This window comes from Sesamum indicum, linkage group LG7 (assembly GCF_026168435.1).
Source record: "Sesamum indicum cultivar Baizhima isolate 11 linkage group LG7, ASM2616843v1, whole genome shotgun sequence".
Taxonomy (NCBI): Eukaryota; Viridiplantae; Streptophyta; class Magnoliopsida; order Lamiales; family Pedaliaceae; genus Sesamum; species Sesamum indicum.
The window spans coordinates 13,515,875-13,654,063 of record NC_142663.1 but is presented as its reverse complement, the minus strand read 5'-3'; the positions used below and the strand labels follow the sequence as shown (position 1 = coordinate 13,654,063).

General features: G+C 34.8%; 22 protein-coding genes, 1 non-coding gene and 2 pseudogenes across 31 annotated transcripts; 16 read left to right on the top strand and 9 right to left on the bottom strand.

Annotated features, from left to right (window-relative positions):
• Window positions 1–7: 7 nt before the first annotated feature.
• HCF106 (Bacterial sec-independent translocation protein mttA/Hcf106) lies at window positions 8–2,328 on the top strand. The gene is made up of 6 exons (XM_088882816.1): window positions 8–298; window positions 468–589; window positions 1,096–1,159; window positions 1,267–1,428; window positions 1,768–1,923; window positions 1,993–2,328. The coding sequence occupies exons 1-6, from the start codon at window positions 82–84 to the stop codon at window positions 2,100–2,102; spliced, it is 831 nt and encodes a 276-aa protein (XP_088738942.1). The 5' UTR covers window positions 8–81; the 3' UTR covers window positions 2,103–2,328.
• Window positions 2,329–2,741: 413 nt separating this feature from the next.
• LOC105166693 (uncharacterized) lies at window positions 2,742–3,802 on the bottom strand. The gene has a single exon (XM_011086141.3). It carries the CDS (start codon window positions 3,755–3,757, stop codon window positions 2,945–2,947), a length of 813 nt encoding a protein of 270 aa, XP_011084443.1. The 5' UTR covers window positions 3,758–3,802; the 3' UTR covers window positions 2,742–2,944.
• A 2,806-nt stretch (window positions 3,803–6,608) lies between these two features.
• LOC105166694 (rRNA 2'-O-methyltransferase fibrillarin 1) lies at window positions 6,609–9,258 on the top strand. The gene is made up of 7 exons (XM_011086143.3): window positions 6,609–6,753; window positions 6,834–7,159; window positions 7,360–7,455; window positions 7,581–7,658; window positions 7,746–7,922; window positions 8,683–8,751; window positions 8,900–9,258. Exons 1-7 carry the CDS (start codon window positions 6,729–6,731, stop codon window positions 9,074–9,076), a joined length of 948 nt encoding a protein of 315 aa, XP_011084445.2. The 5' UTR covers window positions 6,609–6,728; the 3' UTR covers window positions 9,077–9,258.
• Window positions 8,279–8,350, top strand: LOC148787575 (small nucleolar RNA snoR60). The gene has a single exon (XR_016066540.1). It is a non-coding gene; the product is annotated as a small nucleolar RNA snoR60 (small nucleolar RNA).
• An 8,313-nt stretch (window positions 9,259–17,571) lies between the features above and the next one.
• On the top strand, window positions 17,572–19,769 carry SCL8 (SCARECROW-like 8). The gene has a single exon (XM_011086144.3). It carries the CDS (start codon window positions 17,775–17,777, stop codon window positions 19,611–19,613), a length of 1,839 nt encoding a protein of 612 aa, XP_011084446.2. The 5' UTR covers window positions 17,572–17,774; the 3' UTR covers window positions 19,614–19,769.
• Window positions 19,770–26,005: 6,236 nt separating this feature from the next.
• Window positions 26,006–29,275, top strand: LOC105166696 (uncharacterized). Its single transcript, XM_011086145.3, has 5 exons — window positions 26,006–26,290; window positions 27,340–27,426; window positions 27,526–27,951; window positions 28,041–28,093; window positions 28,198–29,275. The coding sequence occupies exons 2-5, from the start codon at window positions 27,369–27,371 to the stop codon at window positions 28,402–28,404; spliced, it is 744 nt and encodes a 247-aa protein (XP_011084447.1). The 5' UTR covers window positions 26,006–26,290; window positions 27,340–27,368; the 3' UTR covers window positions 28,405–29,275.
• Window positions 29,276–31,611: 2,336 nt separating this feature from the next.
• OVA6 (Class II aaRS and biotin synthetases superfamily protein) lies at window positions 31,612–36,312 on the top strand. 2 transcript variants are annotated; one of them, XM_011086146.3, is made up of 11 exons: window positions 31,613–32,018; window positions 32,099–32,155; window positions 32,569–32,679; window positions 32,838–32,924; window positions 33,006–33,119; window positions 33,206–33,412; window positions 33,661–33,798; window positions 34,208–34,369; window positions 34,967–35,166; window positions 35,721–35,804; window positions 35,917–36,312. In XM_011086146.3, the coding sequence occupies exons 1-11, from the start codon at window positions 31,662–31,664 to the stop codon at window positions 36,056–36,058; spliced, it is 1,659 nt and encodes a 552-aa protein (XP_011084448.1). In that variant the 5' UTR covers window positions 31,613–31,661; the 3' UTR covers window positions 36,059–36,312. The 2 variants fall into 2 exon arrangements, 1 of the variants encoding a protein (XP_011084448.1); XR_848209.3 differs by lacking the exon at window positions 35,917–36,312 and having other exon boundaries at window positions 31,612–32,018; window positions 34,967–35,232.
• A 1,397-nt stretch (window positions 36,313–37,709) lies between these two features.
• On the top strand, window positions 37,710–40,138 carry LOC105166698 (uncharacterized). 2 transcript variants are annotated; one of them, XM_011086148.3, is made up of 2 exons: window positions 37,710–38,149; window positions 38,757–40,138. In XM_011086148.3, exon 2 carries the CDS (start codon window positions 38,784–38,786, stop codon window positions 39,942–39,944), a length of 1,161 nt encoding a protein of 386 aa, XP_011084450.2. In that variant the 5' UTR covers window positions 37,710–38,149; window positions 38,757–38,783; the 3' UTR covers window positions 39,945–40,138. The 2 variants fall into 2 exon arrangements, with proteins under 2 accessions (XP_011084450.2, XP_011084449.2); XM_011086147.3 differs by having other exon boundaries at window positions 37,711–38,149; window positions 38,628–40,138.
• A 1,611-nt stretch (window positions 40,139–41,749) lies between these two features.
• On the bottom strand, window positions 41,750–44,937 carry LOC105166699 (RNA-binding protein-like RNA recognition motif protein). 4 transcript variants are annotated; one of them, XM_020695489.2, is made up of 5 exons: window positions 44,798–44,937; window positions 43,318–43,370; window positions 42,643–42,777; window positions 42,432–42,558; window positions 41,750–42,360 (listed from the first exon to the last, which is right to left on the bottom strand). In XM_020695489.2, the coding sequence occupies exons 4-5, from the start codon at window positions 42,540–42,542 to the stop codon at window positions 42,058–42,060; spliced, it is 414 nt and encodes a 137-aa protein (XP_020551148.2). In that variant the 5' UTR covers window positions 42,543–42,558; window positions 42,643–42,777; window positions 43,318–43,370; window positions 44,798–44,937; the 3' UTR covers window positions 41,750–42,057. The 4 variants fall into 4 exon arrangements, with proteins under 4 accessions (XP_020551148.2, XP_011084453.2, XP_088738823.1 ...); XM_011086151.3 differs by having other exon boundaries at window positions 42,643–42,716; XM_088882697.1 differs by lacking the exon at window positions 44,798–44,937 and adding an exon at window positions 44,223–44,366.
• Window positions 44,938–45,245: 308 nt separating this feature from the next.
• On the top strand, window positions 45,246–48,025 carry LOC105166701 (putative receptor-like protein kinase At5g24010 pseudogene; annotated as a pseudogene).
• A 4,887-nt stretch (window positions 48,026–52,912) lies between these two features.
• Window positions 52,913–56,143, top strand: LOC105166702 (deSI-like protein At4g17486). Its single transcript, XM_011086153.3, has 4 exons — window positions 52,913–53,343; window positions 54,206–54,467; window positions 55,281–55,348; window positions 55,671–56,143. Exons 1-4 carry the CDS (start codon window positions 53,209–53,211, stop codon window positions 55,950–55,952), a joined length of 747 nt encoding a protein of 248 aa, XP_011084455.1. The 5' UTR covers window positions 52,913–53,208; the 3' UTR covers window positions 55,953–56,143.
• Window positions 56,144–56,829: 686 nt separating this feature from the next.
• On the bottom strand, window positions 56,830–59,152 carry LOC105166703 (uncharacterized). Its single transcript, XM_011086155.3, has 2 exons — window positions 58,942–59,152; window positions 56,830–58,214 (listed from the first exon to the last, which is right to left on the bottom strand). Exon 2 carries the CDS (start codon window positions 57,760–57,762, stop codon window positions 57,136–57,138), a length of 627 nt encoding a protein of 208 aa, XP_011084457.1. The 5' UTR covers window positions 57,763–58,214; window positions 58,942–59,152; the 3' UTR covers window positions 56,830–57,135.
• Window positions 59,153–63,332: 4,180 nt separating this feature from the next.
• On the bottom strand, window positions 63,333–65,846 carry LOC105166704 (beta-carotene hydroxylase 2). Its single transcript, XM_011086156.3, has 7 exons — window positions 65,285–65,846; window positions 65,137–65,196; window positions 64,982–65,053; window positions 64,426–64,560; window positions 63,875–64,000; window positions 63,636–63,692; window positions 63,333–63,510 (listed from the first exon to the last, which is right to left on the bottom strand). Exons 1-7 carry the CDS (start codon window positions 65,663–65,665, stop codon window positions 63,430–63,432), a joined length of 912 nt encoding a protein of 303 aa, XP_011084458.1. The 5' UTR covers window positions 65,666–65,846; the 3' UTR covers window positions 63,333–63,429.
• Window positions 65,847–69,708: 3,862 nt separating this feature from the next.
• On the top strand, window positions 69,709–72,891 carry LOC105166705 (heat shock protein 83). Its single transcript, XM_088882703.1, has 3 exons — window positions 69,709–70,200; window positions 70,690–70,970; window positions 71,087–72,891. Exons 1-3 carry the CDS (start codon window positions 69,921–69,923, stop codon window positions 72,635–72,637), a joined length of 2,112 nt encoding a protein of 703 aa, XP_088738829.1. The 5' UTR covers window positions 69,709–69,920; the 3' UTR covers window positions 72,638–72,891.
• Window positions 72,892–74,799: 1,908 nt separating this feature from the next.
• Window positions 74,800–77,086, bottom strand: LOC105166706 (small ribosomal subunit protein eS10z). The gene is made up of 5 exons (XM_011086159.3): window positions 76,938–77,086; window positions 76,781–76,829; window positions 76,327–76,606; window positions 75,648–75,783; window positions 74,800–75,033 (listed from the first exon to the last, which is right to left on the bottom strand). Exons 1-5 carry the CDS (start codon window positions 76,938–76,940, stop codon window positions 74,965–74,967), a joined length of 537 nt encoding a protein of 178 aa, XP_011084461.1. The 5' UTR covers window positions 76,941–77,086; the 3' UTR covers window positions 74,800–74,964.
• Window positions 77,087–77,930: 844 nt separating this feature from the next.
• Window positions 77,931–79,386, top strand: LOC105166707 (NAD(P)-binding Rossmann-fold superfamily protein). The gene has a single exon (XM_011086160.3). It carries the CDS (start codon window positions 78,129–78,131, stop codon window positions 79,119–79,121), a length of 993 nt encoding a protein of 330 aa, XP_011084462.2. The 5' UTR covers window positions 77,931–78,128; the 3' UTR covers window positions 79,122–79,386.
• A 162-nt stretch (window positions 79,387–79,548) lies between these two features.
• LOC105166708 (uncharacterized protein At3g49140) lies at window positions 79,549–84,126 on the bottom strand. Of its 4 annotated transcripts, none has more exons than XR_848210.3 (10): window positions 83,897–84,126; window positions 83,589–83,799; window positions 83,228–83,330; window positions 83,074–83,141; window positions 82,476–82,640; window positions 82,276–82,401; window positions 81,769–82,101; window positions 80,940–81,092; window positions 80,455–80,534; window positions 79,549–79,795 (listed from the first exon to the last, which is right to left on the bottom strand). XR_848210.3 is itself a non-coding variant. In XM_011086162.3 (10 exons), the coding sequence occupies exons 1-10, from the start codon at window positions 83,998–84,000 to the stop codon at window positions 79,694–79,696; spliced, it is 1,458 nt and encodes a 485-aa protein (XP_011084464.1). In that variant the 5' UTR covers window positions 84,001–84,125; the 3' UTR covers window positions 79,549–79,693. The 4 variants fall into 4 exon arrangements, 3 of the variants coding, with proteins under 3 accessions (XP_011084464.1, XP_011084463.1, XP_088738955.1); XM_011086162.3 differs by having other exon boundaries at window positions 80,455–80,550; window positions 83,589–83,796; window positions 83,897–84,125; XM_011086161.3 differs by having other exon boundaries at window positions 80,455–80,550; window positions 83,897–84,124.
• Window positions 84,127–84,949: 823 nt separating this feature from the next.
• LOC105166710 (putative NADH dehydrogenase [ubiquinone] 1 alpha subcomplex subunit 5, mitochondrial) lies at window positions 84,950–87,100 on the top strand. Its single transcript, XM_011086163.3, has 2 exons — window positions 84,950–85,358; window positions 86,688–87,100. The coding sequence occupies exons 1-2, from the start codon at window positions 85,040–85,042 to the stop codon at window positions 86,903–86,905; spliced, it is 537 nt and encodes a 178-aa protein (XP_011084465.1). The 5' UTR covers window positions 84,950–85,039; the 3' UTR covers window positions 86,906–87,100.
• Window positions 87,101–87,370: 270 nt separating this feature from the next.
• LOC105166911 (Pentatricopeptide repeat (PPR) superfamily protein) lies at window positions 87,371–89,969 on the bottom strand. The gene has a single exon (XM_011086432.3). It carries the CDS (start codon window positions 89,889–89,891, stop codon window positions 87,654–87,656), a length of 2,238 nt encoding a protein of 745 aa, XP_011084734.2. The 5' UTR covers window positions 89,892–89,969; the 3' UTR covers window positions 87,371–87,653.
• A 2,916-nt stretch (window positions 89,970–92,885) lies between these two features.
• On the top strand, window positions 92,886–99,156 carry LOC105166711 (protein SGT1 homolog). The gene is made up of 10 exons (XM_011086164.3): window positions 92,886–93,229; window positions 93,813–93,882; window positions 94,711–94,835; window positions 96,867–96,999; window positions 97,588–97,684; window positions 97,779–97,844; window positions 98,208–98,346; window positions 98,432–98,511; window positions 98,621–98,725; window positions 98,844–99,156. The coding sequence occupies exons 1-10, from the start codon at window positions 93,067–93,069 to the stop codon at window positions 98,943–98,945; spliced, it is 1,080 nt and encodes a 359-aa protein (XP_011084466.3). The 5' UTR covers window positions 92,886–93,066; the 3' UTR covers window positions 98,946–99,156.
• A 631-nt stretch (window positions 99,157–99,787) lies between these two features.
• On the top strand, window positions 99,788–103,201 carry LOC105166712 (SNARE-like superfamily protein). The gene is made up of 4 exons (XM_011086166.3): window positions 99,788–100,161; window positions 100,332–100,446; window positions 102,253–102,371; window positions 102,969–103,201. Exons 1-4 carry the CDS (start codon window positions 99,938–99,940, stop codon window positions 103,018–103,020), a joined length of 510 nt encoding a protein of 169 aa, XP_011084468.1. The 5' UTR covers window positions 99,788–99,937; the 3' UTR covers window positions 103,021–103,201.
• Window positions 103,202–105,349: 2,148 nt separating this feature from the next.
• On the top strand, window positions 105,350–111,784 carry LOC105166913 (chalcone 4'-O-glucosyltransferase pseudogene; annotated as a pseudogene).
• Window positions 111,785–115,084: 3,300 nt separating this feature from the next.
• On the bottom strand, window positions 115,085–117,145 carry LOC105166713 (putative membrane-associated kinase regulator 2). Its single transcript, XM_011086167.3, has 2 exons — window positions 115,952–117,145; window positions 115,085–115,529 (listed from the first exon to the last, which is right to left on the bottom strand). Exons 1-2 carry the CDS (start codon window positions 116,823–116,825, stop codon window positions 115,429–115,431), a joined length of 975 nt encoding a protein of 324 aa, XP_011084469.1. The 5' UTR covers window positions 116,826–117,145; the 3' UTR covers window positions 115,085–115,428.
• Window positions 117,146–122,039: 4,894 nt separating this feature from the next.
• Window positions 122,040–124,484, top strand: LOC105166714 (reticulon-like protein B5). The gene is made up of 5 exons (XM_011086168.3): window positions 122,040–122,370; window positions 123,281–123,461; window positions 123,545–123,686; window positions 123,942–124,011; window positions 124,132–124,484. The coding sequence occupies exons 1-5, from the start codon at window positions 122,157–122,159 to the stop codon at window positions 124,299–124,301; spliced, it is 777 nt and encodes a 258-aa protein (XP_011084470.1). The 5' UTR covers window positions 122,040–122,156; the 3' UTR covers window positions 124,302–124,484.
• Window positions 124,485–126,842: 2,358 nt separating this feature from the next.
• On the bottom strand, window positions 126,843–134,391 carry LOC105166715 (uncharacterized). Its single transcript, XM_011086169.3, has 16 exons — window positions 133,956–134,391; window positions 132,935–133,056; window positions 132,747–132,835; window positions 132,613–132,648; window positions 132,288–132,381; window positions 131,519–131,561; window positions 131,332–131,435; window positions 130,441–130,505; window positions 129,721–130,217; window positions 129,551–129,638; window positions 129,329–129,454; window positions 128,480–129,048; window positions 128,168–128,303; window positions 128,017–128,085; window positions 127,775–127,906; window positions 126,843–127,460 (listed from the first exon to the last, which is right to left on the bottom strand). The coding sequence occupies exons 1-16, from the start codon at window positions 134,183–134,185 to the stop codon at window positions 127,347–127,349; spliced, it is 2,514 nt and encodes an 837-aa protein (XP_011084471.1). The 5' UTR covers window positions 134,186–134,391; the 3' UTR covers window positions 126,843–127,346.
• Between the last annotated feature and the right edge of the window lie 3,798 nt (window positions 134,392–138,189).

Below are 138,189 nucleotides of genomic sequence, written 5' to 3'. Positions count from 1 at the left end.
AATCAAACAGGCTAACAGTATCCACACGTTTGCCATGTCAGGAAAGAACTCCAAAATCAAGCTCAGCTTTCTCACTCCCAAATGGCCAATACAATCATGGCTTTTGCAATCTCCACTCCCTCACTGAATTCTTCTTCATCATACCATGGAGGGATACCCTCTCTCTTTGTTTCAGTCCCTAAATATGCAATATTTCAGCAACTTAAAGCCATTCCTCATCTGGGCTTTGCTCCTTTTTCTCAATGGAGTGGACTAAAGCAACTGGGCATCTCAATCCCAAAATCTTCAGCAAAAATGGGTAATTTTCCCCTTTGCCTGTGCAGCTGTTGTTAGACTACATTGATAATCCATGTGAGTCTGCAAATACATTAGAACAGTGGTTGGTGGAAGGATGTGCAATTTTTGGTAGAGTTTTTAGCTTTATGTGTTCCTATTCTGAACGTATGAGGTGATGGGCTGTTCTGCAGGTGGGAAGGGGAAATGTAAAGGCAGAGGAGTTTATGCTTCTTTATTCGGAGTTGGGGCTCCTGAGGCTCTAGTCATTGGGGTGGTCGCTTTGTTAGTTTTCGGACCTAAAGGTCTTGCCGAGGTTTGTTTTCTTTTCCTATATGTATTCTCCTTCTGCCTTTATTCTCTTTTCTTGCTTGGTTTCTTGGAAGTGTGTGTGTGTGTGTGTGTGTTTTCTTGCTTGGTTTCTTGGAGGTGTGTGTGTTGGGAGCTGAGGGGATGGTGGACTCAGAATTTAGACCATGAAATCAGTTGTAAACTCTAACTGCTGTTGTAGATAAAAAGAGCACATTATTTTGGTTGTTGGCTGATGGAATGAGGCCTAATAACACGATTTTCTTGAACAGCAGGTTCACATAGTTTTGTTGCTCTTGCATATTCATGTGATTCTGCTCACTTCTTTTGCTTCTGCATCGTACTTGCATAACAGAAAATTATTGATATTATATGTATGATATTGCATTGCAGCAGCTCTCAATCAATCCTCTTACTTAGTTGATCTCAGTTAATTGAAACCGCTTACGTTTTCTTCGCTCATCTCTTGCTGCCGTCCCTGTTCATGTAATTTGATTGTATTTGTGGTGACAGGTTGCTCGTAACTTAGGTAAAACACTGCGTGCATTTCAACCTACGATAAGAGAACTCCAGGCAGGTTTTCATGCTTTCTTTCACAATCTTGCTAACAGAAAAACTGGGTTGTTTTAACTCAAGACGATCATCAGTGCGTGCTAAGCTGTACTTTGTTTTTGATACAGGAAGTCTCAAGGGAATTTAAGAGCAGTCTTGAGCGAGAAATTGGTCTTGATGAAATCAGCAATTCTATTCCAAGAACTTTCAGCTCTGACATCCCTAGAACTGCGCCAATGGACACCTCCGAGGATTCAGGGACAAACATTGAAAGCAAAGAGTCTCCAGAAGATAGTAAGAACATTCGCTTTTCATCTCATTATTTCACTATGTATAGACAAAACAAAAGAAAAGGACAACCTATTGCTTATTGAGGTTCAAGTACAAATATTACATGTTAATGATCTGCCGACCGTTAATGTTATTCAGGAAATACGGATGCTTGAGTATCAAAATTTAGAAGATTTACTGAGTGCATCCAAATGCTTTTCTGTTAAGAATGTTCGTTGCCCTGTAGTAGCGTCAAGCGTGTAGCTCGTTTGAATTGTTCATTGCTACTATTTGCATGTCTACCGTTCCTTGAATGATGGTTGATGGATCAGTCATCAAATTCATTTTGGAAAAAAATTGCAGATAGTTCTCCATCTGAAAGTGGAGGCTACACAGCCGACGAGTACTTAAAGGTCACTCAAGCTCAATTCGAAGGAGCTCTTGCGCAGCTACGGAAAGAGCAAGAAGAGGAGGAAAAGAAGAACAGGGCTCTGTCTGAATCCCAAACTCCCTCTCAGGGTCAGTGAACACATCCAACCATCTCTCTCTCTCCCTCTCTCTCTCTCATTCACTTGTTAATGGTTTTAGGAACTTCTCAAGAACTGTCTTCAGTGATAGCTCCTTCCGAGAATCCTGACATAGAGGCTCTGCAAGAATCTGCTTCAGTGCTGCCTCCTGGCCCTTCTCCAGACCCATGAAACTTTGAAACAAGTATTATGTTTGTCCACTGACTGTTACTGGGAAGTTAGGAATTGCAGATTATTACTTCCAAAAGAGATCACTCTCACTCACGTATACATATAAATTCAGTCCATCTCCTTTATAGAAATTTGTTATTTTTGTAGTGGAGGACTTCCAATCTGATGTAGGTAAAATGGAGAAAATCCATGTGATTGAGATATAACAAAGTGTCACTTACAACTAGCTATCCTGAAATTTTGTATATTTACAAACACTTTTTCATTGATTAATTACAGATACTCATTAATGTTTGATAAAATTATATAATGATGGAGGTTTGAATTGTTAACATTGCTCTTCTAGTATTTTTTTTTTTTTAAAAAAACAAATAACTTAGGTGGAAAATAAAATTTGAAAAATTGTGAAATAATATCCAATTAGTCCCAAAAAAATTTAAAAAATAAGTAATATCATGATTCATAATCCATGAGGATATTTTAGTCGATTCAGCATAAAAAAAGAAAAAAAAAATTAACTAATTATTAGATGGTCACAAAATATCAAGAATATACTGATAATTTTCTAAATAATAACCAGAGATTATCTTATAAATAATTTAAAACTTTTTTTCCCTGAATTGGGTTGAGCCATAGATAGGTGGATTTTAGATGAACTTTATCATATTGGAGAAAATACTAATAGACAAAAGACACATAGTTAAAACCCAAATCATGCCTTAAATTCTTCAACACCATGCTTTAATAATTGATAATATTTCTTCTTTTCTCCCAATTCTTAATATTATTTTTTTTCACGACTCTGCCAATTATTGATAATATTTCCGAAATTCCAATGTTCCCTAGTAATCATCTCCATCATAACCCAAATCATTCTCCACTCGATCAGCTGCATCATCCGCAATCTTGTGCTCCAGCGCACCAAATCCCTCCGCCAGCGCCAGTCCACCCAACGCCCCTGCAACCGCACCCACAGCCAATCCCGTCCCTATCCCTCCAAATTTACTCTTCTTCTTCTCCTCCGCAGCATACCCCTGCTGCTGCCCGTAGTTACTGCCCTGTTCCTGAGCCAGCTGCCCGTAAGAGCGTGGCGCGGCGTAGCCGGGGTACCCCGATGGCGGAGCACCATAAGTCGGAGGCACGCCGTAAGGGCTACCGTACGCTGTCTGCGGAGGCTGCACGTAATCCCCGAACGCCGGGGGAGGCACACCGTACGGCATGGCATAGCAGGGGGCCGGCGCGTGATAGCGCGGCTCGCGGACAGTGACTTTGACCTGGAGCTTGCCCTGAGGCCTCCCGGAGGGACGCTTCAGATCGAGCTTACGCTCGGCGACATTCCCCAATCCGACGTTTTCGGCAATGTCACGGACGGAGAGCTTCGCCGATCCGATGAGCGGCTTGGTACCCTCGGCGGCGTTAGCGTGGACGACGTCGACGTAAAGGGTGGAATCATCGATCAGCGAATTAAAGGGGATGAGCAGCTTGTCGTTCCAGTGAGGCGAAGCGTCGCCCTCCTCGTCGGCGCGTGTGGAGGACTTCTTGCTTGGGTCGAGCCAGACGACGGCGTAGGGCTTGAGCTTGCCGTGGCGCCAGTTGACGTTTTTGAGGTCCTCGGCGGAGATTATGGTGACTTCGAGCTCGTAGCGTGACGCCATTTCTCCAAAATTGTCTACGAAAGTCAGGTCAGGCGTTTGGACGCGCGGTTTTTATAGCCTGAAAACGAGGCAGATTCCTAAATTTTGAAAATTTAGGGAAATTTTTATTTAATACATTGTTCCAAGGAAAATACCTTTTTGCCCTTATTAAACTTGGACCTCTTTTTATTTTCACTTTTTTTTAAAATGCAAACATAATACAATGACTAATTTTTTAATATTTTTAACAATATAAGATTAATTCTAATTTTGGAGGTTTTATATTATTTTAAAAAATAATTAAAAAAGAACGAATCAAGACGCTTTTTGTATCATTTCATAGTATTACGCTTGTACAAAATATAATTAATAATTTTTAGAATTTTATAAGATTTTAATTCGATCAAAATCGTACGCAATTAAGAATTGTTAATGCTTATAAGATCAAATCTTCAAATTCAAATTTTTATATCTTTAAAATAATTCACACGTAGGATCAAACATTGCATATTATACATAAAATCTCAAACAATTAAAAAAAAAAAACAATTACCCAACTTAATTTCTTGATTTTTTTATTCTACTTCTAGATTGTATACAAACTAAATCTCTCATAAAATTATTTGACTGAAGAAAAAATAGAAGGGTAAATTAGTAAATTAAAATGAGCGCGTGAATTTAAGGAGTTGGGATTATGGAGCAGTAAATCTAGGATAGATTAGCCGAGGGGATGCATTTCTTTCTTAGTGAAGAAGATTTCACTTTTAAGTGAAAGTCAATACAGGGATTATCTTATCCCAATTTTAAAATAAAAATTATATTTATATTTCTTAATTTATAGCCTATTTATATAAATTATTCGTATTTTATGAATAATTATATATATACTTACCAAAAATATACATAATTTGCATAAATTATTTTTATTGTTCGAAAAATTATATATACACACTCAAAAGCGCGCCAACAATGTTACATGAACTACTCTTACTTTTTGGCCATTATTTTTGTAATTATGAAAAAAATAAAAATAATTTATGTAAATAAAGTATAGATCATGAAAATCTAATTATAATTATCCCTAAAACATAATTGGGATTGGGTTGGGCTTACTATTTACTACTAATCTTTGTCTGCTTTTCAATTTGGGTCAGCTTTTGGGCTTTGAGTGATGCGAACACTTTGGGAAGTTTCCATTTTCTTTTTATTCTTCTTTAAAGAAAAGCTGTTAGAGCTTGGAAGAGTGATGCTTAAGGCTTAATTATTTTTTTTTATTATTATAAAAATATAATTTATTTAAATTATATAATATTTTTGCGTTAAGTCATGAACACTGTTCACAACTCTACACAAAAACTTTATTTTCTTTTTTAAATTAAGTCCAAGACTTGAACCTTAGTTTTATAAAAAATAATAATAATAATTAATGCGTAAGGTTTTAGCACTAGACTAATGTCTTTGGATCTTGAGGCTGGATTTGAGCTAATTGAGCAAGGAACTTGAGAAAAAAGACCTGCAAAATAAAGTGTTAGTACTCCAACGCTCAAGTTAGTTTTAGGTTTAAGAATAAATAAATATGAAAGTAAAGTGTAAGAATAAATTGAGATAAAAGTATGATTTTTGTAAGCAAAATATAGCGAAAGCCTGAGTTGGAAGTAGCAGCGAAGTAGCAAGAGAATTTCCAGATTCTTGAAGGGAGTTTCGTAGAGGGGGCTTATATTTATAGAGAATGAGTCCCTTTTCACAGAAACTCTAGGGGGAACTACATGTTCGAGGAAGAAGGCGAAAATTTGGAGATAAGGTACGATCTTATCTCCTCCTTGACTTGAGTAGCACATATTTGATTGCAGAAGGACTCCCTTTATACGAAAACTCTTGTCTTGCAAGGAGTCCTTATAGATTAGGGAGTTCAGCTTTTTGAGGGCACTTCCCTTTTCTGGGCTGGCCTTGGAAGGGTCCAGTAGGCCTTCGCACCGGCGTCCTTATTGGGTTGTACTAGACCTACTTGGTGCACTAGGCCTCCTTTTTGGATCGAACTTGGTCTAGTGAGCTTCCTTCTTGGTCTAAGTTTGACATTTTTAGATGGACTGCCCTCGTTATGGGCTGATGGGCTTGATTTGGGCTTGCAATTTTTTCTTGGGCCAAATATATGTATGAAAGATATATTTTCATTTTAGAATATTATATATATATATATATATACTTGAAATTGCGTTCAACTTTCATGTATAGTTTTCTTGCAGTTCAAATGAAACAAAATTTATCAATTTCATATATTAGTTAAGTTTAATTAATTTAAACTCCTTACATAAATTTTATTTTCTAAATTATCATGTTACATTCAAATTAATTTTATTAAAAACTTCATTTGGAATTCACTATGAAAATAACGATGAAAACTATAGCAATTTCGTCAAACATATCAGTTTAATTTATAAAAAAATTTAGTTGTTTAATTTATAAAAAAATTTACAAAGTCAATAATTTAAAGTTAAGGGATATATATAATTTTCAAAGTATTAAAATTTATCAACATCGATAGCTATATCTACGGGTAATTTTGGTTTATATGAATATATCATAAAATTTGTGTATATAAATTTTTTTTGCTTAATGCATTATTTATTCTTAACTATGTAACTTAAATATAAAACTTTAAATAAAAGAATAAAAGACAAAAATAACAACACTAATGAATCTCTATAATTTTTTTAGCGTAAGGTTTATTTTTTAAAGTATCCGACCCCCAAGTTGGTATCCTATGGAAACTAGGGTTAGTAAACACTAGTCAGGGGTAAAAACTGATATTTCCAAATTTTACGTGCCAAGACTTGAAATTAATCAGGAAACAGGGGCTTGACGTGCAAATATCCATCTTCGAAAACCCTAAACCCTAGTCACATATCCCCTCTATAAATCGTCCTCCATTTCACTGACGCCCCACAGAACCTTCACAGGTATACTCGCCCCTTTTCACTTACGTACAGCAGCCATGGTTGCAAGAACTCCAACCAGAGGTACGCTATATTTTTCCTTTTCTCTTGGAAAGAAGGGAAATATAGAGTAATTAGCTAATGGAGTTTATCTTTTTTCGCAGGGCGTGGCGGCGGCGGCGGGTTTAGGGGAGGAAGAGGAGATGGTGGAGGAAGAGGTGGAAGAGGCGGCGGTAGAGGAGGATTTGGAGGACGGGGCGGCGGCGGAGGGAGTGCCATGAAGAGAGGCGGTGGTAGAGGAGGCGGCGGGAGAGGTGGACGAGGTGGCAGAGGCGGAAGAGGTGGAGGAATGAAGGGAGGAAGTAAGGTAGTGGTGGAGCCCCACAGACACGAGGGTGTTTTTATTGCTAAGGGGAAAGAGGATGCTCTCTGCACAAAGAATATGGTTCCTGGTGAAGCTGTTTATAACGAGAAGAGGGTTTCTGTTCAGGTGTGGGTTTCAATTGAATCGTACTATTTGTTACTTTAACATGACTATGGATTTTGTTGTATTTCTTGCATTTGGCATCTAGTTATACTTGCTCTTGTTGAACATCTTCAGTTCAGTTGCCTCTCAGAGGATTATTATTTTCTATGTCGTTGGTTCTTCTGTTTCTTGTGATGAATGGTTTTCATGTTATTCTTTCCCAGAATGAAGATGGAACAAAGGTTGAATACAGAGTATGGAATCCTTTCCGTTCCAAGTTGGCTGCTGCAATTCTTGGTGGAGTTGATAATATTTGGATTGTGAGTTTGCCAATCATATTACTTATTGTTTTGTTGCATATTTTCTTGTCGATAAGATGCAAATGTTTGATTTGGATTATGAACGTCAAATCAGTGTCTAATTTGTTATTTTTGATTCAATTAAGAAACCCGGCGCCCGTGTCCTTTACCTCGGTGCTGCGTCAGGGACAACTGTTTCTCATGTGTCTGACCTTGTTGGCCCTGTAAGTGGTTTTAACTTTGCAGTTACGATAAGTTTTAAGGTAAGGTATTGTGCTAATTATGTTCTTGCTTTCCATACTTGTTTGCAGGATGGGGTGGTTTATGCGGTTGAATTTTCTCACAGAAGTGGTAGAGATTTGGTGAATATGGCAAAGAAGCGGACTAATGTTATCCCAATTATTGAGGACGCGAGGCATCCTGCAAAGTATAGAATGCTTGTGGGCATGGTGGATGTTATATTTTCTGATGTTGCTCAGCCTGACCAGGTCTGCTTCCACTGTAGATCATTAATCATGATCCCACCTCCTGATTAATACGTTTCATTAGATTACCATATGCTGGCATATAATTTACTCTTTATCCTTGTTGGTGGTTTCAAATGATGTTTGTGCTTTCATCTAATTTACATCGTGCAGAAGTTCTCCAATAATATTTTCTTGTTATTTTGGTTTTAGTTTTCTATATTTTTATTTACCTTATTTCTTGAAGAGATATTCCTTATTTTCATTTTTTTTCTATTTCTTTTCACAATCTTAATTTTTTTAAGGTTAAGATACTCAGTGGATTCATTAGTTATTTTCTCTTTTTAATCTTGGACATCTTTTTATCCTTTCATATGCGTACGCAGATGATGAGTTAACTCGGATTCCCCTTCAGGACATCTTGGATGATGCAAAACCGAGTTTCTGATGCATTCTTGATTTAAATATGTTGTTGCTCAGTTTATTTTACTAATATTTAATATGAATCTTATGTAGTTATGAAGCACACACGCACATTCAATTGTTTTGGGGTTTGGTTGTGAGGATAGAAGGTCTGTTTTAGTACTTTTCTTTTCCACGCCATATCTGTTAAACCAGTTGGGTTCTTGCAAGCTATCTGAGTAAATTTCATCATATCCTTGATACAATCCAAGTCGGATTGAGTTTTAGTTGCATCAGAAGGTATCAGTGAGCAGTAGATGCTCATAAAGATTGAGGATTTGCTGCATATTGTGTTTTTATTTGATATGTTTGCTTCTTGCAGGCAAGAATATTGGCTCTAAATGCATCATACTTCTTGAAAGCTGGAGGCCATTTTGTGATATCCATCAAGGTTTGTAGTCTTGATTTTCCTCTGGAGCAAGTGAAACTGTTTAGCTTGTACATTTTATATCATCAAAAAACAAAATAGAACAAGATTTGCCTTATTAACTCATTGAGTCACCATTAGTCTATTTTGATTCTTTCTTTTGTTTGTTCAGGCAAACTGCATAGATTCGACTGTGCCGGCAGAGGCCGTATTTGCCCAGGAGGTGAAGAAGCTGCAGGCAGAACAGTTCAAACCAGCTGAACAGGTCACTCTTGAACCTTTTGAGCGAGACCATGCTTGTGTTGTTGGTGGTTATCGTATGCCGAAGAAACAAAAGGCAGCATCCTAGAGAAAGTTTGTTATTGTTGTTGGGATTTTTGCTTCACCCTCAAACTTGTTATTCAGATATTTATCATGTGTAATGTAATAGTAATCCTTGTGCACAATTTTGATTTTATCATCTTAAATCTGTCGCTCCTCTATGAGGAATTATGCAGTTAGTTCATTGAAGGATCACTAGATGTTTTGACATATTCAGTTGCCCCATTGTCATTACTCGCTTTGCATCAAGACCGATTATTGCCGTAATTGAGGAAGTTCATTCAGAAAGAGTTGATAATTTTGTAAGATGTAACATTCTGTACTTGAGCATAATAGGGATGGCTTCAATTAAGAAAACTGATAAATTTATTCATCTTCAAACAGTTTTGTATTATTTGAATTCAAACTCACTTCATGTGAATAACGGTCGTCTAATTGTAGTGATCAAGCAAGGTTGAGGAAATTATGGCCTTTTCACGTTTCGTTTCCCTAATGATTAAGAAAAAAACATGTGTGAATTGAGGTATTGGACAATTATTGATCCAGTCCAACACCATCTTCACTTTGGCCCATGATCAATGTATACTATGCACTGCACAAGAACGGCAATCCAGCTCCAGATATATACCTGCTGTGCTTTTGTGCATCTTGCCCTCAATGGACGTCTCACATTGAGTTCCATTTATGTATTACTACGGTATCTGGCTATGTTTATAATCTTCTCAAAATACTTTGTATGATATTTGAGAGTTTATAAATTTCAAAAAAGTGTGATAATTTTTTTCTTAAAAAATTTATAAGATTTCAAAATAAAATATTTTAAATTTTATAAACTCTTTAAAAATTAAATTCTATAATATTTTTAAAAACATCTTATAAGCTCTATAAGAGTAATATGTCATTAAATAAAAATATCCTTATTTCCCACCACAAAAACACATACTCTCCCTCTCTCTCTCTCACACACACGCACTCACATACTCTCTCTCTCTCTCTCATTTTAAAATATTTTGTTTAATTCTTTACACATAGAATATTTTATTATTTAATAATAAATTATTATAATTAAATATAAAAAATTACTAAAAAAATATAAGTTTAAGATATTATAAATTTTATGGCTAGAAATAGTTATTGATAGAAAAAATATCAATTATATATCTATGTTAATATCCGACTAGCAAAAATTATGTAATAATATATAATTTTTTAAAAGAAATTATTTATTAAAATTTTATTTTGATTCGAGTAGTAGCATGTCCTTTTTGATCATTTTATCAATAAAAGATCTAATAACACCAATATTTTATAAAATATGAAAACATCTGATGAGCTTTAACATTTTATTTTATCTAAACGATTTGAAAACTTATTTTTAAAAAATAAAGTCCAATATTTATAAGCTCGTAAAATATCTTTTTAAAAAAAATAGCCAAACACCCCCTGATTCGCTTGCATATCAACAAAAGAGCCCAAGGAGTCCATTTGCTCAACGTTCGAACACCAGATTTTAAAAAGTTTTATGCACCCAATTTACATACACCTAATATTTGAATACAAAACCTCTTATTAAAAAGTTGTATACCTTAACCATCAGTGTAACAAGTCCCCTAGATCACCTGCTTTCTGTTCACCAACACCCGATCGTCGGCCCCCACACCCAAGAATCTACGGCTGATGATCCATTTGAAACAACTTGGGAAAGTACACCAGAATACTCTCTTAATCTGACAAGTTTCCAAGCTCCAACCGGCTGTAGGCGGTGGAAGCACGCATATACGTGGTAGGAAAAGACAATTACCCGGTTGCTGGCAGGCTAGTAACGGAAAATACAAAGGGCTACGCTTCGCTTCCAGCACAGGTTCAGTTCACGGAACTAAGACGGCGTGCACTTTTGCTTCAATCCCACTCGCAGGTTGTACGCGTGCCGGCTGGCGCGTGTTGTGTACGAGGACTCACTAATTCTAGTCTACAGGAAATGCTGCTTGTATTCTTCATTCATGTTTTGTCTTTAGGGCTAATTATATCGATCTTCTTGAAATTTAGTATAATTATACGTAAATTTTTTATGTTTGAAAAAGTATATCTACTATCATGACGTTTGTTTCTGTCTAATAAGTAGATTTATTCATTAATCAAAATTCACTAAACTTATTAATTAAGCCAAAAAAGTGAATAAAAAATTTATTTATACCTCGATTGACTTATTGCAGGCTGAACAATTTTTTTTCTAACCAAACTACTATTATAAATGTGAAGATGTACTTTATTACATGTATTAGTGTGTGAAAATATGTATAAGGGTACTTTTGGTATAAAAAAAGATTTATTGAATTTACAATAAATCAGTAATAAGTCAATTAGGCATAAACATGAATTTTAATTGCATTGCTTTTGCTGACATCAACAAATTCGATGATTTTTTTACTAAGAAGAATTTAATATGTTAATACCCCACTAGCATGAATATACATTTATATTATTTTGCACATGTAATAATTCGGTATTTTTTTTCATTTTTATCAAAAAATATCATCTATAAAATTTAATTTAAAATTAATCTAACGCGTAATATTAATGAAAGTATTTTAAAAATATTTAAGTATAAAATATATCAATAAATAATTTCTTATTTGATCCCAATAGCATCATATCATTTATTGTCGTTTCAAACAATATAAAGATGTGAAAACATCTTATTTTGTTTAAACATTTTAAAAGCTCATTTTAAAAATAAGATCCAACAATTTATAAACTCCGAAATATTCACACGCATCCTAAAATTGACCTAATTTATGACATAAACCAACTATTAATCAATCTCAAATGTTAGATTAACCTCATTAATCCCAACCTAATTTAGGTAGAGAGAAAAAGGTGTGGGGTACTAATCACTGCAGATAAATAGTATTTACCATTGGTTAATGACAACAATTAGCGCAATAATTACGAGGTCTTTATTTATTTATTTTTTGTGTTTTTTTTAAATAAATTGATTACAGTTACATCATAAATTTTAATAAGTTCTAATTAAATCTATATCATTTGTCCTATAATTTATTTACTCAAATTATTCTTATTTTTGATAAATTATACTTACATCCATTAGAAACGTCAACAACTGCTAGGGGTAGTTTTTATAATTAAGCAAAATCTAAGGTTGTTTATATAAATAGACCATAAATTATGGGTATAAATATAATTATCCCTTTTAATAATTATAAAATATAAAAATCAATATATTAACCAACAATTACGGTCAAAACAAACAATCGGTTACTGTTAGAGTAAACTGATAAGACATATAAGTGGAATTTGAACTCGTGACCTTATAATTATAAGATATCAACTTAACCAATTAAGTTATATCTCATTGATAATTATTCGAAAGTTAGGACGCTATTTCCAAAAATGCTTGCAACATATCAGTTGCTAGGTATGAAAATACCATACATTGAAATTACATCAAATTATTTATAAAAATTTTACTATAGTAAAATGGCATAATTTATATGATTTGATATTTTTACACTTAGTTGTCTCACTTTCTACGAGTTTATTGTGATTTATTTCACTTTTCTTAATTATAATTATAAATTGACTGAATATTAATGTATGATTCAATTTATTAAAATATTAATAGAATCATATAATTACCGATTAAAAATGGCAGAACACCCTTAAAAAAACGAATTTATCACTAAAAAACAAGAATATGGTAAAACAAAATAAGAATTCGTGTGTTCTTGCTACAACATCGATTGTTTGTATTGAGTTTTAAATTTTTTATTTGACTTTAAATTTATCAATACTGATTCAATCATCGAAATGTTATTACTGCGGTGACTCAACGAACCTAACGATTTCAGTATTCTAATGTACCCTCTTTATTCCAAATCAATATATTCTCGAACTTGATTCCGATTAAATACAAATTTGAATAACAACATATCATAAAAAGTATTGAATGATGATAGCTTTCGTATCCGCAATTTAAACATCAAGAAAATGAAAAAATTTAATCTTGATTGATTTTTGTCGAGTCTGAATTAATTATATGGGAATGTAAAATTTTTCCACATAAAACATGGAACTAGGCAAGATTTTCTATGCAAAATTTTGCCCCTTGAGGTCCACTTAGTCTATGCAACCAAAAATGCCTTATTCAGACAAAAGCACACTAATTTATCAAAAATTAAAAATAAAGGACAAAAACACACTAGTTTTGTAGTGGTCCTTCTTTTCATGCTCTGTCCTTCACACAATAAAGATTCTTATTGAATCCAATTATAGATAAAAATTTAAAAATAAAAAAAATAAAATCACTAATATTATCCAACTCTCATAACCAACGTCAGTAATTCACGTGAAATTGTACGACCGGAAGAAATTTATAAATAATCGTCCTTCATATAACAAGTACAAATTTTACTACCTTGATGTTTTTATAACCTTATTACTTCTCTACGACCTAATAACTTAAGTATCAGAGAACTATAACTGCGTTTCCGATGTGGTTCTAATGATGAAGTATTTTGTAGGTTCCCAACTTAAAGAATCAAAGCGTATTTCACTCTCTAAGGATGACAATCATATAATCCCATTCAAATAGACCTTATTCCGAATTTTCATTACACCACCAACAAATCATGTATTTTGTTTTACCATGTTAGAAAAAATCATGGATTTGTGTTTTTAATCTTCTCAACATTCCTATCTTTCTGTGTGTCAGAGTGCAGAGTTTGACACAATATTATAACCACTCCAATAGAAATAGTTCACAGAGTCACCTTTTATTGTAACTCACTCTGCGGGAACTTTTAACCCAAATCAAGTTTGATCGAATTTGGACCAATTATATGGCAAGTACAAATATTTATTTCCTATGTGATTGATGTACAGTTCAAAAAATATAACCAATCACACGATAATTATATCACACTTGCTCTAGTTATATTTTAATTTAGTTAGACTAAAACTTAATTTAGATAAAAATAAATAAATAAATTCCTTTCACTCCAAACAATCATAGAACAAAAATTCCAATGGGAAGAATCTTTCTCGGTCCGGCTCATCAGGAATTCAGTGTATACAGACTGGAGGATAATGAGAAGGACTGGGGACAATATTTAGTGCATACTTTGATAACAAAATTGATAATGAGATATACAATTAAATAAAAGAGGTTGTTTTTGGGGTTATATATAAATAATGAATTTTGGGTAGGGGACCAAATTATTAAATTAAAAAAAAATTGTCCTTAATATTTTAAATATTATCATAAGTTATACCAGGAGACGAGTCGATGTCAAATGAAAATTACACGTAATTTTAGTGGTCCTCTTATTTTTATTTTTGTGATAAATTAATTTCACGGGATACGAAAAATATTTAAAATTTAACGCAAATAATTTTTTGACTGATGCGTAGACCATAAATTTGGAGTCAATACAAATATTCGTGGTCAGACTTTGAAAATAACTTAAAGTCTTTCGATATATACTAAAATATACTATTTTTATATTAAAAAATTGGAAGTTTTCAACATATTCAAAATGATCACAATAATAAAATTCATCGAGTCTGATCAAATTAAACCTAATATTGGTAAATATTTTCAAATATTCATAAATTTTGGGAATTTTTATGCCCCGTAATTGATTAATCAAATAGTAGGGGAAAAAATAAAATGAAAACAATTGAAAAAGCCAGATATCCATAAAGTGTAAAAAGTGGTAGATATTGGGGATAATAGTATAGGTGTTGATTATTAAAGTTAGGCAGCTTTTGCACTTACCATTCAACCAAATTATTCATGAAGTGAGAGATATGGCAACAATTTCTTGTGCACATATGTCAGATATTATAATTATATATATGTCAAATTTAAATTTTATTGAGAAAGCTATTAATATTAAAATTTTAGTATTTCAAATCACGTGTGATTCTATAAGAACAGTATGTGTGCGCTTGCGTTTTTAGGATCGAAACTGATTTCACAACTTTCTTTCTACGAATACGTAATTTATCTTTCATAAGAATAAAATGTCATTATTTGGTCATTTGATCGGACCTAATAGGCTTGGCGACGTCTGAGTCTTTTATTAGGACAAATTACACGTCTAGTAATTTTGAATCTATTCTTCTGTTGGGTCGAATAATTTCTTTAGAATATTGCGTCATTAACTATTTTTTCTAACTACAAAAAAAGAATTAATATATTACATTTAGGTACAAATGTATTCCAATTTCCATCATATATATATGCTAAGATCCTTTTATTTTGTCATTAATCATTTTAATTTATTTTTTTTTGGGGGTGAATGGAATCAGATTCAACTACTAAAATTAGGAAATAGAAATGTTATTAATTAATCATGCTTAGTTGCTAAGCATACTTTAATTTGTGACTCACCAAACATTTATCAATAGGTCCATTTTCTTGGTTTTGATTAATGTATTTTCTTCATAAAAATTAATAAGAAAAATAGAGAAAAAGAGGATTGATTCCTGGAAGTTGTGCTTCCATTTTTTGTCCTAACATCCAAGAATCTATACCACTTGTATTAAAAATTAAAAAATTTAAAAAGTGGGACCAAATCGAAATATGCTCAAATTCCTTATGGGTTGTTCAAATAAAATATAGGCTAAAATATACTTTGTCCTCCTGAATTATTTTTAATATAATATTTATTTTTTAAACTAATAAATATAATATATATCTCTGATAATTAAATTTTCAGATAATATTGTCCTTATATCATGTAGATATAGTTCAAAGATTTTTTTTTCTAACAATTTTGCATTTTAAGTTTAATGTTTTTTTAATTAAAAAAGTATCTTTTAATTATAACAAAGTAATATAGAGTTAGTGATTTTTATTATATTTTACGTACTCAAAGTTAAGTAATGATTAACTACAATAAATACCCAAAAGATTTTATTAATTTGGTAATAGAATTAAGTTATTAACTATTTATTTTTTAGATAAAAATGAGTAATTAAATGGTTTTCTGAATATATTTTCTTTAAAAAATATGATAAAATATTTATATTTATTCATTTTTTCTAAAAATATTTAACTTTTGGTTAATCATATATATATTTGTCAATTTCTTTTGAAAAGCATATATGAATTGTTGGTTATATTATATTTATTGCAACTACTATACTCTATTTTCAATTTAAATTATTTTTTTAAAGAAATAATTAAAAAATAATTTAGTGATGATTTAATGTAACAAATACTAAAATATATTGAAAATAATATAATTACTCAAAGCATGAGGGACATTTTTGTCCAATCAAGGAGATAATTTAGGGGGTAAATATTATATTATGAATAGTTCTAAGGGGCAAAGTGTATTTTACCCTAAAATATATTATAAGACTTTGTTTGCTTCAAGGTAAAATTATAATTTTAGTCCTATAAAATTAGGGGTTCAATATTTTTTAATCCTTCATTTTGTATTATTTAAATTTAATACATTTGGTCTCCTATCTTATGGGATATATGGGACTAGATATATCGAGTTTTTTCTTAGTTTTGGGACAGTTGTAAAAATCATGAAAAATATATGACTAAATATATCGAGTTTTTTCTTAATTTTGGGACAATTGTAAAAATCATGAAAAATAGATGACTAAATATATCGATTTTTTTTAATTTTGATAATATTTTAAAAAATTCATAAAGTAAATGACTAAAAATATTAAATTCACTATCATATGAGACTAAAATCGTATTAATTTGCATATTGCACCCTTCAATTATACTTCACTGACACTTTGCACCCTTAAATTATATTTTTGGCAATTTGCACCTTTGAAATGCAAAATCGTCGGCGATCTGCACCCCAACCAATTTCGGTGATATTTCCACTGGAAAAATCCAAAGGAAAAAATCACTGGGGCCAATTTGTAATTTTAACAAATGTATAGGTGGAAAAATATGGAGTTACTACATAAAATTTCACTTTTTCCAAATTTACCTCTCACTCATCTTCTTCGCTTTCAAACTACGGCTTGTAGAATTTTACCCTTCTGATTTGGCCCCACATATTTGTTAAAATACAAATTTGGCCCCGCTGATTTTTTTCTTTGAAATCTCACTTTCAGGTCTTATTTTTTTTCTCAATCATATTTTTTATTTAATTTAATTTTTTGCTTATTATAAATTTAATAAATAATTAGTGGGATGATAACACTAATTATTATTAATTACTAAATTGCATTAAGATGCGTAAAATTTTGACTTGAGCGTAATAAGTGATTGGCACTTCAAGTCCGCAGCTCCCGCGTGTGATGTTCACGTGATGACCGCCCGCGTGGTTGTCGCGTCGGGCCTTCCCCAACAGCTGTGGCTGTTTTACGCTAGCAATCTGAACCGTCGGTTTCTCCTCAAATTCCTAAAAAGAACAAAAGAGTCGCTGTATCCGACGGTTGGAAAGGGGTACACGTAGACGCTGTCGTAAAAGCAACAATTTTCAAATTTAGAAATAAACTAACACAAAGATCATCCACGCCAGTTGGAAACCTCGCATATCATCGTTTCTCTCTCTAAAACCTCTTCGTTTCTCTCTCTAAAACTCGAAATATACTGTGTGTTTTCTCCCTCTTATAATGACATGACGACAAGAATCAATCCACTGGCTTCAGAATCGAAAACCCTCCTCCTAGATTGAGTATAGTATACAAGAGAGAACAACCACCAGTTTTCCTGCAAAATGTCTTCCGGATTCTCCGGCGGTGGGCCGGACTTCTTCGCCGCCGGCGGGAGAGCCACGAGCATGAACGGTGGTTATAATACCAATCTTAACCCACAACAGCAGTTCTCGTTACGGTCGTTGATTGCCGGAATTCTGCCTGACCCGGCTGCGCAGATCCGTCGACCGCAGTTGATTGGGAAGAGATCACTTTCTGAGTTTCACCAGAATCAACAAGGTTCAGGGTTTTATCTCCGGAACGTGAAGTCGAGAGTAAATTACCAGCATGCAACTCCTATATCTCCCTTCTCTACGGTGGAGTTCTCTCCTGTCCCTTCCATTTTGCCGGAAGCTTCTTCCGTTTCGAATTCTATGATCTCGAGGTATGGCCTTCCGATTTGTCAGCCACACCGGCTACAACCTCTGACTTCCTCTAACAGAAATGTTAACAATGTGTGTCTCAATTCGGGTACGACTCTTCCGGGTTTGGGCTCAGAAGTTCTGCGGCAGGACTCCGAGAAGAAGATGATGAATCATCGGTTACAAGAACTGGAAAAGGAGCTTTTGGGAGAGGAAGAAGACGACGGAGAAGCAGTATCTGTTGTTACTAACAGCGAGTGGTCCGAGACAATCCAGGATCTAATTAGCCCGATCCGGAAGCCCATTTCTCCATCGCCGACTTCTTCTTCTTCCTCTTGTTCTTCTACTTCAGCTTCTCCTCCAATTCCCTGCTCCAAACAGTCCTTGATAGATGCCGCTGTTGCTGTCTCTGAAGGAAAATTGGAAGTCGCAGCCGAAATACTCACGCGCCTCCAGCAGGTTGCGAACCCAAGGGGCAGCTCCGAACAGAGGGTCACGGCTCACATGGTTTCTGCTCTCAAGTCGCGCGTGAACCCCACAGAGCAGCATCGTTTGCCGGTGGGCGATCTTTATACTAAGGAGCATGCCTTATCAATCCAAATGTTATATGATGTCTCGCCATGTTTTAAGCTGGGTTTCATGGCCGCCAATCTGGCCATCCTGGAGGCAACATGGGATCAGGGCTTTAACAAGGTTCATGTCGTGGATTTTGATATTGGTCGAGGCGGACAGTACATGCATTTGCTCCACGCGCTGGTGGCGAAGAAGCCAGCTGACAAACGCGCCGCCGCCGTCGCATTAAAGATCACTACCTTCACGGATTCCGTCCCCGGGGACGAACATAGGCTGAAAATGGTTGGAGAAGGACTCAAAGCATTGGCCAGCAAGATCGGCGTTTGTTTAACTTTCTCAGTCAAAAACTCGAAAACCACCGATTTGAGCCGGGATAATTTGGGGGTGGATCAGGACGAAGCCCTTGCCGTGAACTTCGCGTTCAAATTGTACAAACTGGCGGATGAGAGCGTGACGACGGAGAACCCGAGAGACGAGTTGCTCCGCCGCGTGAAAGGTCTCTCGCCGACTGTGACGACGGTGGTGGAGCAAGATATGAACGCCAATACGGCTCCTTTAACGGCACGCGTGAGGGAAACTTGCGAATACTACGGCGCATTGTTCGAGTCGCTGGAGGCCACGGTGTCCAGAGAGAACCCGGATCGAGTCCGGGTCGAGGAGGCGCTGGGCCGGAAAATGGGCAACTCGGTGGCGTGCGAGGGGAGGGACCGGGTGGAAAGGTGCGAGGTATTGGGGAAGTGGAGGGCCCGAATGAGCATGGCCGGGTTCCAGCCCTTGCCCATGGGTCAACCCGTGGCTGAGTCGCTCCGGGTTAAGCTAAACTCCGGGACACGTGGCAACCCGGGGTTCACCGTCAGCGATCAATCCGGCGGAATCTGCTTTGGGTGGATGGGACGAACGCTCACCGTCGCATCTTCTTGGCGTTAGTTTCACATCTAAAAAGTGCTAATTAGTTTCTAAAAACGTAATTCTATTTACGTGATTATTGTATTAATGTTTGTATTAGCGTTTTCTCGAGGAAAGGGATGACCCGCCAAAGGAAACAACAATTAATGAACACCGTGTGCTTAAGATTCCTCCAAACGATTTTCTTTTCTTTGTTTTTTTCTTTTTTTTTTAATTTTCTGGGGCTTAATTGGTTGGTGCAACGCACTTTAGATTTTTTAGTATATTCATAAATGTATAATTTGACAAATATGATGTAAATTTTGAGAAAAATGCAAATAATCCTCATATGATATTGTAAATGAGAAAATTACTCTTATAACAAAAATATTAATTTATCTCTTTATATTTTTTTAAAAATAAAATAATTTATTTTTTTAGACAGAGAGTCAATTGTTCTATTTTAAAAAATAAAAAAAAGTAAATGATACTTTTTTTTGAGAGGGGTAATTTTTTCATTTGTAATATCATATGGAGAAATTGCACTAAGTACTATAAATTTCAAGAACAAAAATCAATACATGATTAAAAGTGAATTAAATGATAGAATATGAGTGAAAACAAAAATTAAGCATGATATTATAGTGACAATTAAAAACTACGGATCATTTAAAATAAATATAACTCATTATTTTGAACAAATATTTAAAGGGTATAGTTAGTATTTTAAAATTAAGTGTTGTGGTGTTATAAATCAACAATTGTGATTGAGAAGTAATTTTACTTTTAATTTTTATTTTATACATATTTGCATTAAGAAAAATGAAAAATTAGGGGAGTGGTGAGTTGTATGGACTATGGAGGGGTTAGCTCTTAGCTCCCAAACTCAAAAGTCTGAAAATCGAGCGTAATGTTTGGATTTGTATTTTAAGTGTTTTGTTTTGTATTTTGGAGATAGAGAGAGAAAAATAGAGATAAATAAGTGTGTGTTGAAAATAAATAGTACGTTTAGATTTGTGTTTTGAGGTAATTTAAAATATTTTAAAATAAATGGTGTATGTTTGATGTTAGGATTTGAGAGATAAAAATCACTGTTCAAAATTACTGTAAGTTTATATATAAATATTGTAAGTTTAATGTTGTATTTTTGGGAGACAAAATTACTGTTTATTATCAAATCATGTTTTTTTTATATTACATATAAGTATAAATATATTATATATAGAAAGTTGAAAAATAAAAAAATATACAAATAAAGTGTAAAACCCAAAAACAAACATTAGGGAGGGCTCCACTGTTTGGTATTGTTTTTAGGTTGTGGCTGTGTGTCTGGTTTCCCATAGCTCCTAGTTGGTGGGGACACGTGCCTCCTCCTCATTAGTTATCACATTTTCGTATTCCATGATTATCAATCTTGGATATTATGATCAACAACTGCTATTCAAATCAAACAATATTCATGCATTTGTGAAACTCGATTATTGGAATACTACCAATTATATTTATTTTGATATAACAAATCATATGGTAAATTGATTTAAACACAAATTTAATTACAATAGTAAACCCATGATTTAATTTTCTTTATATTTCAATGGGATTATAAAATCATCAATTTAAAAAAAAATAATTAGACTAATTACAACAGCTTCTCCTGAAGTTTGTTATAATTACAATTACCTCATCATTGTCTGAAAAATTATAAATACATCCTCGCGACAACCTATTCTAAAAAATTATTTGTTAAACATCCGTTAATTCTAAATTATTTATAAATTTTTAAATAATGACTAGATATTTTGTAATTACGACATATGTTAGGAGGGCCCACCGTAATTTATTTATTTTAGGTAAATGTAAGTTTGATTAATAAAACAAGATCGTACAGTACAACAGTGCTCAATTGATGATTTCTTCCTCGACATGCCAAGGGATACGCCATTGTAATTTTCTTATTTGTCCCAAACTCAACATTTATAGGAGAGTAAAGGTTGAAACTCCAATGTACCTATAAAATTTAAGCTTGTCAACTGCCTTACCAAACTCTAACTCAAATCAACAACTCTTGTGAAATTGAGATATTCAGTTTTAGATCTCCGTACAAGACTTTAATCTCATGCATTTATGAAATAATAATAATGTGAATATTTCAATCAGAAATACATCCTTCTCATTTAATGTACTAATTCCCACTTCCTAACTTTTCACCAATTTGGTTAGAAATGTCAATATTGTTAATATAACACTACAAAAAATAAAATAAATTTTCCGTCATTATAAATAATGACGACTTAAAAATTATAATAAATCAATTTCATTTATCACAGTCATAAAACAATAATGCGATTTTAGTTATGACTAAAATATTTGTCATAATTTTTTGTTGTGGCTAATGTGTTTCGCTCACTTGTAAAAAAAAAAAAAAAAAACGGCTAGTAGTCGTTGCATAGCCCTGGTGAATTAGTACTTGTCATGGTTTATTTAACAATGGTAATTAATCATGATGAAAAGGTCATATTTTTTTCTGGTACGAGTAAAATCATGGCATAATATGGAATACGGACGTCTGTGATTCAACTATTTTCAATTTTTGATTTATTTTTTTCAAGAAATGATCATATATTTGTAAGTAGGTAAATTGAGACTAATTATAGATGAAATAACAAAATAATAAAGAGATAATTGTACTAAGTTTTTGTGAAATCATTATGCATCCAAAATGCAAATGATATGAGTCCCTTTCCAAGGAGTCTCTAAAGTCTTTGCTAAGACAAATGTGCAATCATTTGTTTGCAAGTACATTTGACTAATTTCTATTTGCATATCCCTTTGTCTAAGGCTTTTCATAACCCCTACTACCAAATTTGACAAAATGAATTATTACTCCTAGTTTTTTAGTTAATTATTGTCCTTGTTGTTCCTTATAAATCAGCAAAAAAAAAAAAAAAATCGATTAACTTTTAGAATTTTTGAGGTATTTGATTGGGAAAAACTAATTGATTATCATAGTTATATAATTGCTCTTTTCGACGATGACCATCGGCACATTACACAATTTGATCACTGTAAATTAAGTTTTTTTTGTCCTTACTGTAAAGTAAGTGTAAATCGTTACTAAAACTTACAATATACTGATGTGAAATGACCCATCATCAAGATAATAAGATCGTTGTTTTTATCGAATTAAGTATTATAAATCAATCATTGTTAGCCTAAAACCCACCAACATACAATGACTAAACTTTCTGTTTTTTTTTTTTTGCAAGTCCACAACACCTCGATCGAGATATATATATTAACAGTTTTTAAATACACAATATATAATGTTGTTGGAAGATAAAAGTTGGTGTTGCCAATTAAGACAGATGATGATGTGTATTTTGGTGAATGCATATGTGTTCTTTGATATTTATATTGAAACAGAGAAAGTTTATCATAATATTGTACAAGATGACCCTTTTGGTGATTGGGCAACATACACGTATATGTTAACACAAGATTCACCCAGCTTGCCAGTACTAACTCAAGCAATGGGAAGATTTTGGATAAATGAAGATTATGCAAGTCGATCTATATACAACCATCAAGACAATGAGTATGTTATGTTGAGCCATAAGTCGATAGTTTCTTAAATAATGTTTCAATAGACTCATAAGGGTGAAAATGATGATAATCCTGATAATGATGAAGTCAGCACTCCAATTATGTTGGACGTACTTGGTAGTAATACTAATGGGCGACAACCCAACAATAAGAGGGGATTGACTTAAACATATCTGCCACATTGGAGCCACCTTCTCTATATCCAATTATTTCATCTTTTAGTATTAAGAGGTATCGGTCGATTTGTTCAATATACTACTGATAATTGAGGTAACTTTTACAACTGAACACTGGATAGTTTGCATGTAGATTGATTTTCAAGAGTAAAGACCACTTGAAAGTAAGTGTACAAGATTTCTTGATGCGTTTTTTAAGATGAGAATACCGTGTGTTTGAGACAAACCAAAATTATGGAAGATTGCATGCTAATATGATGCAGATAATGGGTGCAATTGGCATCATGACGATGGTTCCTAGAAATGCTTTCTAAATATCTACTCAGTGGTGAGGAGGACCTAATTTGTCTAATTTCAAACCGGCACAATAGGTTGAACAATGTCATTAATTTTTTTTTGTAGCTCTTAAGGTTTTTTTATGGGGTACATAGATTTTATCTACGATATGTGTGCTCGACCTTTAATAAGGAGTTAAAAAATATTCAACTAAAAGATCTTTGTTGAAAGGCGGTTGTTGAGCGGAATGTTTGCAAGTTTGAGTGAATATCTAATGGAACCCCAACAATTGGCGGCATCAATCTTGCCATTGTTCAATACTCCACTTCGAATCTACTTTTGTAATAAGATTACCGTCAATCGGAAGGGCCCATACGACTGAGATGTCCTAAAGTGTGACAGTCACCTTACTAATCGAAAAATGGAAAGTATGTCTTGGATAGCAATCTCTCAAGTAACACAAAAATAAGTGTGTGTCATCTCAACATGAATATAGTGGATAACTCCTAAAAATTCATATTCTGCAAAATATATAGAATACGGACGTGACGTCAAAGTAGCTGAAAAATCCGAAAAGAAATCGCCACATTAAATATCTAAAACTAATTATAGTCGGAGCTCTAAGCACATCTTCACATCAATGATATACCTAACCATACAACACACCTACATCACGTAAATTAAAATTAGCCATATTTTTATTTCTCAATACAATTTTTTTTTTCCTGCTAGAAATAATATCTTCGCGCTTAATTTTTTCTCTAAAAAAAGTTGTGGTACTTCTCCTCCGCATGCATGCAATTTGGGTAGATGTCATGATTCATGAAATGAACAAGGGAACAAACAGAGTAACCGAAATTTGGTGAAGGCATTAGTCTTGAAATGATGAGAGGTATGTACAAGTATGAAGTTTGGCCAACAAACTTAATTAATAGTTATTTCAAAATTTAAATTAAATAAGAGGGATAGAGAAAATGACTAATTGAATATTTTATTTTAAATCTATTCTATTTCATTTAATACAAATACTCTATACACGTGGCATGTATATTAAATAGGGTAAAAGATGCAATAGGATTTGAAATAGAAAATTCAATTTGAAAAAAAGAAAAAAGAGATGCTAAGATAATGGTATGTGATGCGTATTGGAGTCCACTAACATCACAATGGTCGAAGGATCTTTATAAAAATAATAAGATCAAATGAGATTTAACCTGCAAAAACATGGACTAACACTCCAATGCTTAAATCAATATTTATACTATTGGATAACTAATTGAAAGAACTCACGAAATTTGCTGATATCAACAAAAAATTGAATGAAAATCCATATTTACGCCCTCAACTTATTACTAACTTATTGTATGTCAAATAAATCTTTTATAACCATATTACCCTTATAAGATGAAGATGTACCCATCACATGCATTAGGGTGTGACGATATATAAGGATATATAAGGGTGTGCCAAATTTAGTGAATTTAAATCATCATTTTATTTTTATCTATCACGGGCTCGAGTTCAATCCAACTTCACAAGTAAACAAGGCATTATAATAATTGAAAATAACTTATTTGTTTTTTTTTTTCAATTATATTGATACAAGGATTAATTTTACTTTCCCATCTAGCTACTCTAGGTTGGGGGTAGGTCCTAGGGGGGGGGGGGAGTTATAGATACCTTTCCATATTTTGTATTTGGAGTACTTCATTTAATTTCCTCTGCCGAATTGGGCTTTGGCGGTATTTACCATGCACTTCTGGGACCCGAAACATTGGAAGAATCTTTTCCATTCTTTCGGGAAAGATAAACCTCTTTCTTTGTGGCAATCCTGTCATTTTTTCCTGATGGTCTTGCAGGAGAAGGATTAAGCTTGACCAACGGGAGAGGATAGGGTTTATAGAGCTAAGCACAGCATGAACTGACCCCCAGGCCAGACAATCCCAAGAGATCGATAATCAATAAAGATAGAAAATTCATACTTGGCTTGACCGTGCCTTTTCTCGAGTCGAAGGCGAAAACTGGAAAGTTCATCATTCAATGGTGCGCTGTTCATAGAAAAGAAGGCGTCGCCCAACGAGTGGCAGATCTGGATAGAGTATCGCTCATAGAAGAAGAGTTAGAGCGATAGATATTAATTTTTATTTTTTAATCTTTTTTGTGACTTTTAATTTTTCTTACTTCTTAACCTCACGTTTCTTTTTCTTCTTATAATTTTTTTCTAATAATTTCTCATAATTTTTTATTATTATTTATTAACTAATATATATTTTTAAAAAATAATAAATAATGTTTAAAATTTAAACACGTACATTTGTGAATTCCACGTGTACTAGTTATCGTTGGTATCCATCCTACTTGCCGAGCCAGGTCACTCTAGTGGCGAATATGTAATATTTTCTGTAAATGGGTGTATTTCCATAAGAAGGTAAAATTTGACCGTTGCTACTCCACCGCCCTTTATATATGCGAGAAACAGAAATCCCCAGTTTACTACCCTTCTATGTTCATAGTCGTTGAGAAATCGAAGAAATAATACAGAAAAGGCAAGAAAAAAATCTATTATTTTCAGTATAATCAAGGGAAATTTACTAGAAATTTCGACGGAAAGAGCGAGCAGTTCCTCTGAGAAATTCAGGCAATTTCCGAAAGATTCTTCTCCGAGTAATCTCTCTTAATCCTTCCGCTTTTTCTTTGGAATTGCAGTGAAAAGTTAGGTTATGATGTGAGCCTATGTGTATATTTATCTGTTTAAACGCATTTTTTTATGTTTGCTTTCATGTGTTTGTTTAATGCTAGTAGTTCTGTGAACGTGATACTCAGGGATTTGAAATTCTGAGATTATTAAGGCTGCGTTTGGTTTCACCGAAACGTATGAAAATTTGAGAAACTTGAAGTTTGATTATGTACATGTAAGGTATCTTTAAAGATTCTGTTGATAAAATTATGTAAAACCTGGAACCGCCTATTTTAATTGGTGTAGATGATGCGGCGATCATGGGAGTATTATTTGGAACGCGAAGAAAGTTTTGTTGCTGTATTTTTCTTCTATTTCTTTGGAAATTAGTGATTTTATCCGACTTAATACAATGTTTTTTTATCTGGTTTTTGTTGGTAATCATGTAGTTTCAGTTTATGCCAAATTGAGTTTTTCTTGTTCCATTTATGGCTCTTTCTTTGATTTTCTTAATTCTGCTTGGCTGTTTCAAGTGATCTTCTTGCATGTTGTGTCTTAAGGAAACTGAGGATCAGAAGTGCCATGAATATATGTGAATGAAGGATTTCGAGATTCTTATGTGTGGCAGAAATCTTGACTTCTCTTGTGTCTGGGGTTTTCCCTTTCTGAATTTTGTGCATTGGTTACATTTGCTATGTGGTGCACTAAGAAGGCATGCTGTTTTATCTTCTCCGATCTTTTAGGTTTCTAAATTTCTGATATATCAGCCGCAATTATGTGAATAATATATCCCCCTAACCATGAATTTTGACATTGTTTTCTGTGGCAAAGTGGATGGTAAGATAAAATCACAAGTTTTCTAAACTACACGTCCACAACCAATCAGAAACCCATGTGATGTAGTTAGTGTTTTGGAGATTTTCTTGAGCACCCTAAACATAGTAACCATTTTGCTTGTCTTTCTTAGTAGGAGCATTCTTGTTCTTGGTATGTTTCTATGTTCAATTGCTAATGCTAGATTGTTCTGCAATTTCAGAGAAATAGCTTTTACTGGAAACAAGCACCATGGCAGCCCCAGCTCATCGTCTGATCCAAGATCAGAACCTAAATTTCCCATACAATGGTAATTGTTACCTATATAACCAGCACTATCTGTTAGAAAATTTTATATTTTATCCTGTCTTAAGTAGATGTTAGCTCATGCTTTGGTTTTTATATATAGGCACCGCACCTCGGGGGAAGACTGATCTAACTAAAGCAGGTAAAAGAGGAGGCCTTGATGGAAGGAAAGCTCTCAACGACATATCAAACTCAAGAAAGCCTTCTGTGCATCACTCTGTGAGAAAAGACAATTCCATAAATGTCATATCTATTGAGAAAGATCCTATTGGTGTTAAAGCAAAATCCTCAAAGGTGGCTGAGAAAGGAAAAGTCGGTGGTAGGAAAGCACTTAGCAATCTTACAAACTCAGTTAAGCCACCAAAGCAGGTCCTGGCTACAGGGAGGAAATTGAATTCCATGGCAGAAGAAAATGTCCCTAGTTGTTTGGTGAATGAGGGGTTTCTACATAACCATCAGGAGTGCATCAAGGCCCAGATGAAGTCTGTGGACATGGACTACTTTTTGAAGTCAGTTGGACTGAATAATGGTATAACACTCTTCTTTGATCCATAACTGCCAACTTCAACTAATCATTATGTTCTGTCTTGTTAATTAGTTTGTGTTTTGTGTTTTCAGATATTCCTATGCAGCTGTCAGCCAGAAAGGCACCTCAGGTATCCTCAAAGAAGGTATCTCTGCTGTTCTTTTCCTACTTTTTTATTTTAAAAATGAAAAAAACTTGTAAATCGAGAAGTAATCTCTTAGACAAGAACTATAACTGTTCATGTTTCAGCCTGAGTGTAATATGAAGCATTTGGAGATGAAAGAGATGCCAGATAACATTTTTGAAGATAAAGTTGTTCCTAGCAGTAAGTCTGAGCTTTTTGGCTACTGTTCACCTGCCTGTCGATCTCCTCAGTCACCAAAGCTACCATATATGAACTGGGAGGACAACAATTTTTCTGATCTGACGGTGGTTGAGACACCTAAGCTGATGTAGTCTTGGAGCTCCAAAGATGGTTATTGCTTGTGATAACTTGATATAAGACGGCGAAGGTTATCTGATGTTAATCTCCAGTGAGTTTATTGCGTTGAGTTTTGCTGGTTTTTGAAGATCGGTTAGTTGTCATTTATTAGTCAACTATTCAGCATACTTAATAGAACAGTTCTAGGCTTTTGATATTTTTATGCCCGTGGCATTTTCATATCAAGAAAGCAGATAGATATCTCTCATGATTTCTGCAATTTTATGTTAGTTCGATAGACGTCAATATTGATTAGTTATTCTTTGGATAAAGCTCACAGCAAATGGGTAATATGAAAATTGCTATTAAACCACATGGTTATTAGTACTCCTCTATCGAGCAATTGATTGATAGGCTCAACTGGCCCACAATCACCAAGAGAAGATAGTATGGGGCGCAATCCATCTGGAGCCAGGCGGAAGTGGAGCCATATGGTTGGCTGCGTCCTGGAGATCAACGCAGGATGGAAAACCATAGCCACCTCACCTGTAATGCAGAAACATAGACAAGGACCAGCCTCCAATTCTATTGGACACGTGGCAGCACTACAGAAATGTTAAAACTGGTGACCTGTAAGTCAATTGTTGGCTCATTATCACCTTTTTTTATTGGTCACTTCATCTTATGTTTTACGTAGTAATATGCATTTAATTAAAACTCTTAGTAAGCTATAGGTATGGCGGTCATGAAATCAATTTTATGGTTTGATCTAAAATGTTCTAAGTTGATGAATCAGTGAAGACAGATTTCTTAGAAACTTGCACTGAGTGATGGTTTCATATGATGATTTTGGGTTTCATAAACAATGGATTATGATGTTGCGCAATTTGGTGGGTGCATGGCAAAGAGCTGTCGAGTCTACTGAATTGATTCGCAAAAGTTATATGAAAATCAATGAGGCATGATCGGTCTGACTATAACTCCTTAGGTACGATAGTATAGGAATTAGTTTTTTGAATTGAGGAGTTACGGTAGACTTGTATACGGGTAATCAAAAGAATTTAAAATCGCCTACATCGAATCGCTTTTCATATTTATTTTTCGAACCGCAATTCTAAATTTAGAGTAAATCGCACCACACTATTGGTTTGGTTTTAACTTAGTATTTAAAAAACCACCAAAAATCGAACCATACTGCTAAATATATAATTATTTTTTTAAATTATATATATAATAATTCAATAAAATAATTATTTTTTTAGAATAATTTCATATTTGAATTATATAATCTCAAAATTCATATGTTATCATAGATTCACATTATAAAGGCCATTTTTGTAAAATATATATTTGAATTTTATACAAATACTTTGAGTCCATTCAAGTTTTAAGCTCATTTGATGATTGTCTCAATTTTTTATTTATTTTTGTCCCCTATTCTTTTTTTCTCTCTTTCTTTTTTCTGTCTTTTTGTCTTTATCTCTGTTCTTTCTAAATTCGACTGTTGACCTTTGATGGATTAATTTGATTAATATATATGATCTTATATTTTAATTTATTTAAAGTTGTGAAGAGTGTTGGTGGTGTACGGTGCATAATGTTGGTTTTTTTTGCTTGCTACATACAAATACTTTTTTATTTTTTTATTTTTGTTAATCTCAATATCTTATTTTTATTATAAATTAAAACAACCAAACAACCCACAATTGCCCGAAACCGCGCCTTTTGAGTTTGGTTTTAAAAGTGCAATTTAAAAAATTATTTTATAAAACTGCCAATGGCAATTTGATTTGAAAATAGGTTTAAAAAAATCAAAGCCGCACCGTGAGCACCCCTGAACTTGTCTATGGGGCGGCTGCATCTTGGTTTTAGCTGGCGTGGTTGCGTAATACTTGATTACCAAAAAGTATACCAGTACAATCAGAACTTGCATGGAGGTTGGTGTGCTTCAAGAAGGATCTGTTCTCATATTTTTTCTAGGTTGTACCAATCTCATATGTTTTCTAGATTGTGTACTCTCTGAAAGTCTGTGGCCACGTCTGTCAATCAAATAGAAAAAAAAGGTTCCTATGTTGATTAAGGAGATGCAAAAATAGAATAAATCCATAGATATCAAAGTCCCAAATGTTCGAGTTACCGAAACTTGTAAAAACTCAAAATTCATACTCAATTCACTAGACCCAAGTTTTTTTTTTTTCCTGCATCAAATATAATTTTCAAATGTTTTAGGTAAGTTTTTGCCTGAATTAAATTTGACCTCACCAAATATTTTGGTGCCCCTTGAAACATATCGGCTAAGTGACCAAAACGATTCATGAGAAAAATGCTCAAGAGACCCATAAGAGCATTTTATGGAAAAAAAAAAAAAAAAAAAGTATGTGAGGAAGGTACTACCATTTACTTAATGAAATTTACATTTATCGAAAAAAAATATATATATAAAGAAGACCAATATAGCAGTCTAATCCACCTAAGGCGCAATAAATATGAAATCCACATGGAGGCACAATGACAATCCCCGTAGGATTAAACTTGCCACCTCCATCGCAAGGAATCGATAAGCATTAGTGGTCAAAAACCTTGGAAGGAAAATTGGGATCCATCTTTAGCTGTAATATAATCGCCCGATTGATGAGCCATCATCGTGTCCCTACTTCTTCTAGACACCTCCAATCTCAAAAAACTTAGAATCTTACCTTATTCACATGTACTTTCACTGGCCTATAAAAATCTAGTTCTAAAACTTGAATTGGTACTCTGAATTTTACACTCAAACACACTAATTTGCACTATGTCGGTTCTATTGCTTTATTTTTGTTTTTATCTCAATCAATTACTAATTTGTGGGTCGTAGTATTATTTTTTATTCCCTCTCTTCTTTTCTGTAGGTTTTAGTTCACAAAGCTTGCAAAAAATCGAAATATCTTATCCAATTTTCTAGATTTGTTTGCGTCGCATTTAATTTTCTGTTCTAATTGCATTTAATATATACTCTTTCTTTTATATAAAATAAGATAATATATTATTTTTATATATGTAGCATGTATATAAAATGCTTATGAAATACAATAAAATGTAAAATAAAAGAATAATTCCAACCAATAATAGCAGAGGCAAAGTTATAATTGTCCCTCCCAAAACTGCATTACATAGATTTGTGTGGGTGTATAAATAATAAATAATAAATATAAATACGAAAATGACAAAAAGGCCATCGTGATATATAAAACCTCATCTCTAACTTTTACCCAAGCCCAAAATTCCACTCATCTGTTTGCACCACCACTACCAGATGGGTGCTCTCAGACTGCCGTCCCTCACTTCGCTCTCCTCCGCCGCCGCAGCAGTTCCGCGCCACCACTTATGCCGCCAACTCCGCCTCCCCCTGCGTCCCCTCTCCGCCGCCAATTTCTCCGTGCAAAGCAGCACCGTTGAGAAAGATGTCGCGGCACCCGCTCCGGAACTTGAGCAGAACTCGCCGAAACCCAAACTCCAGCAAGAAAAGGATCGAGTTATTACTCCTCGATCGCAGGACTTCAATGCTTGGTATTTAGACATTATTGCTAATGCGGAGCTAGCTGATTATGGTCCCGTCCGAGGCACCATGGTCATTCGTCCCTACGGTTATGCCATTTGGGAAGCAATTCAGGTTTGTTGCTATTGACTAGGGGTTCTGTATTTAAGTGGATGTTGATTTTTATGTTAATTAGACTGTTTTGATTGGTGCAGGAATATTTGAACGTGAAGTTTAAGGAGACTGGTCATAGTAATATGTATTTCCCTCAGGTAAGAATCATCCATCACTTGTATTGGATTGTAGGAAATGATTACTTCTATTGCACCTGTGCGATTAAGGTGATGATACTGAAACTGAAACAAGTAATCTGATTTTTGGTGATGAGCTTTGTTCCTTTATGATTGAGTGCTCGTTTCAATATATTTTGGTCATTGTGACTGGATTAATGCATCGGGAAGCTTGCTAAACTGTTTGGGTTAAATATTAGAAGTCTTGTTAAGTAAAAAGTTGGAGGCTTTACATTTTCTAGCTCTTAAAATATGTTTAAAAAGCACTCTTAATACTCGCATTAGGGACTTGTGCCAGTGAGAGGTGGACACTTACCAAATCCTATATATATGGCTATTGCATTTCTTGGCATGAAGTTGGTAAATTTATGAGTATGAACTGCTTATCACTGCAGTTTATTCCGTACTCATTCATTGAGAAAGAAGCTAGCCATGTTGAAGGTTTTAGTCCAGAATTAGCGCTTGTAACTATTGGAGGAGGAAAGGAGCTTGAAGAAAAGCTTGTGGTAAATATACTCATCATACTTTTGCCATGCCCCCCCCCCCCCCCATTTGGGATGTGTTCTTTTTCTCCTATTCCATATAACATCAATGAATTTGCTGATTAATTTTTAGAGATATACCTGAGTTTACTTTTTGATTGTTGCACTTGAGGTTCTGGCAGGTTCGACCTACAAGTGAAACAATTGTGAACCACATGTTTACACAGTGGATTCATAGTTATCGTGATCTTCCACTAATGATCAACCAGGTATGTCTCACTACCATTTTCTGTTTCCTTTACAACCTGGAGGATAGTTTTGCTTACTGCTTTTCGTTTAACTTGTTTCAGTGGGCTAATGTCACAAGATGGGAAATGCGGACTAAACCCTTCGTGAGAACTCTTGAATTTCTTTGGCAGGAAGGTCACACAGCTCATGCTACCCCAGAGGAGGCAGAAAAGGAGGTTTGTTCCCTCTTTGTTTAGTGGACTGTGAATATAGTCTTGTACTTTGATAGTTTGGCTTGACGAATACATGCTGGCGACTGTAGGCACTTCAGATGATTGACATGTACACGAAATTTGCTTTTGAGCAAGCTGCAATACCTGTTATTGCTGGTCGTAAATCAAAAGTGGAGACCTTTGCAGGTGCTTCGAGGACTTATACAATTGAAGCAATGATGGGTGATCGGAAGGCCTTGCAGGCTGGAACAAGCCACAACCTTGGGCAGAATTTCTCCCGTGCGTTTGGAACTCAGGTCAGTGAGCCAAGTGCTTAAGCAACTTCTCCGCAATGTAATGACTTCTTTACATAGTGAGAAAGTTGTAGAAAGTAGTGTATTTATAGAACACAAAAAAAAAGAAAATGAATCCATGTTCTGCCTTATACATTTTCTGAGTTCTTTAAGATACATCCACCTTAGTCTTTACTGTCCACCAACTTTTTTGTTCTACATGTGCAATTTGTTGATAACTGCGCAATCTAATGAACTGAGTGTCTATACAGTTCACTGATGAAAATGGACAAAGACAACATGTTTGGCAGACATCATGGGCAATTAGCACCAGGTTTGTTGGTGGTATCATTATGACACATGGCGATGATGTTGGCTTGATGCTTCCGCCCAATCTAGCCCCTGTACAGGTATTTTTAGAGGCATTTACTGGTTCGTACCACATTTATTACCTTGTTGTGCCTTGACTTTCTTATTGCAACACTGAACACTTATGCCACTATAAAGTGCTGGTTGGTGAAAGTTAACAATGTGAGCAATCTGTAATATGTGTTGGACAACCACATTTTAGTGAAATAATGAGTATGAAACATGTAACAAGTGTGAAGTGAATATTCTTTCCCTTCTTCCCTAAAGGTTTTTTACCAAATTCTCATCTATGTTAGCTCTGTGAGAGCATACTCTATTCTACAGAAGATTACTTTCTATCAACTAGATTCTTGTAAATGCTGAATCACTTCCTCTTTTAGTTTTATGTGATATAGAGGCCCAACCAATCTTTAGTTTCCAAATATGCTTATTGGCAGTTTTCAACTGCAGGTCATAGTAGTTCCAATATGGAAGAAGGCAGATGAGAGGACAGGAGTTTTAGATGCTGCCTCATCTGTGAAACAAACTCTTCAAGCTGCCGGAATCAAGGTCAAAATTGATGACTCCGAGCAGAGAACACCTGGCTGGAAGTTCAATTTTTGGGAAATGAAGGTATGATGGTGCACCCTTTTTCTTAAAAAGGTCTACGAAGTTAACACAAACCAAATTGGTGGTGTAATGGTGAGCAAGGGTGCTTTCATTTGAAGCACTTGGTTTTTCTTAAATTTAGCTGGTGTTTAGCATGCTTCTTGCCACCAATAACATACACCTGAGTAGGGAAAACATGGAAATAAATTGTTGGGTTTAATCACTGGTCCTATGCAAGCATCCAACAACTTTTGTTAAATTTTTATCAAGCATCAATATTATTAATGTCTTCTTCTGATGGTATGTTCTTCCTTATAAAACAAGGTGAGCTAAGTGGCTCATTACTGGGCCGTCTTTACATTAAAGCATTAGGCACGGCAATGTCTTCATGATGTATGCTCCTTTCAGCAACTTGCTGGAAAAAGTTTTTTACCTGTGTTGTCCTTATAATCATTTAGTGTTTCAATAGAACCAACACCATTCCTATCCCATTATGAGATTTGTGGCATATTAGAGCTACAATTTATACAGTGAAAATGTAACTCACCGGAGCAATTATTAGTAATGCATGTTCAATAACAAGAAAGTTAATTGTGCTGATATTTCTTTGCTTTCATTTAGGGTGCCCCCCTAAGGATTGAAATTGGACCTCGAGATGTTTCAAACGGGAGTGTGGTTGTTTCCAGAAGAGATATTCCTGGGAAACAAGGGAAAGTTTTTGGCATATCAATGGAATCTTCAACTTTAGTGGCTTATATAAAAGGCAAGTTGGATGAGGTCCAATCCTCTCTTCTTGAAAGGGCAACATCATTTCGGGACAGGTAAGTTCCGTCATAAAGTTGGTGCAATTGACACAAAATTGTACAGATGACTTCTGCTAAAAATAGGTATGCTCTGCACAATTTTCAGTCTGGGGCTGGGACCTAGGGGGAATCCTGCACTGATGATCAATTAGTGTTAAGCAAATTGCGTTAACCCCGGGCATTGCTTGTAAAACTATCCTTCAGAATTGTGCAATAGCAGCATTTGTGTTAAAAAGTCCAAGAGTTTTAGATAAGTGGAGAGAAACACAAGACGAACATTTACGTGGTTCGGTTATATGACCTACGTCCACGAGACAAATGCCCAAAGGGCTAAATCATATTATTCTCTTAATTTGATGATATAATCTCCACCTATTTATATAGGTGAATTACATACGTGTATAACACAAAAATAAGAAAATATTTTCAAAATCAAATCATGGGTATAATGTTTCATGTAACTTGTTTCAATGCGTTTAAGGATACTACATCCCCTGTTTTCTGACAACATTTTTGGTGTGCTTCTTGATATCATTTTAACAAAATCTGATTCTCAAAATGTCATTTTCCAGTAACATTGTTGACGTGTGCTCATATACCGAGCTTAAAGAAGCAATAGCTCAAGGTAAATGGGCAAGAGGCCCTTGGTCAGCCAGGTACTTACTACTGCTTTCTTGAAAATCCTTCCCCAGTCACATCCCAACATATATTCACTTCCCTGCCTTTTTGCACACACCCAATGTGAGACGTGCTGATTAATTTGTACAGCGATGAAGAGGAACTGAAGGTGAAAGAAGAAACAGGGGCAACCATCCGATGTTTTCCTTTCGAGCAGCCACAGGGGACGAAGAAATGCTTGATGACCGGCAATCCAGCAGATGAAGTAGCACTCTTTGCAAAATCTTACTAGTTTGAACGTCAAAGAATGCGTTCCCAATCACCCTAATAGCAGTGTTACTGGTAAATGCATGCCCTGAATAATGTTATTTTCACCAGCTAAGATTAGAACATGCTTCCCCGATTAAATCCGTATTCTTTACAAATCTCTCCCTTTGACTTCTGGTATTTGATTTTTAAGATAAATTTTAGATACAGTTACACTATCTGCTTGTTGTACACTACAGATTCTGTAAATTGCAATTTGAGCTATATCGTTCTCCAGTATTTTCTTGCTCTGTACGCATTAATCTTCCTAGCTTGTTGAAATACCTGATAACTATTGGGTAGCAAGAGCCTGCAACAATTTCATGATAAAAGTAAGGGTTAATTCAATCTACACCTCCTGATTTATGGTTTATTTACACAAATCACCTCTATATTTAGGAAAACCATAGATACACCCACTAAAAACGTCAATGTTATTTACACAACCCATCCTTACTTTTAAAAGATTAAATATCTCATAAATGACAATAATATTACACAAACTATCTTTGCTTTTTAACTGTCATGGGGTTGTTTTTATAATTATGCAAAGGATATGCGTGATTTATGTAACTAAATAATAAATGAGAGTGTAAATGTAATAATCCTTGAAACTAATATGAATATGGAAAAAGATTTACAAAAGAGCTTGAAACTTTAAACAAACATGTATTTTGATAAAAGGTAATTCGAAGTTATAAGAATGATAAATTTCCATCATTCTTATATTTCAAGATCAGTTATATGTCAAAGTATTTGTGTTTATAACGAATCAAATTTATCTTAGTTTTTACAATATCTATTCTTTAAATAATTAATAAAAGGATTACCAAATCGAATATGTCCTAAAAGTCGTCATTAGAGAATGATGGTCGGAAAAGCACTTTTAGAAAGCACACATGATCCTGATGTAAATGATATTACACAACTCATACATGTATTTACAATTTAATATATTTGTTTGTAAAATTACAATAAAGGATTTCAATGAGATTACAAGTCTCAACTCTTAACCAGACATGTTTTTTTGGATTAAATTCTAAAATTTCTGTTGGAAACGAAAAATATTTCTGTATATAGTACTTTAAATGAGTAGCTTCTACTGTTTATAATTTGAAAAAAAAAAATCAGTGCTTTTTTGGTGAAAATTATGACATTTCAATTAAAATGAATAATAATTTAAAGACGGGCTACGACAATTCTTAGCTAGATATGCTTGTTTTTGGATAAAATTATAAAATTTTTATTCGGACTAAAATATACTTCGAATATGGTCCTTTAAATTAATAGTTTCTGTTGTTTATAGTTCAAGACTTCTTATCTTGTATTTTTTTCGGATGATAATAGTAATATTTTCATTGAGATGAATAATAATTGAGAGACGGGCCATGAATCAGGATGAGGTATCATAAACCCATTTTATGTACTAAGGTTGACATATTTTGCATTGTCCACATAAATATTTATATGATAAATTTGGACAATTATTTGATATATATTTAATGTATTTGGAGGTACTAATAAAAGTAGGGATAAATACAAAGATGTTGATGTTTAGGGCACCAAGTGGCATTTTCGTCATATCAACCAAATGGAGGAGGGCAAATTGGGGATACAGAGTAGCAGAAATACGTGGTGAAATCACTCCTCCAAACCCCATCTCTTCTCTTCTCTTCACACAAAATTCTTAACAATTCATTCATTTCACACAAAGAAGACGATAAACAATTCAACAATCCCAAATTCTTCACCCTAGAGATCATCAGCCGGATGTTCCCAGCTTGCATGTTCACGATCCAACGCCCATAATTCACTGCTGATTGATCAAATCACGGCACGGCGGGCCTCAGCGCCGCATTTTTCCGTTTTCTCTACGCCTTCTCATGTTTTTTGCTGGCACCTGTGGGAATTGGAATTGATGGAGTTGAATGAATCTCAGGATTCTAAGAGTTTTTTTGCGAAGATTTTTGTAGCAGGATTTTTGGAGACATAGGAGGAGGAGGAGGAGGTGGATGATGATGAATGATCTGAAATATTTTTATTAATAGGGAGGTTTTTGATTCGTTGCTGTTTCAAGGTATTTGAATTGAAACCATAAGTTTTTTCTCTTTTTCCTTTTTAGATAATCTCCTTCAGTTTGTTTAGTGGTTTTTTTTTGTGGTATCATCGTCATCATGATGGAGGATACCTGTGTCCAAATTTGGTGATTGGACGCCTACTTTATCATACAGATCTGTGGTCAATAAGGAACCCTAGGGTTTTCTTAATCTATACTTTCCTCACCATCTTCTTTTCGAAAACCCTAGTCTCAGCTTTGCTTAAGATGACATGATCAGGGAATTAAAAAGCTGCGATTCTGCTGTAGATCAATACTAATTTTGGTCAAAATGCTTTTCCACTTCTGTATGAACTTGGAGAGTCCTTGCTGTAAATTAGCTTGATTTTCTTTTCTGCTTAATCATTTCTGTCTTGTCCCGAATGGATTGGCTGCGAGTTTGAATTGCTGCCTAATTTCTATTTAGCTTTGTTTGATGATGTTCACTATGTTTGTTTAGGGCCAAAGACTGAAAAGTCTGCTGTGAGTTTTGAGAAATTTGGATGGATGAATGTGAAAACAGGGGTGGTGTGGCTGAGAATTGTGCCCTAAAGGTTTAAGTATTCCTTTTTCTGATTGTATTTTGAAGGTCTTCCAGCAACTTGTTTGCATGTAGATGTGGAAGAATATGGAGACAAATACCTGTAATGTTAATAATTTGGATTCGGATGCCCTGTTGCCACCTCGAAAGCGGCTTTTGGCTGGATTGAAGAGACAGAATTCTGATGTTAATTCCCCTGCACCTTTGCCATCATCCCCTAATTGTGCTGGTAGCAAACATGATGCCTGTAACAATATATATAGGTCCCAGTTGAGTAATCCTAATCTTTCGAGTGAGGAGATTGTTGAAGCCTCTAGGATTGCTGCTGTAGAAGCTGCAAAGGTTGCAGAGGCTGCAAGAGCTAATGCGGAAGAGAAGGCTGCAAAAGCTGTAAAGGCAGTGGCTGCTGCCAAGAGTGCCTTGGAACTTGTTGCCACTCTCTCGGAGGAAGCTGCTAACAAAGAAAAAGGTCTGAAAAAGAACAAGATGAAGAAGCATGTACCTGTTGAAACATTGTACAATAAAAACAAAGGCAATAGTAATTGTAGAACAGATGAAGAATTGGCTCGCAAGTTGCACCAGGCCATCAACAGTTCTCCAAGAATTTTGAAGAATGCGTCAGGTTCTGATACAAGAAGTCACAAGCATAAGAGGCTGAAAAGCTCTGTTGTTTCTGAGAGACCTGGTATTTCCAGTGGAGTTCCCATTGCGGAAGGGAATCGGCCTTCCTCAACTACAAGCAACGGTAATGGTGTAGTAGGAGATACAGACAATGAAGGTTCTCTAAAAAAGATAGACATGATTATGGTAGATTTGAACGCATCAAAGTCTGATAAACGCGACCAACTGAAGTTGGATAATGGGGAAGGGTGGGTACCCAGTAAAAGTGATCAGATGAAATCGGGGAACAGGGAAGCGGAGGCACTTGTGTCAAAAGATAAATTTGCTGAATCATTGGATAGTTTTGGTAAAAAGAGGGGAAGAATTAAGCAAAAGAAGTTGCCCTTGAGCATTTGTAGTTTCAGGGATCAAACTGGCCCCAAAGAGGAGCTGAAACCTCAAGGCATGCTGCAATTGGAAGATAATGCTGTCAGAACTGCCGTTGGCAATCAGCCCTTATTTTCCATGGGTCCTTCCAGTAGTAGTTTGAGGCCTGTTGATAAGACATCAATGTGGAAGTGTCAATCCTTCAAGGCACCTGCTTGTGTTAAACAAAATAAAGTTATGCAGTCATAGTGTTCATAGTGTTATTTAAACAATTGGAGGCTATCATGATAGAGTCTGATCGAGGTAGTTCCCAGTATGGTTTTTTGGTATACATAAGGCCCTCTTTTTGTCCCTTTATTTTCTTCTTTCTTTTTCCCCTGCTTGTGAGTAGATTGTCATGATTTTGAACTGAAATGTATATTTGAATTGCTTGATTGCTTGCATATGTTTGTTCCATGTTCAGAATGTTGCTGCCTTTTTACAGTTTACAGAAGCATATTTGAAATGTGGACATATACACACACTCTTTAAATTGTTCATGGGATTGTCTCAAGCAAATAAAACCATAATTTCTGCGTATATATATCTCTTTGTCCATATGCACCGCTCTAATTAACTTGAGGTATATGCCATATGGAGTTGCCGTGTTCCTTTTGATTTTCGTTGTAAGCTGATGTAATGAGTTTTGAGTTTTCGCGAATAGAAATGACTAGTTCTACAGTAGTAAAGTTTCAGGACCACCAAGGTGCAAACAGATCACTCACAGTTGATGGATTTATGAAGTGTTTGCAAAAAATTATGCTTTTAGAGAGTGATTTTGATAGAAAAAAGGTTGAAAGTTGAAAATTGTAGTAGAATTAAAGTTGGTAGTGTTTATAAAATAAAAGTTAAATTGGATAGCGTTTGAAGAAAATTATTTTTACAACTTAATTAATTAAAGGATATTTTTGTCCTCACTTGTTGAAAATATATTATTGTTTCTTATATTCATACTTATTGTTTAACAAAAATAATTATTTTTCATAAAAAGAATAATAAATTTTATTTCAATTAGTGTATTTTATATTTATTTCTAAATATTGATAAAAAATTTGAATGTTTAATATAATAATACTCCCACTAAATAAAATAATTGTTGATTCATACACAATAATTAAATTTGCAAAAAAGAATATCATTTTATTAACTAATCATAACCATTTTTATTTACATCGTGTAATGATGTAGGAATAATAGAATTAGATATTATAGGAAAAAAATATAAAAAATTTAAAATACTAAATATGTGAGAGTGTAAATTTTATTATTATTAATTATTCAAATTATTTTTTTTGTTTCCTTATTAAAAGGAACAGGGATCCCGATAATTCCCCCGTTAAAAAGGAATATATTCAAAATTGAAAATTTCAATATCAACTTTAGATATGTAATTTTAAAAAATAATAAAAATTGAATTAAAATTATTGTAACGAGGGTAAAATAGTAAAAAAAAAAAAAAGCAAGTAAGACCAGCTAAAAGCTAAAATACTTCTACCTTCTGGTTTAAAAATATTTTTCTTACCATTTTCAAAAGTAAAAATTAGTATCCACAACACTTTTAAATTCTTTTTTTAGTCAAAAGTTGAAAAACTTTTTTTCAAACTCTCCCAAATATTCCTTAATTCTGTTTTCTGGACAATCGGACTGTGTTAAAGACAGAACATTTTTACATTAAAGATGTTGTTTGCAAAGTTCTCTTGAGTGGTTGAATGTGTAGTTCCACCTTGTAATCCAATGGTTTCCAACTCATTTGAGAATTCTAAATGTGTAACATATAATTAGATGATATGCAGATATCTATGTGTTGACAACTATTAATGCTTAGTTAACCAAATTGATGGCTTTCTTCGACATGTAGTAAATTGGATTTCATCGCCAACAATAATATTTGGAGAAATTGAGTTATACATGCTCACCACCCAAATATTTTAAGGAAGAATTTTTATTGAAACCAAATTTGGTTGAATCAAATAATCAATCATAAAACAAATATGACACATTTATAATGCAATTGATTATTTCTTTAAACTATATACTAATCATACTGAAAATGTATTACAATTACCATATAATTAATTCAAGTCCGGCCAAACCCAATCTGGGTTATAATTTCCCCCATTTTAAGCTGCCATAGGACTCAAACTATGATAAGGAGGAAAACATAAAAGAGCTAATAGTTTCTGCTTTCTACCTAAAGTTCAAATGTCATTGTATTATCAGAAAACAAATAACACCTATCAACAAAATCAATGTATCCATTGTTTCTGGAGGAAGATGATACCAGAGAACACAAGAGACTTTTCTTTTTGGTTTGTTCAGCTTGTTATCTTTCGCAAGAAGGTTTCTCACTACCGTCCGTGCAAGATACATCAGTTTGCTTCTGCTTTTTGGAGTTGTTATGGCTCTCTTCATCCATGGCCTTTAGTTTGTTTTTTATTGCAGCTATTTTAGCACTTCGACTAATTTGTCCACATCCACCACCAGAAAGGCCAGACCTGCTTCCTTCAACACTTCTGGAAGAATTAGATAATCCTTCAACTTGGTATTTCTCACTGGCAAGACGAACAACCAAAGGGCGGCCACATGCCATTCTTCCATGCATCTTCTCCTTGGCCCTTATAGCTTCCTGCATGCTCACTTTAAAAGCAGGAATCAGGAATTGCTATCAGGTGAAGAAACTACAAAAGAGTAACTTACCTCTTTGGAACTGAACTGGACAAAAGCATACCCACGTGGCTCTCCACGTTTAGGGCCACGGGCATGCCATAGGAAGTCTTCAGAGATAATCTTTCCAAATGGAGAAAACATCTTAATCAGAGCCGACCTGCAAAGACTCCAAAGTATCATAGGCTAGCAGGTGGAAACTGGAGTTCAGAAGAACATCTTTGGCTTCATAAATAACACTTACTCTGTTATCCTGAGATCAAGGTTGCCAATATACAGTCTGCTCTCCAATATCTCATCACTAATGGTGTTGGGGTCCTGCCATTGGTTAATGAAAAGCCAAGTCAAGACCTCACCAGAGAACAACACAAATAATCACCTGTGTATAAAAATTTGTCTTAAAAATATCCTTTAATTTTGTAAGTATAAAACTCATAAAATATGCATGTGAAAGACTCTAAACTGAGTAACAAGCAGATATAGGATGGAAAGTGAAACATTTATATACAAGTGTAGATGCATTTCCATTTCCAATCCTCTGATTGATGGCGTCGAAGTAGACATTGGATCTAACAAATTCTATAAATGAGCCATGAACATATTTCACTTGATAGGTGTTCTTCAAATTGTTTTTTGATTGGGGAAAGAACATAACATTCTTTCAATGACAATGCGCTGCATTATTGAACCTGATATTAACATGCTAGGAAATCCAGGTTGAAAAGAATCGAATATTGAGTGCTACAGATCAAATCAGTACATTAAAATAGGCACAAATAGTAACTTAGATGTAAATAAGAGCACATATGAGCAAAACTACATAAACACAACAAGATGATGAGTTCCTCCAGTGAGCACATAATTAAAAGAAATGGAAAAATACTGAAATAGCAAGATGAGGCCTACAGCAGAAAAGTACCATGATATTGCCTCAATAGATGATGGTTCAAGATGGCTTAAGCCTTTATCAATCTGCAAGCACAAAATAATGCAGCTCTGTGAGATTAGTCGCTTGGTCAAGGTACAGGAGAAAACAAATGAGCTGTTTCCTGGAATGCATGTGAATACTTTCAAGACATCAAACCATTCTCTTAAATATGACACAAAAACACTGATAACTGATAGAAGTCAAGCCGTTACGCATTTCAGGAGCTTTTGCATGGACTTCTTCTTTTTAAAAGTGATTTTAAAAAAAGTAATTTACAGTAGAAGTGGAAAGTGTGGAGATCATTGAAAAAGCAGTTGAAAACATGGAGCTTGGTAAAAGAAATTGACTTATGCTTGGGATTGTAATAACAAGACCAATAAACCCTACATTCAGTATAGATAAATGAAGGTCTCCCAGATCAGAAATAAAACCTGGCAAGAAGCATCTCACCACCCAACTTGAATTAGCAACTTAATCCCGTCAATGTAGAATAATACAAAATAAATTACTTTAGTGCTATATCCACAATGATTGTTCAATATCTTTTTCAAAATAATACCAAAATACAAACTTTGTTCACATTTACCCACCCCCCACCCAATAAGGAAAAAGAAAGAAAAGGGGGGGGGGGGGGGAGCTAGAAGGGAACCACATGAAAATTATGCTTGGTTTCTGAGATGCCGGACACAAGATTTAGACAGTTTATAACTCTGAATTTGGGTTATATCGGATCAAAATGCAGTTATATCTGTATTATTCACAAACTCTATCATGATATAACATGACCATATAGAATGCAAGACACAAAACCCTAGAAACCAAATACCAGCTAAACTTGAGGGGAAAAATACAACAAAAGGCAAGAAAATTTAAAAATATATAAGTCGAGAATTTACTTCAGATTAGATGTTCCGCCAATTCCCCAACAGGAACGAATTCAAGCTTCAGAGATGGAGAGAGAGAGAGAGAGAGAGAGAGAGAGAGAATTCAATGCGCAACTGTTCTTGAGTAGGCGGAACGCGAGGTGAAACGATTAGTTGTTAATGCCCAAACCTGAAAACGTCTTCTATGTTTAAAGTCGTATGTGTCGCTTTTATATTTATAAACGAGTGTCGCGTATTGCTTAGTCATTTGGCACGTAGGACGAACATACAGAGGCAGCAGCTGTGGTGGAGGAATTTGCTTCGTCAGTCACGACGCTCCAAGACTCCTACTGAATCATATGACACTGCAGACTCAATTGTCTTGCAGGACAGACTTGTTCAGCTGTCCACCAGTCTGCCCACTTTCTCCACCTCAATTTGTATTCATATCAATTATCATATGTTGTTATATCATAAATAATATTATTAATCCATCGTTTCATAATTTATATAAATATAAACGTATATGAGCAGTATCAATTTTCCATCTATCTACCACAGAAGAACGAACATAACAACTCGGTCGAGACAATGGTGAAATCACCTACTCGGTAGAAGAAATTGGTGAGTGAGTGGCAGGGGTTGGACATGTCATGGATGAGGCAGAGCCAATCTTCTTCCTAAAGCCCTCATCGTCATTCCCCCCTTCTTTACCTCTTCCTCACACAGCTGCCTTACTTCTCAGCAATTTATGCAGTTAGGAAAGAACCCATTTCTTGATTTAAGGAAAGAAAGTAGAAGAGTCTGCCAGGGGTGTAAATGATGGTGGGACGGCGGTGTTTACAAAACATGGTGGTTGTTGTTTTTTCTCCAAATTGGTGCAAAGCCACTCATTACAACCTTTGAATGAGGAGTAGAGTAGAGCCCACAAATTTCCCAATTTGATCACTATCTGGTTCCTACTACCTTTTCTCTGTCATCCACTTCTTTCATCCCATTTCATGACTGCTACAATTACATCCTCAAAGACTCCCTTTTTCTCCATCACCAACCCTGTTTTTCCTACACTTATAGCCACCCTTTTTCTTGCACTTCCTCCTTTGTCTGATTCTTGTTCAAAAATGCTTCACTTTTTCTTCTCGGTTCTCCCTTAGTGTATTACATTACATTCTGACAGTCCTCTTCGGGAACCCACAGATTTTTTCTATAAACACACACACAAACACACAATGGATGCTAAGTGTTTTCTCTTTTTGTATATATTGTTGTCTATTTTCCTTCTCTCAGCTGCTTTCACACCCCAAGATAACTACCTTGTCAACTGTGGATCAAGCAAAAGCAGTGTAGTTGTTGACAACAGATGCTTTGTTGGGGATTCATCAAAGAACTCCTCAGCTTATCTAACACAAGGTAAATCAATTGTTCTTGAAAATCCAAACCATTCTTCCACTTCTTCTGTTCTTCACACTTCAGCTAGAGTTTTCACTTCTGCTTCAAGCTATGCATTTAACATCAAGAGCATGGGCACCCATTTGGTACGTCTGCATTTTTCTCCATTCACTTATGGAAATTATGACCTCAGAAATGGTAATTTTAGTGTTCTTGCAAATGGGGTTTCTCTCTTGAGCAATTTTGGTGCTGAATTTACTGTTACTAAAGAGTTCTTGTTGATGGTATATAGAGTGGAGCTTGAGATTTTGTTCTTGCCCACTAGCGATTCCAGTTTTGCTTTTGTGAATGCAATTGAAGTGTTTTCTGCACCCAAAGATTTCTTTGTAGATGATGGTGGGATAGCATTGATTAGCCCTCATGGGATCCAAGAATTTAAGCAGAATATTTCATCCCAAATCTTGGAAACTGTTCATAGGGTTAATGTTGGAGGGCCAAGATTAACCCCTTTCAATGACACACTTTGGAGAAGTTGGGTTCCTGATGAAGAGTTTCTTGTCTTGAAATCTGCTGCTAAAATTGCTATTACTACTAATCCACCAATTTACCAACTAGGTGGGGCTACTAAGGAGCATGCCGCTGATAATGTGTATATGACTGCTCAGCAGATGAATATAGTTAACGGGAGTTGGACATTGTTCAATATAACATGGGATTTCCCGGTCCCATCTGAGGATGCTGTGCATTTCGTCCGGTTGCATTTTTGTGACATTGTTAGTGTTGCACTTAACACATTGTACTTCAATGTATACATTAACGGGCTGACTGCATACAAAGATGTCGATTTGTCTGCGCTTTCGTTCCATGAGCTTGCATCCCCTTATTACATCGATTTTGTTGTGAGAACTGTGAAAGATTGCGGCGTTCTGAGGATTAGTGTGGGTCCTTCTGAACTTAATCCTTTCAGGAAAAATGCCATTCTAAATGGGGTGGAGATCATGAGAATGGTGAACTTTGTGGATCCACCAAGGAGGGCTAATAAGAAAAGCGTTTGGATTTTGGTGGTTTCGGTTGTTGGAGGTTTCTTCGCTTTGATATTTCTGGTGATTTTAGCTGTGTTCAAATGCAGGAAGAGCAAAAGAAAACGACGACGTGGTGAAAGTGCTGCTTGGACCTCTCATGGGGCAATATATGAAGGAAACGCCCTTGCTTCTCCCGGCCCATATGGCTACTTTGATTTGAACATCCCCTTTGCTGATATTCAGTCAGCTACGAGTAACTTCGACAAGAATCTGGTAGTAGGGACCGGTGGTTTTGGCATGGTCTACAAAGGGATCCTTAGAGACAACACTAAGGTTGCTGTGAAAAGATGCATGCCTGGTTCCAGGCAAGGACTCCCAGAATTCCAAACTGAGATCACCGTCCTTCCAAGAATTCGCCACCGCCATCTCGTTTCACTTGTTGGTTACTGCAAAGAGCAATCTGAAATGATACTCGTTTATGAGTACGTCGAAAAGGGTCCGTTGAGACACCATTTGTATGGTTCAAGTGTCCCACCTTTGTCTTGGAAACAAAGGCTTGAAATCTGCATCGGTGCAGCTAGAGGTCTTCACTACCTTCACACAGGCTCAGCTCAAGGGATCATCCACCGTGACGTCAAATCAACCAACATTTTGCTCGACGGAAACTATGTCGCTAAGGTTGCCGATTTTGGTCTCTCAAAGTCCGGTCCCTGTCTCAACGAGTCCCACGTTAGCACTGGTGTGAAAGGCAGCTTCGGCTACCTGGATCCTGAATACTTTCGCAGACAGCAACTTACTGATAAATCAGATGTATACTCATTTGGGGTTGTGCTACTTGAAGTTCTCTGTGCTAGACCTGTTGTTGATCCATTGCTTGTGGGGGAGCAAGTAAACTTAGCGGAGTGGGTGATGGAATGGCAAAAGAAAGGGATGATCAACAAAATCGTGGATCGTCGTCTCAGTGGCCAGATAAAACCAAGTTCCTTGAAGAAATTCTTTGAGACAGCTCAGAAATGTGTGGCTGAATGTGGTGTTGATAGGCCGACAATGGGAGATGTGTTGTGGAACCTGGAACATGCATACCAGCTTCAGACGAATCAACGGCAAAGCACAACAGATGTTACTGCAGATGACGTAGCAGCTACTAGGATTGTTCCTGAGGTTCCATCGAGACATGGTGGCGTAGATTCAAATGACGACAGTGGTAATTCAGACACACATCGACCAGATGAGTTTTCACAAAGTTGATAAATAGTGATGGTAGATAGATTATTACACAATTCATTTAGGAAATACATACTAATCTAGAATGATTCCTGAGGCATTACACTCTTTCCTGGATACATGTTCATGTTTTCTTGTGTCCTTGAGCTACCATACTTTGTTGAATTTGACATACAAATGGATGAAATACCATTGTTCTTACACTGGATCAAACGTTACAACTTTGCTATTGTTAGCCCATAATACATCATACCAAGTAATAATTTTGATAGGAACAGTCGATCGACTTAATAGTGGCACCTTATTTCTATGAAAGATAGGTCATGGGTTCGAGTTTTAAGAGAGTTAGAAAAATCGACTTTGATCCTCCTGTAACTCATGACATGCAAGTGAACGATCAGTGATTTATCAGACCCCACACACGGCACGACACGGCTCACCAATAACTCCTTATATGCTCCCATCACAGTATATTTTTTTGTCTTATTGCATTTTGGGGTTCGACCTTCTGTATATTTATGTTTCCTGACCTATAATTTATTTACACAAATTCTTTTCATTATTTAAATCCATAAAAAATATCAATATAATTCATACAAATTATTCTTACTTTTTTGAAAATTACATATACCTTCAAAAAACATTAGAGGTGGTTTCTATAATTATGCAATTGTATGGGTGATTTGTGGAAACAAATAATAGAACATGGGTGTAAATGTAATTATCCCTTATTATTAGTGTTTCTTTCTTTTTATTTAATTTCTGTATAGCTGTCTTGGATGGCTCCTATTCCACCCAACTTTTATTTATGATAATGTATTATTTAGGTAAGTTTTTGGAATCAAATTTTTATAATAATCATTTAACACCTTAACTAACCTACATTATGATGGTTTCTTTTAAATACCCATCATTGATATTTTACACAATTATTATTTTAAACTTATTTTCTCATGTTGGCAAATTTCAACATGTATGGAATTTAGGACTATAAATGGTTTGAGTTGAGTCGAACACATCATTATTTAAAATTATCTGAATTAAATATTTAGCCAGCAAATTACGTTTGATTTTGATTTAATTATTACTCTAATTAAGCTTTATTAAATTAAATATGAATTGAGTTCGAATAATATGATTTTTTTTTTATGTTTATCAAATCAAGTTAGAAAGCTTATCGAATAAAGAAAAAAAAAGATAAATCAAATTCAAATGAGTTTTATTTCATCAAGTATGGAATGATTTGATTCATTTTTCTGCATTAATTGAATTGGATGAAATAACCATATTAAATAACACATAAAATATTTTGTGACTCGATTAAGATATGATGTAAATTGCATGACCAAGTTGGCGAAGTTGAGACTCATAATCTTAAAGGTCATTGGTTCAAATCCCACCTTGTGCGTGGAATATTGTGTCTACTCAATAGTAGGTTTTGATTAGATTATATTATTTATCATAAATTAGGTCCAATCGAATTTGGTCTGATTAGAATTTTCATAATTAATTTTTTTAAGATTTTAAATATAATTTACAAAGAAAATATATAAACTTTTATTGTTTGTGCCCCATCACATTTATCATTATTTTATAATTTTGAATATAAATTCATTTAATTTTTTAATAGTTTATCGCTATCATTGCATTAAACTTAGAGACATTAAATATATGTTTAGTCTTGTAATTGAGCAGATTAAAGCAGCATTTTGAATACAAATGTAATCTTTTGATTGTTTATTCAATATTTGGTGTTAGGACTAAATTCTACCAAAATTCTAATTTGATATCATGTGCATTAAATAATATTTTTTATTTTTTCATGAGGTTAAATGTGAAATTCAACTATCATGTATTTCTATAATTAATTATAAAATTATAAAGTCAAATGTTATAATTTTTTTCTATTTCAAAATTGTTTCTCTAATTATGATGCCAAATTATATCTCTTTTTGTAAAATTTGACATAATTATGAATATATTTTATTATTTAAAAAATTTTAAATATACCCCTCAAATAAAAGAATAATTATATAGCTCCTCAACATTAGGATGAAAAAATAACTAAATTACGTTTGCTGTTTTTTTTAAGTATTTAAAAAATATTGAAAAATTAATATTCATAATTCAAAAGGATATTTTGAATATACTATAAAAATTAAATAAAAACTTAAATAAAATTAATAATTAGTTCATTATCATACTAGAGTTAAAATAAAAAAATATTTATAATTATTAAAATAATAAAATATATAATTATATCAAATTTAAAAAAAAAAATGGGCTAAATTACCGTGCAACCCAAGAGTCAAACAAAAGCAAACAAAGGAAGGGAGGGTAGGAATGGAAATGTTTGAAATATAGGGAAAGAACGAGAATAGTGTGACAGAGTGGATGGATAAAGTGGAAGCGAAGTCGGTGTTGTGTTGTTTGGCACTACTACTGTTACTGTAGCACTATCACTTAATAATAATGACAATAGCGTGCTCTCCACAAAAACCGCCCCACCACTTTATCAATTTCTAGGCCTTGCACCCCCCACCCCCACCTACTTTATTTTTATTATTATTATTATTATTTTTGGATAGTTACACTCTTTTTTTAAAAATTTTTTTGATGTAATTATAGGTAAACTCTTTGTTTAAAAAATTATATTCTAGCATCCCTTATATTTACTTTCATCTAATAAATATCTTTTTTTTTTTGTCAAAATTCACCGAATTTGCTGATATGAACAAAAAAATTTATATTTATCCTCAATTGACTTATAACAGGTTAAATAAATCTTCTTATCATCGAGTAATCCTCATACGTTTTCACGCGTTGATGTATGAGAGGATGTACATTTTCATCGTTATAAGGGTATTTTAGTCCGAAAAAATTATTTGACCTACAATAAATCAGTAATAAGTCAATTGATGGTAAGTATAAATTTTCATTCGTTTTTTTTTTTTTGTTAATATTAGCAAATTCAGTTATTTTCTTACTAACGATAGACTTATTTGTTAGATGTAATTTCTCAAATCACAAGAGGTCTACGTGTAATTACACCAAATCTCTTGGGAGGAGAGCGTAATTGTCCCTTTTTTTATATCTAATACACATAAATATTTCTATCTTTGTAAAATTACAATATACACTTAAAAAGTTGTTAGTGTAATATATACTTTAGGTATAATTACATTCTACTCCTTTGAAACTTGATGTGATTAAATATAGACTCCTTATAATTGAAAAATTATATCTAGTATCTATGAGGTTTGCTTATGTCTGTCTAATAAATAAATATGTCCGTTAGTCAAAATTTACTTAATTTGTTGATATTAATAAAAAAAACTGAATAAAAACTCATACTTACTATCAATTGACTTATTACAAGTCAAATAAATATTTTTTGACGAAATTACTCTTATAACATGAAGATAGATCTTCTCACATACATTGACGTGTGAAGATGTATAAGGATAATTTGGTTATAAAAAAATTTATTTAACCTGCAACAAATCAGTAATAAGTCAATCGAGTGTAAGTATGGATTTTATTCAATTTTTTTGTTTAATTCATCAAATTCGATGAATTTCGACTAACATATGAAATTATTAACTAAATAGAAGCAAATTTTAATAGTGCTAAATGTAATTTTTCAAACCACATGATGTTAATTGCATCAAATTTCAGGAGACGATTGTGTAATTATCCCTATACTTTAAGAGGTGTTTGTACCACCGATTAGAAAGTGTACTTATAATTACAACTACAATATCAATATGTAGTTATAATTTTATAAAAAATATGGAGTGATTGCATGTTTAAACCTAATATCAAGAATTGTTGATGTAATTCACCATTCTCAAAATTCCTATTTTTTTTTTCTTTTTATAATAAAAAATTAAATAATAATAATTGGTAGAAATTAATTAAAAGAAATATTTAATTCCTACAAGATGTCAAATTTAAATCATAAATGTCAATTAAAGAAGGAATATGTGACCACAGCCCAATATCCTAAATTAGTATTCGTTAATTTCTTTTGTGGGCAACTTTTATGATTATATGATTGATATTAGGGTAAAGTTATATGATTATAATTTCACGTGGGTATTTTTTTTTCAAATAAAAAAAATATTTATAAGTATTTGTAATTTTTTAATCAACGATTCAATATCTGTAATTATGACAAATTTTAAAAGAGCTCTTTAAAATATACCTTTAATTTTAATTAGAAATAATGACTTATTTCTATTAAACATATAATATATTGTTTTAATGATTGCATAGTTAATAATTATAATTTACGAACCTTGAGAAAAATAACATATATCATAATATCGAAGTCAGCTCGAATATCTCGTTTTCGGTTCATTTAAATTCTTTCACACAATATTAAGTAATATACATTCTGAATAATAATTTCATCAAATTCTAAAATATTCATACTAAAATTACTTAAGTAGGATTAGATTCGAAATCAAATATCTGCATGTGATTAGATATGGGGTTCAGATCTAATATTGATGATTAGATCACTTAACCCCATATCTACTCCATTTATTTTGAAGTAATTAGGAAAATTATGCACCTTTATTTGCACAAAATTATTATTATTTTTTGAAAAAATATACATACGTTCACTAGAAATGTTAAAATTATTTATACAAACAACTGATGCTGTTTGAAAAATTACACAGAAGTTTATGAAAAATGTCAATATCATTACACAGATTATTTTTATTTTTAAGCTGTCAATGATGTTTTTTGTAATTATGTAAAAAGATTAGGGTGATTTGTGTAAATAAATTATAAATAAGAGGTGTAAATATAATTATTTTTAATTTTTGTATATTATTAGTAATGAAATATTTAAAACTAAGTGGGGGACATCAATTTTTATTTTTTAAAAATCTATTTGATTGAATTTTAATTCGTGTGAAGAAGAAAAATAAATTCCCATAAATTGATTTAATAAATTCTGAAAATCAAAATGGATTCCATTTCAATTTTGAAAAGGGTCCCCCAAAAACTTACAAATTGAGGTATTGACCATTTGTTTTTCCCTCTATGCGTCATTTCGCGCACATCGAAGTAAAAAGTGTGTGAATGTTCATCTCTTTCTTCCCATTGCTCACAATCATTGATATTCCTCATTTTGAATTCTTGCAGTAAATATACTACTCTACTCTATTCATTCTGTCATTTCCCTCATTCAAATTAAAGTAGAAATCTTCAATATCCATATATAAATCTGTGGAGAGAGAGAGAGAGGGGGGGAGGTGAAGAGAGAGAGAGAGAGAGAGAGAGAGAGAGAGATTTGGGGGTCTGTGTTCTTTTGAGGGGGATTGGGGTTTTGAAGAGAGTAGAAACTGTTGGGAGGAATTGAATTGAGGATGACGGAGGTGACCCTCCATGTATATGACGTGACGAATAGTGGTAGTGAGAAGACTAACAACACTATTATGCAGATCAACAAGATCTTCAAAGATGGAATTGGGCTCGGTGGCATCTTCCATAGCGCTGTTCAGGTTAGTAAATCTATCTTCTTTTTGTTGATTTGTGTGTTTACTGCTTGCTTCTTATGTGCACTTGAATTTCTTTCCCCATTACTTTAGTTAGTTCTTTTGGTTTTTTTGAATTGTTTACTTTGATTGGTTTCTGGAGTAGATCTAGGGTTTTGCTCCGTGTACTTGGTTTGATGAAGTATTTCCTTGGCCATCTGAGTTCTTGGTTACATACCGAAACTTCCTGTGCTTTCACTTTTGAGTCTTACTATGTTGGATTTCTGTCGCCATCGTATTCTGATTTGTGGTCCTATGACCCTTCCGGGTTCAATATATCGGAGGAGGCATCTTTCTGTTCTTATTATGCTTTCGATTCTTGGAGTTGGGTGGAGGTGGATGGGCGGGTTTGGGAACTTGTGAATCTTGTTGAGGAATTGAGGATACTGTGCAACGGGCCAAAAATTTCTGGTTTTGGCAAAATATGGTGGCGCTTTAATCTTTTGAACCGCTGGTGTAGATGAAAAGTTAACAATTCCTTGAAGGATTTGGTGAGCATTCCAGAAAGTACCAAGAGCAACTTGTAGAGCTGTGTACGCCTAGTCTGTTGTTTCACTTCCCGAAAATGGTGATGTACTATATTTACTTGTGACAGTTCCTTTTAGTAGAGAACCTTAATCTTCTTGGATTGGCAATTGGATTGGGCTTGGATGAGAGTTTGGTGCGACCTTGTTGTTGCTAATGCATTTTGCCCGTCCAGCCCATAAGTTGAGAACAGCTCTTCATCCAATTTCCTCACTGAAAATTTCCTCCTATATGATATTGAATGCTTTTGGACTCATAGAGGTGAAGTGTTCGCTCTTTTAACCAAAATTCACTTGCTCAACAGGTTTATGGAGATGAAGAATGGTCATTTGGGTTCTGTGAACAGGGTACTGGGGTGTTTAGCTGTCCTTCAACAAAGAATCCAATGTATACATACCGTGAAAGTATTAAACTTGGGAGAACATCATTCTCTATCTACAAGGTCAATCAGATACTGAGGGAACTTAGTAGAGAGTGGCCTGGACACTCATACGATTTGCTATCGAAGAATTGCAATCATTTCTGTGATGAGTTCTGTGAGAGACTTGGCGTGCCAAAACTTCCCGGTAATTTCACTCTTCCCCTCTCACTCCCGCTGTTTCACATGTGCAACATTTAATTTAGTAATAAAAGCGACGTCTATCCCTTGAATTTTGGTTTAGGAATGAGGTATTCTTCAGCTAATGTGCATAATTGTAGTTTTATTTATTCGTGCGAGTTTGCGTGGAAATGCTACAAATAATCAAACATTAGCTTTCTGTTGGGTTAGACAGAATATTTTCATGTTTTTTTTTTTTGCAAGTCTACCATCTCCATCGGTCCCAAAACAGAAATTTCATGGAAGCAATTTTTTATGCTAAACAACTTTGCATCAGTTTTTACATATCTCTGTTTGAAACAAATTTAACTCCTTGAAAAAGTGAAATGCACATCTTTTATGTTAGAATTCTGTTCAGCTGCTTATGTGCCAAAATTCTCATTTTTGTCTAAGCATATAACATAAATTTGATATTTAGCCCGTCATCTGCTAAGTTGATTTGATACTTGGGCTAAATTCATTTGATAGTCTGATTCTGAATCATGCTTAGCTTTATATTTAAGTTGAGACTTTATTTGCATATAACAGCTTGATTGTGTTGTAGTTTCCATGGTGAATTCAAGCCTGTGGATATGTAACTAGAAGCCAATTAGTAGATTGTCTTGAACCAACTCTCCACCCACCTTCTTACACCTCGGAGTGCAGGCTACCACAGCCACGCTTTGTGGTTGTGCATTTGTACTCATAGGGTTCTCCTTTTTCCAATTTTAATTATCATGAGACATCTTCCCTACCCTCTCCTTGATTTTCTGCAACTGTGAACTTATGGTTTTTGTAACAGGTTGGGTTAACAGGTTTGCACACGCTGGTGATGCTGCTGCGGAAATAGCTGGAAACACAGCATATCGAGTAAGATTCCATCTTTCTCTTATTCTGTTTCTTCCTTTGACCATTGAGTGGAAGTTTCCTACAGAGAATTTTGAGCTTGCCTTCAACCTTTTTGTGGAACCTACTGGCTTACAGCCCTACCAAGTTCATTCATGTATTTGCTTCAATATTCAGTTGAGCCGGGAATGCAATTTTAAATTGAAAATAATCTGCATGATTAAGGAACTTCCTATATCTTCCCACCTCATTGTCCCTTGTTTTTATTGTCTTTGCTCTGGTTACCGTCCAGTGTGAAAAATGTGCTTCTTGTTCTAATGTCTTGCTCATGTTGGTGGTGCTGCAGTTGAGGCAAGCTAAAACTGAAATCATATCTGCTAGCAAGGTGGCATACCGGTTTTTAGCAGGAGTTGCATCCAACAACTCGGTGGTTGCTCCAGAGTCTCCTGGAAACTCTACGAGAGGAAGTCCTAGGTTCCAGACTACCTGGTTCAAGAACCTAATTTCGAATGGTGCTAAACCATCCAATAGTTCAGAAACAGAAAATAAGAACGATGAGGCAGCACATCAGCAACAGAGACAAGACGATGAAGCACCTTTAAGATTGAATCCTCATCGTGATACCTGATACTGTATTTTCACTGCCAACTTTTGCAATGTATTTGTTGTGGTCAGGGGCTCAGGGCACCCAAAACCTTTAGCAATCTCTATTTGTCTTGGGCCTTGTGGATTGTTGTAAAATGATTAGTTTTATTCAACTGTGAATTTGCCCAAAAATTTGACATTTGAAAAATAGATATCAACGACGGTAACCTTGAATTTTGTGCATTCTGAAGTAAATGCAAGCTCTCTCTCTGGTGATTGGACTATTATAGCAAGACAAGTTTACAAATATGGCAACTTGATATTTAAAATTTTGGCACTTGTGTCGACTGGCATTGACCAGATTACTAGGCAGGGAGCTCACTCGAACAGCATCAGCTGAACTGAAGGCCACAACCCCGATTCAGAAAAGCTCTCAAGAAAAGTTCAGATCAGCACAGTCTAAAACTAGTCACACTACCACCAACCACCAATTTGTATTGAAGAAAATAATCAAATCAAGAACTTTGTAACCAAAAATCGAACTTGATTGGCATGAGAAAGCCCATAAATAGGTATTGCTAAATAGTTCATAAGTGATAAATAAAGCTATAAGCAGTAAAGACAGCTATAATTGTAACCATGCAAATCTGCCAGAGAGGATGTTCATTTAACCACCATGATGCAGACTTCCAACAATCATATACCAAACGAAAAGCTTAAGCACCACCAGCCGACTGCTCTTGCTCATATTTTACACAATTTTATTGTCGGCACCAATACTTTACTACATACTTAAGCTAGGCAACGCCAGAGTTTCGCACAATCACAAAGAAGTAAGAAAGCCAGTGCTGTGGTGAAAATGGGTGAAATACAACTATAACAGAAACTTGGCAAACAAGAGAAACCAGCAAAACATGCAATTGCTATCCAACAGCACCTGAAAGATAATTAGTTATTGCTGTGGTCAGTTGTAAAATGTCATTTTACCGAACGAGCAAATCATAAACTATTAAGCCAAGTCGCGAAAAGTGGGACGAAGACTCAACTAACAAAAAACATAATAAATTCCTAAGCCAAAGTTTGAACCTGGCGATAATACAAGCTTGAGATCCAAGAACTAAGATAGGTGAACTCACTTCAGACATGCATATACAGAACATTATTCAGGACAACATAATCTAGTGCAGCACAACGTGACTAGACCACAGATGATTGTTCCTTTACCCTCATAAGATATGGTTGATGACAAGAGCATCTACCCGTGCATCATCAGCTATCTTAAGGGATGAAACAGCCTGAGCAGCAAGATGACCAGCAGATAAACCAACAGGACCCCAAACTTCTTCTCCCAAATATTGAGGGTAGAGGCTGCTAGCCAGATGATCAGACGAGGTCACCAAGTTAGAGTTTCCCCAGAGATTCCACATGTGCCCATATTGACAAGTATCAGAGACCCTTCCAACATTTTCACAAGAATATTTTGACAGATCATGATAATGAACTAGCTGCTGTCTTCCCCCCACAACAATGTTGATGTTGCTAGCATAATCCCACCGGGTCAACCCTTCATCCTCCTTTAGTACTACTTTACTTGAATCGTCCGAGTCTTCACCAAGTAGGACATGCAGTGCAACTGCCTCAGCTATTGCGGCGCCTTCTTCATCAAGCCTCTCCTGCTCTTCTTTCTTTTTCAGTTTCTTTTTTTCCAGTTCAGAGCGAATGGCTGCAGAAGTAGCCAAAGCCTTCTCTAAGCGCCTTTTTTTCTTCTCGGCCTGTTTAATGCGATCTAACTCATCCTTCACCGGTTTCTTCTTGGCTTTCCTAACACCAGCTGTTATTTTAGCACACTCCATGATATCCAGTCGCACTTAACTTAATGCCAAAATCTACTATTTTCCCAACTTCCTTTTAGCTTTCCCAGTAAAACTTCCCTAACATGTGTACATTATATAATTACCTATATGTTTCCTTTTCTTAGTGACTTATTTCGAATACTCAACAACTTAAATGAAAACTTGGAAACTAGAAGAACACTCTATATATGAAACCTACACCCACTCGGGTCTAAATGAATACCTCATTTTGCGCACACTACATTCCCAAAAAGAAATAACAGGAGAAAGGTGAAGTGAAAACTGGTAAGAACTCATGCATCTATCCCTCATTGTTCTCCCCAATTTCCCACTAGCCTTGCTACTCATTTCACACACACACACACACACCACACACACTAGATTAAGGAATGATTCAATTGACCTTAAGTAACTATCTGTTCAGTTTAAAATATCTCACATGGCCTTCCCTCCTGCAACAAAGATGAATAAAATCAGGATACATCCGACAAAAGGTAAAGCATCATTCAAAACATTCCACCCACATGCCAATCATACAACTACACAAACACAAAACAAAAGCAATAATAAAGTAGACGAAAAACTATGATATCAAACTGCCATAGCGCACAAATAACCACCAACATTACACATCAAGAGAATCAATTCATAATCTAGCAGCAGTCATTGACACGACTATAACACCACCATTTCCAAACTGCCACAGAAAGATTTCAAGAATCCATCCAAGAATCAAACAAACCAGCACCATCAAGAGATAAAATACACTGATGACTTATGTTCTATCAGTTCAATATTCTAGAAAATCATTTAAGTCCAAGATTCGCAGCACAATAATTTATCTCCAATTTCAGATCCTACAAAAAAAGGCATAATTGCGACAACCAAGAGACAAGTTCACCACCCAACATTCAAGCAAAGATCCGAATACGAACTATGACCGTATGCATAACTATATCCTAAATCAATTCAACAATTCATAATCCAATAAAAAAAAACCCCAAATAATTTAGCACAGGATCCACTTAGCCCAGATGCCTAAATCTCAATCCCAACAAAGATCAATCCCTTTACGCGTTAATTAGCATCAGACTAAAAAAAACCACAAAGAAAATCTCCCAATTCCCCCCAAAAGAATAAAAAAAAAAAAAGAAACATCGGGATGAAAATGAAGCAAACCTGACGGAATCAAGGAGAAAGAAGGAAGGGCCCCTTCAGAAAACAATCGCAATAGAAACGAAGAAACCACAGCAACGACGAAAATCAGAGAGAAATTTGTCGAATTGATTTTTGGAGAATGCTTGGATCTGTATCAGCGCGCGTGAGAGAGAGAGAGAGAGAGAGAGAGAGGAGAGAAAGGGGCCGCGGGGGGTAAAATAACTGATCACATGAGATTGCCGGGTGAGAAGAGACGGGGAAAGGAAGGGTAAATTGGGAAACTTGGAAGGTATTGGACACGTGTCAAATGTCAAGGAGTGATCCAGAATTTCTGACTTCTCAATTTCCTTTTGTTGTTGGTGGTATTGTGATTGTTGGGGAAGGATAAGAGGGCCAAACGCGCCTGTGTAATTACATAACTGACCTTGAAAACTCCAAAAAAGTCATTCAAACCCACACCCCTCATGATTCTTGAAATTGATCAATATTTTGTTCCTCCAATCCCATACCATGAATTAGTTATATCTTTTTACTCTTCACAATGTATTTATGAATGGAGATCCAGGAAAAAAAAAAAAAGAAAAAGAAAAAAGGATTATTATTTTTATTATATTTGCCATAACTAAAAATTTTTAAGTCGACGAAATTACATGTTTAGTTCTGTACGATAAGGACTCAAAATTTTTGATTCTCCGCTTTATTGAATTTAAAATGATTCTAAAATTGAAAATACCGCAATATATTTAGTCATATATTTTATGAAAATTTTAAAATAGCATCAAAAGATGAGAATTTTTTTTTGAAAAAAATAAAAAAACCAAACGACAATGACACGCGCAATATGCGGGTCCATCAATTGTGTCAGCAGCCAAATTAATATAATGCCGTCTATTTTGTTTTAATAAAAACTTGAATATGAGACTAAATGCTCGAATTTTCTCAATTTTATAATTAAAATGTGTTGAGTTTTTTTTTTAAAAAAAATTGAATTATTTTAAAAATTCCATATAAATGGTACTGGAATTATAATTTTGCATCTAAACTGTTATTTCCTTTATTAGGAATTTTTTTTTATGTATAAAAAGGTTATAAAATAATTTAGAGTAAATTACATTGACATTCATTTATTTAAGTCAATATATATATATATATATATTCTTTGTCTTTTATAAAATTATAAATACACTCTTTAAAATTATAGTTGTAATAACAACTACACTCTCTATTTAGAGATAAATATTTACACAAATACCCCCTGAAAATATTAGACTAACACTAGTCTATATTATATAAAAAGAAACAGCCTTCCACATTTATAAATGGTAGTTAATGATATTGTTGTACCAATTTTTGGTAAAGCTGATAATACTTTTCAATCAATAAAATATCTAACTCATTTAACTTTATAAATTTTACATTAATTGATAATTTAGTATTTTTCTTTCTTTCTTTTTTTTATTTTTAATATAATATATTGATTCATATATTTTATATTTATTTATAATATTATTTCTAATACATTTTACAGAATGTAAAAAAATTATTCATTATATGCATACAGAAACAGTGTGCCACAATGACTAATTGAAAAAAAGAGGTACTTGTGTATTAGGAGTGAAAATGTCTTTTACTTTATAAATAAATTTGGATTGCCTTTCAACATGTAGAAATGATAAAAAGACTTGGGCCAAATTCAAAGAATGTATTTTGGGTTGGACTTTGAAAACTAAACTGGGCTATTGAAGATGGGCCGTGAATTGAGTTCATAAGCAAGCCCATTTTTACCATACAAATCTACTAATTTCTTAGTTCACATGGGGAGTGTTCTGCAAAGACTTGTACTTTGTGGTGGGAATAAGTTGTAAGTTAAGTAATAATAAAAATTTGCAATATTTGAAAAAGCGAAAAAAAGTTGAAGTTTGTGTATTAGAAAAAATAATTTAATACTTAGAAATTTACTAATAAGCTGTAGAAATTGGTAAAGAATTACTTATAATTTTTGATTTAAATAAACTTAATTTAAGCCGTTGAAAAGTATCAAAACACCCCTTTCTAACTTATTTCAATAATAAGCTCATAAGCGCTTAAAAATAAGCATTTGCAGTCTGCATAATACATTTTATTGTCCCTTAAAAGACAACTCAATGAATTGTACTCGATAAAGCAGAAGAAGAAGAAGAAGAATATATCTCAATAAAATTAAATAATATATCCAATCGATGTATTAATATTGAATTAATACAACTATATAGATAAGAAAACGAAACAATTATAATAAATAATATAAAATGTAATAATTAATACCCATAATTTTTTTTTATGAAATTTGAACTTATAACCTTAAACTTATCTATAAAATGGGAAGTTGTATCACCAGACTAACATTATAGATAGTTTATCTCAATGAATTAATAGTATAGATATGGGAAAAGAAAGTGGATTTTTTGGTACAAACAAGGTCTTGTTAAAGGAAGGAGTGGGATTAGTTGTTGTGTGTTTGATTATCCATATTATGTAATAAGTTAAGGATGTCATATCCATGTTTGGCATAATTATATTCACACCTCTTATAGTTTATAATTTGTATACACAAATTAATATAATCATAAAAATTATTCTTGGCAATAAAAGAAAGCGGGAGTAGTTTATGCAGTGACATTGAAGTTTTTTGGAGGTTGTATGTGTATTTTTACAAAAAAACAGAATGTTATTTGTGTAAATAATATTGACGTTTCTGCCGAATGTGTATGTAATTATTTAAAAGACAGATATTTATACAATCAATCCATAAAATCAGGGAGTATGTATAGATGTATTCATCCCTTGATGTTTTTGATCTGGTAAAATTACTTTTAGGTATTTTTTTAAAGTTTTATATTTCTCTTTGGTTCATATGTTTATCTTAATTCTTTTATATATTACTTTTTTCTCCCACAATGAATAATAATTTTTATCGTTCTATTTGTTGATGTATTCATTATTGCAATACAAAGTTTTGCTTCTCTTTAAAAAAATAAAAAAATAATTACGAAAACACGCAGTATCTGCGCGTATAAATTTTAGTAATGCTTTTATTTATGGAAACTTATAATTTGTTTATTTATATTAAAATTTATTATTGTCTAACAACATCAAATACAAAATCTATCTGGTAACCCTTTTTAGTACATTAATTATATTAAATTAAAAAATTACACTTTCTAGAATATATGTTATATTGATAATGATGATTATGTATACATGCAAAATATATATATTAATATGTTATTACAATTCCAATTAACAATAAACTTAAATACAATAAAAGTAAATTTAATTTTTGAGTACACACACGTAATCGTATGAAATTAATTTCTTAAAAAAACTTAATTCGAGTAGTTAATTTATAAGTACACCTTTGAATAAGGTATTTTATGGGGGTGTATTCGAATTTTTATTGATCAGTAAGAGTGTATTTGTAATTACAACTATAATTTAAGAGGTTTACATGTGATCTTTGTAAAGGACATAGACGAATTATGTATTTGAATCTAATATCAGGAGTGTTAATAATATAATTTAAAATAAAATTTAATTTAGTTAGGATATAATTTTTATTAGAATAAATTAGAACGAGTTCCACTGAAATATAATATAATTACAAGTACCCCTCATTGTTTGAAAAATTATCAATATCCTCTTGATTTTAACTATTGTCACCAGCCCATTTCGTTAGTTTTCATCTATTTTCTACGACGAACTGATCAAAATGTCTTGTGGAATATAAATTATTTATATTTAAAAAAATTTAAAATTACAACGTGGACTTAAGTTTTTATGACACTCACATCTGCAAACGTGGACTTAAGTTTTAAAGGTATAAATTTAGAGACAAGTATTTAATTATATGTAGAAGAAGTGCGTTTTTGACGAATTTAGAGCACAAGAATTCTCCAAAAACAAGTGATCGAATTCCCTTTCACAGTCCACCACTTTATTATTAATTCCAAGAAAGAAAAGGAGGAAGTAAGATACAAACACAGAATGCAGGATGAATTTAATGAAGTTCACAAGAATAAAATCTCAAGTTGCACATGCATGCAATTGCAGCCTGTGATATTCAATTTCGGAAGCATATAGATATATATGTATGTATGTATGTATAGTGTGTGAAAACACAAAGACAAAGACATCTATGTTAGGCAACAAAATGTCAAGAGACAACTTGTATGGTTTGATTCAATAAGGTTGGTGTTTTTTTATTTTATTCCACCCCATACAGATGCGCACATTCACACTTTGAATTCCAGACTTTGAAAAGAGATTTTGAAGCCCAAAGCGTAGATAATAATAATAATAATTTTATCTACTTGTGGAGATTAGGTGAGCTTCATTAATATGTAGTTGTAAAATTCAGAAAATAGGACAAGGAATTGAGGTTTTAGTTCCCTATATTTTTCCTTAATCACAAGTCAAAAATCAAATCCATTTAAGGTGGGAAAATATCACAAAATATGTCTGAAATAAATGTCATCTAAAATTCTTAGACAATTTAATCCTTCTATTAATTTCCTTCTCCAACTCCTCAAGCCCTCCCACTTCTTCAAGTTCCTGCACAAACCACCTCATAAATCAATCTCAATAACCCCAAAACAAATCAAATCAAAATTTCCAAAAAAAATCAGGATAATTTAACGAAATTACGTTTGAAGTATTTATAATAGAGAAAAGACAACCTTAGGTCCGAAGAACAATCCGTATGGGACTCCATTGAACTTGTCTGAGTGGTGAAGCTGAAATCCCAAGCAACAAAATGGAATAAGATCATAATAGTAAAATGCTACTTATTATAGTAACAAAAAAGGTAGAAAAATATAGCTTTTATTTTATTAATCAATGCGTAATTAGTTATGATTAGATGAGATTGGTTAGGTGGATAATTGCATTGTTTCTATGTTATTATTGTTTTACGTACCTGATGAGCTGCGGCTACTCTTCTAAAATAGGGAACATTGGCGATGGGCCCCACCGGGAATCTCCTGTGGACGAGACCATCGTGGACGAACATGTAGGCCATGCCGAACATCGTGATTCCCAGACCCTACATCAAATGAACGCCGTTCATTTCCATGATTAGACGCAATATCGAATACACGAGAAGACGATCACATTGAATTGGTGGTGTATGATGAGAGTGCAAGATTGCCCAATTGAATTTTCTATTCTATTTAATATAATATGTTTAAGTGTATAAAGTTTTTTCTCAAAATAAAATACACCATGTCATCATTTGTATGTTTAAAAAAATAAAAATTACAACGAATAAAAAATCCGAAAAGGACAAGACGTGTCAACTCATACAATACGACATCAAAGACATAAGTACATATTTAGATCGAATTAATTGAATTTGAATTAATTATACAACAAAGTCTAATAACTAGTATGAGGAGCGCGGAATCGAATGTTATTACCAAATAAGCCTTGGAGAATAAGGAAAAACAAGTATAGAAAGAAGAAACTCACAGCGCCAAAACAGAGGCCAGGGACGAGGCCCTTGTGGAAGAAGCCGTAGGAGAGAAGGGCTATGGCTGGGACAGCATTAATTATTGCAAATACATCGTTCAGTTCGAAAGGACCTTCTCGTGGTTTATGGTGCGACTGCAGTCCAAAAACACAACTTTAACTGTTCAATCATTGCAATCATGCCCACTTCAATTATACAACGATTATGCTCACTCAACAGTTTAACAGTGGTCAATTATTGAAGGATGGTGTGTGTTTTAGAAAAATTCTTATTCAAATCCCCAAAAGAAAAGGTTTTGTAACCAAATCAATAACAAAATAAATTTCACATATGATTGATTGGTATTATTATTTTTAGTACGTATTATATTTGGTTCTGATACGGAGGTCTAACCAAACTTAGTTGGATAAAAATTTATGATACAGAAAACAACCACACGCATGACACAACAAATTGATTAATATTTTTAAACTGTGAAGACACGTATAATTGATTTGATTCGAATAAAAATTTAGTATGTATTTAGAGGTATTGGTGGGAGTTAAAGAAAGTAACCTCGTGCATGTGCCACAAGGAAGCGTGCCACAGTGCTTTATGCGCCCATCTGGCCCAGAACTCCATTCCCACCTGAACATTTTATTCAATTTCCAGTCTATGATGAAAATGGAAAAAGAAGCAAAAAAATAATTGAAGACTATGGCACAACTTACAGCAGCTCCAACAGAGAGAGCAAATGTACCCAGCATTTCTGCGTAAGGTACCTCTCCTCCCTGCCCCACCACAAATTTCATCAATCATAAACACACTTGTTTAAGAGAGAAAGGAGGAAATTAAGGAAAGGGAAAGTTGGTAATCAACCTCCATTTGCCAAGCAAATCTGTAGTAAACAGCCATGACAGACATGGAAGTAATCCCGAAACTCGACATAACAGCCGCAATCAGGTAAGTAAACCTCTCCGATCTCTTCCTCGCCACTTTCTCCGCCACCGCCGTCGCGATTTCCTTCCTACTACTCTCTTCCCCACTTTCCTCTCCCAGACGCCTCAATTTCTCATCCTCCAACACAAAACACACCGTCAGATTGGGCTTCTTCCTCGAAATCCCCGGAAATTTCCCAAGGGAGTGGGAAAGCCGTAAAGCCGGTGCGGCGAGTGAGCTGGGCTTCGGGCCAAGAAGTGGACTGTGCTTAAAATGGACTACGGTTCTCGAGGGAGTGGCGATGTAAATCCCGGCCGCCATGTGAGGTGGCTCTGGCGGAGGAGAAGGATTTCAGAGGAGGTCAATTGCGTTTCAAATTAGAGTTTTATAGAGTTATACAAGTTAGGAGAGGAGGTTCCTACGGCGAATGATGTGTAGGTGAGAGCGAAGTGGACCAGGGGGCCGTGGGGGGACGTAGACCACATGTTAGCGTCTCTGCGGTTGTTACTGATTGATTTGGGGGTTAAATACTCGGAAGTCGGAACGGACACGGGAGCCTCCATGTGCTGCAACCACTGTGCCCTCCTTTCGCTAATAAATTAAAAATTAAGTTGAGAAACTGGTGCTTCCTTCTTTTTTGTTAATTTAAATTGCTAAGTTAAACGTGACCATATTATATAAGAATAATTATTTATGTCTAAATTCTTTATGATTTAAAATATACATTTACTGGCCTTAGCGTTTGTTTTTATCTAATAAATAAATTTATTCATTAGTTAAAATTAATTAAGTTTGTGATATTAAAATTCATATTTACCTCGATTGACCTATTACTCACTTATTGTATATTTTTACCAAAATATCTTTATAAAAGTGAAAATATATCTCATTAAAGATGTGTAAGAGTAATTTGGTCAGAAAAGATTTATTTGATCTATAATAAGTAATAAGTAAATTTGGGATAAATATAAATTTTCATTCAATTTCTTTTACTATAAACAAATTCAGATTATTCTAGCTAACAGATAAATCTATTTGTTAGATAGAAATAAACATCAATAATATCAAATGTAATTTTCAAATAATATGAAATTTGCATACAATTATATCAAATTTTAGAATAAAATAGTAAATTATTATTATTATTTTAATTTTTACTTTTATACTCAAATGTCATGGGAGTTTTAGTCAACCACATATGTCACGCAAACTATTATACTCAGATTAAGAAGAGGCTTGACCTATTTAGGACCGGAGTCGGGACGTTGAACCCACAGTAGGGGTAGCAATGGTATTTCCCATAAGGTCGGTAAAAGTGCGGGCCAACTGTCGAATGGTAATGGGAAAGGTGATAATGTGGACAGTGGTACGATGACGTGTCAGTGTGCCAGGGTTGGCACTGGGGGGAATGTGAGGTCGACGTTCCACCGTCAGATTGCGGACGCGCAGCTCACCGTTATCCCCCGTTTTGACGTCAGCCACGATCTGCCGCCGTGGTCACTCAATATTCCCACGCCCCAAGAGTGGCCACGTTTTTCTTTCTTTTTTTCTTTTTTTGTTAATATTTTTTCCGCTCTTTGAATTTATAGTTACAGTAAAATGTGATTACAAAAGTCTCTATAGCTAGAAAAGGGGGGCTATGTGGCCCCGTAATGTTCTAAGGTTTCTTATCTAAATTTATGAGATTCAAATTTTAATTCAGTTTTTGTTTTATTTTTTCTTTTAATTTTTTAAAATAGTCATAAAAATATAAATATATTTATTTATACGTGATGTTTATAAAAATAGTTTGACCCAATGCTTATAGAAAGTCTAATAGAGGTAGAGCCTCTATGACATCTGGCATGTGCCACTAAAAATTAAATTGGCCAAAAGAAATCCAATTAACCCAAATTCAAAGGGATCGGGAGCCAAGAAGACCTCACAGGTCCGCAATAAAACGTAGGGACTTGAAATCTATCAGTTAAAGTCAAAACCTATATCATATGGTGTCCACGGGTGGCATAGGTACTATCCACATAAGATTTTTAGGCACACCCCACAGAGTTAGATAAAGGCCGACCACTTTCTCCGAGATACGTAGTGCCTCTAGTCACAAGTAACCCTTAAATCCTAAAAGCTTGGATTCCAATTGGGGAAAAAACGTCTCCTTAACCGCATCGCTAAAAATTCAAGAAGGCATCCATCCCAAATATTAGGGGTCTCCCAACTGCTAGGAGATGACCTTCCACCAAATTCGTGAGGTATTCAATTTTACCCAGCCATTTTAATATCATGCTCCACCAAACCTGTGAGAACTCTCCACCAAATCCGCAAGCAACTTGGTCTTCTCCAACTAACTAATGGTTGTCTAGTAATTGAGAGCTCCCCTGACAAAAAAAGACAATCGAACTTTCTTACTACAACCTTAGTTGGAAAGAGTACTTTAATTTCGCCTACAACCTTAGTTGGAAAGAGTACTTTAATTTCATACTTATAATTTTACTTTAATGTCAATCTTTCTCTTATATACTAGAAAATCATAATAATACCATCATTTTTACTCTTTTACACTCTTTTATTTTTTAGCACTTTATTTCATTACGTTCTACCCCAACTAGACTTGAATATCATTTTTTGCTCTCATCAACATGTACTCTCATTAAAAATATGTTACTACCATTTTCATCTCAATTATTATTTTTTTAATATATATCATTTATATGTTAAATAATTGATTCTATAAATTAATAAAATATTATTTTTGTGTTGTTTTTTATATGACATCACTAATGATGCAACAAACAACGCTATGTTTTCCTACTGGGCGGTTGGTCCGTATTTGAGTCTATGGACTTAACTTTAATAAGTTCTATGCGGATGCCACCTAAGCCACATGTGGACACCACATGATATGAGCTTCTACTTTAATTGGGGTTTAGGGGATTACAGGCCCTTAAGCTTTCCTGTGTGTATGTGAGCCTTCTTGCATTTGTATCGCTTGAGATTTTTTGTGCAAGACATTTTTTTTTTACTCAAACAAAGGTTTCAAAGGGCACTTGGCCTCCTTGCTCAGGCTGGTTTTCTAAGGGCACCATAGGCCCTTTAAAGTTTTTCGAACCTTGCATTCTTTTATATATACTCTTGTGGTCTTTTTCTTCCTTTTGGATTATTTAGGTCTTTTGGGCAGTTTATTTTTGAAGACACAGTCGGACAATTCTAAATTAATAAAAGTATAACTATCATTTTCATCAAATAGAAAATATATTTATTTGACACAACTAACAATATAAAACATAATTTTATCAACTAATCCAAACATACATTTTACAAAAATCTATATAAAATTTAAAATTAACTTTTCCTACTAAAATTTAAAAATAAAAGCAAAACCAAAGATGGTCTAAAATTTTAGTAATAAGAAATTTATTTGGATATTTTTTAAGCAAAAGAAAACAAATTTCATTTAATTAAAATATAGAGTTTTTAGAAAGGGGAGTATGCAGAACTAGTACAAAATACATGGCCATCAATATACACAATAGGGGTCCAAAAGGGTGGAAACTAGTATAAGTAAAATAAAGGATTTTACTTATAGTTAATTTGGCACATGAATTTTAGAAATTAATTATTTTTATTTTGATTCATTTAATATGATTGTCTGATCTACAACAATGATGTCATCATTAAATATAATTAATCTCCAATGAATCAACAAATTTCACTTTGATGTACTGAATGGATACGAATTATAAATATCCCTCTAATTCATAAGGTGCCGAGTAAGTAATTACTTGAGTTTTACTCGGATTGACTTTCATTAACTTATACTCCAAATAATTATAATTGAGTTTCATTCCGTGTATCTCTAATTATGCTTTGTGGACACGGGGCCGAAGGCTGAAACTCAAGCACAAAAGAAACTTTAAAATTCTATCAAATTGTTACACATTTTAGCTATTCAGAATCATTTTCTAATAGTTTTATTTGGACTCCAAATAATAATATATGCTCCGAATTGTTAATATAAAAAGATCCAAATCATTTAACATTTTGACGATCAATTCATGTAAAAAGTTTTCTTCATCAATGAACTTGTTGATCCGGTGATCAAACCCCAAAAGTCCAATCACTCCAATTTGAGCTGACCAATAATTAAAAGTGAGATGTTATAATTTTATAAATTAGTTTTAATAAAAGAAATAAAAAAAAAAAAAGACGTTTGTAAGAAGCAAAAGAAGAAATCGTGATGAAGAAAGAGAGGTCACAAACACGATTAAGTCCAAATATAGGGAAAGAAACATAAAACGTGAAAGCAGAGAGTATTTTCTGTTACTAAAATAATCGTATCCAGAAAGGAGAAGAAGGCTCCAGAACCCGCCAATTCCTTCCCCCCCGCCTCCCTCTCATGCAAAATATTAGAACCTGCTAGAACCCCTCCTCCAATATATATGAACCACTTCTTTTTCCTCTACGTTCAGTTCAATTCAATTCAAATTCCTCAGCATTCGAAGCGATCCTCGAAGCGTTCTCTGTTTCTCAATCTTTCTCTCAAAGCAATCAGCTGCCAGAAGTCTATAATTGAATTTTGAAGTCAATGGCGGATGTGCAGATGGCCGATGCGGAGACCTTCGCCTTCCAGGCGGAGATTAACCAGCTTCTCAGCCTGATTATCAACACTTTCTACAGCAACAAGGAGATTTTCCTCCGGGAACTGATCAGCAATGCCTCTGATGCTTTGGATAAGATTCGATTTGAGAGCTTGACCGACAAGAGCAAGCTGGATGCTCAGCCGGAGTTGTTTATTCGCCTTGTACCTGATAAGGTTAACAAGACGCTCTCCATTATCGATAGTGGTATCGGGATGACCAAAGCAGGTAATGCATTTGTTTCTTCTATTCCATTTTTGGTTTTCATTCTTCTACCAGCGGTTTTGTGACTTGTCTGGATGAAGATTTTCGTGAGACTGACTGGGTACCAATTATGTATCGCGTAGTTTAATAATGGTTTGAAAATCGTGTCCGGATTGTCCCGAAATCACTTAACGTTGCTCTAAATGATGATAGGTCTTGATGGTTATTTTGTGTTATGGCGATATCCGTATAATTGTGAGCCATTTTTTTTTGGATTTACATGATCTGAAGAGGACAAGAGTTATAAAACTAAGCTACTTTGCGGTGTACCGTCTCTGCACGTACAAACAATCTCACCACTGTCATTTAGTTTGTGCTCCTTTGACAAGGATTGGTAGTAAAACAGAAGATGGGCCTTTGGAATAGCTGTTTATGGTTCAGTTTATGCGTTCGCCTACCCAAATATGCTTGGAACTTATGCAAACTGATGTTGATGCTTGTGTGTGCAAACAGATCTGGTGAACAACCTGGGTACAATTGCAAGGTCCGGTACAAAGGAATTCATGGAGGCATTGCAGGCTGGCGCTGATGTTAGCATGATTGGGCAGTTCGGTGTGGGGTTCTACTCTGCTTACCTTGTTGCAGAGAAGGTCATTGTTACCACCAAGCACAATGATGATGAGCAGTATATTTGGGAGTCACAAGCTGGGGGTTCATTCACCGTTACGAGGGATGTAGATGGTGAGAAACTTGGCAGAGGAACCAAGATCACGCTCTTCCTGAAGGAAGATCAGGTACATAAATTGCCCTCTGACTAATATTGTTGTACAATGTGGGAATATGTGATTACTTCTTTGAACTACAGCTTTAACCTCTTCTTGTATTGACTCTGTTTCTGTGCAATGTGCAGCTGGAATACTTGGAGGAAAGGAGAATAAAGGATCTCGTAAAGAAGCACTCTGAATTCATTAGCTACCCGATTTACCTCTGGACTGAAAAGACGACAGAGAAAGAAATTAGTGATGATGAGGATGAGGAACCCAAGAAGGAAGAGGAGGGTGATGTTGAGGAGGTTGATGAGGAGAAAGAGAAAGATAAGGGCAAGAAAAAGAAGATCAAGGAGGTTTCTCATGAGTGGCAGCTCATCAACAAGCAGAAACCTATCTGGCTCCGCAAACCTGAGGAGATCACGAAAGAGGAGTATGCCTCTTTCTACAAGAGCTTGACTAATGACTGGGAGGACCACCTCGCTGTCAAGCACTTCTCTGTTGAAGGTCAGCTTGAGTTCAAGGCAATCCTCTTTGTGCCAAGAAGAGCTCCGTTTGATCTCTTCGACACCCGGAAGAAAATGAACAACATTAAACTCTATGTCAGAAGGGTCTTCATCATGGATAACTGTGAAGAGCTCATTCCCGAGTACCTTGGATTTGTCAAAGGTGTTGTGGATTCTGATGACTTGCCACTTAACATCTCCCGTGAGATGTTGCAGCAAAACAAGATTCTGAAAGTTATTAGAAAGAACCTTGTGAAGAAGTGCATTGAGATGTTCAATGAGATTGCAGAGAACAAGGAGGACTATAACAAGTTCTATGACGCTTTCTCTAAGAACTTGAAGTTGGGTATCCACGAGGACAGCCAAAACAGGGCTAAATTGGCTGACTTGCTTCGATATCACTCAACCAAGAGTGGAGATGAGATGACAAGCCTGAAGGACTATGTTACCAGAATGAAGGAGGGGCAGAAGGACATTTACTACATCACTGGTGAGAGCAAGAAAGCTGTAGAAAACTCACCGTTCTTGGAGCGGCTCAAGAAGAAGGGCTATGAGGTGCTTTTCATGGTTGATGCTATTGACGAGTATGCAGTTGGGCAGTTGAAGGAGTATGATGGCAAGAAATTAGTTTCTGCCACCAAGGAGGGGTTGAAACTTGACGATGAGACCGAGGAAGAGAAAAAGAAGAAAGAGGAGAAAAAGAAGTCGTTTGAGAGCCTCTGCAAGGTAATGAAGGACATTCTCGGCGACAAGGTTGAGAAGGTGGTTATTTCCGACAGAATTGTGGACTCCCCATGTTGTCTGGTGACTGGAGAATACGGTTGGACGGCAAACATGGAAAGGATCATGAAGGCCCAGGCTCTGAGAGACAGCAGCATGAGCTCATACATGTCTAGCAAGAAGACCATGGAAATAAACCCCGACAATGGAATCATGGAGGAGCTGAGGAAGAGAGCTGAGGCCGACAAGAACGACAAGTCGGTTAAGGACCTCGTTCTGTTGCTATTTGAGACTGCATTGCTCACTTCTGGCTTCAGCCTGGATGATCCCAACACCTTCGCATCGAGAATCCACAGGATGCTGAAGTTGGGTCTGAGCATTGATGAGGATGAAGGTGGCGACGATGCTGACATGCCAGCCCTTGAAGAAGAGGGTAACGAAGAAAGCAAAATGGAGGAGGTTGACTAAATTAAAATGGTTTCCTTGTGACTGAACAATTTTCTGGGATTTTACGGTTTTATTTATACGAGGGTTTGATATAGTGGGCGCAAGTGTCTATCAAATTATAAGCGTCTTATCTTACTTTTTCCCTTCGAGAGCGTTTCAGTATATGTGTGTGTCTCAAGTTGTTAATGTGTCTCATAAGCCATACGTGTCCTGTACAACATGTACTGTTTTCTGCTACAAGTGAAATAGTGGAATGGTCCTTGTTGTTGTTCCTATGTTCCCAATTGCCGATGTTGTTGTTCTAGTTGGGTGTTGAACGCTGTTTCTAAATACTGCAACTTCCCAACATTCGGACGAAGCTAATGTCCGAAAATAGCAACTTGTAGGGAGAGGATTGGAGGTTGAGCGAGAACGGTTCGTAAGAGAGCAAATGCTGAGGGGCTGAAGGCAGGAAATGAGGGAAAGAAAAAGGGTGCTATAACGAGCAGTGAATTAGTTGAGCACGAGAACGGCAAATGATATTTGACGAGGAACAGAGCTGAGCAGCTCACATTCTTCACCCTAAAAGTAGTCGCGATTAGTAGTTTGGTGCCTCTCTTTGTCGAAAGGGCAAGTAGACACACTAAATACTTGTGGATAACATTTTTCTTTTCTATTAGCAGTGTTTCATTGAGCTGAAGAAGCTTGAACATAACAATGACAACATCTAATTCATGCTCCACACTTCCAAGAACTACTTTAGGCAACTGCCTTACGTTCCTTGGGGGAGAGAAATCTATCAAGAATAACTACAAGAAAATCATCTTTTCTTTATTGAATACCGATGGATTTTCAGTTGTCGGATATCTAAAAACCTTCATAAACTGGCCCCAGAAGCTTTTAATCTCCACTGATTTGCACACAGAGAGAGGTTATTAACTGGAAAATTAGAAGGAAGAGAATGATTTTGGCCAAAAATCGAGTAGATCAAGGATTTTATGACTTCTGAATTTATGATTTTGCTACTAGATTCAAACAGGCTTGACTTTGTGCCATCAACATCGAAATACAAAAAAATGTGTAGCGAGGAAATAAAAATGTGTTTTTTGGAAATAATTATACTCCTCTCCATTGAGATTTAGTGTAATTAAACATAAATTCCATATGGTTTGAAAAATTATATCTAGTATTCTTGAAATTTTTTTTCGTCTAATAAATAAATCCCTCGTTAGTCAAAACTCATTGAATTCACTAATATTAACAAAAGAAATGAATAAGAATTTGATATTATTACTGAATTATTACATATCAACAGTTTTTTTTCGATTTTAAATTGCCCTTATGACGGTAAAAATATACTTTTTCATATGCATTAAAGCGTAAAAACGTATGAGAAAACATTTTAATCATAAAAAATTATTTAATTTGCAATAATCATTAATAAATCGATCAACGGTTAATATAGATTTATTTATTTATTTATTTATTAATTTCAACAAATTTAATAAATTTTATCTAAAAAAAAACTTATTTATTAGATAGAAACAAATTTTAAGAATGCTATATGTAATTTCTCAAATCACAAAAAATCTTTGCATAATTACAACAATATCAGGAAGGAAAGTGTGATTATCCTTTTTTTTTTATTATTATTATTATTTGCTTTAACTTTTGGGACAAACATCAAGTTTGACGACATAAGTGCAACCCAAACCCAAACCCAAAATTACAACATGAGCGGCACCTAGAGTAACTACTTTTCTTTTATAAACCGAAATAACTTGAAACTTAACTTTCCAACAAGAAATCCCGTCTATATGAAGCTAATTTTCTATTTACAGTTTCCTATGACTGCATGTTCAAATTAATTATTATTATCTTATTTCCACCCAATTTAATTAAGTTAGTATAAAAGAAAAGTTACTTTAATCACTAGTTATTGATATGTAAAATGACTCTTCATCAATTTTGTTGTTTCTTGTGTAAGTTCCCCACTCCTTCAAAACCCTACAAGGAGCGACGGACCTGCTCATAGTTCTAAAACCTACAATCTTACTCAGCTTTTAAAATCTGAGTATACAGGAAGCAGCAGCTACAAAACCAGTAAAACAGGCACAAGCAAATTCGCAGACATGGCTGCTCCATACTGCAGCCGTAGTGGGGCTAGAGCATTTCTTCTTAGCACTAAAGAGCATGACTGTTAATTTAAACAAAGTCCAGCACAAGTACTCATCCAATGTATATAAGAATTCAACAAAATTATGGGCATCAAAGAACTTGTGATATTCTCATGGAAAAAAATTAGTTCGGCACAAATCAAAATTTGAAATCGTATAAAAAACTATAACTAAATTGAGGAAATCGAAAAATTAACTTGAAGGTGCCCCACCAAAGCCGCCAGCACCTCGGCCAAAACCAGGACGCCCACCAGCACCACCCTGCATGTTCAACAAAGTGGAGGTTCATACGATGGCAGTCTATTTTCCTTGTCGAGCATGATATAAAAATAAAGTTCCACATACAAAATTTAATTTCTATACTTAGACAAATAAATTAACAATGCAAGCATAGTCTGAAATAATAGATGGCAAATTGAAAGATGGATTTCTCTTAAGGAGAGTGCAACAGGTGCAAAATTAAGATGCAAGCTCAATCTAATCTTACAAACACAAACTTCTTACCATAAAAAACATGAAACTACAAACTCAATGGAAGAATATCTCACACAAAACACCAACCAAACTTAATCTCTAGGTCTAAGCTAATGATCCATTCCACAATGATGAACCTAAGAAACTCGACGCAAATTAATACAACAATAAGTATGCTCACATTTGATTTATACCCAAACAAACTCAAGAGTAATCTGGGCATTCTACTATTTTATACCCAAGCATCAACTAAATAGGACTGAAATCACTCAAGTCTGATCATATTATAAAAGGGGAGAAAAAAAGTGCAAGTTCCACAATAATCCTTATATAGAAAAATGAAAAGCAGTAATAGAGGCCAGATCTTGGGGAACAAAATACAGTGAGAGAACCAAAATTACCCTGAAAGCAGGTTGGTAATCAGCAGGTGCTCCACCCTTTTCACCTCCAAATTCACCTGGTGGTGCTCTTGGCCCACCACGGTATCCATCTCTATCACCAAAACGTGGCCGGTCGCCCTCAAATCTTGGAGGTCCACTGTTAGGACAACCCAAACAAGCATAATTATGAAAAAGTCAAAATAAATCTTGAAGTTCGCGACTCTGTTATGGGTTGATAGAATTCTTAGCACACTACTAAAAACAAAATAAACTGTAACTACATATACATCACCAATAAACAAGACAAAGAAAGCCACATCAATTATTAAAATACCACAAACCAGCTTTAAAACAGCTAACAGATAAAATATTGGAACATATGCGTCCCCCAGCATCATAGAACCCAAGCACTCTGAATAATCAACATTACATCTAAGCAACATCTCTGGACATCTCCTTGACACAAGATATACTGTACCAAAAATCAAACTACCCCGTATGAAAATAAGAATAGATCTATTCATCCATAAACACTATACGAATGTATTAACACCAAGCATCAAATAACTAACTAGCTAAATAGGTTTTCCAGCACTTCTGAAGATCATGTCGACTTTAACAGAATTTTTGCTCAAATAAAACATATAAATTGCTTCACTAATTCGTGACCTGAACGTATCAACTAAGAAAGTGTTATTACCGAGGACGATCACCAGGGGGACCACCCATAGGACGTCCGAGAGGCCTGGCTGACTTCTTCAGCGTGGCAGGTACAATCTCGGATGGGAGGTTGAGATATGTACGTAGGAACTCAATTCCGTCATTCGTAAGGTACCAATAATAATGCATCCAAGCAAAGGTCTCGCGCACGTATTCCTTTGATTTGAAGCTCTGCATGAGCTTAATCACCTGGAGATTCGGGACATCAATCTCCGGGTGCTTCGCTAAGTTAAAATCCTTCTTGGCATAGCACACACCCTCTGTAAACATACAAAACAACACAAACAATGAGCACGTAATACAATCCAGTATCTTCTTAGGACGCGTGTAACAAAGCAAATAAAATTACGCATAACACAAAAATATAAATAAAAAATTGATAGTTGCATTGAGAATATCTCTACATATACTTAAATATACAATGTTAATCCGACCTTGAAAGAGGTATTTGCAGATCTCTCTCCTGTCCTTCTCTTTAATGATCTAAACAAAAAACATACAATAAGCAAAGTTAACCGCGTTCGGCTAGATATTCACACGCGAAAACTGTAAAAAAAAGAAAAATACAGTTAGAATGAATGTGAGCTTCACCATGGCTGCCGAGCAATTTGGATGGAAGAAGAGAGAAAGTTGAGACTGGTGACTGAAGAAAATGGAGCAGCTTATGACTGAATGAAAACCCTAGAACCAACGGGGGATTAGGGGTTTATATACTGACGGGGCTCTGGAGATTGATGGGCTAATTGATGAAGCCCAATAATATGGAAAAAGAGGCCAGATAGAACCTGGATCAGGTCATGGACCGAGTGGTGGGTCGGGTTATGGGCTATAAAATTGGGCTGGGTTGAGAGCCATCCCAGGAGATTGAGGGAAGTGGGCCTTTGGACTCTGCCTACCAAAAATGGATCATGGGCCATATTATTTACAATTGCATCATTAATTATATCTAAGGAATCACATTGACATCATCTCGGCTCAAGTTTCGTTTGATTCAGTGAGAGAAAATAAAAAAGTGAATGAAATAGAAATATTGAAAGAAAAAGGGAAGAAAAAATTATAATACTTTTGTATTAAAGGTCTTTGTTATAATCAAAAGAAAATAAATTCCAAACATTTTGTTTTATTTAATATGAGAAAGATAAATTATGAACAAAAAATTAATTTTGTAAGTTTACCAAGTAATCATTTATAATAACATAATTTTAAATTATTAAAATGAAAAAATTAACCTAAAAACTTATTTATTATTTAACTTACCAATAAAATATAATTGGTAAGTTAAATAATACTGTAAAAAAATTTGAACTATTTAACTTACCAATTATATTTTATTTTTATTATAATTTAAAATATACTTTTTTTCAATTAAGAAAAAATTAATTAAACTTAAAATACAAAATTATAAAGAAAATAAATCCTTTAAACTACAAATATATATATATATATATAAAAGCAATATTATCCAAATATTTAATTAAAAAAATAAATATTATATCTATCAATTTTAAAAAAGATTATATTACATGAAGCATAGTTGATGTGAAAGTAGATATAACATAACCAATTCGAGATCAAGACTTTTCCCTATTTTGTGCCCTTAGCAAAAGGGCCCACAGATTTGGCATTATTGTTTGTTGACGTAGACTTTCTTTTGGTGTGCAATGGTGAATTCGACTTAGTTTCTTCTATCTCTACAATTCCCACCATTCCCACCATTTCCATCTCTGCTCCTGTCGTCACTTGTCTAACAAACGTACACTCTCAGGTTTCAGCCTCCCAATCATGGCGACCGCCGCGCCGCCAGTTTTCATCTCCACCACCGCACTCCACTCTCTCATCACCCACAAATCCCTCATCCGCCACCTCCAATCCACCCTGCCACCGCTCTCCGCCGCCGTCCAGTCCCCTCTCCGCCACGCCCACCAAACAAGCCCCTCCTCCTCCTTCCTCCTCATGCCCTCTTGGTCAACCTCCCCACTCCTCCCTTACATTGGCGCCAAACTAGTCACCCACCACTCCAACAACTCTACTCTAAACTTACCGGGGGTGCACGCTGTTTACGTGCTCTTCAACTCCCTCACCGGCCAGCCGTTGGCCGCCATGGACGCCACCGAGCTCACCCTTTACCGCACGGCCTGCGTGTCGGCCCTCGCTTCCTTATACCTGTCGAGAGAAGAAGCCGTGACTCTTGCGATGATCGGGGCTGGTGCTTTAGCTTCACATTTGATCAAGGCTCATTTGACGGTTAGGCCGAGCGTGAAGACGGTTGTACTTTGGAATAGAACCCTTTCTAAGGCGAGAAGCTTGGTTGATCGGTTGACAGAGGAGGGTGGATTTGAAGGGGTACAGTTTGAGAGCCACGGGTGCTTGGAGGAGGTGGTGAGGAAGGGAGACATTATCAGTTGTGCCACCAATTCAGAAGTTGCATTGGTTAAGGGAATGGATTTGAAGGAAGGGGCGCATTTGGACTTGGTGGGGTCGTTTACGCCGTCCATGAGGGAATGTGATGATGACGCGGTGAGACAGGGCCGGGTGTTTGTCGATAGTGCGGCAGCAATGGTGGAGGCGGGAGAGCTGGTGGGAGCGTTTGAGAGAGGGGTGATTAGGAAGGATGAGATTGTGGGGGACTTGGTGGAGTTGATCAAGGGTGAGAAAGTTGGGAGGAGGACTTGGGATGAGATTACTGTGTTTAAATCAGTTGGTTCTGCTGTTGTGGATCTCTTGAGTGCACAAATGGTGTATGAGAACTATGTGGATAATGAGGCTAAGCAATGATTTTGCTGAGGTTGGTTTATAAACTTCCAAATCATAAATAGGAATAAGGATGAAGGATCATCAATGCTGAACTAGAATGCAAGATTGGATGCAAATGCAATGTAATAAGATGTTCAGTGCATTTATATATACATAGGCATAGCATCTTGATTTTTCTGGGTTGAATTTCGTTAGGATTTACCTGTTGCATATTCTGAAATACCAGTATATGCAATTTTCTTGCCCAGAGTCTGGATCTTTTATTGCAAAGTGGTGTTGCATCTCATGTTATACTTCACATATACATGCCATATCTATAATTTTTTTCCTCGAATGTATAGGTGACATGAAATTTATATATGTAAAGTGTAATACAAGATGCTAAAATACTTTGCAATAGAAGATCCAAACTGTTGATTGACTCTGATCCAATCAAAAGATAAAAATGTGCCAAAAGTTTCATCATTATGAACTTGGATTAAGTAATAAAGGGGGATCTGAAACTGAGAGATTGTCCATACACGCTATATATACAGCAAGTGGTCTGTAAGCATATAATATAGAGATACGTAAGTGAAGTTGAGTTCTTGAACCTAAAACTCGGTTTGTTGAGGTTCTTTCACTTGTTGGAATTTGTGGACTTTAGGAAACAGTAAATCATTTAGTTGTCTTTCAGCACTATACTCTGATGACGCCTGCAAGGATGCATGTATAAGAGGGAGAAGATAAGTATTAGCCACTAAATTAAACATTTAACGTTGACGTATGATGCATCTGTGTGTCACTAGCAATTAGAAGAGTGAAGCACTGAATACTAAATGAACCGTGATGCTTAGGTGTATGCATGCTACAGAGATAATTGGAGTCTTTCAAAGGTGGTCTAAAACCTGAAAGGCTTTTTGAATGAGTTTTATGTCGGAAAAACTAAAGTTGCTTTATTTAATAAGCATATAGTTCTCTCGTTCTTCCCTTCCCACATGTGAGATGAGATCCAAACTGAGATTGGATTTCTACTTTCTTGGCTTCTCTTATTTTTCTTTTGGTTCTTTTGTTTTATATACTGTTTGCAAACTAGTCAGTTTCCAAGAACCTGTTTAAATTTGATGCAATGTTCATATCATTGACCTCAAGATCTTCTCCTAACAACTATGCATACATGCAAAACTAACAATACTCTTGTTTGGAGTGTTGGTATGTTTCCTCCTAAGCTTCGCAAGGTCTAGTCAAGAATAGCTTGGACTCCACTACTCAAATGTAATTATGCAAGAAGCATCTATTAAATTGGAGGGTAATACAAGGCAAAAAGTTAGAAAAGTTAAGATACACAATACCACTATATAAGATGCATATATACCCGTTTCTTAAATGCAAAACGCAGTGTCTGAACTTGTCTTCCCGAGCAAACTCTCAAGTCAAAACCAAGGCTGTCAACTCCTATAAGAACACATTCCTATCATGATGTACATTAGAATTGTTAGCATGATAATTAGAAACCAGGATTAAAATTCTCTGATTACAGGATAGTTGGTTATTTCCTCATTTATTCCGGGGCTCTATATGGTTCAAGTGAATATACCCATGCCTAGTAGCTGACATTTCAACCAAAGATACAGCATTAATTATTGGTCTAAGAACACTAGGGAGCATGTTTCTCAGTAGGATTTATATGGTAAAGCCCTTGTCTACAAACAGGATTAGGAGGCAGAAATAATCTTATTGTTTACTTTTTTCACTGTCGATTTGGATAGCAGATTGAATAGAATATAGCTCAGTTTTTAGCCCATTCACCTAATGCACATTATTTTTCTATTTATATAACACCAGAGTCCAGTGTGTTACCTCTACTTGAATACCCTTGCATCTCCAACATAGAGATTTTAGAGCTCGCGTGATTTTTTCTCCACCAGCTTTGAGGCGGGATATAATTTTTGCAGCCGAATGTGCTATCGCATCAGGTTGAGCCCTCCTAAAATCTTCTATTTCAAGAAAACCCTGCAGCAATGGCACAAATCAATGACTTACACTTATCTGACGTAGTGGCAAACAAAAGACCCACCTCGAACTCTTCTATTTATCAAAAAATGCTTTATTAAGATAATACATCACATTCCAGGTAGTATTGGTAACTTTGACGCGCAATATACTCAGTAGCAGCCAGCTCATAGGAGCAGGGTAGTATGCAGAAGCAGAGTAAAGTGCACAATGCCAAGTCTAGCCATAACGCCCTTTTAACTCCCCATGTTCTCTGCCATAGTATATAATTGCATTGCACGCACATTTTTACCTACTTCTCACAATTTTGTACTTTTGAAAGTAGTAGGAAAAGTCAGGCATAAATTTTCATCTCCAGCATAATACCAAACATTTACATGCAAACCGTGACTGGTCTTTTTCTTTTGACAACAGATTAGTAGATTAAAGAGTCTATACAAGAATGCATTTCATCAATTAATCGTCAACCGGATGATCAGGTTGCAGCTTTATTCTTCAGTATAGAAAAGATTTAGACCGTTAGTAAATTTTCTGAGACATAAAAGCAAAGAAAAGAGATTAATTTTGTCAGCTCTCTCAAATTACATCCTGATAACCAAAAGTCAGAAGTAAGAAAAGGAATTATGCAACTGGGTACACTCCCTGTTCCTGAAATTCACCAAGGGGAAAAATTTACCTGATCTCCATGTGATGAAATTAACTGAATCTTAATCATCTCTAGCTCGTAAAACACATATCCATTTCCCAGGGTTTCATCCTTCTCCAGTTCTTCTGCCCTACTTACATTGCCTTGTGCCAATTCTTTTTCTTTTTCATGGCCATTAATCCGCAGAATGCCTTGTATTTGTTTACCAGCAACATGATTTGTATTAATGTCACTAGATTCAGTATCAGATGCATGTTTTTGGATGACTGAGTGTTCTTCTACAAATGCAGGTCTTAGAAGGCCTTGTACTGCAAGGCCAGTAGAACGCTGATCCATGTAATCTAAAGGAGCATCTGACACAACCTGTACAATCAAATAGTCACAAAAAAGAAAAAAAAAGGAACATGGATGCTAAGTTAAATAAGTGCAAAAGCAGCACCATCGTCCAAGTTAATAATTAACTAGTTGATGAGTCAAAGTAGTAGAATCCATAAAATTCTATTTATTTCAACAGCTATTAATAAAAACTAGTGTCACCTCTACTAGCTTTTGGGCAAAGTACATTGGATGAGAAGAGCGCATGGTGTCCAATTTAGCCCAGTCTCCCAGTGTTCCATCAAATTCTTCATCCTGATCCTCCTCATCAAGAATGGCAACCCAGTCCTGCAGATGAATAGATAGAGATTAACAATCTGCTGAGCTAAAAGAGGTACAAGAACCAACGAAAAATGTCCCACTTTTTCATAATTATCTTCCTCTTCTCCATCATCAGCATCTTCTTCATCCTCATCATCATAGCTATCCTCATTTTCAAGCTCCTCTATGCCAAAATCAATTTCTGAATGACCTAGTGCCTCCATCTGGCTAATCATTTCTGCATTGTCAAGTCCGATGATGACTTGCTGCATGGGTTAAAAATCAATCAATCATGCCTTAAGAAAAATCATTTGACTTGGATGATCCCTGAAGACAATACTATGATGAGAACATGGGAAGAAGGGGTATGTAGTTGACATCGAGGCAATTATAAATTCCTAGGGCTAGTTATCTTTCTCTCTTCTCCATTACTAACTGTGATAAGTACAGAGCCCATTTGGCACACAATCTGTTAGCTTAGTTCAGGATGCATCTCAAATCAATGGCTTCCAAACATAAGCATAATGAAGTCCACTAAACAGAAAGATTACATCATACAACAAAAAAACATAAAGTGACAAGTAGCAGCACATTAGTACCCAAGATATTAAGCAAGCATAAAGTGGTGTTAAATGAAGATTTCGGCATATAATAGTTTCTTTCCTTTCTGTATCATGAGTATAACAGGGTTAATCTTACCACAATGGTTTCGTCAGTCGCTAGATTTTGCAGGATGTCTCCATCATTCTTCACTCGAAAGTATATATCTGACAATAAGTAGTTGAAAATTGACAGTGACAATACTTCCACTCAATAATAGATAATGTCGACATGTACACAAAAGAGATCTTACTTCCATGTTCATCAGTTACATAAGGTAAATCTGGCCAGAAAATGTTGTCATAAATGTCTTCATTTACCAAACCAGAAAAGAAAAGTGTAGCCTTGCTATTCACCTATAACAAAAATCTTTGCACAAAATTAGCATTTCACCACAAAGATCGAACAGTGAACTCAACCAAGCCTTGTTTTAGAGTCGTTTAATACTAGCGGAAGGCCCTTAGCTTCATTTTTCCCCCCAAGTGAAAAAGAAATCCAGAGGTTTGGCGTCAAGTACATAATATAGTTTACGAAGTGCGTCAAAAGAATCACTTCGTTAAACTTGTCTGCTTTCTACGACTTTATCTTGAAATTCGCATTCTTCGACATAATACCTCAATTATAGTTCGCGTAGTCTCAGCAGGCGTCAGCCTAGCATCTCCATTCTCCAATAACTCCGACTCCGCGATTTCCTCGAGAGGATGATATCTCTGAGGCATCGCGTTCTGCTTCACCCACCCCGAGCTCCAATTCTGCTCTTTCGCCGCCGCTCTAATTCCATCTCTGCTCATCACTCTGCCGCCACACCTTCTGCAATTACTACTACTAAGCAACAAAGTCAATGACAAAAATCAGTTCACGGCACTAATCCTGCACTTCCACATGAAACCAAAAGCGAAGTAGGTTGAAATAGAAGTAGTACGGGGGGACGAAGAAGGCTGCGGAGTGAGAGATGGTGCGAACTGAAGTGTCGAAGTTTGCGGCGGAGAACCAGACGGCGGCGGACTGAGGTTCGAGCATCAACATTTTTGGCCGAGATCTGCCAGCTCGAGAATTGAACTAAATGAAATGTACAGTTATTTTCAGCTCATAATTTTGAGTGTAGAAATAGAACAGAATATGGCAAACTTTTATGCTATTGGAAGGTGTTTTCTTTTATCCGTTCGAAGCCTAAGTTGAGTGCCTTTTTCTACTTTATTTTAAACTATGGTAGTTGACACCTTTTATTTTAAATACTCTTAAGATATCACAATGCTGCACTAATCTTTAAATCTTATAATTTTACTACTAATTAAATAATTTTAGAAATTAATTACAATTATTATTATTTTTTTACAAAAGTAATTATACGTCACTTTAACACTACTATACCAATTCTTTTGTTGTTTGAATAATACTTACAAATTTATTTTTTTTCTTGTTTTTAAAATATAATTTTTTGGTTTATATATCTTATGTTTGTTTATAAATAAATAATATATTTTAAATATAAAAAATTATTTATTATATACACATATAGATAGTATGTCAGGACATCATAGTTAATCACAAATTAATCATTAAAGAAATTATAATTATGTACACCCTTAATCTATTGTTTATTTATAAAAATCACCGTTATCTTTTATATAATTATAGAAACCACCCATAATAATTAAGAAGCAAAAGTCGTTTATGTAATGTTGTTGACTTTTTTTAAAATATATGTGTGATTTTCAAAAAATTATAGGTTATTTATATAAATGATGCTGATGTCCTTCTATAGATTTATGTATATTTTTTTTAAATGTATATTGATTTGTATAAATAGATTATAGTTAGAGGGTCTAAATATAATTATCCAAAAAATAAACCATTGATCTTATAATACAAGAAAATTGGGCTACAAATGGGGCCTACCAACACAAATAAGCCCAATCCAACTGAAGCTGAACTGCAGAGCCCATTGTTTCCTTATTAGACAAAACTTTGTCGCATTATTATCACATGAGTTGGATATTTCGCCGAGTGACTGACTGTGCGGGTTAACGAGTAGCCGAAATCGAGAAGAAAAATCACCGGAAAAATGTTTCTCCGGCGAGTGGCGCGGCCGCTGATGATGATGGCGAAAATAAAGGAGACGACGGGGATCGTCGGCCTCGAAGTCGTACCCAACGCACGAGAAGTGCTGATCGGACTTTACACCAAAACCCTAGAAGAGATCAAGGCGGTGCCGGAGGACGAAGGGTACCGCAAAGCCGTCGAGAGCTTCACCCGCCACCGCTTGAAGGTGTGTCAGGAGGAGGAGGATTGGGAGGCGATCGAGAAAAGACTCGGGTGTGGACAGGTCGAGGAGTTGATTGAGGAAGCTCAAGATGAGCTCAAGCTCATTGGCCACATGAACGGTGCGTGCAGAAAATCTTCATTTGTTTGCCTCAGTTGATTCTTAAGCAAATCTATGACTGCATTTTCATTTGTTTTAGCGTTTACAAAATGTGCACTCTTTTTTCTGTATGTTGTGTGATTTATCCTCTCATTGTTGAGTCTGGACGAAACTGGATTACCTAATACTGTAATCTTATGCTCCTTCTAAACATACATATGAAATGGGAAGGAAGAGCAAATTTATTGAGAAACAAATTCCATCCCAATTTTTGTTGATGATAACTTCAGTGTAGTTGGATGTTATGGAAAAAGCAATGAAACAGATTGACAAACTAATGAAATGTTTCTTCACCAAAATCCAAGTTCTAAATGTAGGGCTAATGACAAAAGAATGATGTGCGAGTTAAAATCACAAATGATATAAAAATAAGCTATACCTACTTGTTTGTTGTCAATGTAGGGCTTCAGGATTGTAAGTTGGAGAATATTTGGTTTTAATATGAATTTGACTTGGTTCAGATTTTGATTAGCGTGAATTTCAAATTTTGTGCAAGAGTGCTGATGGTAAGGCTTTCAGCAGAAGCATTTTATTCCAAGCAAAATTAAGAAAACATTGTTGCTGAGATCTAATTGGCATCCTTCACTAGGTCCTTTTCTCAGTAAAATGTATAGAAGATGCATGCTTTTAGCCTGCATTTTCCTTGTTGGATAATTAATTCAGATCTCGAGGTAAAAAATGAATGGAATGGAAATGAATGTGTAAGGCGTAAAATAAATTTCTTATTTGCTCTTAGCTTCTGAAATAGAGAATATGCTAAAACATAAAATTCCTTGGAACCAGACATATCAAATTTGAAAGTTAAATTTTGATATATGTCAAAACAGACAATTTTCCTTGTGTTTTGTAAGTCTTGCATGAGCCAAGGTTCTGTTACTTAGTGTGATATGTTTGCATCTGATGCTATGGAGAAAGTATATATGATAAAAGAACTGTGACTTGTAAACTTGTGTTTGCTTTTTCTGAGGTATTTGATACAGCAGAGGATTTGTGCTTACTTTTCTGTTCTTGGAAAGGGTTCATGTGACTTAATGCTTTACCTGCTGGGTGTGAATTTTCATATTACTCTCAATAAAGGGTTATCTGGTTCTACAATGTCAAGTGTTAACCTCGTTTAATTGCTCTAAACTTGAATTTGTCTTTCAATCAACCATTTCTATGTTTTTTGTCTTTTTATTTCTTCTCAAGGTGTACTTAATGAATTATACTGCTCTTTAGGCATTCTATTTCAACTGATAATATTTCTTTTCAAGTTTTAATGGTGTCAACCAATTCTTTGAATTGGGTGCAGAGTGGAAGCCATGGGGTATTCCTGATGATTATGAATGTGAAGTTATTGAAAATGATGCTCCTGTACCAAAGCACATCCCCTTGCATCGACCTGGTCCCCTTCCTGAAGAGTTCTATAAGACATTGGAGGCTGTTGATACTGGCACTTTAAAGGATGCTATTTCAAGCTCCAAAAAGGAAGATCCTGAAATTACATCTGGTGAAGCACAAGCAAAGTAGTTTGCTTCAGCATCTTTTGGTTATTTGTGAAGCACCTTCAACTGTTGGGATCCATCTCTTCTCTGCTCTCAGTATCGGATTTGTTTCCCCTTGTTTATGCTCTTGTGTTTTCCTTTTTCCTCATTAACTGCATATTGAGCATATGGATAAAAACTCCAGTTTTTAGCTAATAATCTCCATTGGGCTTTTCCCCAACAGACTCATTTAGTTTATCTTTGTTATAACGTCCCCATGCAAACAAGCAACTGATATTGGGAATACTAGTAGCCTTACAGACCCCAAAGCTTATCTGTTCATATGCCATTTTGAACAGGCATAATTCCGTTGAAGTGGCTTGTGATTTGGTGTATTTGGAGAGTGTTATTGTGAATTGATATTGAGTACAATCAACATCCTAGATAGTGAATCGAGTAGCACTTTCTGAAAATTAGGTTTCTAGTATGCTTTAACCATCTGCTCGCATGCTTGAAATTGAATGACTTGTTCAAGATCTCTTATCAATCAGATGCCTGGAAAATATTTGGCTGCTGGCATATGATTATAGCATATGTGTGTGCCATGAGGAGCCAAAAACTTGAATCCAAAGCCCATTATGCTACGTCAATCAATTTCATCAATAAACTATGTAGTTTGAACTGAGTAGAAAGCTTCAGCAATTTGCAACAAGGCTACGGACAGGAATCTTCCTTCAAATTGCCTCTTCCATACTACAGCAACTTGCAGCAAGGCTACGGACAGGACTCTTCCTTCAACATGCCTCTTCCATACTACAGCGGATATTATCCCCTAAATCATACAGACCTGCCTCATCATATATGCCTGCAAGAAGAACATAAAACTCTAAATCGGAAGGATCAAGCTCAAGGCCTTTCCTGGTCATTTCTTCTCCAAGAAGCACGTTTCTGTGCAATTTACAGGCTTGCAACAACCTTTTGTAGATTGATGCATTAGGTCTGAAAGGTATAGATTTCAGCACGCTCACAGCCTCTTCTAGCCGGCCAGCCGTACCAAGAAGATCAACTAGCGAGTTATAGTGGTTTATTTGTGGTTCTATGTCATATCTTTCTCTTAGAGAATGAAAATATTCGACACCCATGTCTACTAAACCACCTTGATTGCAAGCAAATAGCACTGTCAACAGTGTGATAGAATCAGGCCTGAAACCTGCCAGTCTCATGTCCTCCAGGGTGGACAGAGCGGATGTTGTATGCCCATTAGCAGCAAAACCATGCATCAAACAGTTCCATGAAATGATATCTGGTTCAAATATTTCATGAAAAGCTTTCTGGGCATCTTCAATACACCAACATTTCCCATAGAAGTCTATCAAACCATTCAAAACTGATGTCCATGTGCAAAAGCCAGATATTATGGAATAGCAATGGAGCTGTTTCCCAGTTTCAGTGGCACCTAAATTGGCAGAAGCTGATAAGAAACTAGATATCGTGAAGCCATCTATAGGTAACTCATCATCACGCATGTGATTGATGATTTGTAATGTTGTTTTATGATGTCCTATCTGATTCAGCTTAGAGGCAAGAATTGTGTACGTGATGGCAGTTCTATTACTCATTCCTTTAGCCAAACTCAGCGCACAACCCACCATGTGAGACCCTGCATAGGCTTCAACAAGAGCATTTCCAACAATAACATCATTATCTGCATTTGTTTTAATAACGAACCCATGAATCTTCCTTGTCTCCCTCGGGGATTGTGTTGTACCACAAGCTTGAAGAATGTAAGAGAGAGTAAAGGAATTTGGTGGCTGACCAGAAAATTGCATCTGAAGAAACGCTAGAAAACACTCGTTTTTAAGACCATGTGCAGCGAAACCAGCAATCAAGGTGGTCCAAGAGATGACATTTGGTATAGGTATCCCCTTAAACACTTGTATAACGTCTTCTATGGCATTGGAACACTTTGAGTAGAAATTTAAAAGAGCATTTCCCACAGAAATATCGTTCTCTAACCCCGCTGTGATAAGCTGTGTGTGTATCTGTTTCCCCAATTGCAGAGCTTGAGTTGAGGAGCAAGCATTCAGGATTCCAGCATAAGTATAGTTGTTGGGTACAATATTATTGCCCACCATCTGTCTAAATGCACTAATAGCCTCTTGGAAATTCAAGTTTTGGGTAAAGCCGGTGATCACAGTTGTCCACAATTGCACATCTTGTTCACATGTTTGCTTTAAGACCTTCACAGCATCCTCCATCTTTTGGCACTTTGCATACATATCAACAAGCGCCGTATTCAAGATCAGATTCAACCGAACACCCCAAAAGATTAATTGGGCATGAATTAACTTACCATAATTGATTCCCAGGGAGCTACAAGCACCTAAAAGTTTTACAAATGTGTACTCGTTTGGAGAAACCCCTACTTCTATCATGCGAATGAAAAATCGTAATGCCCGAACCTGGTTCCCAGCCTGCACTAAGGAAGAAATTATTGCAGTCCAAGAAACAGTATCCCCCTTTTCCATGGCATTGAACACTCCAACGGCTTCCTCAAATAAATCCCATTTGGAATACAATTCAATCAAACTACTACACAAGATTGGATTTGATTCAAAACCATGCTTTATCACACAGGCCTGAACTCTAGTACCGTGAACAAAATCTCCTAAAGCAGAGTATGTTCTTAGCACATTTGAAAACGTGACCTCATTCGGCTTTTCACCGGAAGCCTTCATCAAGTCAAAGAATCTGAGAGCTTCTTCATGGTTTCCATCTTTAACGTAAGCAGACAGAACTCCAGTCCAGGACACAACATCTCTGTAGCGCATTTCATCGAACAAGTGGCGTGCATGTTCAACTCCACAACATTTCGCATAGAGAGACAGCAAATTGTTGCTAAGCAGCAAATTATCATGAACGCCCAGTTTGAATATTGGGCTGTGAACGCAAATGCCATCTTTCAAGGAGTACTTGTTGCAGAACTGAACTATCTTTGAACAAGTTTCTTCAAGTAGGTTTCTCCTTAACATTTACTACCAGTTAAAATAACTCCGTTTTTACTGTAAACCTTTCAAGTCTGAGGTAAAACATTGAGAATAATGTTTATGTTGAAGGACATAAATCATTTATATCTATTAATTATTTATGGCACACCAACTCTTTAAAATATTATTTAAAACAAAACATTTATAAAATATTTATCATTTAGTAAAGTATATATAAATTAATAAGTTACTGTTAAATTTATAAAAACAAATAATGACAAAAAAGATGCATGAAATTATTAAAATATAATAATAATAATAATAACTATCAAAAGACAAAAAAAAAAAAGAGAGAGAAAGAGAGACACCAAAATTGTATATATATACTAATATAAAAAGGAATATCATTTTTCATTCGCAAATGGCAGTCCATGACACTATTATACCAATTTTTTTGTGGTCTTGGTGGTATTTTTAGTTGTTTTGTGTCGATAATGTTTTTAAGTTGATTCTATTTTATTTTATTTTAAAAATACGGTATGCTATTTTATATATTTTATTTATAATATTCTAAAATTTATGTATCTTTTGAAAAATGAATATTTTTTTCGAAATGTAGTTACCGTAATTCCAAAAAATGGAAATTAATGATGTTTTCCCAAACATTAATAGATTTAAAATTTTAAATTATTACTATATTAAACTATTTTTTATTTGAATGTATTGAATAATATAATAAATTATATACTAAAAAGACATATATTACTTATATGAACTCCAATTCCACATGTGCTCCAGAATTCATGAAAACATTGCAACATCTGACCATTTATACACTCGCAAGGGACAATAGTTCAAAATTTTTTAGGAGAGATATTGGGCTCAAATTTGGATGGATGCCTGAGTTTGTGGCTGCGTGCGTTAAAAGATAGTAAATAATTTTTACTATCTACGTTTAAATTATAATAAAAAAAAAATATTATTCTCTTACAAATAGTGATTATGACACAACATTACCAATTTTATTATTATTTCAATAGTACCTCTAAGTTGATTTTTTATTTTTTTTTCTTTTTTAAAAATATAATGTGTTGTTTTTTATATATATATATTGTTCATAATATATTTTAAAATATAAAATATTATTTATTATATGCATGCAAAGACGGCGTGCCATGACGACTAGTATATAAAGTGGGAGCACCTTTTTGGTGTTTCACTTAATTTTGGTATGTCGTTTATTTTTTTAAAATTTAGAATTATTTATTTATTTGTTTATTTATTAACTTCTCTATTTATCATGATTTTTTTAATGGTTATATTCTTTCATATAATCCTTTTACTTTTCCTACATTTTGTAAATTTTTTTTTATAAATCATAATATTTAAATTAGTTTATTATCTTAATATGTATTTTTAGGTAGTTTTTTTTTAAACTATCACTAATAATAAATTTTATTTTGATTCATTTTTAAATATTATGCACATACATAACATGCGCACTTACTAGTAGTTGATAATATGTTGGCATAAAGTAAAAAATTATGAAATGTATAATACATCTTATTCACAATTTCGACATACTTAATTTATAAAATATTCAAATAAAACGATAAATCTTAAATTTTCGGTAAAAGAAATACACGAAATATAAAATAATCACAACTCCACATCGTCAACCCATAAAACACATCTATATGAGCTATTTTAATTTTTACATATAATTGTTTTTGTTCTTTTTTTTTTCCAAATTTACAAAACAATACGACGTTTTCAACTTTGTATATGTTTTCATGTGAATTTGAAAATATATTCAAATTCATTGATAAGATTACGTTTTATATTATTAGTGGTGTCACATTAATTTATTTATTTATTTATTAAAAATTATAGTTTAATACTTTCTTATTAGTAATGCCAAATCAAATAATTAGTTTTATCAAAACATATATATATAGTTGCACTTATTATTGATTTGGGGTTAATAGTAATATCAAATTAAAATATGAGTAAATTATTTTTTGCTATCCGAATTATGAATATTTTATACTTTGGCATCTAATTTTTTTTTTTTTGTCAACTTATCATCTCAACTTTTTGAATTTTGTATTTTGCCAATTATACCTATTACTCCACCAATTTTTTGTAAAAAAAAAATCACATGCAGTCACATGTGATATTTAAGGATTATGCGATGTAATATTTTTCATATATGCACAATATGTGATATTTTTCCAGCAAAAAAAAGATCATGTATGGTAAAGTGCAAATTTTGCAAAGTTGAGATGACAAGTTGACCCTAAAAAAAAGTATAGATGCCAAATTGTAAAAATTGGTATAATTCGGATAATAAAATATAATTTATCCTTAAAATATTATAAGAAAAATATATCAAAGGCTATAAGATTAACAATTAAATATACAAAAAAATAATAGGTAAATTACAACTAGCTTGAGGTTTGACATAATCACAAATACCTCTATCGTTGTTTGCAAAATTACAGATACCTCCCTCAAATGAAAAATAATTATGTCATCCGTAAACGGGTGAAATGAACATTGCAATTTTACCCTTGCTAACTTTTTAAAAATAAAAAAATATTTGAAAAAATATAAAAGGATTTGAGAGTGGATAAAATAAATAATCTGAGGAGAAGATTAGCTCATAAAAATATATATATATATAATTATAATTTATAATTCAAAAGGACATTTCGATTAATTTACAAAAATAAATTGAATGAAAACCTAACGAAAATGACTCATTATTATACGGACGTTTAAATTAGGGAGTTATTTGTAATTATTTCAAATAATAAGGAAGTATATATAATTATACCAAGGAGATAATTGTAATTTTTCTAAAACAATAATAATAAAAATTCGTATAAACAAATACATTTTCACTGTGGTCGGAAATATAACCGAGTAAGAAACGAGGCTGAAGGTAAAATTACTTGTGATTTGCTTTCCCAGTCTTTTCTAAAACGTCTCTTCTCCTGTTTTTTTATATATATATATATATACACATATTATATATACACTACTTCATATAAACAAATAATAACCCTAAATCGTATGCTGTTTTGTGCGACCTTTCCTTCTCCAATTTTCAGTTCCAAAGTCTCCAGAGACTTCTAATCCGGAATACAGAACACCACATACTGAATCTACACCCACACAATCCGCCGTGTTGATTGGGAGTTGAATCGAGCCATCAATGGCGTCTTCGGATCTCGAAACGAAGGCTAAAGAGGCGTTTATAGATGACCACTTCGAACTAGCCGTTGACCTCTACTCTCAAGCCATTGCCTTGAGTCCTAACAACGCCGAACTATTTGTTGATCGCGCTCAGGCTAATATTAAGCTCGGGAACTTCACTGGTAAGAGGGGGAAAATACTTAATCAGTAAGTGATGGTGCTTGGTGCCGTGTTTGAAATATTCTGTTAGTCCTGTTTTGGAGAATTTGGACGCGTGTTTGAGATAGTGTGAGATAATTTTGTTTGCGAAATAGCAAGTGTTTACGTGCATAAACTGGACGTGTTTTGTGGTTTGTGGTAGTTATGAATTTTGTATTGGAGTCTTAGAATTGGAATTGAAAATACTGGATTTTTAGTTGCTGATTAAGTTGATGCTAAATGAAGCAGCTTTAACCATAAATTTATAAATTAATGCAGTTTACTATGTATTTGAATTTGTAGATTGAGAGCCATGTTCTCAAACTGATAAAATCTCCATTTGGATTTTAATGATGCATGTTGAATTGTCCGGCTTAAGTAGCACGATTCTAAATGCCGCATTAGTGTTATGTGGTCACTGAGGCCATATTCAATGGATAATTAATTTTGCATGTGTTTATTTGTTTTTTTTCCTTTTGCCCTTTTGTGTTTGGTGAATTTATTGCTGTGCATTTTACGAAGCTAGTTTTTTCGTTGTTAGTGATCTTTTAAATCTTTCATGAGCAGAGGCTGTTGCTGATGCAAATAAAGCGATTGAGTTGAACCCTGCTACGGCAAAAGCATATCTACGTAAAAGGTGAATTCTTTTAGGGTTACTGGATTTGTTATGGTTTGAAATCTTTACTTTTGATCAATGGATCTGGAACATACAAATTTGTTTAGGGAATAGATCTAAAACATAGTTCTCAATATGGGAAATCTCAAACGGATCAATTCTTAACTAATGGAAATCGAGGATTTCAAATCTTATCGTCACCTTAAGAAAGTCTTTATTTTCTCCTTGAGGAACTTTTTATTGCATTTGAAACAAACATAATTAAAAGTTAAGGATCTCAAATCTATAACAAAATACTTCAACCCAGACAAACTCTTAAAATGTCAATCTTTGTTATCTTCGTGTTGCCAATTACTTTGTTGACCAATTTTAAAGCTTGCTTGCCAAAGTCAGTCTTCAGAGTAAGGTGCGGCGATTAGACAAGCAAATTGAACTATCCTGAAGTAGGCCTTTCCTTCCAAGAAAAATACCATTGCCTCATGTTTGACGTAATTATCTGCTTCAATTTGCAATTATGGAAAGATTTTAGTAAAATTATCTTAAGTTGTCATCAAAGTGTTTATACCTTTCTTGTTTCTGCTTGAAATCATGAGTTGGTATAAGGTCAACTTGGCACCATGTCTTTGTTCTGAATCTTTTGATTTGACCCCATATTGACAAAATGATACTCCTGATGATGTCTTGATTTCCCCATATCGAAAATTTCTCTATCTCTTGGACCACGATCGTTCATTGCATATGAACTTCATATCATGAGAAACGTGATTGAGTGTGAGTGCTGAATTTTGCTTTTAGTTTCTTTGCCTCCAAAATTTGTTTCTTGGTTGTTCATTTACATTCTGCTTACAGTGTCGCATGTATGAAGCTTGAAGAGTATCAGACTGCTAAGACAGCCTTGGAAACTGGTGCTTCTTTGGCTCCTGGTGATTCCAGGTTTACTAATTTGATCAAAGAATGTGATGAGCGCATAGCCGGTAATTGGTTGCATACTTGTGCTTCCTCTAGTCTTTTATCATCTTGACCTTGTTGATTTATTCCCAATAAACTTAAACTGGAATGTTGACCAGTGTTGATATTATCTGGCATTTTCTTCTTTATATATCATTGTTTTATGTCGTGAATTTATGTTTATCAAGTTTTTCAATTTTGTGGTACATAATTGATATTTAATGGTGAATGATAATTTAACTCTTTTAATAGGGTTTCACCATAGTTATAAATGGTGCTAGCCTTTCACCTGGTGCAAACATGGCGAGTGCCAGGGCGCATTTTCCTAGTTGCCAATCCTGTCATGACACGCCTGGATGAAGCCAAGCCCTAAAGGTAGGGATGGCAATCGGGCTGGGGCAACCAGGTTGCCAGCCCGGATGGGGTGTGTTTGGTACGCTTTTTAGCGGGTTTGGTAGGGGTTATGGGTTTTGCACCTGACTGCCTCGGTTAATATTTTAAATATTTTTATTATTTATTATTCATATATATGATATTATTAATAGGCAATTATGGTATTATATGTAAAACTTCTTAAATAATTTTACATATATTCAACTCCATATAAGAAATACAAAAAAGCAAAAAAATTAGTTGAATGTATTATTTGTATTATATAATTTATTTTTTAGATAAAAAAAACTATGTTAAATTATCTAAGTTTACAATGATAACCAGTATTACTCATAGAAAAAAATTAGTTCAATGTATTATTTGTATTATATAATTTATTTTAGACTAAAAAACTATGTTAATTTAAATTGATATTACTTATGGAGAAATTAAAAAGATAGATGAATGTATTGACAGTATCGTTTATATAATATAATTCATTGTATGTCGAAAACTATGTTAAACTTAAAGTACCTAAATCTAAAATGATAAATTTTAATGAAATAATAAAAAATTGCTTGAATGTATTCTTTATATTATATAATTCATTTTAGATCAAACCTATGCTAATTACTAAATTTAAAATGATATTACTTAATTAAAAAAATAAAAATTTAGTTGAGAGTATACTTTATCTTAGACAATTCATTTTAGATTGAAAATTATGTTAAAAGTATTTAAGATTTAAACTGATATTACTTATTGAAAAGATAAAACATTAGTTGAATGTATTATTCGTATTATATAATTCATTTTAGATAAAAAAAAAATTATGTACTTCAAATTGAGAAATTAAAAAAGTAGATGAATGTTGACAGGGCGGTGCGGTGCAATTCTGGGCGTGGACAGGTTTTTAATGCCTGGTCAGGAGGTCTGGGTAGACCTGCCCTATTGCCATCACTACCTAAAGGGCTGGCTTTCTATGACGTAAATAAATTTTCAGTTTTCTTGAATCTTTGGGCTAAAAAATATTAAAATCTAATCTTGAGTGATTGTGGTAAAAATACTTATGATATACCAATATAAATTATTTATGCGTCGTGCTTCAAAAAGGAGCTCGCCGCGTGGTAAAATAGTAATGGTATAAAAATATAATTTTTTTTATGCAATTATGCTTGCACTGTGCCGTGTGCGATGGCTCCAAAGCACCTTTACACCATGATGCGCCATGCGCCTTTAACAACTATGGATTTCACATAGTTGGGTTGGCTTCCCACTCTATTTTTCTAGTTGTTGCATGTGAATTGTTTATGGGATGTGATATTTGAATCTCGCTCATTACCTGTTCATTTCAGGAGTATGGGCTTATTCTGTGATTTATGTTGGTTTTTTATTTTTGAGGTACCTTGAATTATTTGTGTGATTGAATATTTTGATTTAACTGTTGGAATTATATTCTCTGTCCTTTGAAGTATTTGGTCCTATATGTTTGGTTTTGTGAATCATGTTGAGTGGAGCTTTATTTAGCTTTTAGGGAAATTCTAGTGAGATTTGACAGTTATTATATATGATTAGACATACTCTACTTGTAGTATGAGCTATTACTATTGAGCAATAGGTAGAGACTTCTCTGTTCATGTGTATTCTTGTTCTCCCTTTGGATTTATTTTTCTTGCTTATTGCAGAGGAAGCTGGAGAGCTGCCTACAAAGTTGGTTGATAAAGCTCCAATAGATGTGGCAACTTCAAGTGATTTTCCACCAGCCACTGGCTTGTCCAGTCAAGTGACAACAGTCTCATCTACTAAACCAAAATACAGGTAAATCGAGTGGCACATTTGGAGTGAGCAATCAGCTTTCTCACTGTAAAATTTACATCACTCTGTCATTCTGGCACATTATAATTTCCAGCACTAAAAGCACACAAAATATCCTCATGGGTCAATGCATATTTTTATTACATTCGTCTTGATTTGCTAAAATGTTCTCGTTCTTCATGGACGCGATGGATTTTAAAAGAGGCTAAACTTATGTGGCTTGGACATACTGTTTAAATAAAACCTTCCTAACTTTACAGATGATCCTATATTTCATGAACTGGTATATAACTTAATGAGCAAATCATAATCAATATTTTATGTGGTGGAAATTACGCTTATCAGTCTTGAAAAGCTTTAATACAGTATAATGGGTTTTCAAACATTGGTTGTAAATAATTTTTTATTGTGACCGTTTTGTTTTTTCTCTTAATTCCTGAGGGTTGTCAGATGCCAGTGAAGGAACTTTCCTTTTTCTTTCAGTGGGATTGCGTAAATTGTGGCAGAACTTGCATAATGTTAGGACTTGATTGATGGGTACATTGCTTCAAACTTTTCTCAGTTCAGTTTTTTCTCAATGTTTATTTTCAGGCATGAATTTTATCAGAAACCAGATGAAGTTGTAGTAACAATATTTGCAAAGGGTATAGCAGCAAATTGTGTTGTGGTTGACTTTGGGGAACAAATAGTAAGTTATACCTTCCATTCTAGTTTTATTTCACTTGATTATTGAGTTGATTGACTGATGTCCCGACTCCCTGTTGTTCTTGGTTGATATATAGCTCAGTGTTACCATCGAGGTGCCTGGTGAAGAACCATATCAGTTTCAACCTCGGTTATTTGGAAAGGTGATGTGTAGAATACATCTTATTGACTCGTTTTAATCTCCTGTTCTAGGGCTTGCTGAGCGCTTTCTTCCAACATGAAAAATTACATATGTTGGTGGGAGATGAATCTTATGTGGAAATTTCCTGTTAGGTTGTTACTGGTGATATTTTTCAATACTTCCCCTCCCAAGTAGGGCAAGTTCATACTCGTAGTTTTTTTTGCCTATCCAATCATTACAACTACCCATACCAAGCCAGAAAGTATGCAGATATTCTATATTTTTTACCTTCCTTTCTTGGCTTTTGAAATGATATTAGAATCATTCGCGTCACGCTGGTCATATTTCTTGACAGTGGTTTTGATACTATATTTTTAACAAGCAGATAGTTCCCACCAAATGTAGATATGACGTCATGTCTACAAAAATTGAAATTCGACTAGCCAAAGCAGACACTGTCCACTGGACCTCCCTTGAATTTAGGAGGGACGTTGCTGTTGTACAGAAAGCTAATGTGCCTTCAGGTGAGTGCTTTCTGAAATGTCAAGTACCACTTCATGCTCGTTTCATCCAGCGTGGTCTTACTTCCATCTTGCTTTTGGTTTACAGTTAATCTAAAACCCGCTTATCCTTCCTCCAAACCAAAAAGAGTGGATTGGGATAAGTTGGAAGCTCAAGTGAAAAAGGAGGTGAATCTATGACGTTTCTCTCTCTTTAGTCAAGAATATATCTGATATTTGTTCTTGTGAGTAGCACAATCCTTAATTGCATAAACTTGGCCCGTCCTTTCTATATCAGGAAAAGGAAGAAAAACTAGACGGTGATGCAGCTTTGAACAAGTTTTTCAGAGAGATATACCGTGATGCTGATGAGGACACAAGACGAGCCATGAGCAAATCTTTTGTAAGATCCTCAGCCTCTCTCGACCTTCCCAACGATCAACAACGGTTCCTGAAACATAAAATATCATTTCCTACACACACTATTTTTGGCTGGTTCTAACCAGTGACATTTTGAACAGGTCGAGTCAAATGGAACTGTGCTGTCGACAAATTGGAAAGAAGTGGGTTCAAAGAAGGTTGAGGGAAGCCCTCCCGATGGCATGGAGTTGAAGAAATGGTAGCACTGAAGCTCTCCCTTGTTTCTCACTCGACCAAATTCGCTTTTGCGCACAGAGTTCCCTTGGTTGTGCTTGAACTTGTTCATATTTTCACCTTAGCTCAGTCCAAAGTTACCTATTCATATGTCCATGAACTTAAGTTAAAAGTGAATTTCCTTGGAGATGTAAGATATATTCTCTCTCTCATATACTTATCCAGTTGCCTTTTGACACCTTTCCTATGTTGTCTCTTGTTAAAATGGCTGTGAGATTCAGTTGCTTTCAATTTGTTTATGATGTTTATATCATTTTAAATTTTATAATCAATTTTATCATCTGATCAAGGTTTTCCTTACTATAAATGGTTCGAATAAATTGTTAGTCCATCCCTTGAAAGAACCTAGTACACATAATTAATTAATCTACTTAATTTTAAAAGATATTGTGATTATGGTTCAAAAGTACAAAAACTTAGAGAAGAAAAGACGAAGAGATGTTAAGCTTAAACATCTTATAAAATATTTTAATAAGTTTGTAAATTTTTTATAAGATTTTATAATTAAGATGTTTTAAATTTTATAAAATTCTTAAAAATATCTCTAAAGTTAAGATGTTTTGAATTTTATAAAATTTTAATTTTTTCTATAGATCTTATTTGACTTTTTTTTTATGGAACTTTATTTTTTTTAAAAAGGGTAAAATTAACAATTATTGATTTTTGTTAAGAAGTCATATAATTTTATCAAATTAAATATATTGATAAATTTTTAAAGAACGAAAGATTATAGAATATTGGTATTTATATGTGAGGGTCGTGGTAGTTTACTTATAATATTAAATTTATATAAAATATTATCATAATTCATAAGTGAATTCATTAATTTTTAGGTTTCTTTTGTTTGGGGGTTAATCGGTTCAAGAAACCACGTCGAGTCGAAGAGCTACTGATCTCTATCAATTTCTGCTCGTTTCCGAAGAAGGTTTCAGTTGGCGGTTTTGATCGGACTTCAAGAGAGATGCAATTCTTCGGAGGCTCAGAAATCAGTCCATCTCCGCCGGCGCCCGCCGCATCTGGAAACAATGCCCACATGCTCTACATATTCAACAGAAATGGAGTCTGTTTGCTTTACAGAGAATGGAACCGTCCCCTCAAGACCCTCAGTTCACAGCAAGATCACAAGCTCATGTTCGGTCTCCTATTCTCTCTCAAATCCTTAACTGCAAAGATGGATCCCACCAGGTGTTCGACGTTATTCCTATCCCTAACCCCTTCTCTCTCTCTCTCTCTCATGAAAAAATCTGTTCTTTTGAGTGATTCTTGATGCGGGTTGCCGTCGTTTAATTTTCGTAATCAAGTGATTTTTTTTTCATTTGCTTTGGTCATTTTGAGATCGTTTGTTCGTTGGGCAGTGTTGAGAAGGGGAATCTTGGGGTGCCACAGCTACCTGGGCAAGGTTGTTCTTTCCACAGTTTCCGAACGAATACGTATAAACTGAGTTTCATGGAGACTCCATCTGGGATTAAGGTCAGTTGAGATGACTTGGTATTGCTTTGTTCAGTTTTATTTGAATTTTTAGTTGTGGCATACTTATGTGGAACATTGTTAATATACGAGGTACATCTTCTATGAGGAACGGTTACAAGTATGTGATTTGAAATTTTCTGTAGACTGCTGTTGATTTTATTGAGTCGAAGTTTCTGGATTTGGATTATCAGAAGGTGTTCTAGATCTGTTTTTCCAGATGTGCAACTCTGAGCATCTATCCTGTGCTTCTATAATTAGTATATCCTTTGCTTTGGAATACACCTAGGTTTGTTTTTCACATAATTAAATGTGAAATTAAGTCAAGTTGTAGGGAGTCATCTCTGAGTTCTCTGTGTTGCTGATCTGGAGTTGTTATCTAGAAGTTTGGCTTATATCATGACGCCTTTTTCATGATTGTTCTGCCAGATTGATGATATGTAAAAATATGGCTTCTCAGTGAAAACAGAAGCGTTAAATAGTTCTAATCGTTCACTACTGCTGAAGGATTAGGATTTCTAAATTTTATTCTACAGTAAAGTGTTGATGCTTTTGACTCCTACGCTAGATGTATGCAGAGAAGCGCAAGATTAAGATCTAAATTTAATGTATGATTGACATAAAATTGGGAAAGGGATCTCTGTGGAAGCAAAGATTATACTGGAGTTTAGTTCTACTTTTGATATGTAAAAGCAGCACGAATGGATCTACACATGCATAGATGATGCACCTCATTCCTATTTTGATTAGTAAAAAGAACCTAGAAGTACTACTGCTGATGGACTAGGGTTCTTCTCATAGGAGAAAGACTTGATATAGTAGTTACCTTGCTGTTCCTTTTCTAAAGTTTTAGTATTAGGTATAGAGAAACATGGTTGTTTTGGATGGAGGGTAGCATAAAATGGGGATGCTGTTCATTGCCGAAAGGTCAAGGGTATGTAGGGTGAAGGAGGAGGCATGGGAAGGAAGGAGGACCTTCTTCGCTATATTTTTATAGATTGAGAAACGCAAAGGAATTGATTAGGCACATCTATTAACAAGTAGTGTTCGGTTGTCAAATGCAGTAAGAAAATGGTTTCTGGTTGTTCATTGTTAACTGAAGGTTAACCAAAAAAATTTTAGTATAATGTGTTTATCTCAGTTATATTCTTCTAGTTTCCTTCTTCTTTTTCCTTGTCCTGTCTTCATTTCTAATTTTCAATGTTCTTCCACTTTTGGTTTTCCTTGATCTTCCACTCGAGGATTCTTCTTGACCACCGGTCCACCGCCTGTTCTGCCGCGCATCATTTACTCTGATAGTTGCATGTACCAAGACCTGCTGCAAATACTATGGCATGCCTAATCACCAGTCGGTCCTTCCTGCGCCAGTGAGCTACCAGCTCCCAGGCTCCCCATCTAGTTGCATGATCCTAAGTCTCTAACTGTCCTTTCACCGTCCTCGGTCCAATCAACACCCCTATGCTTAACCTGAACCCACATCCTACACCAAGCTTAACTTCTCTCTGTCTTTCTACTATCAACCTAGCTTTCTATGCCTAGACATACACGCATATATTTATGTATATGCTCATGCATATTTCTGTGTTTATGTATATGTATATGCATGCGTTTACATCCTTTTTTCCCGGGGGGGGGGGGATTGATTTTATCGACCCTTATGATTTGATATAGGTAGATGAGTGTCCATTTTCACAACTCATTACATGGTTGTTTGCCATTCATTCTTAAGTTTTCTTACCTTGCCCGCATGTATCGTATGTATATTATATTATAAAGGTCTTTTAATAAAACGATCTGGTTTTTCTGCAGATAATACTTGTTACTCACCCACGGACTAGTGATCTGAGAGACTCCCTGAAGTACATATATAACTTGTATGTTGAGTATGTGGTTAAGAATCCACTATATTCACCCGGAACTCCCATTAGGTGAGTGATAAATATTTCTTCTTCATGAGACCTCAGTGAAAAAATTAATAAATAAGCACCTTGGGTGTGCTAATTGTATCTCTATACCATATTTATCTGATAAGTGGTTAACATGTCTGCATAAGAATTTTGTATTTTTCAAAGAAAAGTGTGGGTGTAACTTTTGAAATGCACTCTGGGGGTGACCAAAAATTGCAGCACTTTTGAATTGAATCATTAGCCTGGTATTTGGTAGTTCTGAAGAATTTCTCATGTTTTATAAGATTATTCTAATTGCTGTCTTATAAAATGAGTGCTGTTGTTCTGTTATTTGTAGTTTGCTTATATGTCATCTTTCATACATAAACTGGTAAAAGTTCATTTGTTGAATTTGTGAAGAATGCATGATGAGGAAATGGGATAGATAGAAGGTTGTAATATGAAGTAAGTGTCACCTTGGATTTCATACTTGTCAATTTAGAAGCAACCAGACCTGTTCTTCTACGAGGCATCCAGGGGACTTGTTCATTACAACCCTTACTTCTTTAATTTTGTTAATGTGTGAAACCTATATAATCAGTTGATACTAAGTTGATTTGTCTTACCTTGTTCTTGCAGATATGAGTTATTTAATAAAGCTGTCGATCAGTATGTAAGAGGCCTTGGCTAATACCGTAGGTTTCTGGCTCAATTCATGATACCTTTATAGTTTCAATGATATCACAGTTGGGGGAACCAAACTGCTTCTACTGCAGAAGAAAATGTGATTTACTCCTCTGTTGCCTATTAAACTTTGGTTTTGGTTTGTACATTCAAGTCTAATCATATAACATGTGACCCTTTTCTGACCATTCTCTCATTGAATCCCCTCTTTGATTATTTTGCATCCTGGAAGCATATAACATGATGATTTTTTGTTTTATTTTCTATTCTATTTATACTTGATGGCTCTGGAGTTGGAATCTTTAAGCGGAGTATGAACTGAAACTCAGATGTGACACGAGACCAAAGTTAAGTGGTTCGGGTTAAGGCCAACCAGATCTTTTGACTGTCTCAAAGTTTGAAGATAAAATTGCAGGACGCGGCAAATTGCATGTTTTAGGTGAAGAAAAGTAACTACTAGTTCTAGAGTTTTACGGTATATGTGAAAATAGTGTGCAATCAATTATAGGATCACTGGGAGGATATCTGTAACTATAAAGGTAAATTACAAGGGTTTTCTAAACTTTGTTTTAATTACAAATATTTTCTTGTTGTTTGCAAAATTACAAATACTCTCCTGAAATTACAAATATTCCCTACATCGAGTTGTCACAAGTAGATATTTGTTAGGGTATTTATAATTTTTAGGGGGATATTTATAATTATTACGAACCTCAGAGAAGCCCGTTGTAATTTATCCTAACTATAGCGACTTCCACATGCTTGTGATGCCAACAACCGCCATTGCCAATCTCCTCTGACCAAATCCAACTTTCTTGGGATAATTCAAATTTAAAAAATTACATTAGTACCCTTGTTATTTGCTATTAGCTAACAAATAGACCCAATCATCAATGATATTAACTGAGTTTGATGAGTCGGCATAAAATTTAAATAAAAATCTAATTTTGCCATTGAGTTACAAAACAACGTCCCCTCCTCTGAAAGATGTGATTTTATTATACCCCAACTACTTCTTCTTGTGGTCTAAAAAGAACCGCATCCTTCTAAATGGTTTTCGAAACCAGTAGATTGTTGTTGGGTATCAATTATGATGATGTATGCTTTCTTCGGTACATATGTACTAGGCTTATTTATGGGTCTTCAAAATTTGATTAATCGGTCAAAAATTGGTTGGTCGGACGTCGGACAGTCATTGTATGCAAATATGTAATAAGACAAACCTTAGGGCCAGTAATTGTGATTTTATTAAACCTTAAGCGAGTTTTGTGTAATTTATAACAAAGGTCAAACAATTATTTTATCAAGACCGTTGGGAGTTTTTAATAGTCATTAGCATCGGAGAGATAGATGTAACTTTTGAAACCTGAATGAATTGACCAAATTCAACCGGCCTAAATATGAGAGGACCCACATCCAAGAAAACCTCACAAGCCCAGCAAAGTTAAGTGACTTCAAATCTCCCAACGAAAGTCAAATCCCATACCATGTGGTGCACGGGTGGTTAAGGTTGCATTCACGTAGAATCTCTAGAAGCACAACTCACATAATTAAATAAGGATCAAAACTCCCTTGAGGACACATGGCGCCTCCAGTTAGAAATATATAAACCCTAAAAATTTGAACTCCGACTAGAAGAAGGCGTGTTGCCTCAACCACCCCCAATATCCGAAAGACATCCTTATCTTCAGAAGACATCCTCATTCATAGGGGAATCCGACCCCTTCTCAAAAATCACAGGTCACCAATCGCCAGGAGATAATTCTCCACCAAATCTGGGAGGGATCTTCCAATATTGTATAGGGATTCTCCACCAAATTGAGGACCAAAACAAAAATTGTGCCCATCGCCATTTAAAACCCTAGGATCATTTGTGGGCAAGATAAATTATAAGCTACCTATTTTGCAAGTAGACCACCAATTGAGATAATTATAAGCAGGTTTTCCATGTGTATATAAGTCCTACTCGGGTCCTTATTTAAAAATACTGCAATAATTGTTAAATTTACATATACTTAAACGGTGACCTCAACATTCCTACTTTATTATTGAATTCTTTTAAAAAGTAAAAATAAAAATAGTTGAAAAAATATAAAAGAAATTGAGAATGGTAAAATAAATAATTCATAGAGAATATTAATCAATGAAAGTATTTTAAAAAATTAATTCAAAAAGCATTTTCGTTAGTTCAATGAAAACTAATACAATGATTTATTGTTAAACGAACTTGAAAATTAATGAGATATTTATAATTATATCAAATTTTTATACAAAATGAGATAACATTAATAAAATATTTATGATTATATTAAATTTCAATATAAAAGGTAGGCAGCCTCCCCACCCCCCGTCTAGTGGTTTAAGAACATCTTGCAGCCTATATATAGCGTCTCGTAAGGCAGAGGATTGCACAAACAGTCCGCGGAAAGCTATATATAACTATACAACTCCCAAACAAACTATTGTAATAATATAATATATAATACCTTTGTATGGAAGACAGCATCGTTCTTTGGTCTACACCAGAGCACCTCAATTCCATGCTACCTCTTGCTACGTTCATCAGCAAACACCACCCTTCTATCTCCGTCCTAATGCTTAGCACCGCCGCCTCCGCCTCCGTCTCCTCCTCTCCTACCTTTACTTACCACCGCCTCCCCTCCCCCGCTCTTCCGCAAAATTCAACCTCCAATCCCGTTGAGCTCTTCTTTGAAATTCCTCGTCTTACCAACCCACACCTCTGCCAAGCTCTTCAAGAAATTCAGCAGAAATCAAATATCAAAGCATTAGTCATCGATTTTTTCTGCAATTCTGCATTTGAAGTCTCCACAAGTATGAACATACCCACTTACTTCTGGTTCGCCCCTGGCGCGTCTAGCCTTTGCTTTTTACTTCATTTGCCTACCATTCACGAAACCATTGCTGGAGACATCGGAGACTTGAACGATTTTGTTGAAGTTCCTGGCTGCCCGCTACTTCACTCATCAGACCTTCCCGAGGCTGTGTTTTATCGTGAGAGTAAAGTTTACAAATACTTTATAGACACCGCGATCAACATGCAGAAATCAGCTGGAATCTTAGTACATAGTTTTTGCGCGCTCGAGTTTAGAGCTACGGAAGCATTAACCAACGGTTTATGCGTTCTGGATGCGCCAACTCCGCCTGTTTACTCGCTTGGGCCGTTAACCGCTGGAGAAAACAATCAACCCGCCGGCGCAAAGCATGATTGCCTGCGCTGGCTGGATTCGCAGCCCAGTAAAAGCGTCATTTTCCTGTGTTTTGGCAGAAGAGGTGTGTTCTCCGGTGAACAGTTGAAAGCAATTGCACTTGGTTTGGAGAAAAGTGGTTATAGATTTCTTTGGGTGGTGCGCAGTCCACCAGGGAGCGATTTAGGGTTGGCGGAGGAGCCGGACTGTTAAGTTGTGAAGATTGATTTGAAGAAGAAAAGGATAACCTGATTCAACTTAGAATTCCCAAGTTGAGTTGGAAAAAGGATAAGTCATGGCTATATATACTACTCTTATTAGCATTGTTTCATAGAGCAAAGTAGAATAGAGTAGAGAGAAAAGAAAGAGTTGAGACGAGGGTGAGTGTTGTCTTTCACGTGTGGTGAAGACTTGCATACAAGTGTGTGTGTGTTGTACTCCTCAATTTTCCTCCTCTTTGAGTGTTTTCTCCTGGCTTGGTATCGCCCCCAGACGTAGGATTTATATCCAAACTGGGTTAACAAATTCGTGTGTCTTTTATCGCCTTCATATTCCACCTGTTATCCATCTTAACCCGATCCATTTCCTAACAACTGGTATCAAGAGCCTGGTTCAAGGAGTTAAGATGGAGGGAAAGTTTCCAGTCGAACGGTTCAATGGTTCCGACTTTGGGTTTTGGCGTATGCAGATGGAGGCCTACCTGTACGGGAAGGACCTGTACGAACCACTTGCAGAGAAGTCCGAGAAGACGAGTGATGAAGAATGGAAGGTGCTCGATCGAAAGGCGATGAGCGCAATAATCCTGTCGCTCTCTCGGAATGTCGCCTATCATGTGAAGGGAGCAAAGAGCACGAAGGAAGTTCTACAGACTCTTGCCGATATGTACGAGAAACCCTCAGCAATGAACAAGGTTATGCTGATGAAAAAACTATTCAGGTTGCAGATGGAGGAGAGGAAGTCGGTGGCCGATCACCTCAATGACTTCAACCAACTCACGACACAGCTGGCGTCTGTGGATATCGTGTTTGACGATGAGGTAAAAGCGTTAATTTTGCTTTCATCTTTACCTGACAGTTGGGATGTGGTTGTTACTTCAGTGAGCACTTCGTCTGGGAAGGAAAAGATGAAGTTCGACAACATCAGAGACATGATGTTGAACGAGGAAACCCGTAGAAAGCAAACGGGTGGATCATCTGGCTCTGCACTACATACAGAGTCCAGAGGGAGACCTGACACACGGGGTAAATACCGTGGAAGGTCAAGGTCAAGGTCCAGGGGGAAGAACAAGGGCAAGAAGGAGATGGTGTGCTGGAACTGCGAGAAGCCCGGACACATGAAAAGCGAATGTCGGGCGCCAAAGAAGGAAAAGGAGGGCCGGACAGCGAATGCCGCGACGGAGGAGATCACGGATGCACTCTTGTTGAGTGTGAGCAGTTCTTCCGATGATTGGGTTGTGGATTCAGGGGCCTCATTCCACTCATGCAGCAACAAAGACATCATGGAGCCATACACCTCAGGTGATTTTGGCTTAGTTTATCTTGCAGATAACAAACCCCTCAAGATTGTAGGAAAGGGAGATGTGCGGATCAAATCAACGAATGGGTCATGCTGGACCCTACATGATGTGAGACACATACCAGGACTGAAAAGGAACTTGATCTCAGTCGGACAGCTGGATAGTGATGGATTCCACACGACGTTTGGAGACGCGAAGTGGAAGATCAGTCGGGGAGCAATGACTTTGGCTCGAGGACTAAAGTCGGGAACGCTCTACATGGCGGGAGGATCCAGTTCAAACATCCCCTTTGCAGGAACTGTATCGCAGGCTAACCTGTGGCACAATCGCTTGGGCCACATGAGCGAGAAAGGAATGAACGTGCTGAAGTCGAAAGGACGGTTGCCCGAGTTAAAATCGGTGGAGGTGGGTCATTGTGAACACTGCGTGTTCGGAAAGCAGAAGCGGGTGAGCTTCTTGACCACAGGAAGAACTCCGAGGAAAGAAAAGTTGGAGCTTGTTCACACTGATTTGTGGGGACCAGCACCAGTGTCATCTCTTGGTGGATCAACGTACTACATGACATTCGTCGATGACTCCACTAGAAAGGTATGGGTGTATTTCTTAAAAAGAAAATCTGATGCCTTTGATACATTCAGGAGATGGAGGGCACTAGTAGAAAATGAGACAGGTCTACAAGTGAAATGTCTCAGATCGGATAACGGTGGCGAGTACAACAGTGAAGGTATCAAGAATTACTGCGCCGACCATGGAATCCGAATGCAGAAAACAATCCCGGGGACACCTCAGCAAAATGGCGTTGCTGAGAGGATGAACAGAACACTGAATGAGCGTGCGAGATGCATGCGATTGAAGAGCGGACTACCAAAGATGTTTTGGGCAGATGCAGTCAACACGGCTGCTTTCTTGATCAATCGAGGGCCTTCTGTCCCGTTGAACAACAGGATACCAGAAGAGGTATGGAGTGGTAAGAAAGTGGATCTTTCTTTCTTACGTACGTTTGGTTGTTCAGCCTATATTTTGAACGATGATCGGACTAAGCTGGATGCTAAGTCGATTAAATGTACATTCATTGGGTATGGGACTGACGAATTTGGGTATAGATTCTGGGATGATCAAAACCGGAAAATAATTCGTAGCAGGAATGTTATATTCAATGAGGATGTAATGTACAACGACAGGAAGGTAAGCCCGGACGATGACAAGAAGGAAAGGGAATTTGTTGATCTCGATATTTCAAATTCCGGGATCATGAGACCAGCAGATACGGATTCAGTGGGAGTTCAGACGGACGAAACCGAACAAACGGAGATAGAGCCAGAACCAGTATCGGAGGAACCGATTACTGAAAGCAGCACACCCTTGGCACTAGGTCGAGAACCGAGGCTGAGAAGGGCCCCAGATAGGTACTCCCCCTCTCTTTATTACTTGCTTTTGTCTGATTGTGGAGAACCCGAATGTTACGCAGAGGCAGTCAATGATGTCCACAAGAGCAAGTGGGAGCTTGCGATGAACGACGAGATGAACTCGTTGAAGAAAAACAACACATGGGAATTGTGTCAGCTCCCAAAAGGAAAGAAGGCCCTACAGAACAGATGGGTCTATCGGGTTAAGGAAGAATCAGACGGGAAGAAGCGGTACAAGGCAAGACTCGTAGTAAAGGGATTCCAACAAAGATACGGTATTGACTTTACTGATGTTTTTACACCTGTTGTCAAGTTAACTACTATTCGTCTTGTGTTGAGCATGGTAGCGGCAGAGAACTTGGAGTTACAACAGATGGATGTAAAGACAGCCTTCCTACACGGGGATCTTGAGGAGGAGATATACATGGTACAACCAGAGGGGTATAATGGAGATGATCAGCAGGTGTGTCGCCTGAAGAAAAGCCTGTATGGATTGAAACAGGCTCCGCGGCAGTGGTACAGGAAGTTTGACAACTTCATGCTAGAGATAGGTTTCTCTAGATGCAATGCTGATCATTGCTGCTACGTGAAGAGGTTCGATGAGTTTTTTATCATTCTACTCCTGTATGTTGATGACATGTTGATAGCAGGATCAAATGTCAAGGAGATCAATAGGCTCAAGGATCAGTTATCGAGGAAGTTTGACATGAAAGATCTTGGCGAAGCAAGACAGATATTGGGCATGAAAATCACAAGGAACAAAGGTATTGGTAAATTATGGTTATCTCAATCTGATTATATTGAGAAGGTATTATGCAGATTCAAGATGGAAAATGCAAAACCGGTTGGAACGCCATTGGGAAATCAGTTCAAACTATCCAACAGTGATTCGCCCCAGACTGACTCCGAACGTGCAAAGATGAGAGTCACACCGTATGCCTCAGCAATTGGGAGCCTGATGTATGCTATGATCTGTACTCGACCGGATATAGCACATGCAGTGGGAGTAGTTAGCCGTTTTATGAGCAATCCAGGAGTGATGCACTGGGAAGCTGTGAAATGGATTCTTAGGTACCTAAGGGGTACTAAGGACCGAGCATTGGTGTTTGGTAAGGGCAAGCTTACCTTGTTTGGGTTTGTTGACGCTGATTTTGCAGGGAGTGACTATGACAAAAGGAGGAGCACTACAGGGTACGTGTTCACATATGGCGGTACAGCCGTATCCTGGGTCTCAAAGTTGCAGAAGGTTGTCACACTGTCCACGACGGAAGCTGAGTACGTGGCAGTTACTGAGGCAGCTAAGGAGCTCATTTGGCTGCAACACTTGTTGGGTGAATTAGGGAAACCTCAGGCAGATGTGATTCTTCATAGCGATAGCCAGAGTGCGATCCATCTGGCAAAGAATCCCGCGTTCCATTCGCGGACAAAGCACATCGAGATCAAGTACCATTTCATCCGACAACTTCTGGAGAAGAAGGCACTGCAGCTGGAGAAGATCCAAGGAGAAAAGAATCCTGCGGACATGCTGACCAAGGCGGTTGCGATGGAGAAGTTGAAGCTGTGTACGGCTTCGACTGGCCTTGATGACTAGAGTGGACAAACCCGGCGGTACCAAGAAAGAAGTGGAGAAAAGCTAATCAATCTTCAAGTGGGAGATTGTTAAGTTGTGAAGATTGATTTGAAGAAGAAAAGGATAACCTGATTCAACTTAGAATTCCCAAGTTGAGTTGGAAAAAGGATAAGTCATGGCTATATATACTACTCTTATTAGCATTGTTTCATAGAGCAAAGTAGAATAGAGTAGAGAGAAAAGAAAGAGTTGAGACGAGGGTGAGTGTTGTCTTTCACGTGTGGTGAAGACTTGCATACAAGTGTGTGTGTGTTGTACTCCTCAATTTTCCTCCTCTTTGAGTGTTTTCTCCTGGCTTGGTATCGCCCCCAGACGTAGGATTTATATCCAAACTGGGTTAACAAATTCGTGTGTCTTTTATCGCCTTCATATTCCACCTGTTATCCATCTTAACCCGATCCATTTCCTAACACCGGACTTGGCAGCGCTGCTGCCGGAAGGTTTCTTAGAGAGAACTAAAGAGCGCGGCCTTGTTCTGAAGTCCTGGGCGCCGCAGATGGAGGTGCTGAGGCACGGCTCGGTGGGCGGATTCGTAACCCACTGTGGGCAGAGCTCGGTTCTGGAAGCGGTGTTGTTTGGGGTACCGATGTTTGGTTGGCCGCTGTACGCGGACCAGAGGATGAACAGGGTCTTCATGGTGGAGGAGATGAAGGTGGCGCTGCCGTTGGAGGAGGCGGCCGGCGGGTTCGTAACGGCGGCAGAGTTGGAGAAGCGGGTGAAGGAGTTGATGGAGACGAAGGCGGGAAAAGAGGTTAGGCGGCGGATGAAGGAAATGAAATACGCCGCCGAGGCAGCGGTGACAAAGGGCGGTTCGTCGTTAGTTGCCCTGGATAAGTTTATGGAGGCGATTGGCTCTCGGAATGGAATGGATTTGGGCTAAGTTTTATTTTTTTTGAATATCTTAAAGCCTTATAAAATGTTGTAAGAATTTATCTTAGTGTGGATTTATTTTTTTGAGTGTTTTGTAGAAATAGAGAAAGAGAAATAAAGATAAATTTATGTGTTAGAGATAATATGTATGTTTAGATTTATTTTTAAAAATAATTTAAAATAAGTATTGAATGTTTAATGTTGTATTTTGAGAGACAAAAATTATTATTCATTGTCAAATTATATCTTTTTTATATATATTTATGTATATATATATATAAACAGTTAAAAACACACACAAATAATGTATTTTTGAATGATGGCAAACATTGGGTATGTTTTGACTTGTTTCGGAGATAACTTGAAAATGAAAACAAACATAGTGTTACTATAAGATATTTTGATCTTATTTTAAAATTAAATAATTTAAATATTTAAAAATAAAATAAAGTGTTATAATTTGTAAGATGCTTTCACATCTTATAAGTGCTAAGGTGTTTGATATAATAATTTTTTTTATTAGTAAAATAACAAAAAAAGAACATGATCCTATTAAAATCAAATAAATTGTTATTTTAAGACTTATTTTGTATTTAAATATTTTTGAAATACATTGATAAATAGTACACATTAAGTTTACTCCAAATACCAATTTAATAAATAATCTTTTTTACAAAAATAAAAAAAATGATGAACTATTATGTACATTTTTAAATAAATTTAGTATATGTATATATGATGCGATCAAACATGAGATGCTTGGGTTCACTTGAAGTAAAAAATAGTAAAATAAATGCTAGAACATAAAAGAGTGTCAATGAGTGAATTGAGAGTATTATTCTTCGTTACTGTGAAGGTAAAAGATGTAGTATGTAGGCTCAAAATATAAAAATCTACATATTATTTGAATTCGTTTTTTGAGTGTTTTGTTGTATTTTGTGGAGATAGAGAGAGAAAAACCAAGATAAATAAGTGTATATTAGAGATATTATGTACGTTTTGATTTATTTTTTGAGATAATTTAAAATAAGTATCGTATGTTTAATGTTGTGTTTTAGGAGACAAAAATGACTATTCATTGTCAGATCATATTTTTTATATATATATTTATGTGTGTGTATATATATACATATATTTATGCTGAAACAGTTTAAAATACCTAAATAAGGTGTTTTTGAATGATGGCAAATATTGAATATGTTTTAACTCGTTTCAAAAATAACTTGAAAATAAAAACAAACATAGTGCTATCTTCTTCCACTGTGGGAGCTCTCTATTTTATAGTCAATCATAAGTTAGTTGAAAAAGATCATGAATTTGGGAGGAGCATGATCTTATAATTGTTAGATGGTGCTAAATTTACCTCAAATTCGACGGAGAGTACCCCGCGGTTGGATAGCCCCGAATTCGGTGTAGGGCTATGTATTGGTTGTTGGATACCCACGATTCTCGAGGACCTCTTCTTCTAATAGGAGTCTAAACTTTTAAGGTTAATATATTACTTCTTTCTTTCTGGAGGTGCCGTGTTTTCAAGAGGGCTAATGATATCCAATTCTGTGGGATGTGTTACCAGATATCCCATATGAATACCGTTTAGGCTACCCGTAGACGTCATATGAGATGGACTTTAACTTTAGCTGTGAGTTTTAAATTTCTAAACTTCCTTGTGAGCCTGTGAGACATTCTTGGACCGGCTCCGTCTCGAATTTGGTCCAATTAGATTCTTTTTGATCAATTTATGTTTTTTGGGCACCTACCAAACTCCCAAGAGGTTTTAACTGGATCGGGTCTCCTGGAAGCATTTCGAGCCCTTAATCGAACTCGGCCTCTTAGGGGACACCCTATTTTTATGAACTTCAATGTACATTCATGTTAGTCAAATATTAATATAGATATACAATTCATTTTATTTGTTAATGCAATAACTATTTCTAATCGTATATTATAATACTTTGCATTTATATTTTTTTCAGTAAATACAATATCAACAATAATCTTATTTTTGTTTAATTATAATAATTTATTATTACATAATAAAGCATTTTTTTTCTTTTTCCAAACGCAAAAATATTAAATAAAAATAAATTTTTTTAAAAGTCTATAGAGAGAATATGTGTGTGTGAGAGAGAGATTAATCTTATAGGTAAAAATGCAAAAAATCTGCCCTATGTATCCACGAAGTTGCAAGAAAAACCCTATGTTAAAAAAAAGGATAAAAATCCCATGTGATATATAATTCAGTAAGAAAACTGGATCCCGTCAATTTTTAATGGAGAGTAGGATTCATTCGCCCACCTTTTGAAGCTTTTCTCAGCATTTCACCCACTTTTGGCAGGCGAAAATGTTCAAATTGAGCTTGTTTCTAATCTAAATAGCACAGATGGACGTTTAACTTCGACAGTTGCAATTTGACTTTAAAAAATAAAAAGAAGTTATACTATTTAAATAAATTTAATTATAAATATAAGTTAAAGCATTATTTTTTTATAGAAATAAAAAATAATTTTTTATACCATGCATATTTGAAATTTAAATAAATTTTATTAATTTTAATATAATATATATAGGCGACAACAACGGCCGTGGTTAAAAATCAGTCTAAAACCTTACTGTAAAAAATGAATACTTTCTCATTTACTTTTATATTTTGTATACACATAAATATATAAAATAAATACTATCAAAACATAATGTAATTTTAGGGTAAATTACCACTACCTCCCTAAGATTTGACATAATTATAAATATTTCCTAATTACTTGAAAAATTACAAATACCCTATCAAATAGAAAATAATTATGTACAATGAGGAGGATATTACTGTTTTACCCTTGTTGAATCTTTAAAAATAATAAGAAAAACAACATTTGAAAAAATGTAGAAGTATTTGAGGGTGGGAAATAAATAATCTAGAGGGAATATTAGTTCATAATTTTTTTTGAAAAAATTGCAATATATATTATTATAATTTATAATTCAAAAGGGCATTTTGATCAGTTCACCACAAAAATTGGATGAAAACCTTACCAAATGTGCTCGTTGTTACACGGATGTTAAAATTAGGAAAGTATTTATAATTTTTTAAATAATAAGAAGGTATTTATAATTATATCAAATCTCAGAGAATGTGGTTGTAATTTATCCTTAGTTTTATTATAATATTTATATTCTTAAAATAAATAATACAGAACATGTTGGCATTTGAAGTCTTTCTATCAGTAGCCATAAATGGGCCACAGTACAAAATTACCCTTGAAATCCAGCCTCTTTCCTATCTATTCTGAATACAGGTGTTTTCTTAATCCAGCAATTCTAGTCTTACTGTAGATCTAAATATTCTATGGTAAAATCCACTAGTTAAAAGTGCTTTTATTTTATGGTAGTCTAACAACCCAGTGAAAGTGCATTATTGAAATCCACCCACAGTTGGAAATGATCTTGACTTTTTGATTCTAGGGAGAACACGCCGATGCATTTTATTCAAAGAATTGATAATTACCCCCAAAACAAAACAAGTCATTGTAAGAACTCAGGCACACGAATCATTCCCCTCAAATTTTCTCTTTCAATGTGACAACTGACAGCCCACAGAAAGTAAACTAAACTATACTGATTGGGCATTCACACTTCGCACAGGGCACCGTCCATTTCAGATTCTTTTGCTGGCCCTATGTTACAGAAAAGGATGACTCTAAAAATCTTATGATCATCATACCTAGCACCGGAATTTGACGTCTGCTCTCATCAGCATTTTTCACATTCTTGACTCTCTTTTGTTCTTTCCTATCTAAATACTGCATCTCTTTCGTTCTTCACATGAATTTCTCCCCGGATGTCCCAGTTTGTCGTGCGAAGGATCACTTGAAGATCGAAATAATTGTGAAAATTCTGACCCCAGTGGAAAAAAGAAATATCAAGAGAATTGAAAAAGTAAAATATAATTCAAGTGGCGAATTGAAGAAAAGGCAGACAATAAATTAGTATGTATGAAGAAATGGAACTAGAATTTATAATAATATTGACAAAAGCAAATCGTACAGAATAGGACAAATCTCAATTTGAATTCTCTAATAGAATTTTTAAATTATAGCTGAACTATTTTGATTATTTATTAGAAGATAAGAACCGGACTTGAATTAAGTCGAATGCATGTGTTACTATTACTATATTTTATAAAGTTACTGGTCTTGTCCTAATCAAATTTTCAACAATCAGTATCCGACTAGACGAGTTTTTAGCTAATTGAGCCAAATTTAAAGAGTTTTATTTTTTTTTTTAGCTGTATATGGTTATTTTTGCTATAGATGTACCTTTGTGTGAGGAGTTGTAGGATCTCTTGCAATGAAGAATGGCGCTTTGGATTCCATCATGCTGTTCCAACAACGAATCGTCTCTCCGGCGGCCAGGATGTGGCGCCACGTCGACGGCCGCTGACGCCGATCTGCTTTTCCCCAAATGTTTCGCCACAATCTTAAAACTTCCCACCCTGCTACCTCCGGATAACTTCCTAGGGGACAAGCTCGCCGGCGCCGTCAACAGAGAAGGTGGCGGCGTTAACGATTCCGTGAACTTCGCCTTCTCATTCTGCCACTTCGAAACCTTTAGATACAAAGGTTTAATCAGCTTTAGATACCTTGAAACCGCATCGCTCGATGATTTTAGCGACGAAGTTTCGTAATCGGCGGTTTCTTTCAGCAGTAGGCTTCTCAAACTATTCTCTCTCGCCAAAACGGAAGCGACCGGCATTTTCTCGACTCTGCATTTTACGGAGTAAAAATTGCTCTCTTCGATATTCGAAGATTTCGAAAACTGATTCAGCGAACTCCCCTTCAACTTACCATTGGACTCCGTTTTCTCCCATTTTGACGACTTCCTGAGACCTAACATGAACACCTTGAACTTCGGAGTGGACCGCAGGAGAGCAACCGGAGACAAAAGCTTTGAATTCGAGAAATCATTTTTGCTAAAAAAAACATCTCGCGGGGATTCGATGAACTGAAAATCCTTCCTCGCAGCTTCATCACCAGGTGTAACGGCGACACGATCCGGCGATCTGAGAACCAACTCGAAAAACGAGTCTTCCTCATCGCTTCCTTCGCTCTCATCCATTCCAACCGCCGCCTTCCTGCCATCAGCTCCGGCAGCTGCATTTCGCCAGAACTTGAGGATGCCAAACGCTTCCATTGCAGAGTGAGAGAGAACAATACAAAGACTGAAGAGCGAAGAGAGAAAAAGTATCTTTACGCTAGAAATGCAGAATGGAAGATTTGAAGAGTGATGCCATGGCTCGGTGGTTTTGTATAGCAGTAGTAGTAATAGCTAACGTCATGTATGGCGCGGGGGAAAAGGACGATCATGTGAGACAGAGGAGTAAAGTAAATAAGCGGGATAAAAAAGATGATGCCAAACACTGCTGTAGGTTCAGAGTAAAAGACTATTTTAGCAGAGTGCAGACTGAATTTCCGGTGCACACCTCAGAGCTCAGGCTTTTGAATTTAGGAATATTTCATGATGGTCCTTGTGTGTGGGGATAACACTTTCTCATCAAACAAAAACACTTCAACCCTTTTGAATTTCCTTTTTTTTTTTTTTTTGGAAAATTTGGAAAATACTATAGTTGTCCCAATTGACATAAAATTTTTTGAAATAAATTATTCATATGAAATTTCCGTCTTATTTATCATCATAGGTTAATTCAAAATAAATACAAGTTTTTTTTATTATTATTTTGGATTGAGTAATTGAGCCAAAATATATTTAAGTACAACTCGATAGCTGATAGATTTATATCAAATTCTACGGTGTTAAAGTCCAATAGAAGTGAATCCAAACTTCAAGTCAAAGTTTGTTCATATAGTTTTTACCTCACACAAGTCATTTCATTCCATTGTACAACACAACACACAAGACACATAACAAATCAAAATAACCCAAGTCCAAAACTCTCCGCCACAACTAAGGATTGAAATCACAAAGGCTCTATATCTTCCTCAGATCAAATCTTCAAGTCTTAATGCCAAATTACAAGGTGACATGTAGTTTGTTTCACAAACCCGAAGGATATTACACATATCCACATACAAGAACAAGTATTAAGCTCTTAGATGTTCTTGGATCGAAATTCGAATCAAAGAATCAAGATATTACTTTTTTACAGATATTGTATCAACTTTTCATTTAACTTAATAAATTTCATACCACTGAAGAAAACCTATAAAGAATAGCCCTCCACGCTCAATAAACAACTTTTGCTACCCAAACATTTAGGACTTTCATACACTTATCTTTACGACTTACCTAACTTCTCTTATGGTTCTGACGATGGTCTATTAAACTTCACAATATAAAGATTTAAGACGTACTTCTCATAAAGAATGCACAACAGTCCCCAATATTCACACTAGAATACCTTAACCTAATAAATTGGTACAACAATTCTGTTGTCGTGAAACGTTGATTTTGAATCATAAGTACTTCTCTAATTGCAAGTCCGCCTCACAAAAATATAAAAAGAATCAAGACCACTAATAATAATCAAGTTATGAATTCGTTATACCAAATCTATTTCGTGTTTAAACCAAATCAATACCTAACTTTCTTGAATTATCATTTCGGTCGTCATATGTCACGCTACTCAAATGCAATTTGGTCAAACTATATTTGTTTGATATTTATTTCATATTTCAACAGATATGAGTAATTTTGAGAAAGAAGGAAGATGAGAAAACAGTTGACGATGACAAAATGGACTAATTCTAGTAACAAACCAAATTGTGATAGTGACGAGAAACTTCCAAAGAGCAAGTTAAAAAACGAGCCAAAAAGAAAGGACTTGGAAGGAAAAAGGTAAAAGGTCTCTGTTAGGGTTTGCTTTCTCCAGTCTTTGGCGAATAAAATCTGACGGGTCAGACCTTGAGGCGTGAGCTAGGCCAACCGGCGCAGATGGGTCGGACTTGGTAATCTGTATTTTAAAGTTCGACCTTAACGGGACCCGACCCATTTTCGTGAGCCTCCCGCTCCCATGTATTTTTTTAGCAATAATTATATGATTATATTATAAAATTTAATAGATTAAATTATGGAATAATATATCTATCGATAATGTATTAATATGATTAGGAATAATTATACAATTTTTTCATAAGATTTGGTATAATTACAATGACTTATTATAAGTCAAATAATTTTTTCTTAGAAAAAATATGCTTGTAAAGATGAAAATATACTTTCTCACATGCATTAGCGTGTGAAAATATATAAGAGTAGTTTGATAAAAAAAAAATTATTTGGCCTGTAATACGTTAATCGATGATAAATACAAATGCAATTTTTTTGTTCATATATCAGCAAATTGGGTAAATTTTAACTAATAGAAGAATCTATTTGTTGGACAAAAATAATATCAAGGGTAATTTCTCCAACCACGGGGAACTACGTGTAACATTACCAAACTTCAGAGGAGGACGGTGCAATTATCCCATATAACTAAGAATTACGAAATAATTTACAATAAACTCACTTAAAGTGAAGAAAACACCTACACATTTGATGAAATTTGAACCTATAATTAAATTCTTGAGTTTTCTAGTTTCCTTTTTTTTTTTTTTTATAATATATGACAATTGTTAAACAAACTGTTGATAAAAAAAAAATATGAATATTTATCTTATTTTATCCGAACCTCTAAGTGTAAAATTGATACTATTGATGATGTAGATGAGCTAAACTAGGATAGGGTCAAGTTCTTGTGAAGTTATGGTTGAACCATGCAATAAATAAGTAGGGAGAATTCTTGCATCACATGAATTTGGCCTACCATGAAATTTCTTGTGACAACCTTTTTTTCTCATGCACTCATTTATAGGACAATGTTGTAGGCTCATCTAGGTACTATGTTGTCATAATATCAACATAGAAAAAATGAATCCTAAGAAACTGTATTGAGGAACATACTATTTGGAAATTTCTTGAGCGATGTAGAGAAGATTTATTGGAGACGCGATTTTTTTGTCAATAGTAGCTATCGGTTTTATGTTATTTGATCTCCAAATTTCATGTCATCCACTTGGATAGTTATTGAAATGAGTGATAAATTAGAGAATAAGATTACGAAAAACAAAACAAAATTGATTTACAATTTTACGTGGATACTCATTCATCTAGCAACGGGGTGGAATTACATGCATATTATACCTTAATGATCCATAATATAAATAAATGCTTGTCATATTTGGAACCTCGTACTGAGTAGAAATTAAAGGAATGAAGACAGAATTACACCCAAATAATGAAACTAGGAAAGTAGATATATAGAATAGTGATGTTGATGATGCGTGTAACAGGCAAGAATGAGTGAGTGAACACCCTCAACAGCATATTCCTTAGGATGTTCTCTTTCATACACTGCTCATCACCACACAATATATAACAACCTCATATTTACTATTCAAGAGCAAGATCGAGGGCTGCTGCTCTCTGCTCAACTGCATTTCCTCACACTTGTCTTTCTCCCCATCACCTCCAATAGGTAATTTTACCTCTTTTCTTTTCTTTTTCTATACTTAATTCCCATTCATTTCCAAATATTCAATTTCTTTTGTATGTCTGTACATTGTGTTGCTAACTTGCTCTTTTCTTCTCCACTTATCATTAATATTCTCTCAAGTTATGCACTTGTGATTTTTAGATTGATATTGGTTACTGTCAGAGTAGATATACATATATATATATATATATATATATATATACAAAAAGGGCACACTCGATGCCTGTCCACTGTAGGGGTGAAGATTCATAAAATTATATGTGGAAGATAACGCAAAGTATAATAAAACTTGTGATACTTTGGGAATTTCATATTTGACATACCAAATTGATTACTGTGATGGGCATTTAGACATAAACGGAATTCTCTAAAGATGTACACATTGTAAGTTTTGTGTATGTTAGTTATGAGATAGGATGGCCGACATATAATGCTTGATCCAAATTAGGTTTAATTTCTAGTGTGTTTTTAGGTCAAATTGCTACAATACCATAAAGATACTGTGTAAAAAAAACATGAAGTTTTTAGGATTATCAAATTATTCCATATAACTCAAAACACCTTATTTTTTTTCCGGAAGGGAAAATTCCCAAAATAAAATTTTATTTTCAAAAATACCCTCTCATTTAAAGCAATGATTTGTCACTACTATTTCTCAACCACTGCTTTATAAGGGTAATAAAGTAAAACTGCATAAGACTTTATAGCACTCACCTCCCCTTTTAATTGTACAATAGGAAGTTAGTTCTTGTCCTACAGTGTTGAGGAGAAGGTAAACTTTACTTGGCTTCAAACTGAAGTTTGTAATTTTGACTGAATTTTTTTGAATTTCGCTTGAAAATGAGAGTACAAAATTTAAAATTGGTGCATTGTACCTTGCTACACATCCACACCCTATTTGTCTTGGAAATTGGGTCTTTATAGGCCCTTTGGTTTTGTTTATATTTTTATTTTTAACTTCTTGATTCTTATAATTTCTTTATTTTTTAATATTTTCAATTTATTCAATGCAATTGAAATTCGGCCCAAAAGATCAAGATTAAAAAGACCCTTCAGGCCCAAAACACATGAACATGGCCCAGGCCCATCGATTACTAACCTGCTGCCACGTTACGGCAAGCTCCAAAACAGCGGGTTCAGTGACATACGGGACTGCACGTTCTCTTTAACGATGGCGTGCCCGGGGGGGGGGGGGGGGGAGATAATTGAAATTCAAAAATTTTGTTTGAGTTTAGTGTAATTATATATAAATTTTTTATAATTTAAAAAATTATAATCTAACACTTTTGAATTTTTTTTCTTCTTAATAAATAAATTATTCATTAGTCAAAATAGTTTGAATTTGCTGATATTAAAAAAAAATTGAATAAAAATTGCCATTTACCATCAATTGACTTATTATTGATTTATAATAGATCAAATAATTTTGTTCTACCTAAACTATCCTTATAACTTCTCACATATATTAACGTGTGAAAACGTATGAGAGTAATTTGATTATAAAAAAATTTATTTGATCTATGATAAATTAGTATTAAAGCAACTATGAATAAATACAATTTCTTTTTATTTTTTATTAATATAAATAAATTTAATAAATATTAACTAATTTAAAAAATTTAATTATTAGATAAATATAATAAAAAATATTAGATATAAATTTTCAAATTATAAAAAATTTACATAACGTTAGTGTTACAGCTGCCAAACTCAAACCTAACGCCAACCGTTAAGCTTTTAAACCCCAATAGCAGTGGAGTGTCTGGGAGCTCCTTTCCTCGGTTTCCGTTACTCCGAACCTCAGGCTCCGGAATCCCGAACCCTAATTCCACTCCTTTAAAGTCGCTCGTCTCTCGCTTTCCTTCATTTCGCGTTCTAAGTAACACAAAATATCTCTGAAAAGAAGGGCATAAAAATTGCATTCAAACACTCACTGTACTTCTGCGTCGATTGAGATCGGGATTGAATCGATGGCGGATCACGAAGGTGAGCACGAGAAGCACGAATCAGCCGCTGAATCATTGATCGATAAGATCACGGAAAAGTTTCACGGCTCTGATTCGTCTTCGTCGGACTCCGACGACAACAAGGACATCAAGTCTGCCGCCGCCGCCGTTAAGTCCAAGATCTATCGTCTGTTCGGCCGCGAAAAGCCAGTGCATAAGGTTCTAGGCGGTGGAAAACGTACGGCATTGTGTTCTGAAACTTTTTAGATTGGTTTTGATTGCAGATTTGTACGGCTATATGAGGTTTCTTTGTGTTTGATGTGTTTACATGTGATTGTTATAGTGTGGAAACTCACAAGTTGCTTTTTTTTTGTTTGGACTCAATACTTGAACTGTAGGTTTACTTGTTGACGACTAATGTGTCTCATAGATTTTTAGTACAGATATTTGACACTTTCTCTGATTTTACCAGTAGAGTTGCATACACGCCGTGTTTCTATTCACTTGATTGGTCTTAGACGCTCTAGCAATAAAGGTGCAGACCGAAAAAATATTGTTAATTAGCTTTTGAACATTTGAATTTGAAAGAGTGGAAATTGTAGTGTTGATATTGTTTTTATTTGTTTTAGAACTCTGATGGTGTTGAAGTTTTATTTGGTTTGATTACTATTCTAGAAAGATGTACTGCGAATGATTTATGTGCCCAGATCTGTTTTGCTTCAGTTCCTGTTAGTTACGAGTATTTCATTTGTTTTTATCTGCAATTGTGCGTTACGAACTTTATTTTGGGGTAAAATCAATGTGTTTTCTTTTCTGTTTCTGAATTGGCGTATAGCTGTAAACTTCTTCACCCAGGATCAAACTTTTCATTTGATAGATGGCGTGTCAGATGTCTTATTACTACGTTCCACTAGCTGTTGCTTTCTTGTGCCAATGTCTTGATTTTAAACTGTAAATTAAGTGCTATTCCTAGATAATGAGTCTCCTATGCGTCTTTCAGATACTTCTCATCATACAGAGATTGAGGAATCATGTATACCTCTGATATGGGTTTGACGTGGCAATCATCTATTTCTCTCACATCATCATGCTGCAACATCTCTTATTTTATTTTGTTATGTGACTCACAAGACTGAATTTTGTGGCAGCTGCTGATATTTTCCTATGGAGGGACAAGAAAATTACTGCTGGTGTGCTTGGGGTTGCCACCGCAATTTGGGTGCTTTTTGAATTGCTCGAGTATCACTTGCTCACTCTAGTGTGCCATATTCTGATCCTTGCTCTAGCCCTCATATTCCTGTGGTCAAATGCATCCACCTTTATCAACAAGTATGCTTCCAGATTGACCTAGAAGCTCACATTTTGTCGTTTTGTTTTTACACTGCATTTTGACTTTATCTCATGCTTTTCAGGTCTCCGCCGAAGATCCCAGAAATTATTGTTCCTGAGGATATTGTTCTGGGTATAGCTGCTGCCTTTAGGATTGAGTTCAACAGAGCTCTAGCCATCCTTAGAGATATTGCATCAGGGAGAGAGCTAAAGAAATTCCTTGCAGTATGTCAATCTTCTTGGACTCTTGTGGTTTACACTGTAATTTGTTGGTTCATGTCATCAATTGGCATTCTACTTATCAAATATTATATACCTATACCTGGAACTCCTCTGTTAGTGATCTCTTGATGGTTTAGTTGTCTAGGTAATTATTAGTCAAAGGAAGTTGGTGAAGATTCTTTGGCATATATTGAATTGTTTTACTGTTGTCGTGAACCCATTTGGTGCTTACAAGTAATGTTGCTTATGGTTTTTTAGGTGATTGCTGGCCTATGGGTTCTTTCCATTCTGGGGAACTACTTCAACTTTCTGACCTTGTTCTACACATGTGAGTAACCTGCTGGTTTCTATTTCTGTGAATGATGCTTGTTTCTGAATTATGCAATTGTTGTTTGAGTTTGTAATTGGGTTTGTTTTTGTTTGGGTTTACTCTTACCCACCAAAACAGGTTTTGTTTTGTTGCACACGGTGCCGGTGCTTTATGAAAAATATGAGGATCAGGTTGACGCTTTTGCTGAGAAAGCGGAGGCAGAGCTAAAGAAACAGTACGCCGTGTTCAATACCAAGGTTTTAAGTAAAATCCCTAGAGGGCCTTTGAAAGACAAGAAGTTACTGTAAACCGCGTGATCATCTGTTGGGTACATGTGCTTGTTCCAATATGTATTGTGACTTAGTTGTCTGATAGAACCCAATCTTATTACCAGTTTGTTTTTGACTGTCTGGGTTCGTTATTTTAAAACAAATGTTATATTTCACATCTTTTAAATTATATGATCAATAGCCTATCATTATTTGGCATTACGATTTGCATCAATCTGTATTTTAGTGGGAATGGCATATAGAGGGGTTGGGTTTGTGGGCAGGGTTGTTAATGCTCATTTTCTCATATTTGACCTTTAAAGATTTCTGAAGTTCACTTAGTGATAACAAAATGCATGATATCTTGACTATTGAGAAAGATCACTACAACCGTACTACAGAGTGTATCCGTCGTTATTTCTGGACTAAAAGATTCGTTTGTTAAATTATAAAATGAATAGTTTTTTAAAGTATATAACAAAATATTGCATTTCTCAGAGCAAATCAAGAAATTTTTGAATGGCTATATTGAATGCACGCCGAGATTTGCACAGCTAATGAGTACAGTTGAGCTGCTGATTAGAGGCTTGGTTTTGGTATTTCAACTGATGTTACCAGCGTCTTGACTGATGAGCTCAATTTCTAAATCCTCCAAATTGTTGAGAAAATTGAAGAACAATGACTGATGGTGAAGATTTGTATAGAGGTGGCGGATGGATGTTTCTCGATTAACTATCTCATTTTTTGAATAAATTAATTAGAATTATAGTTTTCAAATATTTATATCTAGCAATAGACAATTATAACAATTAAGTACTGATAATGAATGTTATATAATTATATCTAATCAACTACTACTATTAAAATAGAATTCATTTACGGTTAGGACTAATTACACAAATACTATATATTTTTTGAAAATTATAAATACATGATTACAATTCCTATTCCTATTCAGGGGTAAAATTTTATTTTGTAGGTTAAATACATTTTGCACCCTCGATATGTGATTAATTCAATATTAATTTATTAACATCATAAATAGATAAAAATTAAAGTCAAATTGATAGATATATTTAACTAAGAGAGCATTAAAGTGAATATTTCATATTATTAATAGTTAAGGGTATTTTTGTCCATTTTTATTTAATTTAAAGGATTATCACAAGATAGGGGATGATTGAAGGTTTCTTTAGTTTAGGGGGTAATTGATGAGGACAATATACTTTAGGGGTGTAAAATGTATTTAACCCTAAGTTTAAACAATATTTAACACCTCTTCAGGATAATTTTATAAAGGAATAATTACACTCCCCTCCCCTGAAGTTTGATGTAATTACACTTAGACCTCGTATGGTCTGAAAAATTATATTTGATACCCTTAAGGTTTGTATTTGTCTAACAAATAGGTTCCTCTGTTAGTCAAAATTTATTGAATTTATGATATTAACAATAAAATTAAATTTATTACTGACTTATTGCAAGCCAAATTTATTTTTTTTTTTACTAAACTACCCTTATAACAGTTATTTGACTTGCAATAATCAATAATGAGTCAATTAGGGTAATATAGATTTCTAATTGATTTTTTTTAATAATATCAGCAAATTCGATGAATTTTGACTAACGGAGTGACTTATTTGTTAAATGAAAGCAAATCTTAGGGGTATTAGATATAATTTCTCAAATCATAAAAAATTTATATATAATTACACCAAATCTCATAAGAAGAGAATATAATTATCCCTTTTATAAAGAATAAGGACTATTTGAGTAATTAAAGTTAATCTAAAAAATGTCAATATATTTACCCTTTTTTCCAAATGTTTGATAGTTACAAGCTGGTTGTTTCTAAGCTGGGAAGGAATCAGGAAAAAGTCCTACCCAGATGATGTTGTAATGGGAGTGGATCCATTATCTTACACAGCTACTTTCTGAAAAAAGAGGGTGGATTGAAGTAAAATCGTATTTTAATGCAATATTTTTGAACCATTTCAATATGTTTCCTGTGAATATTGACAAAGTCGACATCAAAAAAGTTAACTAACCGAAATTGTGCATATCCTTCTTCTACAAAATTTCAAAGGGTTTTACTTAATTTGATATGAAATTGTAAGTTGGAAATGATAATTAACTCAAGATGTCTTAAACTTCAAAGTTGGAAATGATAATTAACTCAAGATGTCTTAAACTTCAAAGTTGTAATACATAAGAACAAATTAATGGAAATTTAAGATGAGAAAAGAATGACGAGTAAACATCATAAACTTTTTGGAATAATTATTATTTGGGAGCCAATGAGGAACTAATTCCACAAACCATTTTAATTACCCTTCTTATGTTATTACAGAAGAAACCCCAAAAACTGGTAACTAGAAATAATAGTACAGAAAATATTTTTGATTGAGTAATAATTGACAAATTATGTTTAATTATATTTTTCCAAAATAAATTTTGGGCAAAAGAAGTAAAGTTTCCACACCATCAATTCTTGACTTCTTGTTGCTGTTTTAGAAATAATAAAAAAAAAATTCAAATTTTATGGGGCTGTAAATAAATGAACAGTTCAAACACTTCAAATACGATCCGGAAACCATACTTATAACAAATCTCATAGTCCATATGATTGATTACTTTCAAAGTTTGAAACAAAAATGGAACAACCAATGAACTAAAATTGCACTAGATTTACACATGAATGTACAATATGCGGATTAATGTAGCTTCTGTAGATTGTAATAAACTTGTAAACAAACCATTCCAAGCACATTTCGCTCCATAAGTTCATTTGGGGTCTCCACATGAACTTTCTTGATGCTGGCAAGTATAACATTACTAGCAGGCATGGCTAAATCGTCCAGTCTCAATTCTTCAAAACAATGTATGTATGAATGCAGTCCAATACGAGTCCGAACAATATAAGCTAGACATGACAAATAAGATTCATTTGCTAAGAGGACCAAAAGCCGCGCTTCCAAGGTACTAACCTTCAAATGGTGGCTCGTAATTTTCATCCAATACTTGCGTTTTACTTTCCAGGCATTTGTCATATACGCTCATCTCCAGATGCAAATTTCTGATGATCTAAAGGAAGTAAGATAGCTGCTGTTTCTTCCGTGAACCTCCTTCTCCATATAGCTCGTTCCATTGCTTTAGCTCGGCCATTATGGATCCCTCAGAAGCAAAACTGGCAGCAACCTGCAGGGTGCATTACGTAAATTCCTCAAGAATCTGTAAAATTTTTAACTTTTCATATCGTAAGCAAGATGAAAATAGTGTTGCTAACAAGCAATTTGTCTGGTTCGTTGCATGTTTAGAGGATTCACTAGCCCCTGATGAAATCGTTCATATCCTAAACTCAGTATAAATAGGAAGTTTAAACAATGTGCAAACAAATGGCTAAGGTGACAGGAGTCAGTTGAAACTTGGTTCAGGGATACAAAAGTGAAAGGCCTTTAAGAGAAAGGAACAAGAATTTAATGACTTGTACATTAGGAACTTAGATGTGTTACCTGATTCTTTGCCTGTCTCATGTCTTCCATGTTTAAGGGCCTTAATGAAATTACTTTTTCCTCTTTAGTTTCTTCTTTGGGAGCAGAAGCATCTTCAAAGCTCTGCCCCTCTTCGTCTCTCTGCTTCTTTTCCTAAATAGACAAAAGTGATCAACAGTTGATGTTGAAAGATGTTCTGGGAAGTTAAAATCGAAAAGGTTGCTAAAACAAGTTGAGTTGTTGTCTTGAAATGTAAAATATACCTTATCCTTCTGTCTCTCTTGCTGTATAAGTTCTCTCACCGGCCGGTAAGCCGCTGTTACACACAGATTCTGCTTCCAAAAGTTACTAAGACAAATTAGTGCCTATGAATGAGACATAAATTTGACAACTTTATAAGTAAAATATACGGACCTTCAGATCACTTCCACTGTAACCTTCTGTCATTGTTGCAAGCTCTTTGAAATCTATGTCTTCTGCTTTTTCTTTGGACAGTAGGGTTCTCAATATCATTTCCCGGTTCTCCACTGAAGGTAGACCGACCATAATTCTGTTCAACATTAGACCAAAGCTCAGAGATTGTTGTAATTGCCTTATGAGACCTGAAATATACTGCAATAGGTGTTTTTTACCCACTCTAAAGGACAGAAGGGCTCCGTCAAAGAAGTGTTTTATACTTCAAGAACAAAGTAAAACAGGCACCAGGATGCAATATTATAAATATACCTCCGCTCGAATCGCCTAATAATTGCTTCATCAAGGTCAAAAGGTCTATTAGTTGCTGCAAGAACAAGAATGCGCTCTCCAGATTTTGTCAATAGCCCATCCCAATGTGTCATAAATTCATTTTTAATTTTTCGCATTGCCTCATGCTCTCCTACTCTTGTCCGCTGCCCAAGCATACTATCAACCTCATCTACAAAAATTATGGTAGGCGAAACCTTAGCTGCAAGAGTGAAAAGAGCTCGAACGTTCTTTTCGTCTTCTCCGAACCATTTTGAAGTGATTGTTGACATTGAGACGTTTATGAAGCTTGCACCCGCTTCATTGGCAATGGCCTTGGCAAGCATTGTTTTGCCTGTACCTGGGGGACCAAAAAGCAGTATGCCTCTACAAGGCTTAAGAAGCCCACCATTGAAGAGGTCTGGCCTTCGAAGAGGAAGCATGACCAGCTCCTGAAGTGATTCTTTTATCTCATCCAGAGCACCAATATCAGCAAATGTAACTCCTATCTCATTTGGAGGGATAACCTCAGGCCTTATGCGCTTCTCAAATTCATTGTCAGGAGGGACTTCCTGGCATAATCAAGATGGAGCCGATTAGACAGAACGAACAGAAAACACAGTCATTTTATGTGAATGAAAGGTGGAGGGTTCAGAATACAGATTTTTTCTTCCTTAAGCTACAAATAGGGTAATTTTGGAGGCAATCTGTAAATTGATTCAAAGATTGATAGAAGATTCCACAAGAAAAGGGAATTAGGTTTAACAAAGTGTGCACTGTGTCTCTGCAGGCAATTTTCATCTCACTTCCTGATTCTGTTAATAACGGTAAAACAACTAGTCTAGGACTTACCAGGGGCTTAGAGATTGATGCGTTCTCACCATCGGTCTTTGTTGAAGATATTGGCTTTTCTGCCTCACTCTTGTTTTCGGACTTTGCTTCAGGTTTTGATCCAGTATTATCTGTCCCGTCAGCATCCTAATATTGATTGAAACAATACCCAACAAATAGGTAGAGTAAAGTTCTGAGAAGACTGTCCAAGCTTTGGAAAAGCAGAACTGTGAAAAAACAAACCTTGAATAATCCACCGCTAGTACCCATTTTAAGGGTATATTTCCCGCCACTTTTCCCGTCCTGAAAAATGCTTAATCCATGCGACAAACTGCACCAAATGCAGTGAAGTTAAACATGAATATTGCAGCATAAAAATCCTAAACATCCAAAGAACAAATTATTATATCTACCTGTCAGCTGATATAAGAAGCTTCCCATTCCGGTACTCGGGATCCTTATTATTCGTCAAATGGTATGATATAGCAGAAACTACAATTTCCTCTATGTAATTACTGAGAACCATGGTGTCAGCATCACATATGGATCCTAGATCATCGCACTCAAGATCATTTGCTGCAAGAACCTCAGCTATATGATTCTTGTTATCCTGGAACTGGATCTTCTTCATATCTTCTTCCAGTTGAGCTTTCCAGCTCACAAGATGATTTTCATCTTCTGGGGGCCTGATCTCAATATTATAAGGAAATAAAAGACTAATCCTGTCATCTACTTCCACAGAATCCTCAGCAGGATCCAACATCCGGGAACCAAGAACCAAAACTGATCCTGATAATTCCTTCAACATTCTACCGAAGAATTTGTGTATTCTAGAGGATTGGAGAAGAAGTCTGTCAACATCTCGGATATAGAGAATGACACGACTGTTTTGAGAAAGTGAAACCAACACCTGAAAGTGACATCTTTCTCATTAATATCCAAGAAAAACTTCAAGGACAACATTTTCTTAGGGCAAATGAGTGATAGGATAGTCAAGATCATATAGAGATATCAACGATAGCCTAAGACCTTCAGCATAATCAAATAATACCAAGAGAAGGGATAACCAAAGAAGTATTTAAACGACTGAGAGTCATTTACAGACATGAGTCATCAACTGATCATGCAATTACCTTATAAAGCGAGTGTAGGAGAACTTTCTCATCAAAGGACCAGCTGTTGACACGCTTGGAAGGAGCTAACAAAGTCAAAAGAAAGATCAGTAAGATATTAAATAATATTTTCCGGTTCTTGCCAAAATTTGCTAAATGCAAACTAAAGGAGCATCAGAAAAAGGGTAAAATACGACGAGCTCCCTTGAGATTTGGCATAATTACAAATACCCTTTGTTGTTTAGGACTTTACTCGTACCCCTTACATTAGTCTCCCTTGAGGTTTGGGCTCCAACAACTAGCCCAATCCATTAGTCTCCCTTACGTTTCCATCCATATTTGTAGTAAATTGACTAAAATACCCTTGTGGATCATATGATTTCACTTATTTCTTAAAATTTTTGTGGACTAAGTGGACTTTTTTTTTTTTTTTTAACAATTTTTCAAGTTTTCCATCCACCTCATCCGTTTTCTTTTATAATTTTTCAATTTTTTTTTTAAGAAAAAATACAACAAAGGCAAAGTGACAATTGCAGATCCTCCGTCCAATTATTACATAATTTTATCAAACATCACGGGCTATTGGTAATATTCCAAGGGGTATTCGTAATTGTACCAAACTTTAGTGAAGCTTGTGTGAACCCTAAGAAAAAAGTCCTATTTCCAGGTAGAAACTTGAATCAATTAAACATAAACTTGAATCAATACAGGTAGTAAGGGGAATGCTTTCGCAAAAGCCTAGTTAAGATATCCAGGGACAGAAACTTGAAGCATGATTAACGATAGACTAGAGTTGACTTTATTTTCCCTGTAATGCTTATGAATAAATGCAACTTTGGACCATGTATGTCAAACTTTTTACAAAGATGGACGTAGAAATTGATTTCAGTTGAGGAGTACAGATATGCGCACCTGCATTTGAAGAGGATGACTGGAAACTGATGCTACTACACATATCTGAAGAGACGGAGGAAGATCTTCGAGGCTTTAGAGAATTATTGACTCCTTCAGTATTCCTTTAGGGAGCAGAATTGAGGATCAATCAGACATTCCATCTGGAATCGGATTTACATGTTCTGCATAGAATTATCTAGCATACCTTGCTGTAGCATCCAATCCACTGCTTTGCCTCCATGGTGTGCCTTCAGTAAAACATTTTTGTAAGCGACACTATATTAGTTGCTTAAATAGATAAAGAGAAATTAAAAAGGTAACCCAGATAATATTAATCAAAATGATTACTTTGGAAGTATCAACAAATAAAATAATGGAGGACACACTACTGAATGTTCTAATGTACAATCTATTAATGGAGGACAAATCACATCCCAGTATGAGTTTTTCAAACAACTAAAACTTCATTTCTCATCCTTCTATATGTGCACAAAAACAATACATCCAACCTGGTGTTTTATATTTTCTGATTCGCAAGTAGTTAGAGAATGCTCCCCCATCTCAAAAGCTTACCGTGTTATTAATTCAAACGAATTGTAAATACTAATGTCATCTCAATAGGCAGGCAAGAGAGACTAAAATTTTTCATCCTTCCTCTTAGAGCCTTACTGCTATTAAACCATTAAAAATAGATGTAAAGTATAATTAATGGCAGAAAATCATGAGATGTCCGGAAACATATAAAACTGTATTACACACTGTTATTAACTACCCTTAAGTTAACTCAGATAATGTCTGTCCTACCATCCTAAATCACTCTGCAACTACTTTACATGCAAAATGTGATTAAAGATCAATAACAAGAATGCGAACAAAAACTTAGACATTCAGAAAATATCACTAGCATCAATTGTCTATAAAACATCGCATTCGTAGATACTAAAAAAGAAGAAGATAATAATTGGAAAAGATACCTCTGTTATCCTCTCTTGACGGAAGAATGGTGAAGGAACCAAGAAAACTTGACATCCGTTCTAATGTTGCTTCTGAGATAGACCTGTGGAGCGACTACAATAGAAAATCTAGAATTAGTATAATCTTCACTCCAAGGACATTGGTTTATCTTATCTCATAAAGACAAGAAAGAACGGGATAGATGTTTGATAAACTAAATCTATCATCACATAGTATGCATGCTTATCTGTTGTCGCTCCTCTGGTCGGTGAGACCAGGTTTTTTTTGTTAATTATGGTAGCAAAAATACTCTCATAAACTGAAGTGAACTGAAACAGGACTTACAGAGTCTTTCTTGGCAATACCATACTTGCTCTGCATCTGTGCATTGATGACCAAAAAGAAAACAAGTAAATCTTTCAACACAACTATGCAAAAAGAATCATCAGTATGAGATAAGATATCAAACCGAAAATCACCTTAAGTGAAAAGTCAGTTATATCCAGGAGTAGCAACTTTGCTTCAAAATGATGCGCTAGAGCCTTAGCAAGCATTTGCTGGTAAAGTTCTGGGAAACACATGTAATTATAATTTTAAGGGCAACAAGAAATGAAGACGAAGATTTAGATTTGAACCCATATATGCAATGCATCAAAGCTGCTGATACCTGCAGGCCCTGAGAGCAATATAGCCCGACTGGCAGGAGAAAGATTCCGAGTGTGCTTAGAGACATCTAAGTGATTTAGATGAACATATGCTGCGCTTGTTAACAACACCCGCGTCCTCTGACTGTCAAAGTCATCAAAAGATGGGAGAACAGATTTGTTATTACATGATAACGTTATGATAAAATTTGCTCAAACTTTTTTGCAAAACGATTTCAAGAATCATTTCTATGTTAATCGAGTTCCTAACTTAGGAAGACAAAGCAAATAGTTGAATCCAAACTATTGAGAAACTCGAAATCCTTTACATGCGAGGATATGATCCAACACTTTAACATATCCTGCGGGAGCTTGTGAGCTTGCAGTCAAGTAATATATAAGCAATTGTATCTGTGCATCGTCCAGTGCACAATTCACGGCACATTTTCCGAAGTGGGGACTCGCATTAAAAATATAGGATGAGTAGACAATAGCATATTCAGTTATTTTGCTCGTGAAACGTAAAGCTAATTTTAGCTGCAATACTGGTTCGGTCCAAAGGACTCGAGGCCAAAATTCTCTGTGATTTTATGTAAAATCAAACTTCCAAAAGATTTTGAAGGGAATTATATTACCCGGACAATGGTAAACAAACTTTTATAGTGAGGACACAAATTGTGATGCCGAAACGAACAAACATGACGAGGAAAACATGAAAGAAAATGGAAAAAGTAAAAACTCATCGTTTCTCTTATTAGTAACGAGCAAAAGAAAATCATGAAGCTAAAAAGAATCTAAATGAAAGCTACTTTTAACCGGAGAAACTACAATTGTTAGGAATCCAGAGTAAAAGTAAGCATCAAGAATGTACCGAATCTTCTGATGCTATACCAAACATTTTCGACATAATTGCTCACCAAAAATAAATATATAAGCAGCAACACCAAGAAAAGACTCTGAATTTTCGTTTTTTTTTTTTTATTTTTCGGAATTCAGAAAAGCAGGAAAGATCCGCTTTTTTCATTTACTTCCTCCAAAATTCACCTGAGATAATACGGGAAGTCATCAAAGGTAACTTTGCTCTCCTTTCCATCAACAACCAATCTAAGCAGCTCCAGCTGCATTTCATCGGCGGAGATGCCTCCTGCCGCCGCCGCGGCAGAAGTCGAAGCTCCGGTCCATCGGCCGAGCGCCGAACCAGAAACCAATCCGAGACCAACTCCCACCCCTACCCCCACGCTCAATGCCGACAAAATCACCTGCTTCTGTTCCATCACATCATCATACACGCAAAAACCCAACGTATTTATACAGGCAGAGATACGTATCGGCAAAGATCTGCGGGAGGAAATGCAGGGAAAGGATAGGGTTCTCGGAGAAGAAAATGGCGTATCTCCGAGTGAGACGTTGGTCGATTCTTTGGTTTTTGTTTTTGCTTATCTTTGACAGGTAAGAGAAGAGGTTTCATCGGTGTTGTGGTGGTGTGCGCTATATATAGGCAGGTGGGGGTGCCAGAGATGAGAGAGAAACAGAAACTAGTGGAGAGAGAGAGAGAGAGAGAAAGAGAAATAAATGAAAATTTGGACCTGTTGACTTTTTTGACATTATTTTACCAAAAGTCCAAAAGAAGAGAAGTTACTACTTTTTTTTCACAAACATTTAATGTTAAAAAGAAAAAAGTTAGCACTATAATTATGAAACCTATAAATTAAATTAAATATATATATAATTTTAGACCTAACTTCTGCCCTTTCATCAAAACATCCGACTGAAGCCATTCCATAAAATTGAATCGAATTTTTGATAAATTATAATTTTAATATGTTAAAACATTATATTCAATATTAATTGAATTATTCATTTTGTTTTTAATTATTAAATTATATTTTTTGTTAAAAATGTAGGACCTGGTTAAAAATTAAATATTAAACTAATATATATAAATATGTGTATTAAATTAAATATAAAAATAGTATTTTAGTATTGGGTGTGATTCTATAAGTTGACACTAAAAATCAAATTCCGACATCGATTTGAAAAGATAACCAAATACATAATTAAATTGTTCGGTTCTATTTCGCTAATTTTTTATTTCTGTTCAATTTCCAAAATTTTTGGACTCCCTAACATTGACCTTGATATGAAATACTATATTGAACTCCTGTCGTCGTTTCAAAATTATAGCTAACAGTGACGTTTCAATTCAAAATTTGAAATTGTACAGTTGTACAGGTATTGTATTTCGACTGTAAACCTATCATACAAGTAATTATTATCAATCAATTAATATTTATTTATTATTTTACATGGTGTAGTTGTCGATTATACATCAATACATGTCAAATCAACTGTCGTAATTAATTTTTTTTTCTATAGAGAAAATCTCGTAAATTGTAATTAAAGAATATAACAGTGAGATTATAAAAGATACGGTGTTATTATTTTCTTTTCTTATTTTAAAATCGTACAGCAGTTTAAATACCATATTTCGATTGTAATGTTCCCACAAAAATACTTATTTCCTTACAAAACCAAAATTTGAAGTTTATGAAATAAATTTTATGAACATACTATATAATGTGGATTTCATTTATGTATCTTTTAAAGGGTATTTGGCCAGATTTATTTAAAATATTTTTAGGTCTTATAAGATAATAAATTTTATTTAAAAATAAATGCTTAAAATATTTAAATAAAATAAGTTTATAGAGCTTATAAAATATTAATAACGACAATTGCATAACTAATATAAATCAATGTCGAAGGAGTTTGTTAAATTTTGAATAATAAAGTTGTCAGCCTCTTAAATTTTTTTAAGGATATTATAAATTTATAGTATTTTATTTTTTGATCTTATAAACTCATTTTTTGCAATTTTAGCGTAATACTTTTCATAATCTTATAAAATATTTTGAAAAGCTATGGAATATTTGAAAACTTATAAATTTAGCCAAACTCCCGTAAAATTTGAGTATAATTAATTTTATTTTAGTACAAGCATTATCATAATTTTTTACTCATTGAAAATAACGTCAAGCGTAAAAAAGTTTATATTAGTTTCGATTACTTTAGTATTTTCCAACAACATTTGAACCTAACATGATATTTTTTTATTTTTTTTTTAAATATAGTCTCTAACTGCAAATTCAAAATCGAAGAGGACCACGAAAGTGTTATTCTATAGTTATAGGACTAAAATTATATTTTCTCTTTGGCGTATTAAGATATTTGAAAAAGCGACAGCGAAAATCTTTTTATTATTGAGAAACATTTTATACATCTGTAAACGGCTATTTATTTAATAAAATAAAACTCATGATCTGAAAAAAGAATATAATAAGGAAAACTTTTAAAAAGAATGTCTTCTTCTCCAATATTAAAAAAAAAAAAATTCTTAAATAAATAATTGTTTTGTTCTTAAGCATCCCCATTCAATAATTCCAACTTGCAAGAGTGTGGACAACAATGTCTGATGGAGTTACTGTGTTTAATTATTTGACCCCTAATTAATCAATTTGTTTGTTACTTAACATGGACGGTCTTAAAAGGGTCCATTGCACGTGTTTGCCCATTCTACACTTCAAAAAGAACAATTATTTTTTCTTAAAAAAAAAATAAATAAAATTAAAAAATCAGTTATTTGTTTCTTCTCTTATTATAGATTGATCAGAACCGGTACCCAATTCACCAATGATGTTTTAGTCTGATGGTTGAGGTTGATCGAATTGAGGTTTTATAAACAAGTTTACAGTCGTACTGATGTATTGGTTGAATTTATAGTTATTATAATTTGTTGTTTATTGTTATTAGTATTGATGTGTTGGTTGAATCGATATCATGCTAAAAAATAATAATTCTCATCTCCCTTTAAGACTCAATATGTAACTTATCTCTTACATAAACAAGGTGTCACAATTGGACCACTTGATTGTTTCTCAAAAGGGACGGGTTAGATGATATAGACATGGCCATAAACCGATGAAATCAAGTTAAGACGCATTGCTGTTAAGTTTATTTATATTTTTAATTTATCAGTATCAAAATTATATATAAATTTTGACTGATTATTAACCAAATTAAATTTTAACGAGTTTTACTCAAATAAAACATTAATCAAGTTCAAATAATTTAGTGTATTTATAAATAGTATTATTTTTTTAACAATTGAGTCACCACTCGTATCAAACTTCAAATTTTGTTGGAATCCAAAAATACTGATGATGTTATAAAAATAATTTCGAGGGGATTTTTAAGCCGATCTCCTCTTCTTGGAATCAATCTATAAACTTAAGCATCGAAAGTTCATTATCGAACCTACCACTAATATTTTGTCCGCCAAACATCAATATTTATACTATATATTAATTCACGTTTTAAAGGCAAAACTTTAGGGCCGAAACTAGTGAAGTCGTTAATTCAAAAAGGTTGGCAACGGACGTAATCTTTGGGAACGAAACATACGACTTTGATGGAGGTGGATTGCCATATGCAAGTGGAATACATAGAGAAATGCAATGGTCCATGACATTGTGTCTAAGTATAAAAGCATGCACCGCAGCCACCATTTCTTATATGTTATTAATATTAAATTCAATTAAATATGTATTTGTATGGGAGTTTGGATCAATAATTGGCGCACAAGAAGCCAAAAGAAAAATTAAAAAATATAATACCATAATATTTTATATAAATTATAAAATAAGCCATATATTTTATAATATAAGCTTTATTGAGTGGAAAATAATTAAAGAATAAGCAGTATAGTTAGTCTCTTGAATTTAAATTTAAAATTATTTTAGTAACTGAAGTTAACTTCTTGATTTTAGCATTTTTAAATTTTAGTTTTTATTTAAATTTGGGCCATATTACTATTTTACAATAAAAATGTGATCGAATTTTAACTTTCTAAAGGTGAAATACTCAACTTAAGGTTAACTTTTTTATTTTAATCCCTTAAATTTATAATCTTGTCAAATTGATCTTTTATTCAGAGTGAGAAAAATACCTTTAATGTTTTTGTATGTTTCAATATGAAGATAATTATCTTATGTGAATAACGAAAAATTTGACCATTATGACACTTAAGGGATTTTAGTGAAAAAAATAAATTTAAGTCAACGATTTCACCCACCAGAAAGTCAAAATCCGACCATATTTTCGTCGAAAAATATTTGGAGGGACCATATTGAGACAAAAAATATGGTTCAGACCAAACTGAAAAAAAAAAAAAAAAACTTAAGGAACTAAAGTGATTATAAATATAAACTTAAGGGACTGA

Bases quoted from the DNA above. Each gene is read 5' to 3' on its own strand.
- HCF106 (XM_088882816.1), top strand. From the start codon at position 82: ATGGCCAATACAATCATGGCTTTTGCAATCTCCACTCCCTCACTGAAT. The intron at 1,160-1,266 runs GTTTTCATGCTT...TGATACAGGAAG, and splicing joins GATAAGAGAACTCCAGGCAG to TCTCAAGGGAATTTAAGAGC. The intron at 1,429-1,767 runs GTAAGAACATTC...AAAAAATTGCAG, and splicing joins CAAAGAGTCTCCAGAAGATA to ATAGTTCTCCATCTGAAAGT.
- LOC105166693 (XM_011086141.3), bottom strand. From the start codon at position 3,757: ATGGCGTCACGCTACGAGCTCGAAGTCACCATAATCTCCGCCGAGGAC.
- LOC105166694 (XM_011086143.3), top strand. From the start codon at position 6,729: ATGGTTGCAAGAACTCCAACCAGAG. The intron at 6,754-6,833 runs GTACGCTATATT...CTTTTTTCGCAG, and splicing joins TGCAAGAACTCCAACCAGAG to GGCGTGGCGGCGGCGGCGGG. The intron at 8,752-8,899 runs GTTTGTAGTCTT...TTGTTTGTTCAG, and splicing joins ATTTTGTGATATCCATCAAG to GCAAACTGCATAGATTCGAC.
- SCL8 (XM_011086144.3), top strand. From the start codon at position 17,775: ATGTCTTCCGGATTCTCCGGCGGTGGGCCGGACTTCTTCGCCGCCGGC.
- LOC105166696 (XM_011086145.3), top strand. From the start codon at position 27,369: ATGGCAGCCCCAGCTCATCGTCTGATCCAAGATCAGAACCTAAATTTC. The intron at 27,427-27,525 runs GTAATTGTTACC...TTTTATATATAG, and splicing joins CCTAAATTTCCCATACAATG to GCACCGCACCTCGGGGGAAG. The intron at 27,952-28,040 runs GTATAACACTCT...TTGTGTTTTCAG, and splicing joins GTCAGTTGGACTGAATAATG to ATATTCCTATGCAGCTGTCA.
- OVA6 (XM_011086146.3), top strand. From the start codon at position 31,662: ATGGGTGCTCTCAGACTGCCGTCCCTCACTTCGCTCTCCTCCGCCGCC. The intron at 32,019-32,098 runs GTTTGTTGCTAT...TGATTGGTGCAG, and splicing joins CCATTTGGGAAGCAATTCAG to GAATATTTGAACGTGAAGTT. The intron at 35,167-35,720 runs GTAAGTTCCGTC...GTCATTTTCCAG, and splicing joins GCAACATCATTTCGGGACAG to TAACATTGTTGACGTGTGCT.
- LOC105166698 (XM_011086148.3), top strand. From the start codon at position 38,784: ATGTGGAAGAATATGGAGACAAATACCTGTAATGTTAATAATTTGGAT.
- LOC105166699 (XM_011086151.3), bottom strand. The intron at 42,559-42,642 runs GTAAGTGTTATT...GAGTCTTTGCAG, and splicing joins CTTGATCTCAGGATAACAGA to GTCGGCTCTGATTAAGATGT. The intron at 42,361-42,431 runs GTAAGTTACTCT...GTGAGCATGCAG, and splicing joins TCCAGTTCAGTTCCAAAGAG to GAAGCTATAAGGGCCAAGGA.
- LOC105166702 (XM_011086153.3), top strand. From the start codon at position 53,209: ATGACGGAGGTGACCCTCCATGTATATGACGTGACGAATAGTGGTAGT. The intron at 54,468-55,280 runs GTAATTTCACTC...TTTTTGTAACAG, and splicing joins TGGCGTGCCAAAACTTCCCG to GTTGGGTTAACAGGTTTGCA. The intron at 55,349-55,670 runs GTAAGATTCCAT...GTGGTGCTGCAG, and splicing joins CTGGAAACACAGCATATCGA to TTGAGGCAAGCTAAAACTGA.
- LOC105166703 (XM_011086155.3), bottom strand. From the start codon at position 57,762: ATGGAGTGTGCTAAAATAACAGCTGGTGTTAGGAAAGCCAAGAAGAAA.
- LOC105166704 (XM_011086156.3), bottom strand. From the start codon at position 65,665: ATGGCGGCCGGGATTTACATCGCCACTCCCTCGAGAACCGTAGTCCAT. The intron at 63,693-63,874 runs GTACGTAAAACA...TTGGGATTTCAG, and splicing joins GAGTAGCCGCAGCTCATCAG to CTTCACCACTCAGACAAGTT. The intron at 63,511-63,635 runs GTTGTCTTTTCT...TGGTTTGTGCAG, and splicing joins GATTGTTCTTCGGACCTAAG to GAACTTGAAGAAGTGGGAGG.
- LOC105166705 (XM_088882703.1), top strand. From the start codon at position 69,921: ATGGCGGATGTGCAGATGGCCGATGCGGAGACCTTCGCCTTCCAGGCG. The intron at 70,201-70,689 runs GTAATGCATTTG...GTGTGCAAACAG, and splicing joins TATCGGGATGACCAAAGCAG to ATCTGGTGAACAACCTGGGT. The intron at 70,971-71,086 runs GTACATAAATTG...TGCAATGTGCAG, and splicing joins TCTTCCTGAAGGAAGATCAG to CTGGAATACTTGGAGGAAAG.
- LOC105166706 (XM_011086159.3), bottom strand. The intron at 76,607-76,780 runs GTCGGATTAACA...GTATGTTTACAG, and splicing joins CTGCAAATACCTCTTTCAAG to AGGGTGTGTGCTATGCCAAG. The intron at 75,034-75,647 runs GTAATTTTGGTT...TTGAACATGCAG, and splicing joins ATTACCAACCTGCTTTCAGG to GGTGGTGCTGGTGGGCGTCC.
- LOC105166707 (XM_011086160.3), top strand. From the start codon at position 78,129: ATGGCGACCGCCGCGCCGCCAGTTTTCATCTCCACCACCGCACTCCAC.
- LOC105166708 (XM_011086161.3), bottom strand. From the start codon at position 84,000: ATGTTGATGCTCGAACCTCAGTCCGCCGCCGTCTGGTTCTCCGCCGCA. The intron at 82,641-83,073 runs GTAAGATTAACC...TAACCCATGCAG, and splicing joins CGACTGACGAAACCATTGTG to CAAGTCATCATCGGACTTGA. The intron at 82,402-82,475 runs GTGGGACATTTT...ATTCATCTGCAG, and splicing joins AGGAAGATAATTATGAAAAA to GACTGGGTTGCCATTCTTGA.
- LOC105166710 (XM_011086163.3), top strand. From the start codon at position 85,040: ATGTTTCTCCGGCGAGTGGCGCGGCCGCTGATGATGATGGCGAAAATA. The intron at 85,359-86,687 runs GTGCGTGCAGAA...AATTGGGTGCAG, and splicing joins GCTCATTGGCCACATGAACG to AGTGGAAGCCATGGGGTATT.
- LOC105166911 (XM_011086432.3), bottom strand. From the start codon at position 89,891: ATGTTAAGGAGAAACCTACTTGAAGAAACTTGTTCAAAGATAGTTCAG.
- LOC105166711 (XM_011086164.3), top strand. From the start codon at position 93,067: ATGGCGTCTTCGGATCTCGAAACGAAGGCTAAAGAGGCGTTTATAGAT. The intron at 93,883-94,710 runs GTGAATTCTTTT...TTCTGCTTACAG, and splicing joins AAAGCATATCTACGTAAAAG to TGTCGCATGTATGAAGCTTG. The intron at 98,347-98,431 runs GTGAGTGCTTTC...TTTGGTTTACAG, and splicing joins GAAAGCTAATGTGCCTTCAG to TTAATCTAAAACCCGCTTAT.
- LOC105166712 (XM_011086166.3), top strand. From the start codon at position 99,938: ATGCAATTCTTCGGAGGCTCAGAAATCAGTCCATCTCCGCCGGCGCCC. The intron at 100,162-100,331 runs GTGTTCGACGTT...TTCGTTGGGCAG, and splicing joins GCAAAGATGGATCCCACCAG to TGTTGAGAAGGGGAATCTTG. The intron at 102,372-102,968 runs GTGAGTGATAAA...TTGTTCTTGCAG, and splicing joins TCACCCGGAACTCCCATTAG to ATATGAGTTATTTAATAAAG.
- LOC105166713 (XM_011086167.3), bottom strand. From the start codon at position 116,825: ATGGAAGCGTTTGGCATCCTCAAGTTCTGGCGAAATGCAGCTGCCGGA. The intron at 115,530-115,951 runs GTACATCTATAG...CACTGGGGTCAG, and splicing joins CTACAACTCCTCACACAAAG to AATTTTCACAATTATTTCGA.
- LOC105166714 (XM_011086168.3), top strand. From the start codon at position 122,157: ATGGCGGATCACGAAGGTGAGCACGAGAAGCACGAATCAGCCGCTGAA. The intron at 123,687-123,941 runs GTATGTCAATCT...ATGGTTTTTTAG, and splicing joins AGCTAAAGAAATTCCTTGCA to GTGATTGCTGGCCTATGGGT. The intron at 124,012-124,131 runs GTGAGTAACCTG...CCACCAAAACAG, and splicing joins TCTGACCTTGTTCTACACAT to GTTTTGTTTTGTTGCACACG.
- LOC105166715 (XM_011086169.3), bottom strand. From the start codon at position 134,185: ATGGAACAGAAGCAGGTGATTTTGTCGGCATTGAGCGTGGGGGTAGGG. The intron at 132,382-132,612 runs GTAAGTCCTGTT...TTTCTATTGTAG, and splicing joins GTATTGCCAAGAAAGACTCT to TCGCTCCACAGGTCTATCTC. The intron at 131,562-132,287 runs GTATCTTTTCCA...GTTTTACTGAAG, and splicing joins GTCAAGAGAGGATAACAGAG to GCACACCATGGAGGCAAAGC.